A 127,970-nucleotide genomic window follows, 5' to 3' on the forward strand; every position below is an offset into this window, starting at 1 on the left:
TGTGGAGCTCTCCTGGGACGGGTTATTCCCTGCTGACCCAGGGCGAGCACAGAGGAAGGCCAGGCACGAACCCAGCACCCCCCCTCCCCCCGCCCCGCCCGGCCAGAAGCCTTCCTTCCTGCTCTGGTCTCTCTGGTCTCCCCTGTTGGCAGTTACCTGGTTGGGATCATATCGCTCTTCTCAAGCCCTGCTGCCTCTCACAGGCCCCGCGTGTGGAAAGGAGTGGGGAGAGGGAAGGAGGGGAGGGAGGACCCTGGGGATGACATGCCTTCTGAGGAGCAAGAGCAGTGGGAGTGGGGCTGCTGACCAGCCTGGCCCTGGGCTGGGGAGCCCTGTCTGGGTCTCTGTCGCAGGAGCAGGCAGGGGCTTCTTGCTTTTCTCTCCAGATTGCTGGGCTGCCGAGCAGGTGCAGCTCCATCTGTGCCCTTGGCCTCCTTGGAAGGAGGCCAAGCTACCTGGGGGAGGCGTTGGCAGTGACTGTGCCCCTGGCATTCACTGCTCCAAGGTGGGGAGCGGGGAGCCCCCTCCACCTCCAGGCTCTGAAGCCCTGGGCTGGGGAGCAAACCCTGGGGCCTCCACCCTGCCTCTGAGGTTAGGGCCCTCACAGAGGAGAAGCCCTCGTGCTTGGGGTTTCTGCCTCCTGGTGCGAGTGTAGGAGTGGGGGTGGGGGCGGGGGTGGGGAGTGAAGTGGCTGAACCACCCAGAAAGAGGCAGCCCTTGTTCCCCTGGGTAACGTCAAGCAGGAGACGGCCTTCTGATATCCCCCACCCCCACCCCACTGCTTTTCCGTCTTTCCTCTGCCTTGCTCTCGGCCATCTATCTTCCACCCAACAACCTCCCCCTTCCTCGCCGCCCCCCCCCCCCCAACCCCCGGTTGGAGGGGAAGCTGGGTTCCATCATGAGTGAGACCCAAGTGCAGGGGCCGCTGGGGAGGGGTGTGGTGCCCAGGCTGGGCAGGAGCTCCTGGTAAGGACCCCCCCCTGGGCCAGGGCAGTCTTTCTCTCCACCAGCCTCTTTCTTCCTTGTCCAAGGGCAGGGGTTGGGTTCCATGAGCCAGAAGTTCCTGTTGGGCGCTGGCCCACCCCAGGCCACAAAGGTTCGCTAGCCCTCTAAGCTCCCCTCCCCCGCCTCCCGTGCCCCAAGACTGCAGCCCTGACCCACACTCTGGGCCGCCCCCTCCTTTCTCAGCTCTGCAGCCGCCCTCAGACGTTCCAGGCCTCCAGGCTGTCATCCCCAGGGCTCAACCCTCCCTCCCTCGGCTGACCCTCCCTCCTCCTGCGGTAGGGACTCGCCTGGGAGGGAGGAACCTGCGGGCTGGGTGCCCGGAGGCGGGCCTGTGGGCGGGGCGCCTGCCTGGGCGGGCTGAAGGCTTCAGATCACCCTCCCGCCAGGTGGGGGAGTGGCAGCGATATTCCCTCCTCAGTTCACTACGTGATCCGGTGATGTGGAGCCTTGGAGTTTCAGGCGCTCGGCCAGGGCGGAGCTGGGGCTGTGAAGCCCCTGCATCCCCAGAGCCTGAGGAAGGTCAGGCCACTCCCATCCCCGCTCTGCTGGGTGACCCCTCCTGGGCAGTGCCTCTGAGGCAGGGCTGACCTCACCCGCCCACCAGGGCCCGAGTCTGCTCAGAGGGAGCCTGCCCACTCATCTGAGAGGTGCACTTGTGCCTGGCAGGAGGCAGGTCAGGGGGTGCAGAATCTGGAGAGGCCCAGAAGGCAGCCCGCTGTGCCCTGGTGGAAGGCAGGGGCCAGGGTGGCAGGGGCCAATCCTGGGGGCTCACCTCTCTGTTTTGGGATTTTCAACTTTTTATGATAAAGGGGTGTGTGTGGGGGGCCACTGACTGCCCACAGCTGCAGATGAAGCTATTGTAACTTTAGAATAATAATGTGATTATTTACTTTAGAATAAGAATTATTAGCATGTATACTAGTAGTATGCAGGTTTATATGAAATTAAACACAAACATAACACACACACACACACACACACACAGCCCTATGAAGCAGGGGCTGCTCAGTGCAGGTAAGGACACTGCAGCTTAGCAGGTGCTTGAGATGCCCAGAATGTGCATGTCCTGAAGACAGAACCTGTGAAAACGTCATCTTCCATGGCAGAGAGAGAGAGAGAGAGAGAGAGAGAGAAAGAAACACTGAATGAGGGAGACACATTACATATGCCCTGACCTGGGATCAAACCTGCAACCCAGAGGTGGGAGATGACCCTGGATTGTCTGGGCAGATCTAACACAATCACAGGAGCTTTTAAAAGCAGAGAGCGATTGGCCGGTGGCAGAGAAATTTGGCCAGAGGGTGACATCAGAGAGCTTCAAGGTGCGCCAGGGACCAACAGGTGGGTGTTGGTTTGGAGATGCAGGGGCCACGGGCAGGGCCTCTGGAAGCTAAGGAGGGCCCAGCCAACAGCCAGAGGAAACAGGACCTCGGTCCTACAACTGCAGGAACTGGATTCTGCCAAGGACCCGAAGGAGTTTGCAGCGGATCCCACCTCCACCCCTCCCAGCTCCGGGTAAGGGCCCGCCCAGCTGACACCGACTTCAGCCTCTGTGCCCAGGAACAGACGACTTGGTCCAGCCCACTTAGACGCCCACTCAGATCTAAAGAAACAGTGAGATGATGCCTCTATGGTGTTTCAGCCACTAAGTTTGCAGTAACTTGTTCTGGTGACCAGAGACTAAGAGCACTCAGGTTGAGTAACTTGGCAATACCAGCTGGTGTTAACCGAGCGTGGGCTTGGCTCCTGGCAGGGGGGTGACTGAGTGTCCACATGCCTCAGCCGCCAGGGCCTCCGGTGGTACACAGATCCACGTTGTGAGTGGGCGTCAGTTAGGGTTGCGTAGCAAGGAGAGAGCCAGGTGTGAACCAAGTTCCTTGGGCTGCAACAGGGGCACCTGCTCACCCAGAGTTCAGTTGCCATGGTGGTGGGGGTGGGGCAGAGAGGGGAGGGGGAAGAATGCCTGGGCATTCAGGAGATGCTGGGCAAGGAGGTGACCCTGACACCAGGCGTTGACCTGGGCAGAGGACAGGCTCCTTGTGGACATGAGCTGGGTGTCTGGTCATCAGGTGAAGGTGCCCGGGGGCAATTGCACATCAGCACCGTGAAGGCTAAAAGGTGCTTCTGAGGCCCAGGCACCTTTCTCACCCCACATGTGGCTGGACCCTCTGGGGCCCCGATTTTATAGGCAAGGACTGGAGGCTGGAGGAGGCAAATACATGTAGGACCAGACTGGGAACCAGGCCCACTGGCTGCAGGGCCCATGCCCTTCCACATTCAAACCTGGTCTGAGGTCTGGGAGAGAGGCTGAGTGGAGGCAGGTCCGTCCTCCCTCCCTCCTTTCCTCCCTCCTTCCCTCCCTCCCAGAGTCCTTCTGTGCTAGGCTCTGGGGATTCAGTGCTGAGGAAAGACCCTCCCAGAAGAGTCAAAGTACAAACAAACCCTAATGTGGTGAAGCAGGGTGTGTCCTAGTGGAGCCGGATAGAGGTGGGGGCAGATGGATGGGGAGTTGGAGGGATGAAGGGGTGGGACAGATCTGGAAGGGCCCTGAACCCTACCTGGGCCCCCCTGGCCTAGACAGGGCAGTGAGGTACCCCAGAGAGGATGGAGGGGTGGGTTGGAGTGTTGGGCATCGAGGAGACACGAGGGGCAGGTGAGGCCAGGCTGGCGGCTCTTGGACCCCGCTCCTGGCCTGGGGAGCTCAAGGGTGTCACTGCCCCCAGTCCTTGCACGCCCTCTGGTGGCCATAGGGCACAATACAGGCAGAGGCCTCCCTGGTCCAGGCGGCACCCGTCAGGTTTGGGGGGCTTTGTTTTTGTCAGAAGCCCAATGACACTCCCAAAAGTTCAGAACAGCCATTCTATGTTTTTACTCTTGATGCTCAAAAATACAGATGGACAGACAGCAGCTAGAAGCTGCAGGGCCTGTGGCCCCGAGGACTTGGAAGTGAGGAGCCAGCAGCTGTTGCTGCAGTGTGACCCTTGGTCCTGGTTCTGCAGGGAGCTGGGCCAGAGGGACCCTGGGCAGCAGGCTCTGTCTTAGACTCTGTCCAGGGCTCTCCTTGAGCTCCAAGCCCCCGTTTGCTGGCACTGAGGTCCTGTCTTGCTGAGCAGTCGCCTGCACAGCAACTGTGAGGCGGAGATGGAGAATCTGGTCAGCAGCCAGGTTTTCCTGTCTTTCAGCTGATAACCAGCCCCAGCCAGACCTGCCCGGACCCTGGGGAGGGGCTCAGCCAGGGTGGCAGGGCAGGGCAAGCGGAGGGCCTGGGTTCCAGTGGCTCCCGCCATGCTTGTTGGCACCAGCAGAGGGCAGTGTGGCTCCAGGGAAGCCAGGTGGAGCCGGCAGCCTGGTCCTCTTTTTTATTTTTATTTTTTATTTTTGTTAATCCTCACCCAAGAATATTTTTTTACATTGATTTTAGAAAAAAGGGGAGGGAAGGAGGGTGGTATGGAGGAGAGAGAGTGAGAGAGCAAGAGAGAGAGAGAGAGAGAGAGAGAGAGAGAGAGAAACATTAAGTGAGAGAGACACATCGCACACGCTCTGACCTGGGCCTGGTACCCAGGTACACACCTTTGACCGGGAACAGAACCTGCGACCCTTCGGTGTATGGGCTGAGCTCTAACCAGGGCTGGTCCTCCATCTTGCTGGCTCTTGGTTTAGGGGGCAGTGGGGAGGGGTAATGGGCCCTTCTCACCCCCACCCTGGACACATCTGTCCCCTACACACTCCTCCAGAAATGCAGCCTCCACGTGACCCTGCACCCCATGTCCCTCCCAGGGTGGAGGTCCCTCCTCCCCCTGCATGGACCCTTGTTTTCCCAAGTGGGATCAAAGGGCTGCTGGCCACGGGGCCACACAGACTCCTACTCCCATCCACCCAGAGGGGCCTTGGGCTGCCGGCTCCTCAAAGGCCCTGGCCCGGTGGGGGCAGCTCGCCTCAGGTCTCACCCTGGTGTTGGCCCTGCAGCCAGCCAGCCTGCCCCCCATGGCAGGTGCTCTGGGGGCATGACCTCTGCCAAGGGGCACTGCCTCGGCCAGGAGGGCTGGAGGACCAGTGAGGTTCGGGGAGCAGGCCTGGCCGCAGTGATGGGGGCGGTGCAGAGAGGACTAGGTGGAGGGCAGGCCAGAGAACAGGCTGGGCTCAGAGGGTTGAATTTTAAAGCAATTTGCAAGTCATAACAGCCGTCCCCCCCGCCTCCCCCCGCCCCACTCGGTTTTGTTGGAAAAACCCTCACCAAGACATGCCAGGCCAAGGCTGGGGCACCACGCATCCGAGACCCCAGGGCAGGGTGCAAGCCCCTGCCCAGCATATGCAGAGCCTCAGGGTGCGGAGGACCCAGGAGAGGGGCTGGAGTGGATGGCTGCCCTCTGAGCTGGGCAGGAGGGCATGGAGGGCAGGAAGGAGTGGCATAGGCCCCGGATGAGATGTTGGATGAAGCGGGTGAGGGTGGGACAAGGGCAGTGTGCGAGCCCTCTCAGCGCTGCACACCAGGCTGGGCCCCATCACCAGCGACACTCCCTGGCCGCCTGGCCTGGGCCCTGGCAGTAAACGCCCCAGCCTGGCCTCACACACAGCAGGCGTGGAGAGGATGCTCTTGAAAGACCAGGGGGGCTCTGCTTCCAAAGCCGCCTGGTCCCTGGCAGCTCTCGACTCCTTGGAGCAGCCTCAGTGAGTTTGTCTCCTACTTTGTCACAACGCGCCTTCTCAAAGGGCCCTTGGTGCACAGCCCGTGCTGGGGGACCCTGTAGGGAGGAAGCCGGTGGGATGGGCTCCAGGCAAGTGAGGACACTTGGTGGCTGGTCCTTCCGGGCGTGGGGGGAGGAGAGAGGAGGCCAGGGGCTGTCCCCTTGGCACTATGGGCTGCCTGGGGGTCTGCAAGGCATGGGCCCCTCGCCTGCCTCACTGTTCTTCCCACGCGGTCTGCAGAGGCCACTAGCACGGCACCTCCTCAATCAGAGCCCCCGCCCACCCCCAGCCTGCTCCACTGGGCACCAGCACCATTGTCTTTCAATCAATATCAAGTGGACTGGTGACAGATTTGGGAGCAAAGAATCCCAAACAGCCGTATAAATCACATTAATGACCATTCAGATGAAATCAATTGCTGTAATGGAATCAATTTAGTCTGACGACATCGTTGCTGCATTTAATCGCCCTCTATTCTGGGGCCACTGGTGGGAGGTGGGTTGCTCACCCAGGGGCAGGGTCTCGGGGGGCTGCTGTTTCCCTTCCCAGTGACAGGCCCAGGAGGAAGGTACAGGGCACACGGGTCTGGGCCCATGAGTGCTCCCTGCTGGCTTTTCTCCTCCAGACAGATGAACCCGGCAGAAAGGCCTGGGCGGCTATGCCCATGTTGGTGCAAGAGCTGGTGGGTGGCACAGAAGCCTCCCATGGCCAGGACTGCAGGCCGGGGGCAATGCCGGGCCAACTCAGCCGCCGGGCAAGGGCAGCCGAGGCCACAGTGAGCGCCTGGCTAGCAGCCTCCTCGCCTCTTTGGAGAGAATCAGCACGTGCCAGCCATTCTCCGAGTTCCTGAAGCTCCCTGCTCTCCTGAATGTTGGGAGCAGACACCCCTCTCCCAAGTCCTCTCCCTGGGAAGTGGTTGGTGGCCCTGCAGGCGGTGTCCAGCGCCCTCTGGAGTTCAAGCTCAGCCGTGCACGCTTAAGCCCCCACCATCCCTCCTCTGGGCCCTGCCACTCCTCCTCCTGTACCTCCCTCCAGGCTGCCGGGCTGGGAGCCTGGACCATCCCAGACTCCTCCTCCACCCTCTTCCCCTCAGAGCCAGCACTCACCTCCCGGCTCCTCCCTCCTGCCAGTCAGCGGCCCTCTGCGTCCTGCGACTTTTCCAGGGTGTGCTCTGTCCCACCCCTGTCCCAGGCTCTCTTGTTGACCCCCAGCGCCCTCCTCCATGCCAGAGGACCCAGGTTTCCTTTCAGGGCACCACTTCTCACCCCGCAGGCGTCTTGTTCTCCCCAGCCAAGTGGGAGTGCGGCCAGCTCGGGTCCAGCAGACGTGCCCACTGTGCCTTGTCCCCCAGGGGGCGCCCTGGGACAGGACTGTACTGTGTCTAGTTAATCCTGGGTTTAATGAGTTACTGTACCTGACAGATATGCCCGAACTCTGGGGGGGGAAGGGGGGAGGGGGGGAAGGGTGGGGGGGCCAGGGGGGAGGAGGGGGGCTTCTGAAGAAGTAGAACTTGGCGAAGCACCTCCGTGACGTGACGGTCCCACCTGCACAGTGATGGTGGGAACATGGGCGGAGTCCGGCCCACGGGCAGCCTCCACCGAGCAGTGCCTCCACCGAGCAGTGCCTCCACCGAGCAGTGCCTTCACCACCGAGCAGTGCCTTCACCACCGAGCAGTGCCTCCACCGAGCAGTGCCTCCACCGAGCAGTGCCTTCACCGAGCAGTGCCTCCACCGAGCAGTGCCTCCACCGAGCAGTGCCTCCACCACCGAGCAGTGCCTCCACCGAGCAGTGCCTCCACCACCGAGCAGTGCCTCCACCGAGCAGTGCCTTCACCGAGCAGTGCCTCCACCACCGAGCAGTGCCTCCACCGAGCAGTGCCTCCACCGAGCAGTGCCTCCACCGAGCAGTGCCTTCACCGAGCAGTGCCTTCACCGAGCAGTGTCTCCACCGAGCAGTGCCTCCACCACCGAGCAGTGCCTTCACCGAGCAGTGCCTCCACCGAGCAGTGCCTCCACCACCGAGCAGTGCCTTCACCGAGCAGTGCCTCCACCGAGCAGTGCCTTCACCGAGCAGTGCCTTCACCGGGAGGAAGGGTGCAGGTGGGCCCACCCCACCCTCCGCCTCGGCCTGGTCAGCAATTCCATCGGTGCCTGGAAAGAAGTTGCGGGAGGTGGCCTAGGCTCTGTGACTGCTGACAAAAGCCATAGTCAAATGCTTCAGAGAGCGCGTCACACTAGCCCATTCCAACAGGATGAAACGGCACTAACAGGGTTAAGCAGGCACTGGGGCTTCGTTGCGATGTGCATATTAGAGGGGGTGCCGACATCTGCACACCGTGAGGCTGGTTAGCGAGTCCAGTGCAGGGTGGACCCAGGGCGGCCTGGCTGCTGGTGGAGGAGTTTCTCCAGCTGCATTCACAGAAGGTGCGTTCCCCGCAGGGCCGAGGGCACCTCAGTTGTGGATTTCCGTCTAGAGAGGAACATCTCACCCCGAGGACGTTCAGGGAACAGGAGAGTCCAGGAACCGTGCCGTGGAGAACACGGGAACCCCGGCTGCTCATTTGAGCGACGCAGTTACCACCTGTGTAGACAACCTGTTGGGTCAAGGACAAGAAAACCTTAAGAGCATCAGAGGGAAAAGACCAATGAACTCGAAAGCCACGAAGGCCAAGGTGCCGAGAAGCAGAGGTGCAGAGGAAATGGCTTACATCTGGTACCCAATGCCTGTCACTCGGGAGTAGGGAAAAAGTAGACTCAGGTGTACAAAGGTTAAGCGAGTTCCCACTTGGATGCTTTTAAGAGAACGATTACAGAGCATCTTTATTAAAATGAAATCTGTTGAGCCAAGAAGTTGATAAGATGTCAGTAAACTTAACGATTGACTGTATAAAAACAGAACCTATTAGTTTTTGTGTCCAAAACAGAAACTCTGAAGAAATACCAAGATGATCGAGGGGCAGGTATTAGAGGAAGGTCCCAGCATGCGACAGCCTGGTCCTGGCCAGGGGTGGCCATGTGCTGCTTAACCATAAACTTGGTTGGAAGAAGGGCTTTCAAGGAACAGAAATATAATTTATAATTTCTTAATAATCAAAGAGAAAAAGTTGAGGTTATTCACACAACAAAAGAGAAGGCAAAAACAAAGCAAACATCCCTAAGATGGTAGGCAGGAAACACAGGATAAGATTGTAGAAATACGTCTCGATACATCAGCAACCACAGTAAATGGGCTGCATCAGATCTAGTGCTGCCGCTTAAGAGACAACACACACCACACAGAGTTGGTGATGAAAAACTCCAAAGATGGCCACTGAAACACCAGCCCCCGGAATAGCAACATTAACCTCAGACAAATATAATTTTTCTTTTTTAATCCTCACCTGAGGACATTTTTCATTGATTTTTAGAGAGGAGGAAAGGGAGAGAGAGAGAGAGAGAGAGACATCAATCGGCTGTCTCCCCCAGGTGCTCTGACCAGGCCGGGGATTGAACCCGTGACCTTTTGGTGCATAGCTGATGCTCCCACCACTGAGCAACATCAGCCAGGGCTCAGACAAGTATAATTTAAGGAAAAAACATAAATGGGGAAAGAGATGCTAAATGACATCCGCCAAAAAATATAATAATCAAATATAATATGGGCCAAAGAACATGAAGTTGAAATATATGCAGGGCAAGTTGACAGAGTGACAAGGAAAAACAAACAACTGTGCATGGTGGAGATTTGAACATGCCTTACACTGGGGGCCAGGCAGCCGGCACTGCGGCAGGGAGGCTCTGAAATAACCAAGTTAACAAATGCAATCTAACAGATTCTTTCCCATCTCTGGCTCTGAAACAAAACCCAGCTGCATAGGAGAACACAAAAGACGCCTCAGATTTCAAAGAACTGGAATCACATGGCCCATGTTCTTGCAGGATTACATGGAGAGCAGGAGAAAATGGTGGGTGGAAAATGAGATTAAATGAAAGTGGAAATGACAGAGTGTCTGGGACTGGTGGTGCCTAAGGACCTGGGATCTATTTATAAGAACTAGCCAGACAGAAGCCAACGGAAGCCACCAGGAAAGGAAGAGTGGTGACGGGAAGTTGATGAAATAAAAGAAACACAGTGAGTATTAGCAAAGGAAAGAGAAAGTTAAATGGACAAATGTAGCAAGATTGCTGAGGACAGGACAGAGGTTCTAGGTCATGAGAGAAGGCTGGGCACAACTTATGCCAATAAATCTGAAACCTAGATCAAGTGTATGGTTTTATAGAAGATACAGATAATCAAATGGACTCATGAAGAAGTGGCAATTTTGAACATCCTGCCCATGATAGCATGTCTGGATACTCTCGGGGGGCCATTTGATCCCCTTCAAAATCTTAAATAAAATGCAGGCCCAAGCCCTAGCCAGTTTGGCTGAGTGGATAGAGCGTCGGCCTGTGGACTGAAGGGTCCAGGGTTCCATTCTGGTCAAGGGCACATGTCCCTGTTGTGGGCTTGATCCCCAGTGGGGGGGGTGGGGGGGGGTGGGGGGCGCGGGGCATGTAGGAGGCAGCCACTCAATGATTTTCTCTCATCACTGATGTTTCTCTCTCTCTCTCTTCCTCTCTGAGATCAAAAAAAATATATTTTAAAAGAGTGCAAGCCCCAGTCCTGCACCCAAAGTGGCAAGAAGGGTGCTGGGATTCAGAATTTTTCACATGTTTGAAAGGAATAACCTGTGTTATTCCCCCAGGATCTGCAACCAACACACAAATACTGACACAGCCTCATGTCCCTTCTGCTCAGGTTTGTCTGCTGTCCCTTCAGGTTGCTATGACAAAGCGACTGGGTGGCTCACAAATAACAAACACTGATTTCTCACAGCTCTGGAGGCTGGAAGATGTGGACTCCAGCAAACCTGATGTCTGGTGAGGGCGTCCCGGTTCAGTGACAGTGCCTTCTCCCTGGTGCTCACATGGAGGGACGGGCGGGAGCAGGGAGCTCTCAGAGTCCCTTTATAAGGGCACTAATTCCATCATGGTGGCCCCACCCTCACGACCTAATTGTCTCCCAAAGTGCCTACCTCCTAACACCATCACATTGGGGGGCAGGTTCAACATATGAATTTTCAGGGGACACAAATACTTAGTCTGTAGTATCTGTCAAATGAGTTCACCACAAACATAAAGAACTTTGGTTTTCAGAGTTTTGATTTCGGAACTGTAGATAAGAAACCATGGAGCTAGTTCAAGGGTCACATTAAACAGAGTCTAATTCAGCTCCCTGCCCCCCACCTTGTGATCAAGTAGGGTTTATCCCAGGAGCAGAAGTGTAATGTGAGAAAGTCATCCACATTAACATATTAAAGACAGAAAGGATGGTCAGTTTCATAGATTAGAAAAAAACTCAACAAATTTCACACTCATTCACCAAACATCTTAGCAAGCAGGGGACGTGGCTCTGGAGGCATCTGCCCACCCCACTTCTTCTCGTGTTTATTTTACTGAAGATTCAAGCAATGCAGTCAGCAGAGAGAAGAGACGGGAAGGCTAGGAATTGTGAAGGAGGAGAGAGAACTGTGCTAATGGGCAGATGTTGACAACACAAGAAATTCACAAATTCTGCAAGGATGCAGGATGGAAATCAACACACACACCATTCCAATAACCAATTAAAGAATAAAATTTAAAAATCCCATTCAGGTTTCCAACAAAAAGAATAGAGCCCCGTGACTCGCCCTCTCAGAAGATGTGCACACTTATTACACAGGACGGGCCCAGCTCGTGGCTGGAGGACGCAGTAAAGACGTCAAGTCTCACCAGATCAAGCCACAAATTCAATCACCTCCAATGAAGTTTACAATGGGGCCTTTAAGAAAGGAACTTTAAGTTACTCTTAAAATTCAGATGGAAGAGCTAAGGGCCAAGAAGAGCCAAGACTGCTTTAAGAAAGGAGCTGGGAATGGGTAGTCTTGTCTTAACAAACATGGAGATCTAGGAAGTCAGCAGGGAGCTCACAGCCCAGAAAAGAGCAAGTGGGCAGAGCGCTCGGACACCTGATGCAAGCCGGGCCGCAGGCGGCTCAGTGGGGAGGGACGGAAGATTCCGTAACTGGAAACATGTTGGAAGAGCCATGTTGGAAAACTCGGGCTCTTCATACCACATATGTGCGAAAATAAATTTCCAGTGAATTAAGGCTTAAATGAGAAAAGCAAAGCTTTGTAACTTTTAGAACAACATATGGAAAAATATACTTAAGAGCTTGGAGTAGGAAAGGCTTTTATAGGCAAGAAAAACAAACCATAAAAAATATTAATGCATTTGAGTACATTAAAATTTTAAAATTTGCATATTTAGATATCATTAAACAAAGTACAAGACAAGCCACATAACCAATTCATAATAAAGAAAATTACCAACAACCAATAGGAAATGGGCAAAGAACACGAATAGGCAATTCACAGAATAAGAAACACAAATGGCCAATAAACATATTCAAATTATTCCTTTTAACTAGTAATTATGGAAATGCTAATTAAAACAAAAGAGATTCCATTCCACACCCAGCACACTGGCGGTAACTAAAAGTCTGTTCGTCGGCGTTGGCATGGAGGTGAGATTGGAGTCTCACGTGTGCTGGGGGTTCTGCAGAGGCACAGCCTCTTTAGAAAGAATGGGGTTTGGTGCAGCGGCTGCCAGCTCCCAGCATGCACCCAAGCTTTCCTCGATCCTGTTCTGGCTGTTACTGGCCACCAGGGGCCCGAAGGCAGCTGACACCTGGTGGGTGGCTTCAGAGCTCAGATCTATGCTGTCTACGGATATTTATGTGTCTGTGTAAGTGTGCATGCGTAGCATGTGCATACGTGGCATGTGGGCTTTATATACATCCATGCATGTGCACACATGTGTATATGGCTGCACACACACACCTGTGTGTATATGCATATAGAGTGCACACGTGTCCACACCTGCATGTATACATGTAACTCTGTGATTGCATGTGGGCACAGGTGAGCATGCATGTCGGTGTGCACGCACATACGTCCAATGCATGCACACATGTACACACATGTGCACAGCTGTGTGTCTATGTAGAGGCAGCCAATCCGGCCGGTGCAGTGTCCCACCTTCTTTCTAAGGAGTGGCTCTCCCCTGTCATGGCAGTGCTAACGGGAGTGTGGCTGATGCATTAAGGATGCGCCTGCTTGTTGCCGTTGTTGTTTTAATGGTTTTATTGCTCGATGGTGAGGAAAGGGCTGGCAGGCTGGAATGAAGTAGATTGTTGGCTTAATGGCCCATAGCCATTACAGAGTAATTGAATGGCTGTGTATATATGATCAGACTGTCAACGGCTACGTGCACCGCAAGCTGATGATGAGAGGGGCTGCTGGTGGGCACAGCTCGGCCTGGGGAGAGACCCTGGGGCGGGCAAGGGCCACCATGTGAAGGAACGGGCAGATGTGCCGGGTCAAGTGCTACACCCCACAGCTTATTTCCACATAGTTAGGTCATGCCTGCATGCAAACCCACAAACACGGTTACTCATACACAAGCCTGCAAGATGCACAGCCCCATGCATGTGCCCACTCCTCTTACAATTGCAGGTTGCAGTGCTCCCCACATCTGCACACTTTACACACCCACGTGAAGCCCCGTGCTCCAGCAGGTGCAGAGGGATGGCGCCTTTGGGGCCCGAGGGGGACACCTGGGTGTGCCTGGAGTCAGGTGTCAGAGGCCGGCAGATCCCCGGCTCCTGGAGGTCACAGCTCTGGCAAAGGCTGACTGGCCAGTCCCACGCTGAGGGGGCTGCATGGCCTCAGGGGAGAACAGGGAGGTCAGCCAGGTGGGAGCCGCTCCTGTCCCCGCTCTGCGCGCTGATGTGGCTGTGCTGCGGGAAGGGCCTCTGCCCGGTCCTGTGCTCCTGCTCCTACGTCCGGGTCTGGGAGGGCCCCTGCCAGCCTGGCACCCAGGCTCCCCTCTTCCCTTCTTGGGGAGGACCTTGAACTCCATCAGATTGTGGCTGCGGGCTGAGGAGCCCCGCCTTACCCGCTTTGTGCTGGGAGCTCGGAGGAGCCTTCTGGAACATGATTTCCACTGAGTTCCTCACCTGCCCTCGAGCACGGGCACCCTTGACCTGTCTTCACAGATGAGGGAACAGGCTCTGCGAGGCACATGGTTGGCCAGAGGGGCTGGGTGAGTCTAAGGCCCTGGCCACCCACCTTGGCGCTTGACTGAGGAACTGTCCCCGACTTGGGACCTGGAAGAGAAGGAAGGGGGCCTCCCACCACGGCCTCGGACGAGCTGGCCTCCCCTGCTGTGCCCTAGAGCCCCTGGTCCCAACCCCTCCACCTCTCCACGCAGATGCCCCTCTACAAGCCGTCTGGGCCTGCTTCCCGTTCTTCATACCCGTGAGCCTGCAGAGGATGCCTCAGTTTACCTCTTGGAGCAGAGGCCTCACGATCATGCTGGCCCGAGACCCCAGGACGCTGAAGCTGGTTGGAGAGACATGGGAGCCACCACTTGGACCAGGTTCCAAAAGAATTCGTCAACAGGCCCCCTTTTGTCCTCTTAAAATGCCACTAAAGGGCGATTGGTGCAGGACACAGGAGGATGCCTAGCCACCACCACGCATCTGGAGACTGAAGCACGCTGCTCCCTCACAGCCTGGAGGTCGGACGCCCAGCACCGTGTCTCCGGGGCTAAAATCAGGTGTCGCAGGCCGGGCTCCCTGGAGGCTCTGGGGGAGAACCCATTTCCTCATCTTTTCTGGCTTCTTGGCCCTTGGCCCCTCCCTCAACCATCCAGGCTGGCAATGGCTGTGTGTGTCACCCCATCGCCCTAACTCTGCCCCTCCTGCCCCTCTCCAAATGTTAGGACCCTGTGATGACACTGGGCCCACCCAGGGACCCAGGATCAGCCTGTGTTTTAAGACTCCTTTGCCTCATGAAGTAACATATTCACAGGCCCAGTCTCGGGACCAGGATGTGAACTTGGGGGCCCTCACTGGTGGTCCCAGCATCTGAGGGACCCACAGGGACTGGGCAGAGGTGAGCCATGCAGCTCCCACAGCTCCTGAGCAGTTCCAGAGGAGCTCCCTATCTGGGAGGACCGAACCAGGGACCCTGGGGACGGGCTGCCCCTGCCAGGCAGGCCAGGGGCCAACTCCCTTTTCTCTGCTGCACCTGTGCCAGGCTCCTCCCTGCGCCAAGCTGGTCTCCAGCACGCTGCTGCCGCATGCAGCCAGCCCCGCTCCCCATCTCCTGTCCAGCCTCTTTGGCTAGGTTCCAACATGTAGGTAACCCCAGGAGCCTGCCGACTTCACCCAGGCCTGTGCCCTGGGTTGTGCTGCGCCACCCTCCTTAAAGGGCTGCCCAAGCCCACCTGCCGAGACCAGCTCAAACACTGCTTCCTCTGGACACCCCTAGTGTTCTGGGACCCCTCCAGCGCCCATGCACTTTGATGTGGTCTGTCAGTGTCTTGGGTAGTTATTTGTGTGTGTGGCCTCACCCCTCAGACAGAGTTCCTGAAGGTAGAACTAGGGCTTTGAGCCCAAATAGCATGGGTGGCACCACAGCCTTTCTCTTCCCAGGACACTGGGACAGTTGCCCATCTCACTGGTCTTCAGTTTCCTCATCTGTAAAATGGGCTGAACACACTCTTCAAGGTGCTCCCTGCCTGGCCTCTGCGGCCAGGAGAGCAGCTGGTCCCATCAGGTATGTGAACACGTTGGGGTCTGGAGTGTACAGCCCCTTCCTCTCCCTTGTATTCAGGTGTGTGGGGGCCCCTCCCCACCTGGCGGTGGAGCTCAGATAGGCTCCCTGGGTGAGGCAGGTGGCCCGGGCCCTCCCTGCAGTCATCCGTCTCCCAGCTTTATTAATGGCCGTGTCAGTGCCGCGCAGGACGCCTGCAGCTGTCTGCAGTGATGGATGACGAAGCGCCTTTGCTGCTATTTATTCTCCAGTGACCCTGTCCCCCCATTGTTGCGTGCGTAAGAGTTATGAATGTGGGACATGATAATTTGATATTGATCTATTTGGTGAGCTAAGAATTTACCGCATCCTTGATGTTTTAACAAAGGATACACTTGAATCCTGCAAGCAGTTTAAAGGCTGCTTTGACTGCTGCTCCCAGCCCAGTGGGAAGGGGCAGCTGGCCCCACAGGGCCCGACATAGGGCGCAGGGGTCCTGGTGAAGCGTGGGCTGCTCTGGCTCAGGAAGATTCTAGGAGGGGCACCAAGAGGCCATAACAGTGCACATAGGACCACAATGCAAAGGTGACCTTGAGCAATTGACTTACCAGAGATGCAGAGTCCACACATGGAGACAGACCCCACCTCGACTGAGGACACAGGGACAGGGGGACATGGGCTGAATGCTGGGTGGGGCAGGGGGACTGTAGGAGTAGCAAGGGGATATGGGGAGGGGAGGGGACAGGGAAGGGACTGCTAGGGAAGAGGATCGAGGGGGGTGGGAGGTAATGAGGAAGGGGGTCCTATGGGGAACCCTGACACAGATTCATCCAGTGGCTGGAAGGTAAGGGGCCCAGAGAGTAAAGAGGAGGAGCAGGGAGAGGCGGGTATCGCAGGGGGATGCAGAGGCCCAGGGCTCCCCAGAGGGAGGCCACGGCACAGGACCATTAAAAACACACACATTATTGTTGAAAGTATTACATATGTCCCCCTTCCCCCGCATTGACCTCTTCTAGCCCCCCCCCCCCCTTCACCACCCTACAGTCTGTGTCCATGGGTTATGCATATATGCATACAAGTTCTCTGATCTCTTTCTTCCCACCTTCCCCTCCCCGCCTTCCCTCTGAGGTTCGACAGTCTGTTCCTTGCCTCCATGTCTCTGGATCCACTCCATTCATGTTTATTTTGTTAACTAGATTCCACATGTGAGTGAGATCATATGATACTTGTCTTTCTCTGACTTATTTCACTTAGCATGATACTCTCCAGGTCCATCCATGCCGTTACAGATGGTAAGAGTTCTTTTTTGTTTACAACTGCATAGTATTCCATGGTGTAGATGTACCACAGCTTTTTTATCCACTCATCTGCTGATGGGCACTTGGGCTGTTTCCAGATCTTAGCTATTGTAAATTGCACTGCTATGAACATAGGGGTGCATACATTCTTTCTGATTGGTGTTTCTCATTTCTTGGGATATATTCCTACAAGTGGGATCACTGGGTCAAATGGGAGTTCCATTTTTAACTTTTTGAGGAAACTCCATACTGTTTTGCACAGTGGCTGCACAGTCTGCATTCCCACCAGCAGTGCAGGAGGGTTCCCTTTTCTCTGCATCCTCGCCAACACCTACCGTTTGTTGATGACAGCACAGGACCATTTTAAGAACTGAGCTATAGTTTTCAAATTTACTGTTTAGCACTGGAATTTGTCTTCAATTTTTTTTTCATGTAAAAACTCAACATAAAACAGAAAAAGAGTTGGGACTTTGGAATTTAAGGTGATTCCCGGGACTCTTGGAAAACTGCTTTATATTCCTGGTCCCACTCAACCCCTAAACAGGGGTGTGTGTGTGTGTCACAGAGCATGTGTGTATGTGTGCATGGGTATACATGCAAGGATGTCTGTGGGTACACGTGTGTATGTAGCTGTGTGGGCATGCATATGAGCACATACGTATACAGGAATGTTGGTGAGCACACATGTATACAGATGTGTGAACACATGTATATGCAGGTGTGTCTGAGCACATGTCTAAGCAGGTGTGTGAGCACACACATATATGCAGGGATATGTGTGTCTAGTATGTACACCTGTAGGTAATACCTCTTATTCATTGTTGCTTAAAGTCAGCCCGGCACTGTACCTATTTTTATAGTTATCTCATCTAAAATGGGCAGTGAGCTGCCGTTTTCTGCATGATGGTCTCATTTTGCCTCCCAGTGGGCTGGAGCAGGGACTATCTCCAGATCCCCTTCACAGACAGGAACGCCAGGCTCTGCGCTACCTGGCCTGGTTCTCAGGGTGCTGGCGGGGCCCTCAGGCTCTGAGCAGGCAGACTTGGGATCTTGCTCCCGGGGTCTGGGCTGCCAGTGGGTCCCAGCCCCATGTGTGTTGGCTGGGGACCAGGGTGGTAGGCGGCTCTGCTTACAGACACACCTGGAGAGTCCGATCCCCTGGCCCTCGGGGGTCTGGACTCTCTCCAGGACACGAGGCACATCTTGTTGGTCCTGGGGCCCGGCACTGCGGAGTTCTGTTTGCGGCTGTGACATTTTTTGCTGTGGCCCCTGCTCTGGGGTGACTCGGGAGGAATGTTGCACGGGAAGCCTGGTCCAGGAGAACATTTTTAAGTCCCATGTGTGAGGGTGGCAGGGCGAGGCCCATGCCTCCCCAGAGGGAGACAGAGGGCCGGATGTGAACACAGGGGCTGTGGCACATTCCTCACCACTGGGAACCTCGTGCTGCAGGTGGGGCAGCAGGGCCAGCGTGGCGATTAGACAAAGACTTGAGCCGTGGCTGAGACTGGTGGACACGGAAGTGCCTGGTGCCTGGGCAGTGGGTGCTGGCGGCCTGGCCTGTGCGGCCCCCGGCTGTTAGAGCTCCATGCCCTGCCCCGACTTCCTGCTTGGCCTCCTCTGGGGAGCCAGGAGGGCTGGGGAGCTCCTAGGTGGAGCCGTGTGCCGTCGCCAGACCCCAGACTCAACTTCTGAGGAAGTGAAGCCCTCAGCCCTTGGTTAGAACCCGAGGAGCCCAGAGGAAGCACCAGCCTCAGATCACAGAACAGGGAAACGCAGGCAGAGGGCATGGGCCGGGGTGCTGGGAGGGGCTGTTTCAAGCCTGTCTCTCCTCAGGGGGCTCTTACCTTGGCTGGCCTGGTGCCTGCAAACACAGACGCTGGGTGGACATGGAGGCAGCTGGGCTTCCCTGTGGCCGCTAATGAGTCATGTCCAGGAGGGACATGGTAGGACTCGGGGACCCGCTGAGCCAGGTGTGCTCCCTCCCGAGCGATCCTGGAGGCACAGGCTGGCCTTCCCTCTGCTGAGGCGGGGGCCTGTCCGCGCAGCAGCCCCATCAGGAACCCTGGGCATCCGGGCCGCCTTTCAGTGAGTTCAGCCCCAGCTCAGCCCCGCCCAGTGAGGCCGAAGGCAGATGGGCTGTCAATTAGGCCGTCACAGCTCAGCTCCCAGGGTGCCTGCTGCTGGCTTCACTGGGGGAGCGAGTGTGGAGTGGGCGGGGCTGCCCCAGGTGTGTGTAGGGGGCATATTTAGCAAGGGGGACTTCCCGGAAGCCTCGTGACCCTCCATCATATTGACTTAACGAGTGGGGCCCAGCGTTCTGTGTCCTTAGAGGGACCTGTTCCAAGGACAAATCAACATCCTCTGTCCTCTTGCTGTTTGCCGAAGGTGACTGTCATTTTCAGAAAGTGTCTGACATAGATTACAGCATAAAGCAAGTAATTATGTAACCATTTTTAGGAATTAGCGTCAAATCACTGGGATTAGGGAAGACCCTGCAGTGTCGAGTCTAACTTCTCTCAGCAGCATGTGGTTATGTGATTCCCTAGTTACCACAGGGGCAGCCACAGGACAGGGGGAAGCCGGGTGTCCACCGAGGTGTGGAGGGCTCCCCTCTAGAGGAGCCAGCTGTGGGCACAGCGGCTGAGCCCCTCGAAGGGGCCTGCCTGGTAGGTGGGTCACTGGCGTTCATGTCCAGACCTCAGGAAGGAGGGAGCTTGGGGCTGGATGTTCCTCTGAGCAAATCCCACACCCAGGGTCAGGCCTTGGGGAGTCACAGGCCACAGGCGGGGCTGAGGGCGGGAGGTGGTCCCAGCTTCGCCTCTCACCAGCTACAGCCTCTCAATAAGGCACTGCGCCCCTGCACGGGCTGGGGTGGCTCCTCCAGTTCCCACGATTTGCTGCTCTTTCAGACACACAGTTTGGAGACAGGTTCTGGAAAAGTCAGGGCCAGACTCCTGCTGTGCTGTGAGGGCCACTTCCCACCAGCTGTGGGCAGAGGAGCTGCCCAGGTCTCTGGTAAACTGTCCAGAAGCCTCTGGATTCTCTGCTCAGAGTGCACAAAGGGCACCCGTGCATCGGAATCAACACGGCCAAGAGCGGGGAGTGGGAACGCTGAGGTCTGTGCAACTGTGGCCAGGAGTGTGGAGGACAGGGCCTGTCTGGGGGGAGGGTCTTGGAAGGAGAAGGTGGCATTTAGACAAAGACTGAAAGGAGGGGTTGTGGGAGTACAGGGGTATGTGGTGGGGACAGCATGGAGGGGGTGGGGGTTAAGGGTCAAGGTGGAGCAGCTGCAGGGCCACTGGTGGTCAGCCTCTGGCTACTGAGAGGATTTGGATGCCACAGAACAGCGGGATCTACACCACAACCATGGAGGTGAGCGGCTCCACAGGGACCATGTAGCCACAGAGACTGAAATAAGGCCACCTGGCCCAGCCCAGAAGTTTGTGGGCCCTTTGTGGGGGCTGAGGGATTGCACCCAGCTGCTCAGCAGGGGGTCCAGACACTCAGCTTCCCTGGCCCTCTGGTTGCCTGAGCTTTGTCCCTATGGTGGTCGGCTTGGCCTGAAGGCCTACATGAGCCTCTGCCACTCCCTGGGGCTCAGTGAGGCCACTCTTGTGACGTGGACTGTCCTAGAGCCACACTGGGAAACCCCAGGGAGGACAGAAGGGATGATGGCACGCCCAAACCCCCTCACCTGGATGCCTGGGGCTGTCCTCCAGGTGGGCTCCTCATGCAGGCAGGGTTCAACCAGGAGGCTCTGTAGGGGTCCAGGCCACCTGAGGCGGCGGCATGGGCATCCTGGACAATGGGGGGACACCCCGGGCTGCGTGGTGTGCACGTGTGTGCAGACAAGTACATTCTTTGTCCCTGCCGCACAGCCCCACGCAGCCCCGGGTAGACAGCACAGCACAGCACAGGCGTTTTCCTCTGAGAAGCTTTACTGAATTTCCTGTGGAGACTGCATCCCTGAGTGACACCTGGACCCTCCTGGGGCCTGACCAGGCGAAGGTGTGGATGTGGCCACACGGACGGACAGAGGAGGCCTCTGGCTGTGATCTACTCCATCAGGCCGAACTCTGCTCCACCCAATTGGGGGTTTGGGTGTAGAGCGGATGCTGGCTCACGGGTGCCTGGCCTCCGGCGCTCCCTGGCTGTGCGGGTAGAACTGCCTGACCAGGTCCCTCTTGTTGATCTTCCCCATCTGGTTCCTTGGGATCTCCTCCACCAGCAGGAGCTCCGAGGGCACAGCATACGGGGCCAGGACGCCTCTGCAGAGACAAGCGTGACCTGAGTGGCAGGAACTCCGGGCCCAGATGGCACCCACCTCCCGGCCTGGTCATATCTGCGCTTGTTCCAGGAGGGTGCCCTCCTGCAGGACACGCTAACAGAGATGCCCCTCTGCCCCCCGGGGTGGGGGTGAGGATAAGCCCACCTGCAGCCTGGTCACTGCAGCAGCCTTAGCCGGACGGGCGGAGAAGGCGGCCTCCCTGCACCAGAGCCAGCACTCAAGCAGCACCAGCGCTAGTCCAGGGGTGGCTCTAGCCTGTAGTCCCGACTCCCCTGAGGGGCTCCCCATTACATGGTGTGTCCTCCCGTGTGCGGCCACATGCTGGGTCCCACACCCATAGGCTCTGCTCGGGAACCCCTCCTTAGGCTGCAGGCCTACACTCTCCCTCCCGGGCCCTTTCTGGGCAGACAAGAGCTGCTGCTCCCTGCTCTCTGAAGCCACACCCGGGCCACATGCCCTTTTGCAAGGAAACTGCAGAAGCACTGGATGCTGCCTGGGGTGGCAGTTCCCAGCCTCCTGGGACACAGGGACTCCAATCTGCTGACAACAACCTTCAGGCCAGGCTGGAATGATGCAGACAGCAGGCTGCAGGACACATGGCCCCCAGTGTCTGCCCAGGGCCAACAGGTGGCTGTGGCCCTCCATTCTGTAGCTGTGGGGCCTTGGCCACTGAGGATTAGTAGCAAGGAGCTGGTGATGGGGGTGGACGAGAAACCCCAATTCTTGCCTAAACAGCCTAGTGCTTATGAATAAACATGAGCCCAATCACCCTTGCAGGCTGAGTCCACCTGCCCACAGGCAGAAAGCATCAGCAATACAGCCCTGAACACACTGCTATCTCGGGGCAGCTCCTTCCTTAAACAGACTGCTGCAGGCCAGGGCTATGGTGTGGCTCCCACTCCAGGGTACTTGAGTGCAGGCTGCTGCTGGCTCATGAGGAGAGACAGTGCCACCATCTGTGGTCCTGGCAGCTGCAGGAGATGGCCGGGGCTGCCCACTAGGGTTGGAGGACATGTGGGGCCAGCCTGGACTTGGCTGGAATAAGCCACCAGGACTGACAGTGCAGCAGGGGAACACTCCAACTTGCTCCTGAAACGTAGCTGCCCACTGCTCTGCAGTCTGGTTGCCAAAACTTGGTGTCTCCAGTGGTATTTGGGTGGCATGTCGTGCTTTGTGGCTCTCCCCCTGCCTCCATTTTCTTTACCATGCCAGCATTGAGCTGGGTGCCAGGGCCCAGAGAGAAGAGGGCCCAGGCGGGTCTGGGGGTGTGGCCTGAGATGATGGCAGATTCCCACAACGAACAGTGCAGGTGAGAAGGTAGTAGAGCACCATTTCCCAGGAACTAAAAGAAAAACCAGTCAATCTAGAACCCCATGTCCAGCAAAAGTATCTTTCAAGAATGAAGGTGAAATTAAAGACATTTTTAGACACACAGATGCTGACGAAGTTCCTTACCAGCAGACCAGCACCAGATGGGAGCGTGTCTGCAGGCAGGAGGAAATGCTGCCGACAGAACTGAGGGTGAGCCAAGGCAGGAAGAGCAGCGGAGCTGGGAAACAGACACCATGTCCTTACTACTGACTTCTCTTTAGGAGTAACCGCTTAACAAAAATAAAAGAAGGTAGTGTGGGTGTGTGACAAATATAAAAGTAGTGCATAGCAACAATAGCCACAGTCTGTCCATGCATGAAGAGGCCGATGTCACGGGAGAGAGCCCGGAAAGTTAAAGATGCCCAGTAAAACCCCACCTTAGCAACCACTAAAAAAGGGGAAAAAGTTTAAAAATTAAAATGACCTAAAAGTGTTGTGAAGAACACAGGCTTAAAATTCGCAGACCCTGCATTTCCAAGAACAGTGATCCCTTCATTGCAGGACAGTCTGTAAGCTGGGCCTGCTTTCCTCCAAGGGTCCCAGCTTAGGAAGTGGCCTAATACAAAGCTCTCAGAACTGCTTCAAGGCAAAGTGAGCTCTCGCACAGGAGTCCCGCAAAGCTGAGTTGTCTGTTAAGAGCAAGGTTCCCTGTGAAAAAATCCACATGGACAGTGGAGATACTGCCTAACGCCTCCCAAACACGTCTTCTTGGAGGAGGGAGGGAGGGGCACAGAGGGACAGGACTTCAGCCTCCATCCTGACTCATCATGGTCTGAGTGGATGCTGACACTGAGGATTCTTCCCGGGTGTGGAAGTCCCACCTGGCCCACTTCAGTTGGCAGTCTGGGGGAGGGAAGGGTGGCAGGTTGTCCGTGTCCTAGACCCTGCACACCTGGTAGTGTACCCAGCTCTGAGACCATGCCCCCACCGCCGCGGAGACGCGCTGCCTGAGCTGGGGCTGCCAGCTTCCCTGTGACTCCTGCTAAAAGCACAGCATGGAGAGACAGACAGCTCTTTACCTGGGGAGCAGAGAGATTGAGAGGATAGCAAGAATCTTCAGAAATAAAAAAAATAGCAAAAGAGAAAACGTTATTTAAAAAACATATTTTTAAAAGCCTCCAAATGATAGTGAACATAGAAAGAAACACAGCCTTACTAAAAAGTCAGTGTCCAAGAGTCGGAGGGAGGCTCCTCTCCCCATCCCTGCACCCACACGGGGGACGCAGAGGGTGGCTCCAAAAGGAAGACCCTCTTCTCCCGCCATGGGGTGGACAGCCTGGGACACACCCAGTGACTGCCAATCTGAGGACACAAAGGCCCAGACACCAGCCTCAGTCTGACCGTCCTCACAGAGACACACGGCAGGCTAGCCAACTGCTCCGCCCAGTCCTGTTCTCCTGGGAGCATCTCCCCAAAGCACCCCAGATCCTCTGCACAAAGCACCCGTTTTAGGGTCTTCGCACACCCACAGTCACAGCCATGACCATTAGGACAGGACCTGCTGGGGGCTGGGCCAGAAGCCTGAGCTGGATTTGAGAGACGCAGAGCCGAGCCGAGGGTGAAGGGGCATGCGGGCACCTGCCTGGGGGCAGCCCCAGGTTAATGTGCGACTGCAGACTTGGACCCGAAACTCTCGGCATAGGACACACATGTACACACACATCCACACAAGTGCACACACATACACATATGTACACACACATGCACACATATCCACCCTGTACTCACATACACACATGGAATTGTTAACAGAGTAATTGTTTAATCAAAGCTGCCTCTCCTCTTGTTAAACAGCAGTGCTCCGACTGTGCTTCTGCGAATCCCGGGGATCTAATTGCCCAGCTGTGCTGCCCCTGATGAAACCAGGATGCCTACTGTTTGTGAAATCATGTTGGACAAGCCAAAAATATCTTTAGCACCGAGGAGGAGGCAAGCTGGGGTGGAGGAGGGTGTGGGGAGAAGAGATAGATAGGAGGAAATTCTTGGATTTACATAAAGAACTCAGAGATTACTAACTGCCTCTCTGAGCTGCAGGGCCACTGCTCCATGGTTCCATTACACCCTCCCCCTGTCCTGTCCAGTTCTGCCTGGCTTTGACAAGGATGGGGCAGGGATTTGGGGCGGGCCCTGGGACTGACCACAGGGCCCAGGGAAGGGTTCTGTGAGCCTTGGGACCGAGAAACCACGGGACCAGGCAGATGGCAGAAAGGCTCCTGGGGGAGGGGCTAGGGTTAGGCGAAGGCAAACGGGCCAAGATGCAGGGTGAGGGACAGGGACTGCGCTGCTGGAGATGGGAGAGCTCTGGCCTTGGGTGGGCAGTGAGCACCCACTGGGCATGGGGAATGCCCAGGCTCAGTGCACGTGGCTTACAGCAGTGGTCGCCAACCTTTTGGACCTCACGGACCACCGGCTGGTGACCGCTGGTTTAGAGCATGGCCGAGGGGTGGGTGCTCTGGATCTGGCTCCAGGTTCACCGGATGTCCCTGACAAGACTCTTCCTAAACCCAGGAGAGAACCTGCTTGCTCACCACAGGGGACACTGTCCAGGAGCAAGTGTTTCTGCCACCTCAGAACCTTCCTCCAAACCTCATCTGAGTCGTATGGTGGGGAGTGGGAGCTCCCATCTCCCTGTGAGGGCTCCCGGCCCTTCGGTGATGGGCACGCACGGGTTCTACATCTGCTTCTGCCAGCATTACAGAGTGTCCCTGGAGCCCCCTATTGGGGCAGCCTCATGTAAGTACCACGTCACCTGACCTTCCAAGTCCTCCCCCAAGATGAACAACAGCAAGGCCCAAGCCCCCACCTGTCCCCTCCAGGTCATGGGACAGTCCAGCCCCTGCCCACCCATTCCTCTGTGGTGGGAAAGTTCCCTCCCCTGACCCCATGAGGGCCGCCGACCCTGCCTGCCCTTACCTGGCCCACTCTTTGAGCTCCCTGTGGGACAGTGAGTGTCCCTCTTCCAGTGTCACCACTGCAGTAACCCGCTGGCCCCACGTCATGTCCGGAACACCGATCACAGCCACATCTGTGCACAGAACAGGGTGGGCACCTTAAACACCAAGTGATCACTGCAGGCTACAGAGTAGCAAGAACGTGCAGGAAATGCCGGGGAGGTGGGGTCCCTGGAGCAAGTCCTGGGGAACAGTTGCTGACAGCACCACGGCCACTCACCCTTGATGCTGGGGTGCGCCAGCAGCAGCCGCTCCACCTCCAGGGCGCTGACCTTGTAGCCACCCGTCTTGATGATGTCCACTGATGTGCGCCCCCGGATCCAGTAGCTGCCGTCCTTGAACATGGCTGTGTCGCCTGAGGAAAGGGGTTCTGGTCACCAGGAGGCATGCTGGGGCAGGCACAGAGGACACATGGACATGGGTGGGTGCCTGCATCTGTGCCCATCAATACTATTGCTACGCTGGCTCTGTGGGGGGCAATTTTGGGACAAGGCAGCAAGCACAAAGTTTGACGGTTGTGCTCTCAATCTGTGGTGCTGACAGCGGAACACCCTCTGGCTGTGACCCTATGCAGGTGTAATGGAGAGGCCCGCACTGTACTGCCCAGGACACCTGTCTCTCAGGCCCCTGAAAACAGAGAGGAAAGAGGATCGCTGTCTGTCAATGTCCGCAGTCGGGTTGTAGCCTCGGCAGGGCCCTGGAAGAGCTGGGTATCACCGTGGCCTTTCCTGGTGGGGCGCTCCTGGTGCCATGTGGGTCTCTGACAGGAGAAAAGGGACTTCCGGCTCCGCTGGCTCACTGCCTGCTTCCCCATCTTGCTTCTCTTGGGCATCACCCTGGCAGGAACCCTCCCAGCTAAGGATCCAGAGTCCTTTCTCAGACATCACCGAGCATGAGAGGGGATGGGACGGAAGACAACCAGGAGCTGGAGGTCTGCACTCCAGCCTGGGGCATCGAGGGTGTGGTGAGGCGGGCTGTGTGAGTGCACACACGTGTGTCAGTGTGTATACATGTGTGAATGTGTGGCATGTGCACCTGGGGACACCCCCATCCCGCCCGCTGCAAGGAGTGCTGTTTCACCCGCCTGCTCTCACACCCTGCACTTCATGCCGGGTTATTAGCTGAAATAAATCATAAATATTTCATTATACATCATGCGTCCGACGCAGGAAGGAGCCATCCATCACTGCACCACTCCTTGAGACCTGCCGCGGTGCGGGGCGCTCTCCAGTCTATTAAACAAGACGGATGGGTGTGCTTGGACGGGCTGCTGGCTTATTTATAGTGCAGCGGGAAGGCCAGACTCCCAGAGCACAGGCGGTGGCGTGGTGGTTCTCACCCGCCCCGACAGGAAGCATAAGAAATGAGAGGCGTTAGAAAGCTGCATCTTGGGGCCGGGACAGTCTGAGGCGCGGGTGTGAAGTGACAGGAGTGGCTGCAGGGACAGCGGTGGACACCAGGCCTCTGAGACCTCCCTCCCATCCCTGCTCTGGTCCTGTCTTCTCTGCACTAAACATCTGCACGGTCTTCCATGTTCCCATGGCTGCCAGCTGCCTGCCACGTAAATGCAGAGTTCGGCCTCGGTCGAGGCCGTCATCCTGTTCCCCGTCCTGGCTGAGTCTTTCCAGGGGCTTCCTGACCTGACCCTGCTGGCCTCCACGAGCCCAGGGACAGAGTGGAGAGGTATTGCTGCCTGCCCCAGGCCCTGCCTGTCCCCACTGCCCAGAGCACGGCCATCATGGTTTCGGGGCCTCTGCCGATGTCACCTGCACCCTCTTTGAACTGCTCTCAGCCCTACTCTGTGCAAATGCAGCTTAAGCCAGGGTGAGAGCCCCCTATAGCTGCACCCCCATGGCCACTCCGCAGCCCCTGACCATATCCCCTTGCCCTGGAGCAGGAAGACGGCTCCGGCCTGCAATATTCTAGTCCTCCATCTGCTGCCTCTCCTCCCTTCAGCCTATTCAGACATTACTTCTCTGGCATCTCCAGGTGTCCCCTTCCCGCACGCCAGCTCGCGGTGGAAGGTGGCTTCCTCCAGCACCTGTCTCCTGTCACCAGCCTGATGCAGAGCAGTGAGAACTAGGGTCTCCTCCGAGAGAACCAGACACCGAAACGGAGGGGATGGTGCTGGAGACATATGGAAGTTGTATCATGGAGGGATTTGGGGATTTAGATGCCAAGGAAGGACAGGTGCACACGCGGGAGAGTCCCGGTCACTTATTTGGCTCACTGTCAGGCAAAACCAACACATGATGACAGGTAGTCCAGATCATGCTGGATTCCTCAGGGGGCTTCCCATGTGATCACACGTGTCCTTAAAAGAGGGAGGCAGAGGCAGATATGACACAGAAGGCCATGTAAGGACAGAGGCAGAGGTCGGGGTGACGTAGCCACAAGCCAGGAACACCTGGAGCCCCAGGAGCTGGAGAGGCAGGGGAGCCTCCCCTAGAGGCTCCGGAGGGAACATGGCCCTGTGACCTCTAGTTTCCAGATTGGGAGGGAATAGATTCCTGTTGGAGTTCTGGTTAGCGGTGAGTGGTTTCAGCAGCCCCAGGACACCCCCACCAGGTGAGGAGCTGTGCTCTGTCCTGGGGCAGTGAGCTCAGTAGCATTTGCTGGCCGGTTAGGCGCAGAGGCAGGGCAGCCTGGCTCCGTGGAGGCCGGCCGGAGGGGAAGCAGCATGTGAATGAGGCAAGAGTGGGCTGAGCTCAGGGTGTGAGGGGCATGTGGTGCAGTCCTGTGGGAGCAGGAGCAAGGCTGGAGGAGCCCCGAGGGTGGTGGGGTGGACAGTGCAGGACGTGTGGGACACTGTCTCTACCGAGCAAGCGCCCTGGAGGCTGTGGGAAGCCTGGCATGGGGTGAAGGGACATTTGCATCTGAAAGCTCCTTCCTGCCGCCCTGTGGAAACTGGAGGGCAGTGTGATGACTGCGCTTGCTTGTGCCTGCAGCCACGCCCAGGTGGGAGACAGGATGGGAGGGAGAGCAGGCAGAGCGAGGGCACCCGAGCACAGGAGGGCAGGCCTGGACTAGGACCAACAGGTGAAGGAGAAAGGAGTCCGAGCTCTTTGGCCCACCTCCTGGGTGGGGTGCACTGGGGGCCTGGGAAAGCTTGGCCAGTGGGGGCTTTGTAAGGATGGGCACGGAACCTGGAGGGGCAAAGGCGGTTGTCCTGGGAAACACTGAGCAAGGAGAACCGGAAACAGTTCTGAGAAAGTCTGTCTCATAAGGACCCTTCTAGCTGCTGGGAAAGCTGCAGAGACAGCCTCGGGCCTGTGGGAGTGGCTGTGGCCAACGAGTGACAGGCAGGGGTGAGGCCCACCAAGCCCAGCCCTCCCAGAGCTTCCTCAGAGCCATCTGCTCTGACCGCTCCAGCTCACCGTGGAGGAGCAGAGGCCAAAGGCAAGGGAGCCAACCAGAGGCCTGTGGGCAAAGGTTCACAGAGGGGAATGCTTGGGAGGGATCTGGAAGACAGCAGGAGACTAACACTGCTTTCAGAAATTCGAAAGGCCTGGGACCATCAGTGGAGGAGGTGCTACTGTGGCATGAAGGTCTGGGGCAGTGGAGGAAAGGACTCTTGAGGATTCTAGCTTTGAGGGGGCCCTGGAGAGAGGGAGAGGAGTCACCAGACTCTAGGAAGGTGGGAGGGGGCTGGGTTGGGGAACCCTCCTTCTCTGGGTCAAGGGCAATTGGAAAGAGTAGAGGGATAAGGGGTGAACATGGAGGGTCTGTGGAGGGCAGGGTCCACTGGATGCCAGTGTAGTACCACTCTGCTCTCAGGGTACCCCTGTGCTGCCTGGAGACCCGGAGGTCCTGGCTGCACTGGGGGCAGGATGATCAGGCAATGCACCCAAAAGGCATGCTCAGAATTGAGAGGCGAGGCCCGTGTGGCTCCTTGAGGCTCTAAACGGGGACCCTGAACATCCCTCTACAACTTCCTTGGATACTACCCGGGACAGTGCTGAGTCCCGGCAAGGGACATGTCCCCAGCAGGGCTCCAGGGGGCCTCTGACCACGGCGCTCTTCCTGAGCACGAGGCTTGCCTGCAGGCCGGTGACATGTGTACTCAGTGGTGCTGACGGAAGTGGTTTCAGAAAAAGGGGTCCTCGGCCTTCGAGGGAATGGGGAGATGACGCAGCACAGAAGCCTGCGAGGGTGGGAGCCATCTGTTTACAGGGCAGCCCCACAGTGCCATTGTTTACACAGGAAGACTGCCGAATGCCACCCCCAGTCATGCGCCCAGAGGAGCAGGACAAGGTGTGCCTGCCTTGGCTCCCACTCTGGGCATGAAAGCACCTGCATTGGGCGGTGTCCAGGAGGGAAAGAGTTAAGGAACAAAGCAAGTCTCCAAACCCCCAAAGAGCCGGGGGCAGACAGACTTAAGGAAAGAAGGAAGTGTGGTGGGGAATTTCTGCAGCTCGGAGCAGAGACTGTACTCCCAGAGCCTCTGTGCAGCCACACTGAGAAAGGGCAGACCCGCCCGGATGACAGGGCACGAGGCCAGACGGTGCCCTGGTGTTCATGCGGGAAGACGAGACGCACATGGAGCAATAACAGTGTCTGGAACTGGCTTTGGTGATGTGCTAGTTACGCTGGACAGTCACCTGGGAAAACTGGGCGCAGATGCAAGGACCTCTCTGCACATTACTTGTGACCGCCTGTGAATCTGTATTTCAAAATAAGAAGTTTTAAGAAATTGCTGCTTGGCTTATGGAGACATTCCCCTCCTCAAACCTCAGGGGAGCACCCCCACCCATGGGCTCCCCCACCCCACCTCGTGGGCTCACTCCTATGCAAGTCACTTGCAGCATCTGCAGCACATTATAATGAAGCAATAATTCCTTAAAGGAAGAATCTGTATTAACGAAGTTTATGACTGAGAACAAGTGTCACAAGTGTGGGAAATTGCCTATCAGGATGCTAATTAGATGCCCCTCATCAGGCTGGACCAGGGGTGGGCAAACTTTTTGACTCGAGGGCCACAATGGGTTCTTAAACTGGATCGGAGGGCCGGAACAAAAGCATGGATGGAGTGTTTGTGTGAACTGATATAAAATCAAAGTAAACATCATTACATAAAAGGGTACGGTCTTTTTTTTTTTTAGTTTTATTCATTTCAAACGGGCCGGATCCGGCCCACGGGCCGTAGTTTGCCCACGGCTGGGCTGGACTCTTCCTTCCTCAGGTGTGGCTCCACCTGTCTGGGAACACCTGCGGGAGAGCCCAGCTCTCCCCCAACCCCTCTGACCTGGCAGGCCCTGCATCACAGGAGCCAGGGCTCGCTCGACAGGGCTGTGCAGGCGACTCTTGAGTCAACTCTTCCCTCAGTGAAGGACTGATCATGGAGGCCCACACCGAGGGGGGTGGGGGGGGCGGAGAGGGGGGGCGGCGGGGCAGTGTGTGTGTGTGTGTGTGTGTGTGTGAAAGGAGACCAGGTAGGGTCACCACTTGACCCAGCAACTGCACTAGGATTGCACATTCTACTGAGTCACGCTGAGGGCAGAGCCGAGGGCCAGTGCAGCTCTGTGTCCTTGAGGCACCAGGCTTCTGAGTCAGAGGTCGTGGCAGCCACCTGTCAGTAAGAGGCTGTGCCCGAACTCCTACAGCAGCAGGGTCAGGAGACTTGTCTTTCCACAAAAGCCCAGCTGCACACCTGCCTCAGGAGGTTCTGGGCATGCCTGGAACGGGCCTGGCCTTGGGTGTGGCGGTTCTTCGCCTGGAGTGTGTGCACCCATGCCGGGGACCATGACAGTTAGGAAGCCACGTGCCGGCCCTCAAGGCAGCCACCGCCGCACAGCTACTGCTGCCCACATCGGAATCTTTGTCCCCTGACGGCTTCAGAATTCCTTTCTAGCCGTAGAGGAGAAGGCTTCCCAAGGCCCCCCAAGGCACATGGGCCCTGTGAGCTGCTGAGGGGAGACTCCAGGGTGGAACTCTCCAGCGCCCAGTCTTCCTTTAGCCCTGCACCGCCATGTCCCTTCTGCCTTGAGCTTGCGGTTCCCCTTGGAGACCTGTGCCCTGCCTCCCCTGGCTGGCGCCTTCTCAGAGAGGCTGCCAGACACCACGACCTGAAGGGCCTCCCTGCTTGTGTGCTCCCCACGTGGTGTGTGATTTGTGATTTCCGATTTCTCAGTGCAGAATCATTGGATGAGCACCAATGGGGGTGGAGCCCTCCCTATATCCTTCAGGGCTCTAGCCCCATCCTCAGGGCCTGGCACGTGGAAGCCAAACACAGACTCAACAGAGTGACAGACAGAGGCCAGCCCCATGGGGAGGGTCGTGCTGCTGAGGAGCTTCGGACACAAGACCCCAAACAAGTCAACAACTTTCACTTTTCTAACAACGTATTTATCGAAATGTACTGATTCTGGAGTCGGTCTCCTGCTGATGAGTGCCGACTCCTGGCCCTGCCACCAGCCGCAGCCAGGGAGCTGTGCTCTGACAGACACGGCCTGGTGATCAGTACAGTGAGCTGCACACAGCTCAGGCACAGGCGTTTGCAGCAGGACCTACACACTGCTCTCTGCCTGGCACTGTAATGGAAACAAATCTCCCCACACTCAGAGGCTAACTTTCTGGATGTGGGCGAACCATGGGCGGTGGGCCTGGCCTTACCCATGTGTGGTCCTGGGACGAAGTGCTCCTGGCTGGGCGAGAGTCCTGATTGGAGTGACATGGGAATAGCACCGTCCCTGTCCCGATAAGGATCCTGAGCTATTGATGGGGGAGAGGGTGTGTGTTGGGTACCCCACATGCGGCATCCTGGCTGTGCAGAAAGCTAGAGCAGGCGAGCGAGGAAACCAAGTGGAGGAGACCCAGACCCACTCTGACTGTGGCCACGGAGCATCCTGCATTTGGGCTCCTGGTCCTTGAAGAAACTGAGGGAGCCGGAGACCACTGCTGTAAGCTCTTCCCCAGCTGCTCTGCCCTGGAGCCCCTCGTGTTTCCACTCAGAGTCTCAACTCTGTCTGCAGGTCACCCACCAGGCTGGGGGCGGTGCAGCTATCCTGTGGGCTCCAGAGATGGGTGCCCGTGGTGTAAGAGAGGAGCCGCTGCCACGCAGAGACCTTGGCGGCTGCTGTGCTGACCCTCTCCTGGGGGATAGAGACCAAGGGAGACACCAGAAGGAAATGAAGGCACGACAACTTCCAGGAGCATAAACCTCACCTGAAAACCACCAGGGAGAGATGGCAGGGTGAACACAAGTTCTCTCTCCCTTGAAACAAAAGCAACAGTAACTTCTTAGAAGAACAAAGTTTTAAACAGGGAGAATAGGAAAGGAGAGTATGTTTTTAAAAAATGGGAAGCTGAAAAGCAGATGAATCAGTGATCAAGAACTACACAGACCCAAAGAAGTAGACCCTTGAGGGCGTGGAGAGAGGCAGCAGGGTGCTGACTCACCCCCCAGGCGTGGGCAGAGGCCCCTGGCGGGAGGTGGAGGCGAGGAGGAGGCAGGACTGACGGTGAGAAGCAGGTGGAGCCCCGCCTCGGAGCATGTTGTGTTCTCCGGGATAGAAGGTGCCTTCTGGCCAGGCATGAGGAGGTAGTGGGCCTGTGAGCACCCAGGGCTCCACCGCCCCACCACCCTTCTCACTGTCAGCCACCAGAGGTCGCTGGGCATCAGAGGGGAGAAAACCAGCCAAACAATTCCCAGAACTACAGGACATGGTTTCCGAGTGCTGGTGGACCAGGAAGGTCAGAGCACCCACAGTGCATGGCCAAACTGTGGGATCTGGGGACAAACAAGACCCTCTAGGACTCCACAGGGGAAGGTCACAAAGCACCAGAATAACGGCTGCAGCTGGCAGCAAACACGGAAGCTAGAAACCAATACAGGGCCGACTTCTAACCCACTATTCCGTACCCCGCCCAACCCAAATGAAGACACTGCCAGACATGTGTCCATTCTCAGGAGGCCTCTGGGGGATGTGGGCTGCAACCTGAGGAGTGAGAGGAAGAAGGAAGCCGTGGGTGCAGGAACAGGAGGGAGGAGGGGACCGCGGACAGTGGAGGCCCAGGTGGGAGCTGTGTGTGATGCAGAGGGGACAGCCCAGCTGGGGGCAGCAGGACACTGAAGAGGGGTTTTTTTCCAAGGAGAGAGGGTGGCCATCCATGCCTGGGGATGTGGACATAGATGAACACACGAGCCCTTCCCCAGCTGGGGAACAGCCACGGTTCCCACACTGCTCAGCTCTGAATGGAATGTGCAGGGCCTCACGTGCCGACACTGCACACCAACCGCTGATGAGAGTGCTGCGGCCATGGGGTGGGCGGTATTAGCAGTCAGTTAGGACATGGAGATCAATATCAAAGAAACAGCTAACACATCTTGGGGGCCACTGGTAATTGCCCCCAAACTGGTGAAACCAATGGCACCTTTGAGCCCTGATGTACAACTTCGATGAAAAACAAAAACTCAAAACATTCACCCTCTGCCCAGAGGTCTGGGACTGACCAGTGCAGACAAAAAAGGCCAAAGGGACAGCACTGAGGCCCAGGAGCAGCTGCGGGCAGCAGAGCCCAACACATGCCGTGACGTCCCTTCACTCAAAAGCCACTTCCAGGTGGATCGAAGACTCAACTTCGTGAAAGCAATGTCTGACAAGCTTCAGAAGAAAATAAAGGAGAGCATCTTTATGACCACTGGGAACAAAGGGTTTCTAAGTGACATAAAAATAAAGCACACACACAGGAGATGGCTGTAGGCCAGATAGGACTACAGCACAACAAAAGCTTCCGCACACAGGAGGTGCCACCAACAAAGGGGACCATGGGTGCCACAACCGGGCTCAGCATCGCACAGTCGGGGAACCCCCCGGACAGCTGCTGACTGAACAGCCGAGTCTTTGGAACAGGGACCTGTCTTCCAGGGAGAAGCGAGGCTCGGGTACGAGATGGTCATTCTTGGCCAGATGTGAAGGTGGTGACAGCCTGCAGTTACATGTGCCATCACACTCACTAGCATGAGACACGGGTCCCTGTGTTGCAACCCTTTACCTAATTCCTAACTATGGTTCACTGGTCAAAATAAAAGGACTCCTTGAGGAGAAACCTATCAGAGCTCAGAGCAGCTATGAGTGAGAGGCCTTGGCAAGGTGTGAGCGGCGCAAACGTCACTCCTGAGTGCTATTCTGAGGCCTTCTTAACATGAGAAGGCTTAAACTTCAGTGCAAAACTTAAAAACCATTTGTACTTATCTGTGCTTATAAGAGTAACAAGCTTACTGCAGAAGTACCAGAAGAGAGAAAACAGAAGAGGACATGAGATCATGTAGCGATAGCAAGAGTCAGAGTTCTGTACCAAACATGCCCACATGTGACATCCATGCACACATGTGTATATGACACACACCAGCAGAGTTCCCTCATGCCATTAGTCTTGAAAATAAGGTTTCTAAGGTCTCACACTATTCTGCTGTTTGGATGGATCACAATGTACATACCAGTCCCCATCACTGAGCAAGTGATTCCAATTCCTCACACTATAAATAATTCTGCAACAGCTATCTTTGGGCATCCACTTTTGACCGCCTCTAATTTTTTTCTTTAAATAGATTCATAGAAACACTGGCCATACAATTCCACCGGCCTTACTGCATTGAGCATCAGCTCTTGAAGAATTTGCCAGTTTAGTCAAAAGGATGCAATCTTTGTTTCCCTGTTTCTCTTTTATCACTAGGAAATGAAACGTCTTCTGTATTTTTTGGCCAGTTCTATTTCTTTTTTGTGACCTGCCCGTCATCTTAGCTCGAAGATGACTGGCTCTGTGAGCAATTGACTTCCTGGGCTGCATGGTCAGCCCTCATTCTCGATTAGAGCGACACCTCAGAGAATTTCCACGCTCCACTGAGGCTGCAAACCTTGGGCAGCCCAGCCAATCCACATCAGCTCTCCCTTCTGCTGTCCTACTGGAGATGTGTTTTCTTAAATAAACAGCTTTTAATGTTTGCCTCTGATAATAGTATCATGTGCTCATTGCAGAACAAAAAGGGAAGAGGCACTACCAGACACCCTGGCAATGTTCTGGTGATTTTCCCATGGCTCTTTCTCCCAGGTACCTAAGTACCTTCTACACATGTATTTATCTAAAACTAGGTAAATAGAGTTGACTATTTACTATGTCACTTTTCAACATTAACAGAGTATGATGCATATTCTTTGAAATAATCAGAGATGCCATTTTTGTTTCCTCATGTTTACTTATCAGTTTCTTTAAAATGACAAACCTGCTCAGGGAAAAGCACCGAGAAGGCAGTAGGAGCTACGTGTTTGCTCAGCTCTGTCCCCGTGCCCCAGCGCCATCCGTATCCCTATGTTGTCATCTCTGTCCTCACCTCCATCCCATGCCCTCGTTTCCCCACATCTGTGTCTCCATGTCCTCACCTGGGCCCTGTGTCCTCATCTGTTTTCTCAGGTGCAGCCTGTGCTCGCATCCCCACGTCCTCGTCTCTGCCCTGTCCTCACATCTGTGTCTTTACCCCCATGTCCTCAGCTCCGACAGCAGGGTCAATGTAAGGGCCTGAGGATGCCTGGGTCCTAGAATCGCCTGTGTGTGGGGACCAACTTCTCTGAGGGTGTGGCAGTGCTCGGTGGACTCAGGGAGTCCAAAGGCACTGTGGCTGTCAGGAAAGTGTCAGGGGCGGGGTCGGGGTCTGGCGCTTTGATTTCTTCCCTGAGAGGCAGCTGGGAGCCCTGGGGGCTGACAAGGAGCTCCCCACGTGTGCTCCCTGGCAGAACCGGGCTGCAGGGAAGGAGGCAGGCACACGCAGGGCAGGGAGGGCCACCGTGGCTGGAATGGAAGTGGCCAGCTTGTCTCCTGTCATCTAGACACGGAGGAGGCCACTGAGAGGAACTGGCCGGAGGAGGACCTGCCAGCTCCTGCCAGAATTCGAATTTGAATGGCAGGAGGGGCTGGCCAGGGAAAGGGTTAAGTTTAATTTATCCTGATTTCTATTTAATATCATGCTCTCCCCGTAGGAGCCGGCAGCTGTGAGCTGATTGCGCGCTCTCATTATGCAGTCTGTATCGCTAATGGCCTGTGACAAAGGCATGCGGCTTCCAGGCCTCACCCCCGAGAGCCAATTAAACACACATACTCCCTTCCTGTTTGCAGTGCATTACAATGAAATTAAACTGAATTTCAAAATCATTTTCTCCTAAAGACATCTCTTTACAATAATTAATGCATACTATTCCTTTTCAACTGAAATATTCATCAGGAGCAGTGACTAAAATGTTTGAACGCTGACTGCCCCACATTTTGCATGGCTGTCGCCCCAGTGCTCAGTCAGCCCTGCTATCGGCAAAATCCACAGGGTTTTGGTTCCTGTGCTTTTAAAGAAAAAAATATCTGCAGCTTTTTATCTGAATTTTAAAATAAAAGAAGATGGCTACAAAGTAAGTCAGGTTTCCAAATTGGGACCATTTAGATGGCTAAAGAAGGGACGCATAAAAGCACGATTAGTTCAAAAGTAGTATTTCCTAAATATCTGCATTTGAAGGACAATTATAGAGAGACAGACACGTATTAACGCAGATGTTTATAGGTAAACCAGATGGGCGTGTGTTAATATTCTGACTACATCCTGTCACAGGCAGAGATAGGAGGGCCCAAAACAGGTCACCTGGACTCCTGAGTCCCCAAAATGGGGCCCTCTGCTGACCAGCACCCCAGATTCTCCTGCCAGGGTTCCTGGGGCACTGGTCTCTGTTCTGAGGGCCAACACATACCCGATCTGCAAACCCTTCAGAACCCTCCACAAATCTGCTCTCTGCCCAGTGTGGAGGGACCAGGCGGACAGGACATGCCAACCAGAGCTACTAGGAAATACACTTCTGAGGGTACGTGAGAGAGAAAGCCATGATGGCTGTGGGACCGCAGGGTGGACATGGGACCGGCTGGGATCAGCAAGTCCAGCCCTAAGTGCCACCTGCACGGGGGCAGAAAGGGGGCCATTGATATCTCCCAGTAGGACTTTCTATCTGTCCCTTCACCCTCAAGCCCCCACTCGATGGGCACACACAGCTCCTTGCTCTGTCACTTGGTGACCTCAGGCCCATGACAGCAGCAGACTGAAGAGTGGACGTGGAATCCACCCCCTACAGATCCACGCTGACCTGAGCCTGTTGAGATGACATGTGTGCAAGTGTCAGCCCCAGGCAGCACATGGCACAGGGGTCACCAGGCTAAGGGCCATGGCCGTCTCTTACACACCCCCTCTCCCGTCCTATTTGCACAGACCCCCGCGGCATCCTATACCACCTGCAGCAGCTTCCTTTCTTCTGAGCCCTGCTCTCACAGAAGGATCAAGGCACGTTCCTGATCATGGGGCCACATCTGATGGCATGTGAAAACAGGCCTTGCTTTTAGAAAATACTTCCTTGAGGTTATTATGAACTAATGTGTGTCCAAGACATAAGTTTTAGAAATACAAACAGGCAAAAAGAAAAGGAGAAACCACCCAGAATCCCCCATCTAGGTGTCGGAACCGATGTTCTGGTGTGTGTTTACATGAGCACACACACTAGGGAACCATGCAGCTGCAAACCCAAACATCCCAGTGTCTGCCGGGCCCAAGGAGGTGGGATGGAGGGACAGAAGGGGACAGGGTGAGGGACAGAGGGTGGAGGGATGTGGGACGGGCGGGGGCAGGGGATGGAAGGTGCCTCAGATCAGGCTCTGGGTGTGTGTCCCAGGTGACAGGATGCCAGTATGGGCGGGGGGTGGGGTGGGGGGCACCAGAGCGTTCCATCAGTGCTGCCTTTTTCTGCCCAGCGCTGGGACCCCAGGTTATGGCAGGTTTATACTTGCTCGCTTGGGCAGCTGACACAGAGTGCAGACTTTAGTAGGGAAGAGGGAACGGAATGACCCACACCACAAATAAACCACATTCCATCACACAACTTGATCCTGAGTGGGGGAGGGTAAATTTTCAAAGCATGATGGGCTAAGAGGGAGGGTGGGTGGAAGAGGGTGAGGAGGAACTCCTCCTTAGAGTGCAGCGGTGACTGGGAAGGGGGTGTGCGTGTCCTGACCCAAGATGGGCAATGGGACCAGCAGGAGGGGGCTGCGGCCTCAGGAGCCTCCTTTCAGAGGCTGAAAGGGGTACAGCCACAAAGATGTGAGACACAAAGTGCACGCCCAGCCCTGTCTCTGCCCTTGACAGAGATTCTGAGGTGTCAGGTGTGGTGACAACCTGGGTGGCCACGTCACACTCCTCTATCCCCTCAGGCCCCTCCTCCGGTGGCTCTCCCTCTCTGCCCCAGCCCCTACCTGTTTTAAACCAGCCATCTGAGGTGAACGCTTTCTTTGTTTCTTCTGGTTTCCCCCAGTATTCACGGAACACAGTGGGTCCCCTGACCAAGAGCTCCCCTTCCTTCTCCTTGAATCCTGGGGTCATCTGCGGTGTGGGAGAGAAATGTGCACGTCAGAGCAACGCCTCCCAGGATGGGGTCTCCACCTGCCTTCCCTGTGCCCCTGCCCGACCTGAGGACCACCATGCTTTTCTGAAATTGAACATATTGTTGGGTGATTGAGAAACACAGCTTTCAACGCAGAAACTCAATCAGAGCTGCTCCCTGAGCTCACCCTGCCCTGGGTCGGGCTGTGGGTCATCTCTTCATCCTCAAACAGCTCCATCCTGTAGATTGTAGATGTGAGTCAGTGGCCAGGACTCAGAGCTAGGACCTGGCTGGATTAGCTGTCCGCTTCTAAAAGTCATGTTCTTGGCTTCCCATGAAATCCTGTGTCCAGGGCATTTCTCAGACAAACCACGGAACCCAGGAGAAGCAAGCAGCAGCCCGCACCCTGCCTGTGGCAACTGGAGCAGCTCCGAGTTGGTAGCACCCGCTGGAGAGTCTTTAGGAGGTGCTACTTTGCTTGGTGAAAAGGAAGCTGACAGAGCAGTCAACAGACAGGGCGGCTCCAGGAGGAAGACTTGGGAGCCAGGAGACACTGGCACTGGAATTCATGTGGTTGTGGAAGGCAGGGAAGCTCAGTGCTTCTCTAGTGTGACCACAGTGAAGGGTAGCAGGGAGATTGGGTTTTATAAGAAACTGAGCAGGGGCTTCCATGGTGCCAGGAAAAGCACCTGCAGAGGAGGCACCTGTGAGGTCACAGGTCCGTTCCTCTGGTAAGCCTCTGCTGGCCTATTGGAGAACTCAACACTCCTCACTTAGTAAGAGAACTAGTAGTCAGAACACCAGCAAGGCTGTGGAAGAACTTAACCATCTGCATCTAATTGACATTTACACTCCAGCCCAAACCAGCAGAACATTCAACAAGCAGGACCACATATTCTGGGCCATAAAACATACCTTAACAAATTAAAAAAACAACAACACTGAAATCATATCAAGCATGTTTTCTGACCAAAAGCTAGAAATCAATAATAGAAAAATCTCTAAACCCTTGGAAAATAAATATCACACTTATAAATAATCCATGAGTCAAAGGAGATGTCTTAAGGAAAATTATAAAATATTTTGAACTGAATGAAAATACAACCCACCAACAAGGGGGGAGTACAACTAAAGCAGTGCTTAGAGGGAAGTTTATATAATTAAATGCACATATTAGAAAAGAGAGAAGGTCTCAAATCAATAACCTCAAGTTTCAACTTAAGAAACCAGCAGTTCAATGGGTACTAGGAGCCGAGAGCGGACCCCAGAGAGCCCTGAGCAGCCCCAGCACCGTCGGCCTAGTTACCATACACCGGGAGGAGCTGCAGCTGCTGCAGCCTGCCACCACCACCTCAGGGCTGCCCACACCAAGCCTGGCACCATGAGCAGTGGTGCAGGGAATGGAGGTCCTGGCGGCCTCACATCAGCGGTGCCTGCTGGCAGGGACAAGAAGGTTTTGGGAAATGAAAAGGGAGCCCACTGTACGGGAGAACATATTTGGCAATGATACATCTTATAAAGGGTGAATATCCAAAATATATAAGGAACTCATACAACTTAACGAAAGGCAGATAAACAATCCAATTAAAAAATGGACAAAGGACCTAAATAGACATTTCTCCAAAGAGGACATACAGATGACCAAGAAAAAATGCTCAAAGTCACTGATCATTAGAGAGATGCAAATTAAAACGACAATGTGGTATCACCTCACACCTGTCAGAATGGCTACCATCAACAAATCACAAATGCTGGCGAGGGTATGGAGAAAAGGGAACCCTAGTACACTGCTGTTGGGAATGCAGACTGGTGCAGCCATTATGGAAAACAGTATGGCGTTTCCTCAAAAAAGTAAATATGGATCGGCCATTAGACCCAGTGATTCCACTTCCAGAAATATATCCTAAGAAACCTGAAACACCAATCAGAAAGAATGTATGCACTCCTATGTTTATAGCAGCACAAATTATAATAGTTAAGTTCTGGAAATAGCCCAAGTGCCCATCAGCAGATGAGTGGATAAAAAAGCTGTGGTACATTTACACCACGAATGCTATGCAGCAGTAAAAAAGAAGGATCTCTTACCCTTTGAGACAGCATGGAGGGACCTGGAGAGTATCATGCTAAGTGAAATAAGTCAGAGAAAGACAAGTATCACATGATCTCACTCATATGTGGAATCTAAATAACAAAATAAACTGATAAATGGAGTGGATCCAGAGACATGGAAGCATGGAACAGAGTGCGGAATCTCAGACAGAAGGTGAGGGAGGGTGAGTGGGTGGGAGGTAATCAACCAAAGACCTTGTATGCATATATACAGAACTCATGGACACAGACAGTGGGGTGGTGAGTGCCTGGGGCGGGCGTAGGCTGGAGGGGGTCAATGGGGAAAAAGGGGGACATATGTAATACTTTCAACAATAAAAATAAAAATAAAAGGTTTTGGGAACAGTAAAATGGTTCAATGTAAGAAACAGATATGGTTTCATCAACAGGAATGACACCAAGGAAGATGTATTTGTACACCAGACTGCCATAAAGAATAACCCTAGGAAGTACCTTCGCAGTGTAAGAGATGCAGAGATTGTGGAGTTTGATGTTGTTGAAGGAGAAAAGGGTGTGGAGGCAGCAAATGTTACAGGCCCTGGTGGAGTTCCAGTAAACATGCAAGGCAGTAAATATGCAGCAGACAGTAACCATTCCAGACACTATCCACCTTGCAGGGGTCCTCGGTGCAAATACCAGCAGAACTACCGGAATAGTGAGAGTGGGGGAAAGAATGAGAGATCCAAGAGTGCTCCCGAAGGCCAGGCCCAACAGCACCTGCCCTACTGCAGGCAACAGTTCCCACCTTATTGCATGCGGACACCCTATGGGCATCGACCAAGTATTCCAACCCTCAGATACAAGGAGAAATGATGGCGGGTGCTGACAACCAGAGTGCAGGAGAACAAGGTAGGCCAGTGAGACAGAATATGTATTAGAGCTACAGACCATGATTAACTGGGGTTCTCTTCACCAAAACAGCCTAGAGAGAACAACAATGAAGAAGATAAGAAAATGCTAAACCACAAGATGGCAAAGAGACAAAAGCAGCTGATCCACCGGCCCAGAATTCATCCGCTCCCAAGGCTGAGCAGAGTGGGGGTGAATAAATGCTAGCTTACCATCTCTACCATCTGGTTTAGTCATCCAACAAGAAGAAATGAATATGAAATTCAGCAATAAGAAATGAACAAAAGATTAGAACTGAAGACCTTAAGCTAGGGGTGGGGAAACTTTTTTCTGCCAATGGCCATTTGGATATTTATTAACATCATTTGCAGGCCATACAAAATTACCTACTTAAAAGTTCGCCTGCTACATTTGGTCAAACATTTAACTCACCCCTAATGCCTTGGCAGGGCCAGCCCAAATGATTTCGCAGGCCTTACACGACCTGCAGGCTGGATGTTCCCTACCTCTGCCTTTAGTGCTTGCTTTTTGCCCATTAACCAGACAACTAGAACTATCCACATTATCTATACAGCATGGGGCTTTTATTATTTTTACCTATAGAAATCTCATTTTGGTAATGACAAAGGAGGTTTTTATTTCTTAAAAGCCTGGTTTTTCTTAATATATCTTTAAAGGTTTTTAAAATTGATTCATATTTGGTCAAATTAAGATTTTTAAGGGCTTTATTTTTAATTTGTAATAAAAATTCAACAAACTGCAAGCACCTGTTAATAAAAGGCCTTAAATAATTGTTTGTGTAAAAACAAGAAAAAAAGAAACTAGAAAAAGAGAAAGCAATCACAAAAAAAAAAGAAACAATAAAGATAAGACAGAAACCAGGATTGAAAAGAGAAAAGCAATAGAGGAAATTCAATGAATCTAATAAAGCTAGTTCTCTGAAGAAAGATTAACAAAACAGTTAAACTTCTAGCAACAATAACAAAGAAAAAAGAAATGGAAGACACAAATGACTAGTATGAGCAATGGGAAGAGTATCACTTCAGACTCTACATATATTAAAATATTAATAATGAAAAACTCATAAAACACATAAATTTGGCAACTTAAATGAAATTGAATTCAGTTAAAATCTTCCAAAAAAGAAACCTCTAGACCCAGATGGTAAATTCTATCAAATATTATAAAAACACAAAACTCCAATTACACACAAACTCTTCTAGAAAATAGAAGAGGGAACATTTTCTGACTCATTTTATGACACCAGCATCATCGATGCCCCGTGATACACTGACCAGCCCTCAAGCACAGCAGCTGCTAGCACACAGGCTCTGTGGCCACAGACACGTAGAGTACAAAGTTGGGGTCTTCTGGAACCAAAACCAACTCTCTTTCAACTAGAGCCCCAGAGTCCCATTCAATCCTATCAATCCAGCTCAATCCCATTCAACACTTAATCTGAGCCCCTTCTTAGATTCACCTGACCACCACAGGGTAAATACCATAAAGACAGGCAGATTCACCAATTCTAACTTTTGCACAGATTTGCCAAGGGCGTCTCCGGTCTAAGGAAAGTACATGTCATCATTTTCTTCTGTTTTAAAAAAATATATTTCTATTCATTTCAGAGAGGAAAGAAGGAGACATTGATCTCAATGATGGAAGAGAGTGATTGATCCGCTGCCTCCTGCACGCCCACACTGGGGATCGAGCCTGCAACCTAGGCATGTGCCCTGACCGGGAATCCAATTGTGATCTCCTGGTTCATAGACGCTCAGCCACTGGGCCATGCCAGCCAGGCTGTCATGATTTTCTTTCTTTTTTTTTTTTTTAATCCTCACCTGAGGATATTTTTCCCATGGATATTTTTCCCATTGATTTTTAGAGAGAGTGGAAGAGAGAAGGAAAGACAGAAATATTGATGTCAGAGAAACACATCAATTAGATAGTTGTCTCCTGCACGCACCCCGACCAGGGCCTGGGGTGGGGAAGAGCCTGCAACCAAGGTACATGTCCTTGACTGGAATTGAACCTGGGACCCTTCGGTCCACAGGTTGACACTCTATCCACTGAGCCAAACTGGCTAGGGCTGTCATCATTTTCTTTTTTTTTTTTTTTAATGTATCTTTATTGATTTCAGAGAGGAAGGGAGAGGGAAAGAGAGATAGAAACATCAATGATGACAGAGGATCATTGATTGGCTGCCTCCTGCACGTCCCCTAATGGGGATCAAGCCCGCAACCCAGGCATGTGCCCTTGACCGGAATTGAACCTGGGACCCTTAAGTCCTCAGGCTGACGCTCTATCCACTGAGTCAAACCGGCTAGGGCTGTCATCATTTTCTTTATGCTAAAAAAGACAAGGCATTTTCATTTCTTGGGGGAGAGGGAAAAATGAATCACCAGATAGAGCTCTAAACACTCACACACCTATTACACATTTGCTTATGTCATACTAACTATTGGACAGACCTTGACAGTAAGGCCAAATTAATATTGGTGGTTGATGTAAATTTTAGAGACAAGGGTATGATGGGATATCAAGAGTGAAGATAAACCAGAAGGAGAATGACCTGAGAAAAATATCAGAGAGAAATAATAAACTAAAATCCTATCTAATAAAAGAGAAACATGGTAATTAGCCGTACCTCCGCTACCCTTCTCATTGGCTAATCAGGGAGATATGCAAATTAAATGCCAACCAAGATGGCGGCCGGCAGCCAGGCAGCTGACGTGAACAGGGAGGCTTGCGTGCTTCAGTGACGGAGGAAGCCAAGCTTCCCCGCCTGCCTTGCCGGCCTCTGAGCTGCAACTCTAAGAAACATTGTAACAAATATAGAAGCTAAACCAAACCCCAGAAACCTGCTTTAGTCAGCCAGGCTTCAGCCAGCAGGACCGCAACATTGTTTCAAATACAGAAGGTAAACAAAGGCCAGAAACCTGCTTTCAGCAGCCGAGGCCTCAGAGCTAAAGCTGGCCCAGAATAAAAAAGAAAAGAAAAAAAGGAGCGGTTGGGAGCTTCAGTCACCCGCCAGCCTGAAAACGGCCCTCAGCCCCTCACCCAGACTGGCCAGGCACCCCAGTGGGGACCCCCACCCTGACCCAGGACACCCTTTTTTTTTTTTAAAAAAGTTTTTATTTTTTGCTAAAAGTATTACAAAGGGTATTACATATGAGTCCTTTTTTTCCCCTGCCCTTGACAATCCCCTGCCCTCCTTTACCCCCCCAGTGTCTTATGTCCACTAGTTATGCTTATATGCATGCATACAAGTCCTTCGGTTGATCTCTTACCCCCCTCCCTCCTGCCCCCCAACCCTCCCTGGTCTTCCCACTGCAGTTTGACAATCAGTTTGAGGCAGCTCTGCCTCTGTATCTATTATTGTTCAAAAGTTTGTAATGGTCTTTATTATCCATGAATGAGTGAGATCATGTGGTATTTTTTCTTCATTAACTGGCTTGTTTCACTTAGCATAATGCTCTCCAGTTCCATCCATGCTGTTGCAAATGGTAAGAGTTCCTTCTTTTTTACAGCAGCATAATATTCCATCGTGTAGATGTACCACAGCTTTCTAATCCATTCATCTACTGATGGGCACTTAGGCTGTTTCCAGATCTTAGCTATGGTGAATTGTGCTGCTATGAACATATGGGTACACATATCCTTTCTGATTGGTGTTTCTGGTTTCTTGGGATATATTCCTAGAAGTGGGATCACAGGGTCAAATGGGAGCTCCATTTCCAGTTTTTTGAGGAAACTCCATACTGTCTTTCATAGTGGCTGCACCAGTCTGCATTCCCACCAGCAGTGAACAAGTGTTCCTTTTTCTCCACATCCTCTCCAGCACTTGTCGTTTGTTGATTTGTTGATGATAGCCATTCTGACAGGTGTGAGATGGTACCTCATTGTTGTTTTGATTTGCATCTCTCGGATGATTAGTGACTTTGAGCATGTTTTCATATATCTCTTGGCTTTCTGAATGTCCTCTTTTGAAAGGTGTCCATTTAGATCCTTTGCCCATTTTTTGATTGGATTGTTTATCTTCTTTTTGTTAAGTTGTATGAGTTCCCTATAAATTTTGGAGATTAGGCCCTTATCAGATATGACGTTGGCAAATATGTTTTCCCACGCAGTGGGTTTTCTTGTTGTTTTGTTGATGGTTTCTTTTGCTGTGCAGAAGCTTTTTATTTTGATGTAGTCCCATTTGTTCATTTTCTCTTTAGTTTCAACTGCCCTAGGAGCTGTATCAGTGAAGATATTGCTTTGGCATATGTCTGAGATTTTGTTGCCTTTGGATTCTTCTAGAATTTTTATGGTTTCCTGTCGTACATTTAAGCCCTTTATCCATTTTGAGTTTATTCTTGTGTATGGCGTAAGTTGGTGGTCTAGTTTCATTTTCTTGCATATATCTGTCCAATTTTCCCAACACCATTTATTGAAGAGACTATCTTGGCTCCATTGTATGTTCTTGCCTCCTTTGTCAAAAATTAATTGAGCATATTGGTTCGGGCTAATTTCTGGACTCTCTATTCTATTCCACTGATCTATATGTCTGTTCTTGTGCCAGTACCAGGCAGTTTTGAGAACAGTGGCTTTGTAATACTGCTTGATATCTGGCATTGAGATCCCACCTACTTTGTTCTTTCTCAGGATCGCTGCAGCTATTCGGGGTCATTTTTATTCCAGATGAATTTTTGGAGAGTTCATTCTAGATCTTTGAAGTAGGCCATTGGTATTTTAATGGGAAGTGCATTGAATTTATAGATTGCTTTGGGTAGTATGGACATTTTAATGATGTTGATTCTACCAATCCAAGAACATGGTATGTTCTTCCATCTCTTTATGTCTTCCTCTATCTCTTTTTTCAACGTTCCAGGACACCCTTCAGGGCAAACCAGCCGGCCCCCACCTGTGCACCAGGCCTCTATCCTATATAGTAAAAGGGTAATATGCCTCCCGGCACCGGGATCAGCGTGACAGGGGGCAGTGACCAAACCCCCTGATCGCCCTGTGGCTCTGTGTGTGACAGGTGGCGAGGCCACAACCTCCCTATCCACCCTGCTCTGTTCATGACAGGGTAAGGCGCCCCAACCCCCTGATCAGCCCTGCTCTGTGCCTGATAGGGGGGAGCTCCCCAACCCCCTGATCGCCCTGCGGCTCTGTGTGTGACAGGGTGCGGTGCCCCAACCCCCTGATCAGCCCTGCTCTGTGCTTGATAGGGGGGAGCTCCCCAACCCCCTGATCGCCCTGCGGCTCTGTGTGTGACAGGGTGCGGCGCCCCAACCTCCCCCCACGGGCCCTGCTCTGTGTGTGACGGGGTAGACCCATAACCTCCCCATCGGCCCTGCCCTGAGTGTGACAGTGGCGGCGCCCCAACCCCCTGACTGGCCCTGCTCTGTGGGTGATAGAGGGCGGCGCCCCAACCCCCGATCCGCCCTGCTCTGTGACAGGGGGCGGTGCCCCAACTCCCCTATCGGCCCTACTCTGTGAGTGACGGGGGGAGCTCCTCAACCCCCTGATGGGCCCTGCTCTGTGTGTGACAGGGTACGGAGCCCCAACCCCCCTGATGGGCCCTGCTCTGTGCATGACAGGGGGCAGCGCCCCAACCCCCTGATCCGCCCTGCTCTGTGTGTGACAGGGGGCGGTGCCCCAACTCCCCTATTGGCCCTGCTCTGTGCGTGACAGGGGGGAGCTCCTCAACCCCCTGATTGGCCCTGCTCTGTGCGTGACAGGGGGTGGTGCCGCAACTTCCCTATCGACCCTGCCTTGAGTGTGACAGGGGGCAGTGCCCCAACCCCCCAATCGGCCATACCCGGGAGCAGGCCTAAGCCAGCAGGTCATTATCTCCCGAGGGGTCCCAGACTGCGAGAGGGCACAGGCTGGGCTAAGGGACCCCCCTTTCCCCCCGAGTGCACAGATTTTTGTGCACCGGGCCTCTAGTCCGATATAATAAAAGCCTAATGTGCAAATTGTTCAACCAGGAGTTCAACTGCTTGCTATGACGTGTGCTGACCACCAGGGTGTGGCGCGGAACATGGTGGGTGTCGGCGATGCAGTGCTGGCAGCAGGCAGCAGTGGAGGTGCTGCCGGCCCAATGGGCCCCAATGAGAGCGGGACTGCAGCGGGACGGTGAAGCAGGTAAGTGGGCTACAGCAGGCCAAGGCAGGTGCAAGCAGGGGCCCGATTGCCCTGCCGATCGCCCCGCAGAGGGTGACCAGGGGCAGGCAGGCCCTGAAAGCCCAATCGGGGCTGGGCCCTGGGCTGGGATGGGGAAGTGGGGGTGGGTGGTGGCAACCAACCCCCTGCGGCACCCGGGTGGGGGGCTGCGACCTCTCACTGGCTACCTGGGGGCTGGGGTGGTGGGGACAGAGATGTGGTGAGAATGTGGGGTGTCCCTGAGCTTGCTCTCACTCCCCCTGCTTCCCTCCCCTGGGATGCCAGGGCTCCCATGCTGGGGAGCCCCTTCCGCCCCCCTACCCACCACCCCCCCTCCCCACACCCAGCCTGCCCTGCACCCTCTGGGTGAGCTGGGCCGCAGCCACCGGGACTGCAGGGGCGCCAGTTGGGCTCCCTGTGGGTTCACGCAGGAGCTGGTCTGTGAGGCCGGCCAGGAGAGAGCGTGCTGCCCGCCTGAATTCCGTGCGGCGCTGCTGGGCGGCCCAGAGGCCCACCCTGTGCCCCAGCCTGCGGTGTCTGGCAGCGCTCACTGCATCTCTGTATGGAAACTCAGGCGCCATGACTCAGGTGGAGGGGAGCACGCGGGGGCTGCCCAGGGCCCAGAGGTCAGCTGGGACCTGTCCTCCCACGCCAGACACTCACGCTTTGATCGCCAACCAGGCCTAGGGACCGCACCTGTGCATGAATTTCATGCACCGGACCTCTAGTAGTGTATAACAGCAAACACTGCCTTCAACTAAAATCTATCACTCATGTCACCAGGCCATGCACAGAGCCAGAGCCCTGAAGGGGTTTCTGCTGGGACTCCTCAGAACCACTTGGGTTTCACACCCTCGTGTGCTAGGACAAGAAGCAGGGCTGGGTGGGTGGTCAGTGGGGCCCACTCCCCAAGCTCTGGGGACCAGCTGTTCCTGAGGGTGTTTCGGGTGCAGGTTGGATGGACACGCAGCCAGACCCTGGGTGCCTGGCAGTCTCACATGACTTCATGCCACACCTGCTTTCCACACGGCAATAAAAATCTAGGCTGTGTTCACAAGGGACTCCCCATCTTTGTGCCTACAGGAACATCGATTGAGTGAGGGCCTCTCCACTTACTATGACCAGCGCCATGCCTGAGAGCTGCCAACACAAGAATGAACACTTCCTCATCTGAAGCAGCCTGAATCCCACTTTCACAGACTGTAGTGCCTGCCCCAACTCTGACCCATGTTCCACTGGCCTAGTGACCTGCTGGAAGCAGCACTGCACTCTCCTCTATCAGCGGCAGGTGTTGCTCGAAACAGGTGGAACCCCTGACACCTGCCCGATTCATGATGAGAAGACAGCTCTGCCCCTCTGTGGTGGAGGGCATACTAGAAGAAGGTGCCGGAATCCAGACTGGTGAGCAGGTGCAGTACACAAGGTACAGCACCTGTCCCTAATGGCCCCTCCTTGACTGTGGGCTCCCCTTGTATCCTGATGAGGGGCCACCCAGCCAAGCATTGCCCACTGCTTAGACCAGAAAGAACTGGCCACCCACAGAGGGATGAGCCAATGGGAGGAAGGTGGGACTTCTTGCCTTGTATTTCAGAGCAAAGGGTATTTGAGGGCAAGCTCTGGTTGACAGCTGGAAAGAGAGGCACAGGGCTGCTGAGTGCTCTCAGGAAGTCACCTGGAACATCAGGGTGACAAATGTGATTCTCTCTTTCGGGTCATGCTGCCTCCTACCTGGCCCTGATAGAGGTGATGGACTTCATCACAACTCAAGAGGGATGGAACTGTCAGCTGTTTGTCTGAAGTGAGTGCGTCTGTGGGGAAGGCACCATTACCATCGTGGGGCAGAGCGTTCCAGGCCCAACTATGGGTCACGTGCAGCAGTTGGCGGCACACGTAGCGACAGATGGCCATGACAGGGGAGGGGACTGGAGATGCTGGTGGCGTGGGGAGGAGAGGCAACAGAGCAGTCTGCTGTCCAGAGTGACAGCCTGCATATGGATAAGATACGAGATAATTAATTTTTAAGAAGAAATAAAAGGAAACAGAGCTCACAGCACCTGTCCTGCTCTAGCCAATGCACATCCACATGGGTCTCTGCATCATCAGCAAGAGGAGATGATTTTGTGTGGAGGACTGGCTATCCTCTGTGTTACATACAGCTGTGAAGCCCTTTATCTGCTGATGGACCCCATTGTTGGTAGCTGGTGCTTGGCTCTCATGTAAGCAAGCAATTTCAAAAAATAAAAAAAATAAAAAAATAGAGTGTGCGACGTGCAGAGTTTACAGGCAGGAGCCAGCTGGAGGCTGCAGCACATGAAAGATGCATGGCAGCAAACAAAGCCATGCGTTAACCCAGCCCAGCAGGGAGGGCGCAGCCAGAGGAAGCCTCGAAGGTGGAACTACTTCAAATGGTGCCAGAGAACCTCCCAGTGGGGGAGAGCGCCCGCTCTACTAGTGCCTGAAGTCCCACCAAAGTTGCAAGAATCAGGAAGTGCTGGCAGCAAAGCTACAGACAAAAGGGACAACTGAGCTGCTGGGGTGCTGGTCAGCCAGGGCAGCCACACACTCAGGGACATGGAGACACGAGGGTGTCACTGCATAACATCCCACAGTGAGCCCAGGCTGTATTCTGTGGGGCACCAGGACAACTTGCCCTCCTGACCCATATATACCTGGCCCTCAGGCAGCACAGCTATTGGGTGATGTGGGCTTGTGAGAACCCTTTGCTCTGGGCCTGTAGGAGTTAACAGGGGTCTCCTGTTGTCTGGGAAGTTCTGCATGGCCTGCGGGACACCTAACCCCACGCAGCGTTTGCCAGGATGGGTGCCATTACTGCTGAGACCTGTCTGCTGATCTTGGCAGCAACATGAGGGTTGGTGTCCAGCCCAGAGGGGTCTCCTCATGTGCTAGTTGGATGAAAGGAAGGAATGGATGGGAGAGGCTGAGGCCACAGTTCCCACAGCAGGCTGGCTGCAGGGAGTTCTCAGTGATGTCCTCCCTGAACCTCCACGTTCGCTGTACGCTCACCATCACCACGCGGCACACTTCCGCTCAGTAGGCACTTCTCTCTTTGGTAACTGCTACCTGCACGGACATCATGCCTATCATCCAGGTGCACGGGCCTGCTTCAAGACCTGTCCTCAGGACAAGCCAGGGAAACACCTGCCCCAGACTGAACCTGCAGTGGAGAAAGGCGCTACATGTGACATCATGAGGTCAGTACACAAGGGGAACACCACAGCGTGGGAGAGGTTGGATAAGATGCTGGTCCTGTGCCACGGTTGCTGCACTGTGGGTGTTTTGGGGGAAGGGCCATGGCGCACGGCGCAGAGGAATCCTGTGTGTGGAGAAAGAACAGTGGGTATTAACAGTAAGTGATCTGGGTGAGGGGTGTGTAGGTGTTCTTTGTACTATTATTTTTGTAACTTTCCTATAAATTTATTACCAATTAAAAGTAAAAAACAAACAAACCACTTGAAAAAAATCATCTCAGCCTTCCTAACTTATGAACATTAAAGAGTCAGTCCTTACCAGTTTGGGCTGCACTAACTGGGAACTTATAGTGTATCAGACAGGAACTGGAAGGGTTTTGCTTGGCAAATCTCTGTTTCAGAGACAGTATCAACAATTTGCAGCAGCAGGTTCACAATCCGTGTAGGAACTGAGCAGACTGCAGACTCCTGCAGCATGAGGCCACCCTACACCGACAGTTCACGGGTACCGTAGCTTCCTTCTATTCTTATTAGTAACCATGGTCCCCAACGAGGCCAGTGCTAGTTCCTGTTTCCGCTGCAACATGCCACTGAAATGGACTAAAATGAGTTTCTTCAGGATGGCCGGGGCCTCAGTTTGCATGCCTTCAGGCCTAACCCTGCCCGTGGCTCATCCTGCACGCTGCAGTGCTGATGGGCTGGTACAGACACAGAAGCGCAGCTGTGATCTGCTGGGAGCTGAGGCCACATCTCACAGAGCGGGAGGCCCAGATGGAAAGTTCCATGTAGGCAACTGCCTGAGCACTGCTTCATTCATACTCTACAAAGTCTTGGGGGGAGAGGACTTTGAGTCTCCACTTTTAAAGGCTAAAGATAGATTGGCAAATGCCATCAAACACAGGAGGGAGGTGTCACTCTACCCATTAGTGAGACCCCAAAGCCCGTTTCTGATCTGCGGCCCTTGAAGGTAACAACCTCGAGAGCAAGTGTCCTACTGCACTGAAGGTGGGGTCAAGCAAACAGTGCCATGGCGGGGCCACCTTCAAGAAAGGCATAGGGAGAAAGAGGCAGGGCCCTGCAGCCGGGACTTAACCAGGGGTCCCTCCTGTAACCCTGGTTACCCCAGAGGTGGCCTTTGCCGAGCACAGCCTCACTGGTCACAAGACTAAACACTAGGTCCAGGGCCAAACCCCTGTGTGGGACAACAGGCCCTCTGGTGTGTCTTCCCATGGAGGGGCCCTGAGACTCCATGTGGCCATCAGGGCAGCTACAGTCTGGACTGTCTGTCCTCCGATCCCTTCACTGAGTTGAAAATGTTCTAGAACACACCCTCATGAGTGCCAAATCCCCTTATGTTCACATTTAGACAGCTGGGGTGTATCTGTACGGAACTCATCATGCAGGGAGGACCAGACCCAGCTCCCTTATGCCCTCTCCTATCTCCATGGCCCCTCAGAGCCCTAGCCAGTGGCACCCATTCTCCTGGAGCCCCCAGCCTGTGGAATGTTTGCTTCCTTCTCCCTGGTTGTCAAGCGCTCTGGGCCAGGGCCACGGCTTTTTCTATTTTAAGCAAGTTTCTGTGCACAACTCTCTGTAGATGGAAACAATCAAAGATGGGAGAGGAGCTGTCAGATGGCCGGCTGCCTGCCACCACAGGTGCGAGTTACTTAAATTGTATCGTCATTTAGGAGGGAGATGCTCCCCCCTACCCTTTCTCTCTGGCAGCATCCCTGCGACTTTCAGTAGAACAGGTGCACATGGAGGCCGAGCCATCAGGCAATTGGCACCTGGCGGAGGCAGTAGTCATGGATCCTGCTGCTTGTGTCACTAGCATCTGATGGATCCACAAATCCACACTGTTCCTCTCTAATGGGGACCTTCTGATGAGCAGTGTCCCTGGAGCCCACAACCTGGCCTGAATTCTCCGCTGGCCATTCCTGACCTGGCACACAGGCTAAGCATCCATGGGGGAGGCAGTCATCAAATGCAGGGAGGGCTGGTGACCAGGGGATAAGCAGGAGTCCACGAGGAGGCGGCAGTGGTATTGGGAGGCAGTGCAGGGCACAGGCTGAGAGCCAGAAAAGGACTCCATGGTATGGGTGTGGCTGACGCCTTGGAGCAGCAGGGCAGAGGCAAGAGCCCTGGCAGAGGGTGGTCAGGGAGTGACAGCAATGGCTCGGACCCTCAGGGTGGTAGTGGAGGAGCAAGACTGTGTCTAGATGTTAGCACATCTGGGAACAGAGGCTGAGAGAGTGAGAACCTGGTGAGGGCCCAGGTAAGAGGTGTTCTTGGGTAAACAGAATGCCTACTTTTTGACATCATTCTAAGATTTCCATAAATTATACTTTAAAGCATCCAAATTCCACCTATTTGCATCCACAAAAACATTCAACAACAATCTCCTCAGTCCTCCCATTTCAGATGTGGAAACTGGGGCCCATAGAGCATGGCCTGCACCCAGCCCCTCCTGGCACATGAGGTGCAGAGGGGGACTGACCAGCCCAGCAGTGCTCACGAAGAAGGATAAGCTGCAATAAGGACTCACTACTGTCATCTTTTGAAACCTCTGAGAAACAGAAATCAATCAGGTGATGTCTAGTATGGATATCAGCTGTAGAGAAAATCATTTCCTTTCTTCTTTTTTGGGGGGGGAGGGGTTAATCCTCACCTGAGGATATTTTTCCATTGATTTTTTTAGAGAGAGTGGGAGGGAGGGGGAGAGACACACAGAGAGAAACAATGATGTGAGACACATCAATTGTGTGCCTCATGCACGTGCCCCAACTGGTGCTGGGGATCGAGCCTACAACCGAGGTAACGTGCCGTAACCAGAATCAAACCTGTGACCCTTCAGTCCGAGGGCCAAAGCTCTATCCACTGAGCCAGCCGTGGGCAAACTACGGCCCTCGGGCCGGATCCGGCCCGTTTGAAATGAATAAAACTAAAAAAAAATGTAATGATGTTTACTTTGAATTTATATTAATTCACACAAACACTCCATCCATGCTTTTGTTCCGACCCTCCGGTCCAGTTTAAGAACCCATTGTGGCCCTCGAGTCAAAAAGTTTGCCCACCCCTGCACTGAGCCAAACTAGCCAGGATGAACATCATTTCCCTTGAAATAAACATTCCACTTCCCACTAATCCTAAACTTTTCTGTGACTCCCCTTCACTTATGACCAGCACATCTGTAGCTATTAATATCTTCACTGAAATAAGACAATGGACAGTTTCTGCTTCACTCTTGTGAATTTTAGAATCACATAGAAACTAAGAGAGCACCACCAGTGATTTCAGTAGAAATGGGTAACCTTAGTTCAAAGGGTCCTGTGGACCTGCCCAAAGAGCCTTAACGAGGCTCCTGGCATGGCCACACCTGCCCCGGAAGTGTGTGTTGGCGTCACTCTGAGTAGGCACCAGGGTCCTGCCAGCACAGAATTTTTAACCAGATCCCACCTGCAGTGACTTCTGTTTTAACTTGAGTTGTCCTTAGCCAATGCGGTCATGACCCACCTCAAAGTAACACCAGTGCATGGAGCCCAGGGAGAAGCCAGGCAGAGCACTGGAGATTGGGGCACAGCTGGGCCTTGGATGCCCTCTCATACTGTTCACAGTGGCACCCTTGGTAAATACCAGCCAGCATCCCCACCATCCAGGAGGGCCAACCCCAAGTAGTGGGGATTCCACCTCCAGAGCACAGAGACCCAAACCTCTGTGACTGGCCTGCTGGGTGGTCATGACCGTGCAACGCTCATGTGCCACCATGGAAAACAGAGTGGCTCACCCTGGTGTCCTTCTCGTTTCCTTCCGCGTGGAGGATGTAGGGGCAGCCCTCCTTCTGTGGGTTTTCTGAGACAATTCGTACCTCAACGCCTGGCAGTGGGGTCCCCACAGAACCTGCAATGAGAGGAGAAATATGAGAGAAAGAAGATGGAGTCAGAGGGATTCCAAAGGAGAGGGCTATACACCTGTCGCTCTCGGATCCTGCCTGGACATCATTCACAGAGGAGAGAAGACCTGGGAGCATGCAGCGGGCGCCCACCCTGCCACAGCAGCAGCCAGTGCTCAGTGCTCACAGTTGCCAACAGTGTGCAAGGTGAGACTCTGAATGCTCCAGAGCAGCAGTCACCAACTGGTGGTCTGTGGACCACTGGTGGTATGTGAAGTCTGCAAGGTTGGTGACCGCTGCTCCAGAGCCTTCAGTTCATCCTAGGAAGGCCTCCTGCACCCCGGTGGGATGTAGGCACGGCTTCTACTTGTACCTGGCTGAGCAGTAAGGGCACTGAAGCGCACCTGTCCAGAAAAGATCCCAAGAGGCACTGATGCTGAAAGTTGGGCGGTGAGCAAGGATCCTCATGGCAGTGGGATAATATCGCTGGCATTCTGGTTTATTCTTAGGCACCCATGGTTTGATCAGTGTCTTCATCCCACTCAAAGGCCCCAGCATAGTGGGCCAGCTTACAATCAAACTTCAAACCTACAAAGGTAAGGCAGGTGGCTTGAATGTGTTCCACAGCTACTGTAATAAATGACTAAGGCATAACCGAGGTTCCAAGACCAAACTCCCAGCAGCTATGCAAATTCACTTCAAGGTTTTAAGGCCTTTATTATAACCGCTGAAATCAATGAGGATTTCTCAGGGGATAAATGTCCCCAGAAGTGAGGTCAGCAAACTCTGCAATTTGTTTCATGTCCCGGATCCAAACAGTGTGCAAGGCGAGACTCTGAATGCTCCAGAGCAGCAGTCACCAACTGGTGGTCTGTGGCCCACTGTGGTATGTGAGGTCAGATATGATTTCTACAAGGTTGGCTGTCAGTCTTCTGTAAAACAGCACCGTCCTATCCTCCTTGGCCTGTCTCCTGCACCTGAGGTTCAGGGGCGAGGCCTGGGCCCTAAGGCTATGGTGAGCTCTCCATGTTCCGGAGGATTTTTTCCTCAACTCTGGTCAGTACTCTGTATCAGGTCCCAGCTGGAAGCAGACAGACCAGCATCCTCCCACCGCCCCGCTTTTTTTTGGTTTCCAAAGATTTTTCAAATTAAAGTGAAATCCATATAAGATACAATTGATCATTATAGAGTGGCAATTCAGTGGCATTTAGCAATCATCATCATCTAGTTCCAGATATTGTCACCACCCCAGAAGAAGCCTGTGTCCATCAGCAATCACTTCCCACCTCTAGCCCCTTACCCCCAGTAACCACTAATCCACTTTCTGTCTCTATGAATTTGCCTGCTCTGGAAATCCTATATAATAAAGAGCTAATATGCTAATTAGACCAGACATCAGACCTTCTGGAACAACCAGTGGGTGAGGGGCAGGGCCACGGGGCCACGAAGGCCTCTAGTTTCACATGAAAGAAATCGTACGGCATGTGCCCTCCTCTCTTCTTAGTTGTACATATACTTGGAGTCTGGTTATACAGGCATTAAGGACATTCAGGACTCAAGAGAGCCTAGACGCATGGGCATTTCATCTCCAGTGTAGAGATAAGACATTGGGACCAGAGACAAGGACTAGCTTGTGAATGGGGAGGTGGGACCAAGCCCAGCCCGCTATGATGTCACAAGCTATGCTTCTCCTGCTGATGGCTCAGCCTGCCCCTGGGTGCAGTCAAGACCAGCTGCCATTCTGCACACTCTAAATTTGGTTTCCAGTTGGCTCCAAGGTCATTATCTTTTCTAGATTAAATAATGCCTTTCTTTGTCAATCTCTCGTTTCAGTGATAAGTTTAACTCCTGTCATCTACACTGCTCCTCCCTGGACCTCATGGTTTGAAGAGGACTGACAGACACACCGGCAGAGTGACCAGAGCTGCCAGCAAGGGCCACAGCTCAGACTGCTGGGACACTCACCCGGGCCGGGGGTCCAAGGTCTCCAGATGCTCCCAGTCACTCGTGTTTCATGGTCAAACTTCAGTAGGCTGACCTTGGTTTTAGCCCTTAGTGACTAAAGTGTTGGTCATAATTTACGATAAGTGTGTGTGTAAAAGCCATAGAACAAAGGGTTCAAGGGAGAAATTGGGCAGATAATATGCAGAAGACAAAGGCCGCATGTGTGAGAGGCAGGGCTGAGGCCACGCAGGAGGACACTCAGGCCACGCTGACCCTGTGCCCCCGGCACTGCCACAGGCCGTATGGAGCTGACAATGGTCTCGAATCTGTATCAGTAAGATCTTTCTTGCTGCTTGAGCAAGGGTGATACAGTGCTGGGCAGGGTGATTAGCCCGAATACGAAGAAAACATCAGATACTGGAAAATGATTGATTGCCCTCTGAGACTGGTCAGATATGATTTCTAGAAGTACCTGCCAGAGATAAAGAGTTCCATAAACACACCTTAAGGAGTCAGGCAGAATGTGGTTATTTCATCAGGAGGCATTTCGTCAACTTAAGTGCAGAATCTGAAGCAGGACCAACTGCCTCACTCAGAAATGAAAGCCTGCTTCTCACCCCCTTCCTTCCGAGCAGCCTGTCTGAGCAGCAGTGGACACTGGCTCAGCCCGAGTGCGCTCAGACGCCTCCTCAGTTGTGAGCTGGGAGCTCCTCTCCCCAGAAGGAAGGAAGCAGAGGCTCCATATAGGCCCTGAGACCAGAGAGAGGTGTGTGGCCGAGGGAGTCCTCCTGGGTCTGCCCAGGACAGGGGAGGTGTGTGCCACCTCAGCCATGCCCGACCATCTGCAGTAGCTGTTGGGGGCACATGTGGAGAAGGTTAAAAGCTCAGTCCCATAACTGTTAGTGGGTCACTTCAGTGACTGCTAGTCATAAGTGGTGTTACCCACAGCGTCTGTCCAACTTGGCTACAAATCAGAGGTTTCCACAACCTCCTCCTGGGTTCAATCATTTGCTAGAGCGGCTCAGAGAACTCTGGAAAACAGTTTACTTACTAAAAGATCAATTTGTTATAAAGCCTACAACCTCTGAATATCCAGATGGAAGAGATGCCTAGGGCAGGTATGGGGAAGGGGCGTGAGCTTCCCTGCTTTCCAGGTGCTTAGCATAATAATCCCCAGGTCTATCCATGCTGTCACAAAAGTTAAGAGATCTTCTTTCTGCCTCCGCAGCCGCCATGGCTCCGTGAAAAAGCTCCTGGCGAAGGGGAGAAAAAAAAAGAAGCAGGTTCTGAAGTTCACCCTTCACTGCACCCACCCCATAAAGGTGGAATCATGGACTCTGCCAACTTTGAGCAGTTTCTTCAGGAGAGAATCCAAGTGAATGGAAAAGCTGGGAATCTCGGCAGAGGGGTTGTAACCATTGAAAGAAGCAAGAGTAAGATCACTGTAATGTCTGAGGTGCCTTTTTCCAAAAGATATTTGAAATATTGCACTAAAAAATATTTGAAGAATAACCTATGTGACTGGTTGCGCGTAGTTGCTAACAGCAAAGAGAGTTACGAATTGTTTTACTTCCAGATAAACCAGGATGAAGAAGAGGAGGAAGATGAGGGTTAAAGCTCATTTATCTGACAAATTTTGTATGAGTTCTTGAATAGAACTTGGGAACCAAAAAAAAAAAGAGATCTTGCTTTTTCATAGCCACACTAGAGGCCTGGTGCACAAAATTTGTGCATGGATTGGGTCCCCAGGCCTGGCTGGCAATCAGGGTTGATTGGGGCCTTCTGGCTGCCGGCCAGGGCCTCCTTTCCCCGGCTGCAGGCCGGGGCCTTACTTCATTCTGCACTGCCCGCTGGTGGTTAGCACGTCATAGCGAGCAATCAGTCTCCTGGTTGAACTCCCACAGGGATAATTTGCATATTAGGCTTTTATATAGATAGTATTCCATTGTGTAAATGTACCACAGCTTTACTATCCCCTCTATTGATGGGTACTTGGGCTGTTTCCAGATCTTAGCGATTGTAAACAACACTGTTATGAACATAGGAGTGCATTTATTCTTTCTGATATGTCTGTTTCAGGATTCCTAGAAGTGAGATGGCTGGGTCAAATGGCAATTCCATTTTTAATTTTTTGAGAAAATAACCTACTGTTTTGCACAGTGGCTGCACCAGTCTGCATTCCCACCAGCAGTATACTAGGGTTCCCTTTTCTCTACATCCTCGCCAGCACTTGTTTGTTGATTTATTGATGGTAGCCATTCTGACCGGTGTGAGGTGATACCTCATTGTAGTTTTAATTTACATTTCTCTGATGATTAGTGATGCTGAGCATTTTAAAAAGATATATTTTTATTTATTTCAGAGAGGATGGGAGAGGGAGAGACATCAATGATAAGAGAGAATCATTGATCAGCTGCCTCCTTCATGCCCCACATTAGGGATCGAGCCTGCAACCTGGGCATAAGCTCTGACTGAGAATCGAACTGTGACCTCCTGGTTCATAAATCAATGCTCAACCACTGAGCCATGCTGGCTGGGCATTTTTTTCATGTCCATTGTCCAGTTTGGAGAAGTGTCTATTCAGGTCCTCCGCCCATTTTTAATTTGGTTGTTTGTTTTCCTGGTGTTGAGTTGTATGAGTTCCTTATATATTTTGGAAATTAATCTCTTATCAGAGATATCACTGGCAAATATGTTCCTCTCTACTATACATTGGGCTCCCTTTTCTTATTTATTTATTTATTTATTTTTGCTGTGCAGAAGCTTTTTAGTTTGAAATGTTTATTTTTCCCTTTGTTTCTCTTGCCCTAGGAGATAGATGTATTGATGAAAATACTACTACGTGAGATGTCTGAGATTTTACTGCCTATATTTTCTTTTAAGATTTTTATGGTTTTGCGACTTACATTTAATTAAGTCTTTTATCCTTTTTGAGTTTATTCTTGTGCATGGTGTAAGTTGATAGTGTAGTTTCATTTTTTTGCATGTACCTGTCCAATTTTCCCAACACCATTTATAGAACATACTGTCTTTACTCCATTGTATGCTCTTGCCTCCTTTGTTAAATATTTATTGACCATAATGGTGTGAGTTGATTTCTGGGGTCTCTGTTCTGTTCCATTGGTCTACATGACTATTCTTGGAAAATTCCAGGCTGTTTTGATTACAATGGCTTTGTAGTATAGGTTGATATCTGGTATTACGATTCTTCCAACTTTGTTCTTCATTCTCAAGATTGCTGAGGCTATTTGGGATCTTTTTTGGTTCCATATATATTTTTGCAATATTTGTTCTATATCTGTGAAATATGCTGTTGGTATTTTAATAGAAATTGAGTTGAAACTGTAGATTACTTTGGGTAGTATGGACATTTTAATATTATTTCTTCTAATCCATGAATACAGTATATGCTTCCACTTGTCTGTATTTTCCTCTATTTCTTTTTCCAAAGTCCTATAGTTCTCTGAGTACAGGTCTTTTACCTCCTTGGTTAAGTTTACTCTTAGGTATCTCATTTTTGTTGTTGTTGTAGCAATGATACATGGGATTGTTTTTTAGTTTCTCTTTATGAGAATTCATTATTGGTGTATAAAAATGCCATTGATTTGTGATGTTAATTTTGTATCCTGTTACTATGCCGAATTAATTTATTAAATCTAGCAGTTTTGTGGTGGAGTCTTTATGTTTTTCTATGTACTATATCATGCCACCTGCGAATAATGACAGTTTCACTTCCTCCTTTCCAATTTGGATGCCTTTTATTGTTTTTCTTCTTGTCTGATCGCTATGACTAGAACTTCCAGTACTATGTTGAATAAGAGTGGTGAAAGTAGACATCCCTGTCTTGCTCCTGATCTTAAGGGAAATGCTTTTAGTTTTTGCCCATTGAGTATGACGTTGGCTGTAGGCTTGTCATATATGGCCTTTATTATGTTGAGGTATGATCCTTCTATTCCCACTTTGCTGAGAGCCTTTATCATAAATGGGTGCTGGATTTTGTCAAATGCTTTTTCTGTTGATACGATGTGTTTTTTATCCTTCATTTTGTTTATGTGATGTATCACATTTATTGATTTGCGAATATCGTACTAGCCTTGCACCTCCGTAATAAATCCCACTTGGTCATAGTGTATGATCTTTTGAATGTATTGCTGTATATGATTTGCTAATATTTTGTTAAGAATTTTAGCATCTATGTTCATCAGGAATACTGGCCTGTAATTTTCTTTCTTGGTAGTGTTTTTATCTGATTTTGAAATTAGGATAGTGCTGGCCTTGGAAAAAGAGCTTGGAAGTCTTCCCTCCTCTTGAATAGTTTGAAGAGTAGGTGTTAGCTCTTTGAATTTGGTCCAGGACTTTTGTTTGCTAAGAGTGTTTTGAATACTGGTTCAATTTCATCAGTAATTATCGGCCTATTCAAGTTTTCTGATTCTTCCTGATGAATTTTGGAAGATTGTATGTTTCTAGGAATTTGTCCATTTCACTCAGGTTGTCCAATTTATTGGCATATAGCTGTTCATAGTATTTTCTTACAATTCTTTGCATTTCTGTGATGTCACTTTTTCCTCTTTCATTTCTGATTTTATTTGGGTCCTCTCTCTCTGTTTCTGATGAGTCTGACTAAAGGATCACCAATCTTGTTTATCTTTTTAAAGAACCAGATTTTGGTTTCATTGATCTTAGGTATTACTTTTTTAGTCTCTGTCATTTATTTCTGCTCTGATCTTTTTTATTTCCTTCCTTCTACTTTTTCTGGGCTTCTCTTGTTGTTCTCTTTGTAACTCTTCTTTTTTTTTTTTTTTAAATCCTCACCAAGGATATTTTTTCCATTGATTTTTAGAGAGAGTAAAAGGGTGGGAGAAGGAGCAGGGAGAGAGAGAGAAACATCGAAGTGAGACACATCGACTGGTTGACTCCCGCATGCCTCCTGACGGGGAGACAGGGAGCAAATCTGCAACTGAGGTATGTGCCCTTGACTGGGAATCAAACCTGCAACCCTTTGGTCCATGGGTTGACACTCTTACCACTGAGCAAAACCTGCCAGGGACTATGTGTAATTCTTTTAGTTATAGGGTTAGATTGTTTTTTTTTTTTGTTTTGTTTTTTTTTTGAGCCCTTTTCTTATTTCTTGAGGTAGGCCTGTACTGCTATGAATTTCCCTCTCAGGACTGCTTGAGTCCATAGATTTCGCTGTGTCCCATAGATTTTGAGTTGTTGTGTGTTCATTTTCATTTGTTTCCAAGAAGTTTTTGATTTCTTCCTTGATCTCATTGGTAACTCATTCATTGTTTAATAGCATGCTATTTAGCCTCCATGTGTTTGAATGTTTCTGTTTTTTTTTTTTATTGTAGTTGATTTCTAGTTTTATGGCATTGTGATCTGAGAAGATGCTTATTATTATTTCAGTCTTCTTGAAATTTTTAATACTTATTTTGTGTCCTAACATGTGGTTCTTTGAGAATGTTCCATGTGTGCTTGAGAAGAATGTATATTCTCAGCTTTATGATTAAATGTTCTGTAAAAATTAAGTCCATCACGCCGGAACCGGTTTGGCTCAGTGGATAGAGCGTCGGCCTTCAGACTGAAAGGTCCCAGGTTCGATTCCGGTCAAGGGCATGTACCTGGGTTGCGGGCACATCCCCAGTAGGAGATGTGCAGGAGGCAGCTGGTCGATGTTTCTCTCTCATCGATGTTTCTAACTCTCTATCTCTCTCCCTTCCTCTCTGTAAAAAATCAATAAAATATATTTAAAAAAAAAAAATTAAGTCCATCTGACCTAGTGTGTTATTTATGGCCTGTTTCCTTGTTGATTTCTTTGTCTGGAGGATCTATTCAATGATGTCAGTGGGCTCTTTAAGTCCCCTGCTACGTCTGCATTGCTGTCAATGTATCCCTTAAAGTCCACCAAGAGTTGTTTTTAAAAAAAATATACTTAGGTGCTCCTATACTGGGTGCATATATGTTTACCAGGGTTATATCCTCTTGTTGGATTAATCCCTTTAGTATTATGTAGTGACCTTAATTGCCTCTTGTTATGATCTTTGTTTTGAAGTCTATTTTGTCAGATATAAGTATTGCCTCCCCAGCTTTTTGTTTGTTTGTTACCATTTGCATGGAATATTTTTTCCATCCTTTCATTTTCTGTCTATGTGATCTTTGCTCTGAGGTGGATCTCTTGTAGACAGCATATATATGGATCATGTTTTCTTACCCATTAAAGTACCCTATGTCTTTTTTATTGGAGCACTTAATCCATTTACATTTAAGGTTACTATTAATATGTACTTATTTATTGCCATTTTTTTCTTTCTGCCTGTTTCTCTCTCTCTCTCTCTTGATTTCTTCTTTTTCTTAAAGCAGTCCCTTTAACATTTCCTGCAATGTTGGTTTGGCAGCAATGCACTTCTTTAGTCTTTTTAAAATTTTATTATTTTCATTGATTTCAGAGAGGAAGGGAGAGGGAGACAGAAACATTAATGATGACAGAGAATCATTGATCGGCTGCCTCCTGCACGCCCCCTACTGGGGATTGAGCCTGCAACCCGGGCATTTGCCCTTGACCAGAATCAAACCTGGGACCTTTCAGTCTGCAGGCTGACACTGGCTAGGGCTCCTTTAGCCTTAAAAAAAAAAAAAAAAAAAAAAAAAAAAAAAAAAAAAAAAATCTGGGAAGCTCTTTATTTTGCCTTCAGTTTTAAATGATAGCCTTGCTGGTTAAAGTAGTCTTGGATTCAGGTCCTTCTTTTCACTACTTTGAATACTTCATGCCAATCCCTTCTGGCATGAAGTGTTTCTGTTGACAACTTAATGATACTCCCTTATAGATAAACTTTCTGTCTCTCTCTTGCTGCCTTTAAGATTCTCTCTTTATCTTTAATGTTTATCATTTTAATTATGATATGTCCTGGTGTGGGTCTCTTTGTGTTCATTTTGATTGGGTCTCTGTGCTTCCTGAACTTGTGTAACTTTTTCCTTTACCACATTAGGGAAGTTTTCTGTCATTATTTCTTTAAACAGGTTCTCGATTCCTTTCTCATTTATTCTTCTTCTAGTACCCCTATGATACAGATGCTATTAGGTTTCATGTTATCCCAAAGTTCCCTTAAACTATGTTCCTGCTTTTAATTTTTTTTTCTTTGCTGATCTAATTGGGTGTTTTTTCTACCTTGTCCTCAAAGTCAGCTTCATTTAATATACTAGTACTTTTAATTCCTTCCAATGTATTCTTGATATCAGATATGGTATTCTTCATTTCTGAATGGTTATTGTTCATGGTTTCTATTTCTTTTTTCATGTCATTGTAGTTCCCATGAGGTTCCTTGTAATTCTCACTAAGTTCCTTGAGCATCCTTATAACCATTACTTTGAACTATCTATACTAATAAAAGCCTAAGTGGCCCTCGTGCGACACCCTCACGTCATCACAAGATGGCCGCCCCCACATCATCACAAGATGGTCACCACAAGATGGCCAGGAGTGGAGGGTAGTTGTGGGCGATCAGAGCGGCAGGGGATGACAGTTGGGGGCAACCAGACTGGCAGGAGAGGGCAGTTGGGGGCCATCAGGCCAGCAGGGGAGGGTAGTTGGGGGTGAAATCAGGCTGGCAGGGGAGGGCAGTTGGGGGCCATCAGGCCAGCAGGGGAGGGCAGTTGGGGGGGGGGACCAGGCCTGCAGGGGAGGGCAGTTGGGGTGAGATCAGGCTTGCAGGGGAGGGCAGTTGGGGGGGGGGGGGCAGGCCTGCAGGGGAGGGCAGTTGGGGGGGGCAGGCCTGCAGGGGAGGGCAGTTGGGGGCGACCGGGCCTGCAGGGGAGGGAAGGTGGGGGCGACTGGGCCTGCAGGGGAGGGAAGTTGGGGGTGACCAGGCTGGCAGAGGAGGGCAGTTGGGGGCGATCGGGCCAGCAGGGGAGAGCAGTTGAGGGTGATCGGGCCGGCAGGGAAGTGGTTAGGCGTCTATCAGGCCGGCAGGGGAGCAGTTAGGGGCAATCACGTTGGCAGGCAGAAGCAGTTAGGGGCAATCAGGCAGGCGAGCGGTTAGGAGCCAGCAGTCCTGGGTTGTGAGAGGGATGTCTGACTGCCAGTTTAGGCCCGATCCCACAGTCGGACATCCCCCAAGGGGTCCCAGGTTGGAGAGGGTGCAGGCCAGGCTGAGGGACATTATCCCCCCGCCATGCATGAATTTCATGCACCAGGCCTCTAGTATATCTGATAAATTGCTTGCCTCCACTTCATTTAGCTCTTTTTCTAGAGATTCCTCCTTTTCTTTCATTTGGAGGCTGTTTCTTGGTCTCCCCATTTTAGCTGTCTCTGTGTTTGTTTCCATGTATTAGGTAGAATTGCTATGCCTCCATATCTTCATATGGTGACCTTATGTAGTTAAGTGTCCTGTGGGACTCAGTGGCACAGTATCCTTTATCTTCTGAGCTGAATGCTCTAAGAATGTCCCTTGTGTGGATTGTAATTGGGTCTTGATTGCTGTTGGCCTGTTCATGTGTGTGGGATCAGCCCATGGGCTGGCTGACTGTGAGGCTCAACTCCAAGTACCAGTATGTCGTGCAAGTTATTGTACAGGTGCAATCTCAATGTGGCTTCTGCAGTCCTTGGTTAAGTTTCCTCTTCAGATAGTCTCCAGTTAGTATTTCAGGGTGACTGTTCCCCAATTTAGCTATAATTTCCAGTTTGGTTCTGGGAGGCATTGTGAGCAAGATCCACCTACTCTGCCACCATCCTGAACCAGCCCAAATATATATTTCTTTTTTTTTAAAAATATTTTATTGATTTTTTATAGAGAAGAAGGGAGAGGGATAGAGAGTTAGAAACATCGATGAGAGAGATCAATCAGCTGCCTCCTGCACGCCCCCTACTGGGGATGTGCCTGCAACCACGGTACATGCCCTCGACCGGAATCGAACCTGGGACCCTTCAGTCTGCAGGCCGACGCTCTATCCACTGAGCCAAACCGGTTCGGCAAAATATATATTTCTTATCTGAAGAGGGACCTACAGCTTTCCTCCTCAAATTCACAAAAGGTCAGCCTCCCCATCCACTACTCTCTGACTGCCACCTTTCAATCCACTCATTTCCCCTTTGAATATTTTTTAAAAGGAAGAAACTGCACCACCCACACACACACTCCTCTGGTTCCTCTCTGCTCTGTTCAGTAAGGCCTCATCTCCCCTCACAAAGTGAAAGTTGCAAACCATTAAGAAAATCTATAATGAAAGTGCTGACAGAATCTTAATTAACTATGGCATCACAAACACAACAATAGTGTTAAACTCTCAAGGCAGAGACACTGACTTGAGTTTCACAGTCATATTGATAAATAAAAGTAAGGTCCACAAAGAGAAGAGATTGAAAACAGGGGTGAGGCAGCCCTGGAGCCCCAGAAACATGCTACCCCACCTCTGAGCTGGCCCTGGCACAGCAGGATCAACTGGGCAGTGGCCACCCTCCTAGCATGTGGACAGTGCTGCCCTCCTAGCATCCATCTGGCAGCAGCACTGGCCTAGTCAGAAGTGGCATGTCATTTTTCTGTCTCTCTTTAAAACAGTTGCCTGTTCTTCCTAGATAACTTTAATTGGCCTGCAGCTTGGTCCAGCATCTGGGGAGCGAGGCTGCTCTGCAGCTAGTCCCGAGAGAATGGAAACAGGTCGATAAGGTCCTGGAGCTCCTGTCAACGCTCCACAGAGTCCCACTGCAGGAGCCATTAGCGCCTCTGATCTCAACCTCCAATTAGAGCGTCATTAGGCTCAGCAGCGCTTGGCCATGAATTATTCATCCTCCTTCAGATAACCGCATGGGACACAGGGAATGAATGATTAGATCCGACCCAGAGCTTAACACAGGGAAACATCCACTCCACGTGTGTCCCTCCTTTGAGGCTGACCATGCCCTTCCATGCCCCCAACAGGTTTTGAGAACCTTTAAATAAATCCTGGTGGTCATTCAAGCAACTGTAGGAGCACTATTAAGAGGCTGTGCAGGAGCAGAAAGAAAGGAACCTCCAGAAACAACCCCCCACTGGGAGGCATGGGAAAGCCAGGAGAAGTAGCATGGCTATGTCCCAAGTGTGAAAGGGACACTGGCTGGGGCTCCAACACAAGTTCATAGCCTCCAGCTGTAATGTGCCCCAGCCCAGGAGACACAGTGCACAGAAAAGACTGAAAAGGGCTTCAAAAAAACTTTTCAATCTGGTTTCTCCAGAAATGAGGCTCAGAGATGATATTTTAGGGAATTTCATAGAGCACTCTTGAATTTAAGGTTGAAGATTAATTTTTTTCCAAACTAAGGAACTGGCACTACACTTGACTGTTAGAGGTTTGCTTTACAGACGAGAAAACAATCACAGATATTTGATTCCAGTGTAGAGAAGAGAGACTACAGCCAGTCCACATTCTGATGTTCCACACACTGTCTTTGAGGCATGTAAGAGCTGTAGCCATAATTTAAGATTCAGAGATTTCTGGCTAATAAACCTTGGGTTTCAGAGTCTTTGGGTTCTATCTTCTCAGAGGGAACTGAAGGCCAAGTCAGTGGGGGACCCTCTTGGTCCAGGGGGTCCAGGGCAGCTGCTTTCCTGGTCCCTCTACTGTCCGAAGGTGAGCCCTGAGCTGGGCTCTGGGCCTCCGACCTGCACTTTAACACCAGATTGCAGACAGTGTCCACATCTCCTTCCTGCAGGTGGTCCCCACATTGCCATTTGCTCGCTCTCTCCTGTCCTGGTTCCCGGTCTTGGCTTCTCAGCCTTGTGTTTGCTCCTATAATTAAAGCCCAGAAAGTCTCCTGTCCATTTCTTTGCCCCATCTCTCTTTCTTTAAACTGGGCTGTCTGCTGTGCTGCTGTGCTCCAGGAAATGGTGTTCCTGTGTAATGGCGGGAATGTCTGTTTGGTCAGGTACCCACTCTGTGGCTTTGGGCAGATTACATGATTTCTTAAAGCCTCAGACTCCTCATCTGTCAGTGGGAAAGGTGGTCCCTATATCAGGGGCTATTCTGGGGAAAGTCTGGCAATTTCTTATAAGTGAGAGCACAGACCTACCTCCTGAGTCAACAATCCCACTCCAAGTTGAGAAATAAAGACATATGCTCACACAGAAACTTGCACACCCACATTTACAACAGCTTTGCTGGTAACTGTCCACAACTAGATATAACCCAATGTCCTTCAGCTGGTAAACAGGTTAATTAACAGTGACCTCTCCACACCAAATACCATGTGGCAATGGAAAGGGACATGTGATGACATGGACAAGTTACATATGCATCCTGCTAAGTGAGAAAAGCCAGACTCAAAAAGGCCATGTCCTGTAGGAATTCATTTATATGACATCCTAGAAAGAGTGCAATTACAGGTGGAGAAAGCAGGTAAGTGCCTACCTGGCCCTGGGGTGGAGGAGGTGCTGACCACACAAAGGGAAAGGTTTTGAGGTGATTAAACCCTTCTATATCTTGAGTGTGATAGCAGGTACATGGCTACTCACGTAACTGAACGTGAGGGGTGAATTTCACTGTATGTGCAAGCTAAATTGGTGTACTGATGTAGGATTATTTTACTTTTCCTGTGAATGAGATATTGCTGCGTTCTGGACACATTGGAAGTGACTTCTTATGAGTAATAGAAAAGGGCCAAGAGCAGAACAGAACATGTTCCCATCTTAGGCCTTGGGCTCTGTTTGAAGATTCCCTGTTAAGGACCCAGGATGGAAAGGTCTATTTAAATGAAAGTCAGAGTGGCCATGGCCAGGGTGGCTCAGTTGGCTGGAGCACTGTCCCATGCACCAAAAGGTCGCAGGTTCCATTTCCATTCAAGGCACATACCTAGGTTGCAGTTCGATCCTTGGTCAGGGTGCATTATGGGAGGCAACCAATCGATGTTTTTCTGTCACATAGATGTTTCTCCCTCTCTCTCTGTCTCTCTCTCTCTTTCTCTCAAAATCAATAGAAACATATCCTCAGGTGAGGATTAAAAAAATAAAATGAATATCTTAGAGAAGGCTGGGCAGGAGGACCAGAAGGCAACAATTCCTGTCTAGAGCAGCAGGCTATCCAGACGTGTGCAGGTCACCAAGAACAGGTGGTGGTTCTCTCACTCCTTCCCCCAACACCATGTCTCTTGCTGCCACTGGCCATGTGTGGCTCAGGGCACCTGGACAGGAGGCTCTCACCAGTGGCAAATTTGGTTTGGACATAAGCAGCACCCACTCTAAGAGGCACTCTGATGAGCACATGGGTTCTGGTGGTTCACATTCTTCCTACCTGTCCCCCCAGGTAACCTGGAAAGACTCTGGTATAAAGAACACCTTTCTGTCCTATCCTTAACTGGCCACTGGGGATAAAATGAGTGCCCAGAGGGAACAGGCCATGGCCACCCTGCCAGCACCCTAAGAAGGCACTTTGTGTACCTGGCAAGCGAGCTGCTACGGTCAGGGGGTTGGACAGGGCCATGCCGATCTCCGTCATCCCATACCTCTCCAGCAGAGTGTGGCCTGTGATGTTCTTCCACTTCTCTAGTACAGGCAGGGGCAGAGCAGCTGATCCCGAAACCATCAACCTACCCGGCAAACCAAAGGCAGCCTTAGCTTCTGATGACAACAATCTTCAGTACAATAAAAAAAGTCACTATTTTAAGATTCATGATAAAAACCATAGTTGGGGGCTAGAATTTAACTTTGTTCTTTGAAAAGAACTTGTTGGGTATATTTTAGAATGTAAATAGGTCTTCAAAAGGAATGAATAATCAAGGTAAAAGAAAAAAATAATTTTAGGGTCTTTGATGACACTCTGCAAATAATTAACATGCTGTTCACAAACAATCCAAAATAACAGTAATAATAAGATGATTATGACAGAATTTAGATTATGGGTAAACTGCTACCAAGTCTGAGGGGTAGATGAGAGGAGACAGTCCACCGCTAAGGGACGTACAGAGGTCCTACACACTGGATTGTGCTAAAGGGCTCACGATGGTGACAATGACATTTATTTAACATCTGAGAGCTCCTAACTACTCTGGTGTATAGCATGTCATGTAAGCATTATGTGTGGAAAGGAAGAAGTTTTTGGTTCTAGTTCAAGCTAGAGAAGAAACAACTGCTCTGTTTCCTCACAAAGGTGTACAACTCACAAGTACCTCCCCCGCCATGAGCCTAAATAGGGGAGGTCTCAGGGCCTCTGTTACCCGGAAATCACCCTGGTTTCCCCTCTCTGGTATCATTTCTGCCATGCGTTCTACAGGGTTGGGTGCTCCTAATCCTGCTTTTGTATTGGTGGCTGAGCAATGGACACCTCCATCAATAGCTGCCGAACCCCACAACGGCTTGTGAGAGGGTGGGCCATTAGGTGACGGGGAGCAGGCAACATCAGACAAGAGCTGTAGTTCCACAAAAACGTCTTTATAGAAGAGCAAAGGAACAGTGGGAGCAAAATCATAACATTATCAAATATTTGTCTTGGGTAATCCAGAATTCTCTTAGGGAAACAAAGCTGCCCTTCCTTTGTTCTTAAGGACTAGGAATCAGATGCATAGAGCGGCCCAGAGGCCACAGAAACACACACACAAATACATTGGAATTTAAAATTCACGTTTGCCTAGTAGCTCACTCACTGTGGTGTTGAGAGGTTGTGCACACCACAGACATAGCTTGTCGTGTCTGTCTGTAACATGTGTCTATTGGGTCTGTGAAAACCCACCAAGCTGCCCATTCAGGTGCGCACTCAGTGGGTCCCTTTTCAGTGCAACAGGGAGAAGAGCCTCCCATGTCCACCAGCTCCTAAGAGAGTGCAGAGCACAAATCTTGCCACTGAAGGACCCAAAAGTGTTGGTGTACCTCTGTCAGGAGGGGTGTGATGGGGCCCCAGCAGGGAGAGTTTCAAAGGGCCACAGACTGTTGGAGGGAAATAATACAGCAGGAGCTGGGGGGCATGCAAATGTGTGTCAGAAAGGATGAGAGCAAGATGATCAGTTCACTGTCCTAATCCTCGTCCTTCAAACTCTGCCACAAGACAGACAGACAGACAGACAGACAAAGATGGATAGAATACAGATAGAGATAGACATGTAGATAGACCTACAGAAGGATAGGATAGACATAGATATAGAATACACACAGATATATAGAGAATGTAGATTTAAATATGTAGATGTGTATTTTAAACAAAGAGGAAAACACTGCTTCCTAAAACTCAGCAGAACTGATTTGTTAGAAATAAGTTTTATTTGCTGATATATAATACTTTCTGGATGGGAAGATGAACCGTTTTCATTTACCTGATCTTTTCTTCACAAACGGCACGCACGAAATCCTGGACATGCGGTTGGGTAAAATGCTTGTCATAATAATCCATCAATTTGGTGTATATTGTAGGAACTGCCATAAACACATTAATCCGTGGAGTTTCAGAACTTAAGAACTTTTCCCAAACCTAAAAAGAAAAAAGGAAACACATAGCAAAAAGATTAGAAAACATGCCAAATGTGTGAATGCCTGGAACAGTGTTCTTAATGGAGGGCTCTCCTTTTCTGAAGCGTTAAAGGATCTGTAAGTAGCTCCCACCTAAAAGGGCATTTCACTTTTATGGATGACAATGCCTCTGGCCATTCCCATAGAAATGGCCCGGTGCCAGGGACACTCGTATCTGGTCTTCAGAGTGACCTGTAAGGAGGGAGAGGGTTGAGAGAGAAGTGCAGAGAGAGATAAGGTTCCAGCCTTGATCTGCCATCAGGAGATTTGTGGCACCTGACACCTCAGACTCTTCCAAGTGGCCACCAGTGAGCCTGAGAGTCAGCACAGGACCTGGCACAGATGAGCATGTGACAGATGTTGAACGGATGACATCTTCTGTTTATTGGAAAAGTCAAGTGAATTTTGTAGTTTACTCTGTAATAAATGTTTCTTGTTTTAATATAAAGATGCTTCAAGTTTCTCACCAGATGAAGTGCTTGTGTGTTACCCCTACTCTCTAAGAAAAGCTGGCGGGCCCTGCCAGGTGGCTCAGTTGGTTGAAGTATTGTCCCATACAACAAAAGGTGGCAGGTTCAATTCCCAGTCAGGGCATATGTACCTAAATTGCAAGTTCAATCCTTAGTCGGGGCGTGCACAATAAAAACATATCCTCGGGTGAGGATAAAAAGAAGAAAAAAAGAAAAGACGGCATGTTACGCTCACTCTGTGGTTCTCTCACCGCAGCATCGCTGTGCAAGCCCATGGTCAGGATGGACAGCAGAGAGTTCCTGGTGCTGGGAGCCCAGCAGACTGACTGCAGACAGAGCTCTCCCCTAAGGCATTTGAAACCTGGGATAAATGGAAACTAATGCTGCAGTCCACCCCCAACCATCCCAATTCCTGACTGGATGACAGTATTAGCTCCTCAACTTAGCTGCAGACAGAGGAAAAGAACAGTCTGCTGGGGGAAAAATAAATTCTTTTAAAGACAATGACTGGCATCCCTCCAAATTATTAAAGCAGGCAAGGAAAGAGAAAAATGTGACCCATGATCAAGGGGAGGTGGCGGGGGGAGTCAAGAGAAGCAGACTCTCAGAAGATCTAAATGTTGGAATTATCTGACAAGAAAATTTTAAAATAATTACAATAAATAGGCTAATGAATTTAGAAGAAAAGATGAACAAAACGAGGAATAATCAAGGATTTCATCAGAGAAGTAGAACTGCAAAAAAGAACCATTATAATATTGGAAAATATATTATCTGAAATTAAGAATTCATCAGATAGACTTAACAGACTAGATTCAGCAGAAGATAAAAGAAGTGAAATATGAGTGAATGGAAATGATCTAAACTGAAATATAGACAACAAAGAAAATAAAAAAAAATAGAGTGTGAGCAATGTGTGGGACAACATGAAACAGTCTAACAGACTGTAACTATAGTCCTAGAAGAGGAAAAGGGAGAAGAACTAAATAAATGGAGAGATACTCCATGTCTATGGATCAGAAGACTCAATATTGCTAAGATGGCAATTCTCCCCAAATTGAGCTACAGCTTCAACACATTTCTCCCCCAAACCCTAGCAAGCCGTTTTGCAGAAACTGACAAGCTGACTCTACAATTTACATGGATATGCAAAGGTGCCAGAGGAGTTAAAACAAATGTGGAAAGGAAGAATAAAGGTGGAGGACTCCCACTTCCCACGCCAAAACTTACTTTAAAGCAACAGTGATCAACGCAGTGTGATGCTGGAATAAGGTTGGACACAAAGATCAATGGAACAGACAAGGGTTCAGAAATAAACCAATACATTGATGGCCAATTGATTTTTGACAAAGAAGCCAAGTCACTTCAATGAGAGAAAGAAAAATGATAAATAGATGTCATCAAATTAAAAAACATGTATGTTTAAAAAATATCATTAAAAAATAAAAAGACAAGCCATATTGGGAGAAAATATGTGCAAACCATACATTTGATAAAGGACTTGTGTCCAGAATCTGTAAAGAACACTTATGAATCAAAAGAAGTCAGAAAAAAAAAGTAAAATGGGCCAAATATTTGAATATACAGTTCACCAAAGACATATGGATGCAAATAAGACCATGAAAAATGCTCAACATCATTAGTCATTAGGGAAATACAAAATAAAACTACAATGAGATACTTTATATCCGCTATAATAATAATTAAAAACAAACAAACAAGTGTTGGTGAGGATGTGGAGAAAATGTGTCGCTCATACACTGCTGGCACAAATGTAAACAATACGGCACTTCTGTATTGTTTGGCAGTTTCTTAAAACATTAAACATAACTTTACCACACAACGCAGCAATTCTGTCCCTGAAACGAAAACATGTCCACACAAGAATTTGTATGCACGTGTTCACAGCAGCAATATATTCTAAATAAACAAAAACTGGAAGCAACCCAAATGGCCATCAAATGGTAAATGGGTGAACAAAATGCAGGACAGCCATACATGTGATGCTATTCAGGAACAAAAGGAACAAACTACTGACACACATGACAGCATTTCCCATTCAGTAAACACCAGTGAGTTAACAGCTCTAGGTAGTAAGCATCACAAAATGAGAGACAACCAGGCAAATCTGTCCCTGCTGGAGGGACACTAACACCACCTCTCAAGTCTTCTCACCAAAACAAAACCAAATAAACAAAACCAAACCCCCAAATCTTATCATGCCTCTAGATTAAATTACCAATTTTCAGAAAATACAGGGAATGGGGACACATATTAAATGACACCACAGGGATGCAATACACAAAACCAGACTGTGGGAAACTATAGGACACACAAGCCTGATTTCTTAAGCAAACAAAAACTGCAAGGAAAAGATGAGGGGAAACCTGCATGTGAAGCAACAGAAGAAGCTTATACCAACCAAGCTCAAGGCAGAAATTATTCAGATCTAATTCAAACAAACTTAAGAAATGAGGGGCCCTAGCCAGTTTGGCTCAGTGGACAGAGCGTTTGCCGGCAGACTGAAGGGTCCTGGGTTTAATTTCGGTCAAAGGCATGTACCTCGGTTGCAGGCTTCCGGCCCTAGTGGGGGCATGTGGGAGGCAACCAATTGATGTGTCTCTCTCACATTGGTGTTTCCCTCTGTCTCTCCCTCTCCATTCTACTCTCTCTAAAAATTAGTGGGAAAAAAAACATCCTTGGGTGAGGATTAAAAAGAAAAGAAAGAAATGAGGAAACATTGTTAGTGATAGTATTGATGGTAATATGTGATATTAAGGGATTCTTGCACATTACCTCATTGTGTCCTTAATGAGAAAAAATGCCCCTACCTTTTTTTTTTTCATTAAATAATTATTTTTATTTTTAAAATCTCTCCACAAAGAAGTTATGAAAATACCCGTCAATACATTGAAAAGACACTTTAAAATCCTGGGATGAAAAATTCTAAATATGTTACATCTTCTGTGATTTACAAATAATAAAATTCTATAAGATAGAATTTCTGAATGATTTTGATAGAAATTTACTAAGAAGAACTAGAACATTAAACTTTAAAAGATATTCAATTTCCACCCCAACTGAGTTTTTGAGAAGTTACATTTGTTGACAGTCACCACATACTGACTCTACAGCCCAATGGCCTGACATTGGTACATGGCTCAGTACCAATGTCAGGCTACTGGAATGCCCCTACCTTTTAGAGAGGCTAAAATGATCTGATATCTGGGATTCGTTTACAAACAATCCTAAGTTAGGAAAAGATGTTTCTAGATGAACCTAGAATGACTCTGAATTAATCACTGTTGAAGCTGGGCAATGGTATATGGGTATTCATTTCTCTTGTAGATGTCTGAAACATTATACAATATAACAAGTTTTAAGACTACAATGAAAGAGGGGTTAGATTTGGTTATCTCTCTAAGGGCCCCTAATACTCATCTTACCTAATAAAAGAGAAACATGCAAATTGACCGTACCTCAGCTACACCAAGTCATGCCCACAAGCCATAGCCACCAGCCAATCAGGAGTGAGTATGCAAATAAACCCAAACAAGATGGCGGTGGCCACGGAACTGGAGAGAACAGGAGACTTGGGTTGCCCCTGGCAATGGAGGAAGCCAAGATTCCCGCCTGCCCTGGTTGGCTGTGGCCTCCGCTCAAAGAGAGTCTGGGAGCCTGGGTTGCCTGGGGCTGTGGCCAGCCTGCAAACAGCCATCAGCCCCTCACCCAGGCTGGCCAGGTACCCCAGTGGAGACCCCCACCCCGAAGGAGGTGTGGCTAGCTTGAAAACAGCCCTCAGCCCTTCACCCAGGCTGGACCCTCACCCCATGGGGGTGTGGCTGGCCTGCAAACCACCAGAGGCCCCTCGCCCAGGTCGCCCCATGCCCCAAAGGAACCCCCACCCTGATTCGGGACACCCTTCAGGGCAAACCAGCCGGCCCCCTCCCGTGCACCAGGCCTCTATCTATACTAATAAAAGGGTAATATGCTAATTAGATTTGGAGACCTTCCGGACATTCTTCTGGACAAAGCCATGGTGGTGGGGCCGAGGTAGAGGCGGTTAGAGGCCAAGAGGGGAGGGCAGTTGTGAGTGATCAGGCTGGTGGGGGGCAGGGCTGTTGGGGGTAAGCAGACCAGCAGGGGGGCCAGTTGGGGGCAAGCAGGCCATCAGTGGGGGTCAGTTGGAGGTGATCAGGGCAGTGCAGGGGCAGTTTGGAGTGAGCAGGCCAGCAGGGGGGCAGGTGGGGGTGAGCAGGCCAGTGGGGAGGGAAGATGGGGGCGAGCAGGCCAGCAGGGGGGACAGTTGGGGGTGATCAGGCTGGCGGGGGGGCGGGGGCAAGCAGGCCGGCGGCAGGGGGCAGTTGGGGGCGAGCAGGCCGGCAGGCAGAGTGGTTAGGGGCAATCAGGCAGGCAGGCAAGCAGGTGAGCAGTTAGGAGCCAGCAGTCCTGGATTGCGAGAGGGATGTCCGACTGCCGGTTTAGGCCCGATCCCTGTAAACTGGCAGTAGGACATCCTTCGAGGGGTCCCAGGTTGGAGCGGGTGCAGGCAGGGCTGAGGAACATCCCCTCCCCCATGCATGAATTTTGTGCACTGGGCCACTAGTATTTTATAATTCTTTACAGGCAAAGAAGTGAGCTAATATTATCCACCTATATAATAAAAGCCTAATATGCAAATTGTCCCCTCGACTGGGAGTTCGACTGCTTGCTATGACATGTGCTGACCACCAGGGGGTGGCACGGAACATGGTGGGTGTCAGCGATGTGGCGCTGGCAGCGGGTGGCAGTGGAGGCACTGCTAGCCCTGAAGGGCCCCGACAAGAGAGGCACTGCGGCAGGATGGTGGAGCAGGTGAGCAGGTGGGGCCAGGCCAAGGTGGCTGTGAGTGGGGTTCTGATTGCCCTGCTGATCACCCCACAGACAGAGATCAGCAGCCGCGGTGGCAGGGCTGCCACCTGGCTCCCAGGCACTGAGGGAGCTGGGCAGGGGGCCTGGCCCCAACCAATCATCCCATAGACAGCGACCAGCGGCGGTGGCGGGGGCGGGGGGGCAGGGCCGCTGCCTGGCTCCCAGGTACTGAGGGAGCTGGGTGGGGGGCCCAATCCCGAATGATCACCCCTCAGACAGTGACCAGCGACCGGCAGGCCCTGATCGCCTGATCGGGGCCAAGCCCCAGGCTGGGACAGAGAACTGGGGTTGGTTGGTGGTGACCAACTTCCCTGCAGCGCCTGAGCAGGGGGGGAGGGGGACGGGACTGCGACCTCTCGCTGGATATCTGGGGGCGGGGGTGACGGGGACGAAGGTGCGGTGAGAATGTGGGGTGTCTGCTGAGCTAGCTCTCACTTCCCCTGCTACCCTCCCCCAGGACCCCAGGGCTCGTGCACCAGAGAAGCCCCCACGCTCAGGTGCCGGGCACCCGCAAGGAGCCCGCCCTGTATCCATGTGGCCTCTTCCAGGTGAGCCGGGCTGCAACTGCCAGGACCACAGGGGCCAGTTGGGCTCCTTGTGGGTTCACTCAGGAGCCTGTCTGTGAGGCTGGCCAGGAGAAAGTGCACTGCCTGCCTGGCTTCTGTGCGGTGCCACTGGGTGGCCCAGAGGCCCATGCTGCACCCCAGCCCGCGGCATCTGGCCATGCTCACTGCATCTCTGCGTGGGGACTCAGGCGCCGTGACTCAGGCAGGGGGTGGGTGTGGGGGTCAGGGGGCCCAGGTGCTTCCCAGGGCCCAGAGGTCAGCTGGGACCTGCCCTTCCACGCCAGACGCTCACACTTCGATCACTGGCCAGGCCTAGGACCACACCCGTGCATGAATTTCATGCACCGGGCCTCTTGTCTATCCTATATAATAAAAGGCCAATATGCAAATAGACCAAACGGCGGCACAACCTAACAACCGGTCACTATGACATGCGCTGACCACCAGGGGGCGCACGTGGAACATGGAGGACAGCAGCTGTGGCGGGATGGTGGAGCAGGTGAGTGGGGGCGCCAGACCAAGGCGGGGCGCCGGTTGCTGTCATTGGGGCGAGCCTCTGGTGGTTACTGAAAATTCTTTGCTCCTGCGCGCCGCAGTCCTACCTGGTGCCCATGCCTGCTGCCGGCGCTGGTTCTGCTCGCACTTGCTGCCAGTGCCAGAGCCGCTGCTCGTACCCACTGCCGGCGCCCGGTGCCAGCCCTGATCGCTTGGCCCTGTCAGCGGGTGAGAGCGGTGGCTGCCAGCCCCAATCGCCCCTCAGGGCTTCTCCACTTCTCCCTGCTCCTAAGGGGCGATCGGAACCAGCAGCAGGGGTGATCAGGGCCGGCAGCCACTGCTTGCACCCGCTGATGGCGCCGGCTCCACTCGCTCCCACTGCTGGTGCCAGCCCCAAACTCTCCGCACCGTCAGCGGGTGCGAGGGAGGCCGGAGCCAGCAGTGCGTGGGAACAGCAGCAGCGGGAGCAGGGCTGCTGGAAGATAGGGGACCAGGGGCCATGGCAGGAGTGCAAAGGATAGGCTGAGACCTGCCCCTGGGCCCACTGCAGCCTCGTGGCTCACAGTTCCTTTCAAGGTGCATGAATTCATGCAATGGGCCCCTAGTCTATAATAATAAAAGTGTAACATGCTAATTAGACCAGACAGCCAAACAACCTTCCAGACATCATTCCGGACATCCTTCTGGAAGAAGCCGTGGTGGCGGGGGCCAAGGCAGAGGTTAGGGGTGATCAGGCAGGTAGGCGAGCAGTTAGGGGCAATCAGACAGGCAGGCAGAGTGATTAGGGGTGATCAGGCAGGCAGGCAGAGTGGTTAGGGGTGATCAGGCAGGTAGGCGAGCAGTTAGAAGCGATCAGGCAGGCAGGCGAACAATTAGGGGCATCAGGCAGGCAGGCAGAGTGGTTAAGGGCAATCAGGCAGGCAGGCAGAGGGGTTAGGGGCGATGAGGCAGGCAGGCAGAGTGGTTAGGGGCGATGAGGCAAGCAGGCAGAGGGGTTAGGGGCAATGAGGCAGGTAGGCAGAGTGGTTAGGGGTGATGAGGCAGGTAGGCAGGAGAGTAGTTAGAAGCCAGCGGTCCCGGATTGTGAGAGGGATGTCCGACTGCCGGTCTAGGCCCATGGGATCGGGCCTAAACTGGCAGTTGGACATCCCCCAAGGTGTCCCGGATTGCGAGAGGGTGCAGGCTGGGCTGAGGGGCCCACCCCCCCTCAGCCTAATTTTGTGCACCGGGACTCTAGTGAGTGTATCTACACTAATAAAAGAGAAACATGGTAATTGGCGTACGACTGCTACCCTTCCCATTGGCTAATCTGCGTATCCTTATGCAAATTAACTGTCAGCCAAGATGGCGGCCAGCAGCCATGCACTGAAGCGAGCAGGGAGGCTTGCTTTCTTCAGGAACTGCAGACTCCAACGTTCCCCGCCTCACTTGCCGGCCTCTCAACTGCAACTCTAAGCAACTATTACTATGTTGCAAATAAGAAGCTAAACAAAACTGGCTTTCAGTCAGCCCCAGACCGCAACATTGTATCTATGTTTTCAGCAGCGAGGCCTCAGAGCTAAAGCTGGCCCAGAATAAAAAAAAAAAGAAAGAAAACAAGGAGCAGTTGGGAGCTTTTAGTCAACTGCCAGCAGGAAAACAGCCCTCAGCCCCTCAGCCTGCCTGGCCAGGCACCCCAGTGGGGACCCCCACCCTGATCCAGGACACCCTTCAGGGCAAACCAGCCGGCCCCTACCCATGCACCAGGCCTCTATCCTATATAGTAAAAGGGTAATATGCCTCCCGGCACCGGGATCAGCGGAGCCTCGAGGCTCTCAGCACTGGGATCAGCGGAGCAGCGAGGCTCCCAGCACTGGGATCAGCGTGACAGGGGGCAGCGCCCAAACCTCCTGATCAGCCCTGCTCTGTGCCTGATAGGGGGGAGCTCCCCAATCCCCCGATTGCCCTGCGGCTCTGTGTTTGACAGGGTGCAGCGCACCAACCCCCTGATCGGCCCTGCTCTGTGTGTGACAGGGTGAGGCGCCCCAACCCCCCGCCCCCACGGGCCCTGCTCTGTGTGTGACAGGGTAGAACCATAACCTCTCCATCGGCCCTGCCCTGAGTGTGACAGTGGTGGCGCCCCAACCCCCTGATCGGCCCTGTTCTGTGGGTAATAGAGGGTGGCGCCCCAACCCCCCTCCACGGGCCTTGCTCTGTGTGTGACAGGGTAGAGCCATAACCTCCCCATTGGCCCTGCCCTGAGTGTGACAGGGTGCAGCGCCCCAACCCCCTGATCCGCCCTGCTCTGTGTGTGACAGGGGGCGGTGTCCCAGCTCCCCTATCGGCCCTACTCTGTGAGTGACAGCGGGGAGCTCCTCAACCCCCTGATGGGCCCTGCTCTGTGAGTGACAGGGGGCAGCGCCCCAACCCCCTGATTGGCCCTGCTCTGTGAGTGACAGGGGGCAGCGCCCCAACCCCCTGATTGGCCCTGCTCTGTGTGTGACAGGGGGTGGCGCCGCAACCTCCCCATTGACCCTGCCTTGAGTGTAACAGGGGGCAGTGCCCCAACCCCCCAATCAGTCTATCCTGAGCGTGACTGAGGGTGGCATTGCAACCTCCTGATCCGCCCTGCTCTGTGCATGACGGGGCGGTGCCCCAACTCCCCAATCGGCCCTGCTCTGAGCCTGACCAGGGGCTGCACCTAGGGACTGGGCCTGCCCTCTGCCACCCGGGAGCAGGCCTAAGCCAGCAGGTCATTATCTCCCGAGGGGTCCCAGACTGTGAGAGGACACAGGCTGGGCTGGGCCCCCCCCCCCCCCCGCCCCCAGTGCACAAATTTTTGTGCACCGGGCCTCTAGTATATATATAAAAGCCTAAGCAACCATTACGACCTGTTGACCCAACGGCTGGTTGCTATGACATGCACTGACCACCAGGGGAAGACGCTCAACTGGTGGTCAGTGTGCCCCCATAGTCAACCTCCACGGTCCCTCTCCCCAGCCAGCCCGGATCGCCAGGCCAAGGGATCCCAACCGTGCACGAATTCCTGCACTGGGCCTCTAGTTTATAATAAAAATATTAACAACTTACGTTAAAGCAATTCACCTTTGGTATGATTGAGGGAGTTCATTTATGTTAAACCACTCCCATTTCTCTATTGTTGACTAGGTAGGAAATCAATGTGTATAGAAATGAGGAGTGGAGATTAAAAAAAAAAAAATGTGGTCATGAAGAGCCCTTTCCTATAATTGCACTTCTTCCTATGCTGAATAGAGAGCAAATAAAACCTAATGGCTCAGAATCACTGCATACTAAGCAGTGGTCCAGCAGTGAGAACAAAGCACTGAGAATCCAGATCTTAGCAAATCTACAAGGACAAAACCACGGACAGGCTACCCTCTCTGGCCCAGGAGCAGCTATGACCCTGACCAAGCCCTTCAGCTTCTGTCTTCTCACAACATGATATTAACTGGGACTAAATCCCTCAAGTCCCTTCCAAGCTCTGAAATGCAGAGTTGCTGGAAACTCTGTGTGGCATCCTACTTCCCACTGGCTTATAAAGAAATGCAGGTTGGCTGCCACCTGCCACCAGGGAAGGTGTGGGGCCTGGGAGGAGCGTGGCAAAGTGGACACACGAGACACCACTCAGGCTTCCAGAGAGTGTTGATATGCTGGGCTGGCTGAGGAGGAGCAGCTGCGGGGGCCCATTTCCTTCTCACACGTTGTGCGTTTAGAGGTGAACCGCTGGGTTGTGCTTAGTGTGGCTGACCTGTGCACAGACTCCACCACCACCAAGTCCTGACAACACCTTCACTTCAGCCTGGTTCTTACTCCACTTACCACGGGCTCACCTGGACAAGAGGGCACAAAACAGCAGATAATCAAACTGCACACATCCCAGGTGAGGCACATGCTCTGGCACGAAAGGAGAGAGGACAGGCCTTGTGAGCCATTATCCACTCTGGGGTCAGTGGTCTGGCCAGGCCTCCTCCACGGGCCATACACATGGTCCCACCCAGGCTTCCCACAGGAGACTAAAGGAAGGATGGAGCACAGTCGGCCAAATGAAGGATGTCAACTGGTCCCATGGTCTCAATGCAGACTTCTGACCCTGGCACAGAGACATCCACCTGAGAACTGCACCACTGGAAAGGCCTCGCCATTTTTAGATTTACTGAAATCAGTAAAGAGGGCAGCTGCTGTACTGACGCAATATTCCTTCTCCATGTTGTCTTGACACATTCATAACTTAAAAACCATAGCTCTGGGGGATCCCTCTCTAGACCCTGCATTTCACTCGTGAAAACAATTCTACCTGCTCAGATGCGAGCTGTCATAGCAAGACCAAAGAGCAGTTCCCAAATCAGGCTGCACGTAGTCCAGGTACTGCCAGGCATCAAATGTGAGGGCTCCAGGCCCCTCTTTTATTCACCATCTCCCCAAGGTAACCCTGCTATGCAGACAGGACTGGAAACCTGGGGTCAGATCCCAACCGGCAGTACTGCCATGCCGAGCAAAAGCAAGGACGGGATTGACTGCAGGTGAGAAACTGCAACATTTAACCAGCTTAAAGCAACGACCCCCACAGATGAAGCCATCACCCAATTTTTGGTAACTATACCACACACAGGAAGGGGTTCTTGTTCTGTTTTTAAGGTGCTCTGGCTAAAATCTGGCAACAAGGACACTCCATAATGAAAGACCGGAGATGGGAAAATAGCTGCCCGCCTGGCTCCTAAGACCTATGAGCACCCCCTGTCCTAGTGACCCGCACATTGTGGAGCATATCTGAGGTGTGAGCACCCCCTATCCTAGTGACCCCACACTGTGGAGCAGATCTGAGGTGTGAGCACCCCTGTCCAGTGACCCCACACTATGGAGCAGATTTGAGGTGTGAGCACCCCCTGTCCAGTGACCCCACACTGTGGGGTGTGAGCACCCCTGTCCTAGTGACCCCACACTGTGGAGCAGATCTGAGGTGTGAGCACCCCTGTCCAGTGACCCCACACTATGGAGCAGATTTGAGGTGTGAGCACCCCCTGTCCAGTGACCCCACACTGTGGAGCAGATTTGAGGTGTAAGCACCTCCTGCCCTAATGACTCCCACACTGTGTGCAGATCTGAGGTGTGAGCACCCCCTGTCCTAGTGACCCCACACTGTGGGGTATGAGCACCCTGTCCTAGTGACCCCACACTGTGGAGCAGATCTGAGGTGTGAGCATCTCCTGTCCCACTGACCCCACACTATGGAGCAGTTATGAGGTGTGAGCACCTCCTGCTGTAGTGACCCCACATTGTGGAGCAGATCTGAGTGTGAGCACTCCTGCCCAGTAGTACCCCCCACACTGTGACTGGGTCTATGGGGTCAGTGTAGCATAATGTTCTTTGATTCTCTACCCCAAACTCTCCCTGCACCTTTATATACACACTGCCTGACCCCCTTTCAACAAGATCCAGTTTCTCAGAGCCCAGGATGAACTTTGTCTGGGGCCACAGGTCAACATGTTTAACCAAAGGAAATGGTATCCTGGACAGGGGTGCTGGCCTCAACAGAAGGCACTGGTGGCTTCCACAGCTTCCAGCGCGGCAGAGCCCCTGCCCTTGAGCAGGTACCCAGCAGGTCAACAGAGGAGGGAGTGCCAGCCCCAAGGTCCCTGATTTAGTGCTCCTGCTGCTGGATCCTGAGGAAGTCGGCCAGAGCCAAGTCATCTGAGACAAGAAATCGATTGAGACTCTGGACAGCTCATCAACAGCCAGACTTTGTTCTTCAGGGGTGACATCAGGCAGTTCGCCCATCCATCTTTCCGCCTGTCCTCCGAGTCACTGTCACCTCATCAGTCAGGCTCGCAGGACGTGACAGCCTGTCACCCCACTGTTAGCAGGATGACCTGAGGATCCTGGGATCTATGACTTAAACACCACTATAGGTTTCTTTCTGATCACCCCACACCACTGCTTAAATACAAGCTTAAACAAAACCCCAATATTTAGTAAAAGGATTTTACTAACATAAATGTCTAAATTCACAAAATTCTGAAACTCAGGGTTGCAATCTTTTATCAAACTTGTTTCGATATTTAGCTCTGCTGCACAGTTTTGAGAAATTCCAAGTTAGGGCAAAGAACCACAAAGGTCTGAGATTTGACCCTTCTTGTGAGTTCCCCTGGTGGCCTCTCATCCCAGCACCTCAACAGGAGAAAGGAGCATCCTAATGACAGACAATGGCCCTCGCTGCTCGGTGGTTAAGGCACCCACTCGCTTCCAGGCCCCTAGTGGGGCCCCTGTGGAGAGATGGGAGAGTGCCCAAGAAGCCAAAGAATACACCAAACCTGGAGCTCTGGGAGCAGATATGAAAACCCTGTAGGTTTTTTCCCTGTTGAGTGCTTACTTGTCCAAAATGTATTCTCATTTTCACAACATCTAAGCTACACAGGTATGTATTCAACAAAATCAATTCCATCAAACTTTAAACTACAGACCTCTTCAGAGGGTGGAACACCAAGGATGGCCGGTGGGGCCTCCCGCACGCCCAGGATGAGGCTCTTTGCCATGTTTCCATGTGAAATCTCCCACAGCCAAGGACACTGATGAGCACATCCATGCATCACACTATCCATGGCCATAGGCCATGAGCACAAGAGGCCGAGTCCTACTGTCCTGACCTTTATGAACGTGCACAACCCAGAGCTTTGCAGAGAAGTTTCTTGCTTTAAGGGACTCTGGTAATGGATTTTAAGTAGACGATCGTGTTACATGGTATCTATTCATGCTCTAATTTCAGAGGAGTTGATACAGTAAAATTTCATCAAACAAATAACCTCTCCCCTAAGTGATTTAAGGGACTTTCTCCCCATACACCTGATGGACAAATCCAGCCAGTCATGATACTGAAATAAAGCAAGGCAGTTTGTAGAGGGGTATGAACCTGCCGCCCAGCAGCATGTCCTCATGGTCCACACAACCAGTGGGGAAGTGAGAAGCCCAGGAGTCCATGTATCATGTTTATAACCATCCATTCACCCATCTGTTCACTAACACTCTGACCCTCCGATGCTCTAGGGCCTAGAGTCTAGGCCCTGGGGACACACCGTGAACTGAAGGCAAACCTGTGCTCTTGGGGTGGACCTTCTAGGAGGAGAGAGATGATTCTATGGGCTTCAAGGCGGTAAGTGCTATGATAAATTGCAGAGGCAGGGCCAGGATGGGGCGGGGGCGCGGAGGATGGCTGCAGTGATGGTTAGAGTGGCCGGGGCCTTGCTGAATGATGCATGGGCAAAGACTTACAGAGAGGTGAGCAAACCGAGGGTAGGCAGAGTGCTGACTGAGGTGGGTGGGTGGAGTGTAAGGGCAGCAGGGCAGCCAGGGCAGCTGGAGCAAAATGATGGGGATGGGAGAGGAGAGAAGGGGACAAGGCCTGGCACAGCCAGGAGGAAGGCCAGCCATGCCTCCTTCTGCTTTTTTCCTTCTCATTCCTGGGTCTCTGTGTTTGGGGAAGAAACGGTCTCCTCGATTTTTGCTTTTTCCACTGCTGTGCCAGCCCAACACATCTTTGCCAGGCCTACTGGGCACTCATGTCGCTCCCGAAGCAGAACTAAGAAATGAGGACTCTGGCAATGCCCACTTGAGAAGTCCGTCAGTGACGGGCCGGGCTGCTAGGTTCCTGATCCGGGCTTTCTGGGGCTCCGAGTCAGGGTGGACCTGCTCTCCCTATGCTTCCAGGGATTCTGGAGACTCAGCGCTCCCTCCTTTGCCCCTATAATCAACCAGCACTGGAGTGTGGACAGACGGAACCCACAAGCACAGCTCTGGCTCCTGAGAAACCTCGGTGGAGCAGAGTGGGCTGTGCTGGGGGAGCAGCACACAGTAACTTACACAAAGAGGAGGCTTCCCCATCGCCCTTGGTCCGGGGGAGGTCCTCCAAGTGGATGGAGAATTAGGGGGTCTTGGAGAGCCCAAAGTACTGGCGCATTCTTATGCACAAGCCTCCCAGACAGTCAGGTGAAGCCTCCCCTGCCTGAGGTGAGCTTTTTCTCACATCGCCTGTTGCCATCCCCACCTGCCCTGATCAGTCAATCCTACTAAGCAGACAACAGCCTTGGGTGATGCCTGCTCCTCACCCCCATGCTTCCCTTCAGTGCAGCGATCCCTGGACTGGAGGGAGCAATGCTGAGAATCACAGACTTGGCAGGGCCCTCAGTCAGAGGCCCACAATGAAAGGGGGGTGGAGGAAGTGGCCTGACCCCTGGGCTAAGAGGCCCCAGGTAGGTCTTTATGCTTGAAGGCAAACAGCGCCTCAGCACAATGCCCTGAAGGGCATATTTAAGCTGCAGACTTTCTGTAAAACCATGTAAACCATTAAGAATCCTACAGCTGAAAAATAAAACACAAAAGGATGAAGGCAAGCTCAACGGTTGAAGGAGGGGAGGGAGGCCCAGAGCCCTGTCTGCCAGCCTCCACCCCAGAGCTGTGCCCAGGCTCTCAGGACAGGGTCCAAAAGGCTCCAGGGGAGCTGCCACAGGTCACAAGTGTCAAGCGGCAGGTCAGATCCCAGTCCTTTCCCCTTCAAAGCAGTGTCCTTCATGGCTATGCTCTGCTCAGTAGTGAGGGCTCCGCTCCCACTTCCTTCTCCACATGGCCACAACCACATGTCCCCTCCCCTGTGACCTCACAGCATGTTCGGAAGGAACAATGTGTGGAAAAGGGGACAATCGAGGAAACTAATAAAGAGCCCCAGCTGAACCATCTGCTGCAGAACTGCTGAAAGCCTATGAAATTGGCTCAAGAATGGCTCCAAATGTCCTCATCTCCAGGGATGTGGTACCTCATGTTGTAGAAGGGACTTTGCAGATGTGATTAAGCTAAGGATCTTGAGATGAGGAGGTGGCCCTGGTAGCTGGGTGGGCCCACTGTGATCAGAGGGTCCTTAAAAGAGAGGGAGAGGTGACCACAGAAGCAGAGACTGAAGTGACACACTCACAAGGCAAGGACTGTGGTGCCTCTAGAAACAGGAAGAGGCAAGAAGAGATTCTCCCCTGGAGCCTCCAGATGGAATCAATCCTGCTGGCCCCTTGATTTTAGCTCCGTCAGACTCATTTTGGACCACTGACTTCCAGACGGCAAGATGATAAACTTGGGCTGTTATAAACCCCCACATTGGGATCATTTGTTATGGGAGCAACAGAAAACTTGAACTGCTGGCAAAGTTTACACCAGAGGAAGGTGCCTGGTCCTCAGGTGCCCAATTTGGCCATGCTGAGAGCTTGTCCCCCACTTACCAGCTGGGCACTGAACTCCGGGAGCATCACACAGGTGGCTCCCACCCAGAGTGGACAGAGCAGCTTGTTGACCACGCCATGGACATGATGCAGGGGGAGGACATGAAGGATCACATCGTCTTTAGTCCACGCCCACTTGTGGACCAGCCCCGTCACCTGCAAGACAACAGCACAGCCTCAGACAGGAGGGAAGCCACTATGCAGGTGGAAGAACGCAGAGGGGGCTTCCCCAGCTGAGAGGAGAAGTGGGGAGAGAAAGCTCATTCTTTGTCACTGCATCCTTAATGGCATCTACCGGAGATGATAATGAAATGATGAGGGTCTGACTGAGGGTCTGTGGTTTACTTGGTTACCCGTGTTGAACAGTCACACAGTCAGGGGCTTTAGTCATTATGAAAGGGTCTCTGATTTGGTGCCCCAAGGCCTCTGCAAACATTTCTGGTGACTTTTTCCCAGGTGCTCAGAGTTGCACTCTTGGTGGCTCCCACCCGCCCCCACTCTGCGGCAGTCAGAGGTGCAATTTCAGCTCTGACAGGCCCTGGGACTTGGGGCCTCACCAGAGGCCAGTGTTGTATCCAGCTGCCCAACCTCTGATGGCTGTCTGAGCTCCCTGGCACTCCCAGCACCATCCTCAGCTCGGCCGTGAAGGAACCCAGAGCTGGGTGTTCCAGGCACATCCGCAGCTTTTACTGAGAAGCAGTGAGACTCGTCTATTTGAATCACCACTGAGCACACTGTCCTGCATACCTCATGACCTTTATGTGCAAACGCATGCGAGATCATCACTCCCCTTAGAAATACAAGTCAAGAGACGGCTCTGCAGGTGAGAAGGACACTCTTCTAGGAGGCATAGGTAACTTATCAATCGTGCTCCCTTGCAGCCAGCCTGGATCCAGCTTACCACTGACTTAGGGGACTGAGTTAGTCTAAACTCAATGGCACTGACCTCCTTCCTCCTGTGGTTTGAGCTTCTGTTTCATTTTATTTCTCCTACTGTATAATTGTCTTTATTGTGCATTGAAGAGTTTTTTGGAAGGAAGAAAGGTATAAATTACAGATAAGTAACATGGCTAGGGAGTTTTGCAAAGATGGTAACTAAGGCTACAGAACACAAAAATAACACATAAGAAATGGTGGTAGGATGGTGACAGCTATGAATGCCCTACAGAAAACTACAGGAACACCACACCATCCCCACCAGCCATGCCATAACTGTGTGTACAATTGCCTGACCCCTCCCAATAGTGGTGGCCCACACAAGCACTCACCACAGCTCTGATGTTGTGATGGGTGCTCAGGACACCCTTGGGCCTCCCCGTGGTCCCGCTGGTATAGATGATCATGGCACCCCGGTCTCTCCAGTCTCGTTCCGGCAACTCCCCCACCCCGTGCTCCTCAGCTGCCCCACTGTAGACTGCAGGTGGGAGAGGCAGGAGTGGGACCCCTAGCTTCCTGACCACTGGACTCAGGAGCTGCACGTACTCCTGGCCAGCCAGGACCACAGAGCTCCGGGAGTCGTGGATGAAGTACTCCAGGTCGGCCTGGGGGTGCTTCCTGAAGAGAGGGACGGCGATGCCGCCGCTCATCCATGAGGCCCATTGTGCAACCACGTAGGAGACGTCATTGGAGCACATGAAAGAGATCCTCTCCTCCTGCAGGTCCTGGCCGGCACACTCAAGGAGCCGGCAGATCTCCTGGGACAGGCGGAGGCTGCGACAGTAAAGGTCCTTGTACGTGTGAACGCCATGCTGGTCAATGAGGGCAACTCTGTCTCCAAAGGCCAGGGCACGGGTGAACACTGGGGCACTCTTGTCAGAGCGAGCTGCAAGGGCTACGTGCAGAGGGCGGCTTCCTCCATGTCTTATGGGAGCCAGCTGGCGGGAGGCCAGCGCACATACCAGGCGCTGGAAGGTCATCACCACGCGGGGTCGCACTGCTGCATCGACAAACATCAACTTGGCTTCCCTGGGGCAGGGCTGGAAGAGGAAGAGAGAGCACCACATGTTATTGTGCCTGACCCCGTCCTAACTCACCCAAAGAAGATTTAAAATGCCCAACCAGACCAAGTTGGCCTAACTTTCCATCAAAGGTGACATCCTAAGTAGGAAACACTGACTCTCACAATACACTACCTTTGGAATTTAAATAGCCAACATTTAATCTCATTAGTTTAAAGGTTTCAAAAATACACAAGATTTGAAAACAATGAGCTACACTAGGCAAAACTGAGGAGAAGCACATAGAATCCAATGCACTTGTGGGGAAGAGGAAAAATTCCCCTTTCCCTCCCCTGGCTCTTTTGCTAGACTGATAATTCAACCAACAAGAGATTGAAAAGGGAAAATCAAATTTAATTTCATGTGCATGGGAGCCCCACATGCATGAGAAAGTCAGAGACCCCACCTATAGAAGAGGTTCAAAGAGAGAAAGGGGAAATAGGTACAGAGGACAGTCTGAGCTAGGGATGAGGTAAGGCTGCTGGGGGCTTCAGAGGAGGGGAAGGTCACCGCAGGAGGATAGGAAGAGCAGAGGGTCAGTAATTAGAAGTCTGCCCTGTCATATAGGCAGGTCAAGAAACGCTATCTCTGAAAATCCCTTCTTATGGGCGATTAGGAAATTAAAGTCCTTTAGATAGTTAAGGGGGAGAGGGGCAGAAGTTTTTCTTGAGCCCACAGGGTCTGAGTTGCCTTTAGCTCAAAATAATCCATGTACCAATTGATGAGGCACATCTTGGGGTAGCTCATTCTGAACTCCCACATAGTTAAGGTAAATTCTGAATAATGGTTTTTAAAAATCTGAGCCTGGGAAAAAAGACTAGCTAAGAGGGATAAGTACCAAGGGCCACTAAGCAAATGTCCTCTCCATCAGCAGACGAGGTCAGAGGACTCCAAGCATCCCCACACAGACTCAGGGCTTGATTCTGCTCTCAAATGCTTCCTCAGCGGTGAACATTTAGGAACTTGGTGATGAGCAAGGTCTTAAATAAAGCTCACGTGTCTGAAGACTGTTTTTTTTTTTTTTTTAGCTGAAACGTAATTCTTCCCTCTCCCCCAAAACATAACTACTAAAAAATGACCAAAATGGTCAGCAAGAAGTGAGAACTCGATGGAAGGGGCTGTGATCAGCTGACTTACAACTAGAATTCTCTGGGGTCGGAGAGAAAAGAGACCTGGGAAGGGTCCTAGTCAGTCCAAAGCGCCTGCCTCCAAGAGCCTGTCTCACTCGGCTCGCCTTCTGACACTTCCCCGAAGCGGCAGTCCCGTGAGTGGGCTTTCCAATTGCTTCTGCATTGATGGCAGTTATAACCCAAGTTTAGCTCAGTTCAAGAGGTCAGGAGCCCACCCGCTGCCCTAGACGCCTTACTACCAGTGTAATTGAAAATGGGTCATTCCCAGTGCCAGTGCAGCCTATTAAGGTTAATAACCATTTGCCCTGGTTTGAAAGCCCCAATTTCACAGCTCCTTCAGGAGTCACTCCTCCCATTATAGCCTCTGGAGCTAAGAAGGGTCTCTGTTCCGCCCTTGCAAGCACCTTCTGGCCTCTGCTCCCCTCTCAGCTTTAACTGTGGCTCTGGGTCAGAGCAGCACCCGGGATAGGGAGCTGAGGCGTGGACTAGCTGAGTTTTTCCTGAAGGGTGGGGCAGGCACAGGAAACCCCGAGGGTGCTCTGAATGCCAGGGGCTGGCATGGTGCCTTCCAATGGCCATCCAGTAACACTGTAGAATAAAAGCTGTACATCTCACCCCCCCTTCCGACAGGCCCTGAAAATCTAGGAAGGTCAGGAATCACGCAGCAGGTGGCTCTGCCCAGCAGGAGGTGCCCAGGCTGTCCCAAGGCTGGCACAGCCTCCCTCAGAGTTCTCTCTGCGGTCCTCCACACCCTGCCCACACAGTGCTGCTTGGAGGGATCTGTTTCTTCTGTGCTCAGCACGTTCTTCCTGACAAAGCCACACTTTTCTCTCTCTGTCATTAACTTGCTACCCAGGGAAAAGGAATGTGCCATTGTTTGTTATATGTATGTACAAAACAGTTTTGTTCTCTGTTCTTAATTTAAAAAACAGATTCTACACAATCTATAATAATAAAAGGGTAATATGCTAATTAGATTGGACATCCTTCCGGACTTCAATCCAAACGAAGCCCGGGACAGAGGGAAGCTCGGGTTCCGGGTGCCAGAGGGAAGCTGGTGCCGGCAGCAGGGGGAAGGAAGGCCTACTCTTGCACAAATTTCATGCATCAGACCTCTAGTACTTTATAATTACCCAACAAAATAAACTCCACAACAATAAAAATGGCTGAGCCAAGTTATGCTTTGTACTGACACCCTCAGTATGTGAAATGGCCTGTGCCTATCAGCCTCCTTGGCTGGCTTCTCCAGCAGCCAGGGGCTCCTGGTAAGATAGTCTCCCAGCCTGAGCAGGTGGGAGGAACTCCACACCTCAGAGACACCCCTCACTGCCCAGAGGGACTTCATGCAGAGGCCTCTCAGCTCTGGCTGACTGCTCTCAGGTTCTGTGCAAATATTCCTTAAGGCTTCAGGACCTTTAACAAAGTTCAGTTCCAAATACACTTGCCCATACTGTTTCCAGATTAAAGAGGCCATTTATTAAAACCCAGAGAGTGGCCCGAGCCGGTTTGGTTCAGTGCTTAGACGTAGTGGTTCTCAACCTTCTGGCCCTTTAAATACAGTTCCTCATGTTGTGACCCAACCATAAAATTATTTTCGTTGCTACTTCATAACTGTAATGTTGCTACTGTTATGAATCATAATGTAAATATCTGATATGCAGGATGGTCTTAGGTAACCCCTGTGAAAGGGTCATTCGACCGCCAAAGGGGTCGCGAGCCACAGGTTGAGAACCGCTGGCTTAGAGCATCGGCTTGAGGAGTGAAGGGTCACAGGTTCAATTCTGGTCAAGGGCATGTACCTGAGTTGCAGGCTCCATCCTCAGCCCCAGTTAGGGCTCGTGCAACCAATTGATGCGTCTCATATCCATGTTTCTCTCTATCTCTCCCCCTCCCTTCCACTCTCTCTAAAAATCAACTGAAAGAATATCCTTGGGTGAGGATTAACAAACAAAAACAGAAAGGAAAAGCCAGAGAGTGCCCTAGGACTTCTCTGTACTCTGCCCTCCACACAAGGTTCAGAGGCGGGCTCACATCTAGTTTTATACCCTGGATTTCTGTTACTATAAAGAAACCTCACATATTTTCAGAAAACAGCTAGGCTTGACCAGAGACAACAAGAAGTGTGATAAACATGCGAGACATGCCAGTTTCAGAAAGAAAGCCAGCGAAAAGCAAATCAGGGCAGCTTTAACATGTTATCTTTTCTCACTTCTAGAAAACTCATCTCTATTTGCATGGGTAGAGGGGGACTAAAACCAAGAGAATCTACAAACCGAACAGACACCTCCCATCTCTGCCTCATTCCCCTGGGGCACTAGGAGCTTCCCTAGACTGGGGGAGGGGGAAGTCAGTTTGAGATGGAAAACAGGGCTGACCCCCCCCCCCCGCCCCTCCCCCCGGCCTGGGGCATAGGTTAAGGCTGTAAATGCGCTGTGGGCAGTCACAGCAACAACTCCAAGGGAAAATAATAGGCCTGAAGCAGTGATCCAAACCCAGACTTGGCTGATCCCACGTGTGTGTCATACCCTAAGTGGTGAGAAGCCTGTGATGGAGGAGTGTCCGTGATGGGGAGTGCACTGAAAGAGGACATCATGTATTAACTCAACAGTGTCTCACCTGCAGGGCTGTCCTAGTCTAGGTGACGCCCATGGCATAACTCATCCATCCCAAAGGGCACTTCCCAATCACTTAAAAATGAGACATGAAAATAGAAAATGTGGGTCCTGTATTCCGTGGTTGTACTTAAAAACGTATCCTAAGAAAATATTCAGAGATGAACATGAAGATGCACACATGGGATGTTCACGGCAGTGTTATGTATAATATTGAAAAACTGGAACTGAACCAAGTGGTCCAGAAGAGGGCTGAGGAAATCAGGGCATATGCACGTGGGGCGTTGGGGCCACAGCCCCACTGTGGGTGGGACAAGCTATCTGGGAGAGGCTCCCCCAATACTGCCAAGGGAAAAAGGATGGTCAGAGCTGAAAAGAAGATTCAAAGTAAACACCCAGATGGTCACAAGGTTACAGGGCTACAGGTGACTTTTGTTTTCTTCTTAGTGCTTCTCAATTTTCTCCAATTTTTCTATAATTAGCATGTATGACTTTTGTAATCAGACTTTAAAAGTCTACTAAATGTCATTGCTTCAACTTCAGCATTTTTTTTAATTTTATACAAAAAAGAAATAAAAAATGTGCTCTGGATGGTGGATCTACAGGGTGTTTGCAACTGTCTATATAGCTCTTTAATTTCTCAAAATAATAGAGGTAAATAAAACGAGATTAACAGCATTCTTCTTTTTTCTTTTTAATCCTCACCCAAGGATGTTTTTTATTGACTTTAGAGAAAGAGGAAAAGAAAGAGAAACATCGATCAGTTGCCTCCCAAACACACCCTAACCTGGATTGGAACCCACAACCTAGGTATGTGCCCTGACCAGGCATCAAACCTGCAACCTACGTGGTGTACGAAACGACACTAGAACCAACTGAGCCATCTGGCCTGGGCAACAGCATTCTTCTTTCAATTAAAGCTACTGGTTCATAAAAGGTCTATGCAGACAATTAAAAAGTTTTGACAAAAGCAGTTCAAATTCATGGTTTGCTAATGCTGAGCACTAATTAGGCCACACATCTGTGGCAGTAAGAGACCTGGATGCCCCCCACCCTGCATCACCTGCCTTCAAATCTCTTGAGTGTCTGGGAGGTGGCAATACCTAGTTGGGTTCTGCATGGGGACAGGCATGAGCCAGGCAGACACAGTCCTGGCCTCTAAGCAGAGTGCTCCTGCAGGCAGGCCCTCCTAGGAGGAGCAATATAGCTAAAGCTCAGGATGAGAAGGAGCCAGCAAGCAAACAGGCAGAGGAGACTTAGGTGGCCAATTGTACTTGTGGTCGGATCTGGGTGTTTGTGGAGCAGATGCTGACAAGTGACCCTGCCAGGTGCTCCCCATGAGCCTCACAACAAAAAGATTTAATTTTAATTTGGGTAAATATTGCCAGAGTAGCCTCCAGAGAGGTTGCACTAATTTATTCTGTCACCACCCTTTAAAAACAGCTTTTATGTCCCTCAGGTATGGGACCCTGAAACACTCCATCATAATTCTTTCAATACAGAGCTAAAATCTTCAAAGTCATGGGGGTCGGGGACTGCTCTGAACAAGCAAAAAAATACATCGGTTCAGGGAAGATGTCTGTGTCCTGAACACTCCAGGTCCAGACCTTTCTGGACCCTAGGAAGAGAGCCCCACCTTACAACCACAGGCCTCCTTTAGTCATGAGGCTCTCCACCCCTGGAGGCACAGCTACCCCCAAGTAAATGCAAGTTGGCCATGGGTTTTTTGTTTCAATGAACAAACTTCATAAAACTGCTCTTAGTACCCTAACCAACCTTAGACAGCCGTGCACGGATGTGAAAGAACAGAAACCTGCATTCTGGTGAGCCAGGACGGCCTTCTCCCAGAGGACTTGTTCTTAGGTTCCTCTGGGAGGCAGGAGCCCATCCAGAGACCCAGCAGAGACCACTGGGTGTTCTAACCATCCAGATTCTTAAGTCAGACCACTGGGGCACATGGACTTCTCAGAACCCTCCCTCAACACCAGGAAGTTCACATCTTCTGGTTAAGAGGTCAGATTTCAGAATCAACACAGACACAGACTGGAACATCCTCCTTTCTCCCTAGTTTTCTTTATCTGTCTAAGCCTTCAATGCCCCATCTATAGATAGACTAATAACAAGACCTGCACAGAGTTCTGTGAGAATGGCCTGGCACACACCAAGGGGTGAGCAAGTGGCTGCACCATCCTCACCATGGAGCTGCTTGAAAAGAATTACCTGATAAGAATGATACTTGCATTCAAATGAAGGTGGCTAGTTTCAAAATGAATGAAATGGCACCTGACTGATTAACACCACCCCAACCTCTCACCCCTCTGACCCTGAGTTTAAAGCAGAGCCCAGCACTTCCTGTTGTCTGCTGCCTGATGAAGGTGAACTTCACTCTCTCTGTGGTGGAGGACATTTGCTTCAACACAATGCCTGCGGTTTCGGGGAGGTTGTTTTCAATGTTGTTTTTAAGTCACAGACATTCACATTGCATTCATGAGTACTACATTCAAATACAAAAAACCAAAAGGGAAAAACACACTTAAACCACCATCCATATTAGCAAGTAAAAGTACTATTTTTAAAAGGCCACCTGGAGGCAGGAAGCCTGCTATCCCAGGCCCACAGTTCAATCCACCAATTCAGTCTGCCCTGAAGACGGGTTCTGGGATATGGGGTGAGAGCAACGAAGCCTCATTTTGCAACAATCACAGCAGAGACTATGGAAAGATCACTAGACGGGCATGTTTCGGCGCAGGAACCTCCTCGGGCCCCCTGAAACCCACGGGGAATGCCTGTGCTCCTCCGCCCAGCTTTGTCGCCCCTTGATCAGTCTATGCCTAACCCCAACCACAAACATCTGCCCTCCTGAGGGAATCAACCACTTCCCAAACAGGCGATTCCTGTTCCCACATCGTAAGTTCTCCCCACTCCCCTTTTGGGCAAACTCCTATTCATCCTTCAAAGCCCGGCTCAACATCACCTCCTTTTTAAGGTCTCCCCTCTCTCCGGAAAGCTGCCTGCTCACAAGGCCTTCAAAACACCTGGCACTTACATATTGCTATGTTTGTTCAGAGATACACCTGCTCGAGGCAGGCCCACTGAAAACAGAAGTGGATTTTAGATATAACATATCAAGCTTTCCTCTAACAATGGCTAAACGTGGACTCCACTAACTCCAACATCCTTCCGGGACCACTGCCTGGGAGGGACCCGGCCCGCGAGCACCCCGCGAAGGGCAGAGTCCCTCCACGTGACAGGCACCTGCGGTCAAGCAGAGGACAGTCTGCCGGGTCGCAGGAGGAAGGGGAGGGGCGGGAACGCGGAGCCAGTAGCCCGAGCGGCCGCGGGCCGGCGGATGTTCGTGGGTCTGGGGGGACAAGAGGACACGGCGCGGCGGGCGGCGGGGCAAGGGCGGCGGCGCAGCGGGCTCTACCTCTGCCAGCGCGGTTTCCCGCTCCTCCTCCTCCCGCCGGGTCGGAACCGGAACCGCAGCTGCTCGCGCACCCCACGTCCGGTGCCCAAGCGCATCCCTCCGGCGCGGCACGGCGCCGCGGCGGCGGGTTCCGGCTGCGAACGTTCCCCCCGGTCCCCTGTGCGCTCTGAGGGAGACCTGGGGAGCGGGAGGTATTTCCTTTGAAACTCACTTAATTTATTATCCCGACTGGATAGCACGGCTCTAGACCAAAGCGTCTCAAAATTAGAACTTACAGCGGGTCGATGAAGACGCATCTTGGCCCCCAGCCCTCCCTGTGATTGGAGAGCCTGCATGTCAGCTGGCCCCGTGGGTTTGAAAAGGACTTGGAACCTGGATCCTGATGTTTTAACTTCAGGTACAGCAAAAGAAAACGTTTACAGCCAGACACAAAAGTCCATTCAGTTTGCTGAACTGTGTGTGTTTTTTCTTCTCTAAAATAAAAATAACACTTTGACGGCTTTGTTGTAAAAACAATTAACACAAATTATCTGTAGAATCACGTACATACAGTTTGTAGCACGTATATTTTCTCTGTGTCCCTCTTCTTCCCTGGTGATTGTTGAAGAGGCAGCTGACCTGTCCTTGGCGAGCCCCCCGAGATTCGTCAGGAGCCTGAGGATGGTTTTGTTGGGAGAAAAAAAACAAACCTGGATCACAGGGAAGGTTGTGGCATTGAACATGGATCCAAACTTGAACTTGTGGGATCCTGGCTGCCACACCACTAGGTGTCTTGGAGAAGAAATGAGTGTGATTCTCTGTTATAAATCAGCAAGATGCTCTAAGAAAGAACATTCCAGCAACATAAAGAACCTCTTGTAGGTTAAGAATGCAATACCCCATGTAAAGAAGGGATGAAACATCTAGAAACAGAACAAAAGGACTAAGATGGGAAACAGGATAAGAAAGAAAAACAAATGGGTCTGTCCAGGTCTGTAGTTTTAGGAAGGAAAAGCAGAGAAGACAGAGGGGAGGAAATCATTAAACAAATTTAAGAAAATTAGCAGAACCAAGGGGCATGAGCTTTTGGGTTGAGGGCCGCAGAGTGCCTTGTGCAGTGAGGAAAAGTGGGCCCATAGCAACTGAGCAAATAGCACTGGGATATTTCAGAACACGGGGTTATTGAAGATCCTAAACCGTACACCCAACATCTCACTTGGACGTCCAAAAGAGTCCAACACCTGACGTGGCTCCACCTGAACTCAGGATCTTCCCTATTATGGTCTTACTAGAGGCCCAGTGCACAGATTCGTGCACTGGTGGTTCCTCAGCCTGGCCTGTGCCCTCTCACAATCTGGGACCCCTTGGTGGATGTAGTAGTGCGTGAAGCAGCAGGCAGCCAGGGAGGAGCCTGAGCCTGGTTTGGGTGCCTGCCGCCGCAGCAGCTTAGTAGCGCTGCCACAGCTGTGCTCGCCAGCCATGAGCCCCGTGTCTGGTGCCCATTGGTCAGCTGAGTGGCGCTCCCGCTGTGGGAGCACACCGACCACCAGGGGGAAGCTCCTGTGTTGAGCATCTTCCCCCTTGTGGTCAGTGCATGTCATAGCAACTGGTCTACCGCTCGTTCGGTCGTTCAGTCGTTCAGTCGCTTTGGCTTTTATATATATAGATGGTCTGAGTATTTGTGTCTCCTTAAATTCATATGTTGAAATCTACCCCCCAATGTGATGGTATTAGGAGGAGCTTAAGTCATGAGGGCACAGCTGCTATGAAGGGGATGAGTGCCCTTATAAAAGAGACCCCAGAGCTCCCTTGTTCCCTCTGCCATGTGAGGAGGACATGGAGAAAAGATGGCCATCTAGGAAGAAGGGGCTCTCACCAGACACTGAATCTGCTAGCGCCTGGATCTTGGACTTCCAGCCTCCAGAACTGTGGGGAAAAATGTCTGTTGTTTATGAGCCACCCTGTCTGTAGTGTCTGTTACAGCAGGCCGCATGGACTGAGACAGTTTCCTAAGCCTTCCCATCATCCTTCATTCCTGGTGCTCAGCATCATGCTTCCTCTCCTTCCTTTCCTCCTCACATCCAGTACTGTTGGCCTTTCCTTCAAAATCTTTCAGAATCAGTCACTTCCCACCATCTCCACTACAACCACCCCAGGGGACCCTAGGAAACCCTTGTTTCACACCCAGATTACTAAAATAGCCTCCTCCTGGTCTCCCTAATGCCACCCTCCTCAGTCTGTTCCTAGCATGGCAGCTGGAGAGGCCCAGTTAAAACCTGAGTCAAATTCTAGCTTCCTTACTGGCTCGGTGTGAGTGCTGCATCCATTTGCGGCTAGGGTTCAAGGTCTGGAGAAGGGGCTGACGCACAAATGAATACACTAGACAAGAAATATAAATTTAGAAGGCATGGGGAGCCAGGCGGAGACCTTTCTCTAGCAGAGAGGCTCTCTGAAACCTGAGACCCATTAGCTTTTATTTACTTGAATACACATTTGCCCTTCAGGAATGCAAACAGGCATATCAATGGTAAAGTTTGGTAAACAATAAAAGGATTATCAGGTTAGGGGATTGCCTTCAGCCATTTGGCCAATAGCAGGGCAATATTATGCTGATTTTCAGCCCTGCTGAAGATCAAAGTCCATTAGCCTTTCAGCGGACTTCTCGCATAATTATGCTAACTACTGTTGGTCTTAGCCTCCAGCAGCCTGGTCTCCTACAACTCCTGGTGGACCCTCACCTGACAGATGGGAACAGTCATCCTCAGGAAGGTAACATTAATGGGATATTTGGTTAATTTGCTCTATGGAGAGGAGATCTGAACAAGTAAGGGAGGGCTTGGGCATAGAAGAGAGAGAACTACATAGGAAACTGATCAAGAAAAAATGAGGTGCCGAAACCGGTTTGGCTCAGTGGATAGAGCGTTGACCTGCGGACTGAAAGGTCCCAGGTTCGATTCCGGTCAAGGGCATGTACCAGGGTTGCGGGCACATCCCCAGTGGGAGATGTGCAGGAGGCAGCTGGTCGATGGTTCTCTCTCATCGATGTTTCTAACTCTCTATCTCTCTCCCTTCCTTTCTGTAAAAAAATCAATAAAATATTAAAAAAAAAAAAAAGAAAAAATGAGGTGATGATGAACTACTGGGAAAACAGAAGATGTGCAACAAAGGCAAAGTTTTAGGAGACTCCATTCCCAATAACGTTTACAGAATGACAATAATGCAAACATTTATAATGTAAACATGAACATGCAAACATGGATGTTGATCTAACCGAGTTTATAGTGGACTCTGGGAGGGAGGGAAGGGGCACCGGAAGGGTATGGGGTGGAGGACAGGGTGTGGTGGGAGAGAGTGAACCCGGATTGTCCATCACAGGAGCAAACAGAAATCTAAAGGGAGACTGAGGGGGCTATTTAGGCACATGGTGATACATAGTAAGAGAATCCATTGAAAGTTGATGCCTCTGGTGATTCAGAAGGGTAGCATGGTTCCTTACACTGTGCAGATGGATGTATAGCTGTGTGTAAAAAAATAAAAGTTAAACTAGACCATGAAATACACTTTAAGGGGGAGGGCATGAGGAAGTGCTTCAGAGGTACCCATGTAAGTGTGGCTCCTCTCAGCTGTCAGGCAGCCGCTGCCCAGCACTGTCACCTTGGCTGCACTCTTGCCTCTGGTCCCCTAAACACTTTCAGAGAATTCCAAGGATTTGCTGTCCACCAGACGCACAATGGGAAGAGGAACCAGATTACCATCTACATGCAACCCTATCATCTTGCCTCCAACCTCCACAGAGTAACACAGGACTCCGGTGCTTCCACCGCCTCTCCTTGGCCTCCCAGAGACAGACAGGCGGCTGTATGTGCAGGTGCAATATGTCCCCAGGCCTGTGCCAGGCACAGGCATTTAGGCAGAGCCTTTGCCCTCCTGTAGCTCATGTGCTACTGGAGGGAAAAGAAAAGTGAATAAATAGACAAGTAAACAAGTAATATGCCATGTGATGAGGCCTTGGACTGAATGTTTCTGTCCCCCCAAAATCCACATGTTGAAACTCAACCCTTTAATGTGATGGGTTAGGTGAGTTCTTTGGGAGGCGATTAGGAATAGATGTGGTCATGAGGGTGGAGACCCCATGGTGGGATTAGTGGCTTTATAAGAGTCCCAAGAGCCCTAACCAGTTTGACTCAGTGGATAGAGCATCGGCCTGCGGACTGAGGGGTCCCAGGTTCCATTCCAGTCAAGGGCATGTACCTTGGTTGTGGGCCCATCCCCAGTAGGGGGTGTGCAGGAGGCAGCTGATCAATGTTTCTACCTCTCTATCCCTCTCCCTTCCTTTCTGTAAAATACAAAAAAAAAAAAAAAAAATGTTCCAAGAGCTGCTTCCTCTCCGCTCTCCAACGTGTGAGGACACACTTGGAGGGACATCTATAGGCCAGGAAGTGGACTCTCGTCAGACACCAGATCTACTGCCACCTCCACCCTAGACATCCAGCCTCCAGACTGTGAGAAATCAGTCTCTGCTGCTTAAGACCCCCCCCCACCCCCCCGGCCCCCTTCTGTGGCATTTTGTTTGGGCCACTTAGCTGACTAAGAGAGAGGGTAAGTGCTGTGAAGGAAAATCGAGCCAGGCAAAGTGATGGAGAAGGCTTTCAGGCACAGAGGTCTCAGGGCTCCTCTGAGGAGGGGCATCCATAGCAGCAGGGACCTGAGGGCAGTGAGGCCATGAGCCATGGCACTCTCTTGGAAAGGGCTGCATTGTGTTCTTTGCACAAATGAGGGAACTGAGGCTCAGATAAGTTATGTCATATGTCTATGCTCACATTCCTACAAAGTGACAGAACTGGGGTTGGAACCCAGAACTCCACGCCCTATCTCCCTGCTCTATGCCTCTCACCTTTCTATGGCTGTAAGATCAAACAAATAGACACGCGTGCCCCTGTGCCACCTAAGTGTCCTACTGCAGGCTTAGTAAATTAGGAGAAAGCAAAATAATGAAAGATAACGTAGTCATTAAAAGGATAATAGTGAAGCTATATAGAAACACTAGAATTGCTTATAGCCAGTTGTGGTTAATAAAAATAGCATAAAATAATTTCCTAAATTCTGCAATTTAAAAATTAGAATACAAAATTATGTGCACTAGGATTTCCCACTGTGTACTTGAACAGGTTCTAAAGGGAAATGTGAAAAATGGAAGCAGCTATCTTCCCAAGAGACAAACTCCGAGATTGCTGCTAGCTCTGCCTCTTGAATCTACGCATTCTCTCCACCAGCTTCATGTGTGGTTAGGGGCTGGCATGGCCTCAAGGGCCCTTCAGTTTGGTGGGGAGCTGGCCCTGCATGTAAAAGTGCTGAAAGCCATCTTGCACCTCCACAGCTTAGAGGAGAAGCCCTTGTCATCCACTGGGCTGAGCTCCTCACTGCCCCTCCACCCTCCCAGAGAGAGTCCCATCTGTTCAGGACCTGAGCTGCACTTGGAGGAGAGGTGCCCTTGGGAAGGAGTCTTGCATGGGTAGGACTTTTGCACTGCTGCATGGCGCTGGCCTCCCAGTCTGCGGATGCTTCCAGCTGGGAGCCCCCCACAAATGTAAGGGAGCCTTGTTGATGGCTGACTGCTCTCATCTACAAAAGGGGGCGATGACAGCACTCACCTCAGGTCCTAGCTTAATCCTGCTGTGAGGATGAAGGAGCCAGGACACTTAAAGCTGTTCATAAATATTAACTGCTGCTGGCATTATCAGCATCCTTACGGCCAGCCCCTCAAACAGAGAATTCAGAGCAGGCGTTGGTAAATGGATGCTGAGGATCGGGGATGGCTTCTCTGAGGGCAGACAAGAGCAGCTGTGGTCTTTGCCTCTGGGTGGGGTGGATGGCTCCCGCCTGCCCCACCAACTTGGGCAGAGCTCTGGTGCAGCTCAGCCTTGCCTCAAGGACCCCCATCCACTCCCAACCCCCAACCTTTTCCAGAGGGAAGCCTTGCACTTGAACATCCTGGGAACTGGCACAGAGGTGGGTAGGAATCATCCCCGCTTCCCTCAATTCCATTTACACCTCCAATTTAATGAGCCCAAACTGCTGGGGGCGTCTGGGTCACACCTTTTCACTCGATTAAAGCAAAACACAAATCTGGCTGGCAGCAATTTTCTCACAAAGAGAGCTTCTGCAAACTGTGAACACATTACCTTCCCGCTGCAGGCTCTCACACTGCTAACTGAGAAGGGGTTTGATGGCCCTGAGTCAGCTCAGGAAGCACTTAGACTTTTCTGTCAGCTGTAGCCTGGGGTAGGAGATACAGACCCCAGTGTTAGAGTCAGGCAACATCTGGGTTCTGACCCTGCCTGCAGCTGCCAGTCTCCAAGATGGCCACAGTGGACTCTGCCTCCTGGTAATCTGTGCCACGGTTTCATCGAAACTGAGTAAGACTGACTGTGTCAACAACAGGATTTTGAGAAATGGTGAATAGCTTCTGGGTGAAGTAATAAAAGGCATTAAGCTTCCTCCTGGCTCTCACTGGGACCACATGCTTTGGGGTACCAGCTGCCATGTTGTGAGGACACTCGAGTAACTCTGTGGAGAGCCCCCATTGGGAGGAACTGAGGCCTCCTGCCCACCTTGGAAGTGGCTCCTCCTGACCCAGCTGAGCCTTCAGATGAGACAGCAGCCCCTGCTGACATTCCAGCTGCAACCTCTCAAGAGGCCCTAAGCTAGAACCATCTAGTTGAAGTTGTGCCCAAATTCTCGACCCAAAGAAACTGTGAGATAATAAATATTTGTTATTTTAAACAACTAAGTTTTGGGGGTAATTGGAACATAGCAATAAAGACCTAATACACTACTTCTATAAGTTATAGTTGTATGATTTGGAGCAAATTAATCTCACTGAGTCTCATTTTTTCAACTAAAGAATGCCTACCTCTGATGGGTGTTATAAAAATTAAATAAGATATTTGATGTAAAGCTGTTAGCATAGTGTCTAGATAGAATCTAGCACAGTGGTTCTCAACCTTCCTAATGCCACGACCCTTTAATACAGTTCCTCATGTTGTGGTGACCCTCAATTTCATTGTTACAAATTGAACATAATTAAAGCATAGTGATTAATCACAAAAACAATATGTAATTATATATGTGTTTTCCGATGGTCTTAGGCGACCCCTGTGAAAGGGTCGTTCAACCCCCATTAGATTCTAGCAAATGGCTAAATAATCACTATTATTATAAACATCTATGTAAATATCTATATCATAAGATAGGAAAGGATCAGGAAAATCTGATCAGGTTCAGACAGGTGGGTTCAAGGAAGGCTTTGTGGACAAAGCAACATTTGAATTGGTCCTTGAAGGATAAGCAGGACTTGCACATGGGGAGAGGGGAGGAGAGTTCATGCTCAGTGGAAACTTGGGGCTTGAAGATGTGCAATGGGAGATAAGACTGTGAAGGCTGATTGAGGTCAGGTTGGAGTGCTGGAATTAAGGAGCCTAGAATTTGCTTTGTGAGAAGTGGGAAGCCATTGGAGGATTCTGAGTCAGCCATGGGAAGCTGGAAGGAACCCCACAGCATGGCACTTCCTGGCAAGGCCATGCCTGGTTCTCAAGATCTGTGCAGCATGTGGGAGGCACTCAGGGAGCTTGAACTTGGTCCTCTGCACCAGTGCTCCTCACAGTCTACCCGCCCGAGGACCCCAGGGCTCTCTCTGTGGGTCGGTGAGGTCAAAACCAGCTGCACAATATCACTAAGGCTTCACTGGCTTTTTTCACACGTTGGCCTTTGCACTAACGGTGCAGATGCAAAGTTGGCAAAACTGGCTGTCTGAGCTCAATCGACACTGCGCTCCTGGTCACTGCATCTTTCATGCTCACACATACAGAGAAATGCCACTTCCCCTGAGACTGTCCTTGATGAGGCAGCAAAATGACGGTTTACATTAAATCTTAACCCTTAGGAATCACCTTTTTAAATGTCTTTTGTGACAGAATGGGAAGTGCACACAAACGAGTTCTGCTCTGGAAGTTGATTGCATGTGTCTACCTGACTGGGCTCAGGGGTGCCCAACTGGCTGGTAAACTGGATTTCTGTGGTGTCCATGAGGCTGTTTCTAGAAGAGATTAGCATCTGAACCAGTAGATCCAGTACAGAAGATACGCTGCCTCGGGGAAGGCCCAGCGGGACAAAGCAGCCCCCAGTATGGTTGTGCCACAGCCCAGCTCCCTGCTGGCAGCGCCTCCCTCCACGGGGCCAGGAGAGGTGAAACCACCAGTGTCCGCAGGCCGCCCAGTGCTGGTTCCTTGCATATGGCACAGCAGCCGGCTTTGGAAGCGCTTTAAGAGTGTCCCTGACCCACGTCAGGGTGCTAGCTGGGATGTGGCCACTACTTCAGCAACTACCTGTGGCTTAGAGATGAGTTTTCTGGCAACTGGAAATTGAATCTGTTTCCAAACCCTCCTTCCTCCCACTGTGCTCCTCCCCCTCCTCAGATCCTCTCTCCTTCCTCTGCTGTCACCCCTGAGCCCCCCCATCCCCACCACATCCCACGTGCCTCTCACTGCACAGGACCAGGAGTACCCACCGAGGCAGACATGGTGTCTCCTGCAAGGGCTCCTGGCCAAGGCACTCTCTGCCTCTGGGTGCTGGGGTCCCTGAGCACGTTTTACCTCCCAGAGAGAGGACAGCGGGTGTTGCAAGGTTGAGGGAACCTGCGCTCCTGAGGATCCAGAAATGCTTACTGAGAAAGGAAAATTTGCAAAATCACAAGGCTCTTCCTGAGCCAAGGAAAATCTGGACTTGAATGGGAAAACCCGGAGCCAAGTGACAAGAGGGAAGTTCCTGGGAGTCTTGGGTGTGCAAACCAGATGGCCCCTTAGCCCCAGAGATGAGCAGAATGTGTCCTCACTTGGCACTTTCCAATTTACAGAGCTCTTTCCCAGATGCTGAGCCACTAGAATTGATCTTCGCAGCATTCAGAATTACTGCCATCTCCACAAAAGGCCTGAGAAGGGAGTGCCAGGAGAGGGTGTGGGACCTGTCTGGGCACAACGACAGATCCTATGAGCCACAGTCTGGCTGAGCTTAGCGTGTCTGAAAAGTCAGATGCTCATTCATTCATTCTTCCCTTCAACCAATATGTGGGGGTTGGGGGAGGGGAAGGATGTGTTGGCAGCTATGTGGGCTCTAAATTCTTGACTTTGTGCAGGAAAGATTTCACGAGTCCAGGTGATTTTGAGTGTATGTTATTAAAGCTGGGCAGTGAAAGGAAGGACTTAAGATAGAAGAAGCAAGATCATAGCAACAGGACTGAGCCTAGATGGAGCTGTCTTAGCCCTTTGGCAACATGAGGAGGAGTGAAACCTAGGTGTGGCTGCCTTGCTGCTTTAGAAAGTCACAGAGGCAGAAGAAGTGAGCCACTGGGCTGCGTGGACTCAGGAAACAAGTTACCAGGACAAAAGAAGGGCCCTTGGAGAAAGAAAGCAAAGACCGTGTGTCTTAGGAAAGAAGTGGGAGAAAGGCACAGGTGTGCTCTAGAGAGAGTGTGTGTACACTGGATCCTTTGCCTTAAGAGTTTTTTTTTTTTTTTAAATCTGTTTTCTAAAAGCAGGAATTTTAGAAGAGGTCTTAGGGGAGGATCCCAATCCAGGTGTGTCCTTTCGGGGTCGTGATCTCTAATGATTGGTTGGTATTAGGGTAGAGGGTCATTAGTCATGCATCTGGTCCTGATGTTGGGCCTGGAGCTAACACAACTGAGGCCTAGATGTTATCTCTAGTTTGACCAAAACTCTGTCTCTGTGGTCAACAGACCCAAGGTTTTGTTCCTAAAATTGTTTGATGTGGATCAGAACCTCATTGTCCTGAGGGCTTAATGCTTAAGGGAGTGGTCGAGTGAGGGAGAAGAAGGCAGGTGAGTCAGGGTGCTGGATGGGGTCAGTTTGAATCAGCCATCTGTCTCACTTTCCCCATTCCACTTGCAAAGGAATTTTCCTAGCTTCTTACTATTCTGCCTCAGACAGAAATGGGATAATCTGAGGGGTAGAATGAAGGATGGACCCACAGGTGGACCAGGCCCTGGGAAACCATCTCATCTGCAGAATGTTTTCAGGATGCCAGTGACCAAGGGCTGAGGGGTGCCAACCTGTCAGAGATGGGTCAGAACTACTGGGCCATAGGCTGTGACAAAGGGAATGAGCTACTGGAGGGTGGGGGAGAGGTGCATTAAATGCAGTGAGGTGAAACCTTGATCATAACCTGAAAATAAAATGGAAAAATTGTTTTTTTTTTTTAAATAAAAATGAGCCCTGACTTGTTTGGCTCAGTGGATAGAGCATTGGCCTACAGACTAAAGGGTCCCGGGTTTAATTCCGGTCAAGGGTACATGCCTCAGTTGTGGGCTCGATCCCCAGTGGGGGGAGAGCAGGAGTCAGCTGATAATGATTCTCTCTCATCATTGATGTTTCTATCTCTCTCTACCGTCCCTTCCTCTCTGAAATCAATTACACACACACACACACACACACACACACTATATATATATATATATATATATATATATATATATATATATCTCCTATATAATAAAGAGGTAATATGCAAATTGACCCTCATGCTGCAATGCCATCACAAGATGGCAGTGTGCACAGCGGGGGTGGGGCAGTGGGGGCGGGGCTGGTGGCTGCTCTGTGCAGCTCTGCCAGGGTTTTCATGGCCCCAAGTGCATGCCGCAGGGGCAGGGCTAGGCAGTCACTCCGTGCGGCCCGGAGGCGGGACATCGGGGTGGGACTCCAGGACTTGGGGCAGTCCCATGGCATGGGAGGGGGGAGGCCGGTTCACGTGATTTCGCGCCATGGGTCACTAGTATATATATATATTCCTAAGAAGAAGGAGTGGGGAGGCCTGGGGAGACTAGACACAGGGCTGCAGGAAGAGGCCAATGCGTACCCTGCCTCAGTATGGGGTGGGGAACAGGATGGGGGCGATGCTTCTCTTTTTGGCATGTTTCTTCCTTTCATCCAGGGCCCCCAGAGTCTCTGAAAATGAGGTTGTGTACAGAGCACGCTGCTAGCTGGATTCGAGCAGCTCAATGTGGGCTCCCACCCTGAGCCAAAGTCCAAGAGAGGTTGTGCAGAGCCTTCCATATCCCCTTCCCCTCTTCCTCCTCTCCCACCATGGTCACTCAGATGTCCCCCTGCAGGCCTCAGCACAGCAGAAGGAGGTGAGCCAGGAGTCCGGGGAAGCCAAGGGGGAGTGTGTGGGGCCTGTGTGCAGGCAAAGCTAGTCTACTTGATCCTTAGTTGTCCTGGCAGGTGAGCCAGACCATGCCACATTAACACTGGACACCTGAACAGCCCTTTCTCCTGCCATCAAACATGAGCCGAGAGGTCCAGGAGGAGGACAGCAGCTGAGGGCTCTGTCCATGAGGCCACACTGCTCCAGGGTCCAGGACTTTCTGAGGTTGCCCAGTGCAGAGCCATGGGGATGAGTGGCTGGAGAGGTTGCCTGGGTACCAGGTTAAATCCAGGGCCCAGCTCTGCCACAATCTGGACCCAGCAGGAGGGAGTCCTACCTAGCTTAGGTCCACATTCTGGGCTCAGCATGGGCCTGGGGCAGGAGGTGAGCAGGGCCCAGTCTTGGTCCACTGAGGCCTGCCTGGCCCCCTTAGCAAGTCCCGCTGCCCACTGCAAAGGCTCAGGCCCTGAGGAGTCATGTTGCAGAGCTCCTGGCCCATCCCCCATTCAGCACTCTTGCTGGGACCTGCCCTTACATTCCCACCCTGGGGCCTGGACTCAGCCTCCATTCCTGGCCTCCTCTGCTGTTCTACAGAATGATTTTTGAATGCAGGTCACTTTGGGCTCAATACCCCATTTCAGGCCCAGCATGGAATCCTTGGAAAAAGTTGGCCATGCTCCATCCAGGCTTCTCCCTGGGGAGCCTTGAGGGCTGAGGGGCAAGGTGGCTCTAGGCCCAGTCCCAGCACCTGCCTGCTCCTACCCCCCGCCCCAGCAGGTGTGAGCTGTTCTAGCAGCTGGCAGAGGCCAGGGGGTGGAGGGGCTGCTGGGCACTGGGCCCGGGACTTCCACAGCCAGTTTCTTGCGGCTCCCCCCCCCCGCCCCAGGCTCCCCACGAAGCTATTCCAGGAACAGTTCTCGATTCTTGTGCTTTTCATTTACACGCTCCCAGAGCACATTTGCATCCCTAGTAGGACATCTGGTTTTAATCAGAATGACAGCTGAGCAGTCTCAGCCCCTTACTCCGGGCCATCCAGGAGTGGGCTCCATGCCAGCCAGTCTGCGGCACAGCCGTCCTGACCTTGTACCCCTCCAACCACCTCTCTGGGCCCCTCCGAGCCCCAGTCTCTCTTCTTGGAGTGCAGGAGGTGGACCAGAAGGTCCCATGCCCACTCAGGGCCCTTTCTGTGCAGGACCCTGCCCTGCCCTGCCAGACAGAAGCTGCTTTCCTACGTTACCTGCACTCAGGGGGCAGCACAGGAGAAAGCCAGCCCCTGGGCACCCTTTATTGTCACAGATGCAGGGTCAAGCCGATTCTTGGCCCAGCAGAACAACATCCAGGGAGACAGGGTGGGGAAGTACTTGGAGGCTGTGTGCAGAGACTGCTGGGCCACTGATTGTCCAGAGCAGTATGGGAAGGGCCCTCGGGGAACTGGAGAAGACACAGGGAGGATAAGGTGACTATAATGACAAGAGAGTGACAATGATGACATGAGTGACAACTATGCTGGGTAGTTCACGGAGCTCTAATTCTAGGTCTGCCTGGGCCAAGTGATTCCACAACCCCCCCCCCCCCCCCCCGGGGGAACTTCCCAAGCCCACAGAAGGGGCTTCTACTGTTGAGGAAAGTGCAGCAGGGAGACCACGCGTAGTGAGCAGGACCCACTGCCTGGCAGACACTTCTCATAAAGGTACCACGCCAGTACCATTGCATTCAAGTTCAGTTCAGTCCCATGAGCAAAGGCCGGAGAACAGACACATCCTTGGTAAGGGGTAGGGGAGATGTGGAAAGGGAGGGAGCCTCCTTGGCTCCATCACTCACTCACTGCTCATACCTTACTGAGCCTCAGTCTGTTGGTCTGTAAAATGGGTCCAATGTAGCACCAATTGCCCAGTGGTGGGAAGACTGGATGAGAAGCTCTGAGGGAGGGAGCCTTGACAGACATTGTTTCTATCTTTCTTTTATCTCTCCATCAAGCGAAGGCCAACTGGAAAAGAGAAGCTTGGGAAGGAGCCAGTGGGACCACAGAGCCCACCTGATACCCAGCCTCCCAGAGCAGGTGACACAGGTGTCCCACTCCTGTCCCAGTTGATCCTCTGGATAAGAAAGCAACAGGTTGGGTGGTTTTGAGCCTCCCCAGAGGCTGTCCCTTCCCCACTTTAGTCACAAGGTTCATGGGAAGACCCTCCCCCCCAAAAAACTAGACAAAATTCCTGTTGAATGAGCCTCCCTCCCTTGGGCCAGCTCTTTACCCTCACTGAACATGCTGCCCCATTTTACAGATAGGGATACAGGCTCAGAGAGGTCTAGCAGTTTGCCTAGGACCACACAGCAAGCCCATAGCAGAGCAGGATCCAAGCTCAGACTCCCCAGGGAGGTCTGGCCTCTGCTCTTGGTGTGTCCAGAACATGGGGCAGGGGCCTAATATGCCCTACAAATATTTGCAGATGGCGGCGATGAGGCAGGAAGGTGTGCCCGTGTCCACGTGCAGAGGAAAGAGGACCTTCAAAGGCACTGGGTCGGGCCAGATGTGGAGGCAGTTTATTTGACCAACACAATGATTGCATTTTAAAAGTTTGATTTTCTTTGGGTATGGTGTGACTTCCTCTCCCCTCCCCTCCACTCACCTCCTGGTCTGCACCTGGCTGTGCCCCTCCTTGGCTGTCACTGCGCCTGGTTGGGGGCTGGTGTGTATGGGGACAGCAGCCAGGTGTCAGGGACAGATAGCCTCCTGTCACCTGCCCCTCCCTGACTCAGCCCATTCCACACATACGTCCTGCTCTCCTAAAGGTGACCAGCACCTTGAGACACAGCAACATGGTCTCTTCTACCCGACTCTTCTGTAGGAAGAGACCTTAACCAGCCTTCACATATGCAGATGTAAAGTGTCACAAGGGCGAGCAGTATGAGGGCTCCCCAAGTCCAGTTGGGAGATGCAGCTGTGAGCGGGAGGGAAATTCCAAAGAACTTCAGACTAGCAGGGGCCCCCCAAACCTCCACTCAGGGGACCAGCTTCGATCCTATCCAGCCAGGTTCCCAGAGACCAGGGCTGACCAGCTCCAACTGACCAGGTGGGGATCTGGCTTCTGGGTTGGCTCCATAGCTGCTCTTGGGCCTCAGTTTCCCTTCTGTTGAAATATGGGGTTGGATGAAATCCATGGCTTACATTTTTAACACATCTGTCTCTCTGAACCATCCTCCCTCCAACATTTTTTTTCCACATGGAAGCTCAATATCCACTTATTCCCAATAATATTGACCAAAAATATGTAAACTGGACAGTTGGAATTCCAAAGACCTGAGGGCGATGCTGGGGAGTTTGCTTGGCCACCCCCCAGGGCAGCCTATGAGGGGCCCACGGAACCCTATTCTCTAGGGAACCCAGTTTGAGAATGCTTGCACTGGGTCACCCATCAGACACTCCCAGCTTGGCCGGGGAGTGTGTGGTGGCCCAAGCTCTCCCTGGGGGCTGGGGGCTGATCAGGAGCAAGCCCTGAGTGCCTGGTAAAGCTCACGAGGTCCAAGCTTGGTCAATGTTCTGCTGTCAAAGCCTGGAAATGCTTCATACTTTTATTTATTTATTCATTTTTTATTTTATTTATTTTATTTTTTTATATATTTTTTATTGATTTTTTACAGAGAGGAAGGGAGAGAGATAGAGAGTCAGAAACATCGATGAGAGAGAAACATCAACCAGCTGCCTCCTGCACATTCCCCACTGGGGATGTGCCCTCAACCCAGGTACATGCCCTTGACCGGAATCAAACCCGGGACCTTTCAGTCCGCAGGCCGACGCTCTATCCACCGAGCCAAACCGGTTTTGGCTGTACTTTTAAAACAAGTGGCCCAAACTTTCGTTTTCAATGGGACCCGCAGTTTCCTCATCTGCAGAAGAGGGTAGAGTGGGTAACGGCGACAGCTGCTACGGGGCGGTGCTGAGAGACACATGCTGGCCCCTGAGAACAGGGCATGGTGCAGGAGTGTTGCCACCGAGACCCTCTCCAGCACACTGCCCACGGGGAACCCTGGGACAGCGCATGTAGACGAGTGCCCTGCTGACCCAGCAGCAGAATTGCCTCTTCCTCTGACAGCGGCGTCGGTTGTCGGCGACCTGTGAGCTGGCTGGGCAGGGCAAGGCCTCTTTCCCTTACTCCTGCAGTGCAGTCCTTTCAGCCCCTGTGCTGAGGATACCGAGTCCAACCAGGTGCCTGGACAGAAGACCAGCCCCCACACCTCCCTTGAAAACCTGCCTGGCGGACCCAACTGGCCCTCACCCAGACACCTAGCAACTTCACTTCTCAGTCCTGGGTGGGTGCGGGGGACATTGCAGGCAGAACACCCCCATGCCCATGCACTGTGCGCATCAGCTCAGGTGCAGCTGGGCTGGGCCTGCCTCCAGGAGCCTACCAACTAGATGGGGCTGGCTACCAGCACATGGGGTTGGCTGGGACGGCCTCTCCACTCTCATAGGCCTGGGCTGCAGCAGGAACAGATGGTCCTCCCCAGGGCTGACGGCAACAGGAGACACATGCTTGAGGAGGGCCAGTCAGGGGCTCCAAACCAGCTGGGTCTGGGACACCTTCCTTAGGCCACTAGACAGAGTGAGGATGTGATTAGCAAGCAAGTGGCTCACCTGCACATGCCTTCAAGCTTATGGAACCTTCTAGAAGCAATGACCTGGCCTGAGGCTGAGCCCTCTCACAGGCTGTCCTCAGTGCTCTTCAGGATAATTCATATAAATTCCCGCAGCCTCCCAGGCTCCCTGGGCACTGGAAGAAAGGCCCTGCGGGCCAGAGGGAAACTCTTCTCTGGGCGGTGAGGCCTGGTCCTCGTCAGGGGGACTGTGGGTCAGCACTCTTTCTCTCTGGCTCCCTAAGGGCCCTTCCGGCTCAGGGTGACCAAGGAGCAATGACAGGGGACTGGATCCCTGCAGGCTGGATGCCTATGGGACATTGGTGGGCCTCTGGGGTCCAGGCTATGCCTTTGATGTTCCCACAGCTAATCATCACCCAGAGGTCAACTCGCCCAGGCCCCGGGACCTCCACCCTGCTGAGGGGTGGGGCTGAGCCCTGGGCTCCAGAGGCCAGTGGGGGTCTTGGGTCTGGTCTGTAGGCAAAGAGAGCCACTAAAAGGGCTTTGAGTGGGTGTCTTAAGAAGAATGGTGGTGACAATGTATGGTGTCACACTTGAATGTTTGTAAAGCTTAGGGTCAGATGTAACAGACACAGAGAAGATACTTGCTTAATGAACGTTTTCTCCTTGAATCACCACATGGCCTCCGCAGAGGGAGTTCATTCACGGAGAAAAGGAAGGAGAGGATGCCCATATCCCTGAGCTGATGCCTGCATAGGACGGGGAGGAACAGGAGCTAGTACGAGGAGCATCTCAGATGGACCAGCTGTATCAGGGACCTCCATTCCCAGATAAACAGGCAGCCAGTGGATGGCAGCTCTTGGCCTCCAATTGTCACCTTCCCAGGGCCCAATTAGGGGCCTGGTGGGACCAGGTGGATTCCTTGCTGGCAAGAGGTCATGCTTTCCCGCAGAGCACCTGAGACCCTAATTGGCCATTCTCACGCCCACCCCTACAGGAAGCAGAAATGAGAGGGCCGAGCTGTGGTAGCTTATGGGGCTCTGGGCTGGGAGGCTGGGGTGGAGTCAGGGATGTGGCTTCTACAGTGAAACAGCAAGACTCAGAGCTGCTGGGCCTCAGAGGGAGCTGGGGGTCGGCAGAATGGCCCAAGTTCCCTTGGAGCCTCTGTGCTCCTCCTCTACCCCTAGGCTCCTCGCTGAGCTGAGCACCATGGCATCCCAGGTCAGAATTGGGGCGTTTGGGTGTCTTCCCTTCCCAGCAGGCCCAGGGTACCCCTGGGTGACACATGGCCCCAGCCTTCAGCCAGCTGTCCTGCTGTCCCATGATCTCGGGTGGGTAGGCTGGGGTGGGTCACGAGCTCGGCTTGACTGCAGGCCAGCCCACATTTCCGGGCCCCGGTGGGTATCTAATGGGGCTGGGAAACTCCCGTGAGCCGGGCCCGCCCCGTGCCCAGTCTCCCTTCCTCTTTCCTCCAGCCTGGCCTAGCCGGACCACACCTGGGGCCCATGGCCTGCTGCCTGCGCCTGCCATTTTCTTAGCCTCTACCCCCTCACTTCTCTTTCCGGGGGCTCTATGGACACCCCTGTACCCCAAGTGCTCAAGAGCCAGCAGCTTCTTCCCACAAGGAGGGGATGTAGGGTGAAGGCCTCTCAAGACCTCTGCACCCCTCCAGGTAGAGAAGGGAGACTGAGGCCCAGAGCATGGGCAACACCTGTCTCCAGCTCCGCAGCCCGCGAGCAGCCCCACAGTGACCCATCTTCAGGGTGTGGTTAGGCCTGCGGTGGCTGCAATGTTCATGGATAAGGCCACGTGCACCCGCTGCCCGGAGAGAACGACACCAGGTTCAGAGGTCAGAGCAGGGGCAGGGCCACCACATACCCACGAGCCTCTGGACCCTGTTTTCTGCCTTCCCTTACCGGGCTGGGCTTCCTTCCTGCAACCAGAGAGACACCATCATCTCCAGCCCAGTGGGGCTGGTCCAGAAGACCCAGACCCAGCTGGGGGCCCATCAGGCATGGGGAACTGACGCGTTAGGGCAGGGGTGGGGAACCCTTTTTCTGCCAAGGGCCATTTGGATATTTATAACATCATTCACGGGCCATACACAATCATCAACTTAAAAATTAGCCTGCTGTATCTGGCCAAACCCTTAATTAACTCACCCCTAATGCCTTGGCAGGGCCAGGACCAATGATTTCACAGGCCTTATAGGGCCCAAGGGCTGGGTGTTCCCCACCCCTGCTTTAGGGCCAGAGGTCCTGGCTCTGTCCTTGGGTCAATGCACAGCAGCCAGGGACACACTTACACTGAAGATGATGACAGGCTCAGAGTCCCCACATCCTCCAGGACCATCTGTGAGACCCAGCCACCACCCACAGCCCTCCCTGGACCACTCAGTGTCCAGTCCTTTGAAGCTAAAACTCAGAACTGACTGTGCGCTGCAGGTAGCTCCAGATGAGCTCAGAGTAGAGAGTGCCCCCTCCCTTCCTCTCAGGCCTCGTTTGGTGAGGAAGCTGCACCCAGCACTTTCAGCTTCTCTCCAGGACCTTGGTGCACCTCCCCAGAACATTCTCAAGGACCCTTCCTCTTTAGCTGCCTCAGCTCCCTACTTCTCTGGACTCTGCAGACCAGGTCTGGCTGAAACCCACCCAGGTTGTTCTGTCTCTGTGGCTCCAACACCACACGCAGGGGGCACTTTTGTCCTCGCCCCACCTGTCTGTGTCCACGGCACTCCCCACCTGCCCACCTCTGAGACTGTCCATGTGCTGGACTCCCGGAACCTCTTCCTCAGTCCCTTTCATGCCCCCTTCTCCCCACGCCCTGCCCCTCATTAATTAGTCACCGAGGTTCCATGCCTTGCACCTGGGGGACGGGGGAGGCGGAAGGGAGGGGTGCAAAGGGGCATGAAAGGAAACACGAAAATGAACCAGCATCTTGGTTGTGGTGATGGTTTTGTGACAGAACACATATGGGAAAACTTAAATCATATGTTTTAAATATATGCAGTTTATCATATGTCAATTCTGTCTCAATAACTCTGTTTAAAGAGTGGTGTTTGTGGCCTGGAGAGCAAACCTGAAGAACATGCTAGAATGCATGGGAACGTAAGGGAGAAGCTGGATACGCAGAGCAGCCGCAGGTCCTGCACGGGCGGCTGACCTGGCGTGAAGAGCCCAGAGGTGAGACAGAAGCAACAGGCTGTGTGTGGCAGGGGGACCTCCCCCATCTAAAGGGGGGTGTGTGTGTGTGGCTTAACTTGCATCTGGTGAAATTAATGAAAGAAAAGAAAACCTGAGATGATTCTCAGAGGGAAAAAGTATTTTAAATGTTGAGACTAAAGAAATAATTCTATTATCTTCCAGGCTGAAAACTTTTTAAATATTACATTAAATTCATCACTTCCTTAAGATAAATTCTGATCCTCACTCCCATTTTTTAAATTTTTTTTAGGGGAGGCAACCCAATTTTTGGTGGCCTTGTTTCGACAAGCCTAAAAAAAAAAAAAAAAAAAAATTCTGAAAACATCAGGCAACACTATCAGAGTTTTGGGAGAAAATGATTCTGGTTCAAGATCTTACACAAACCAAGATGTTATCCTATGTGGTGTTAGCACGAAGACATTCTCAGTTACGCTAAAACTCAGAAATTATGCCACAGGTGAACCACAATCTAACAATTAAATGAATTGGTGGCGAGGCGAACCTCATAAGAATAAGGAAGTGGTAGTATTAAAGACCATCTGAGGACAAAACAATTAAAAATAGAAGGAAATCCAAGTAATCATTTTAATGTGAATAAAAAATAGGATACAAGTGTCATAAATAACTTCAAAAGAAAATTGAATATATTAAAACAAATAACATCAACCAACTGAGTCTTCCTTTTCCTAATATGCCAATAAAAGGGTGGAATCGGGAGGGTGGAGTCAGGAGTCAATCTGGGCGAATTTCCTCAAACACAGCGAGAGGACTCATGACTGATGCAGCTACTTAGAACAGCAGGAGGTCAAATATGTTTTTAAAAATAAGGTAACTACAGGATAACTTAAAACAGAAAGAATACCTCACAAGCAACTAGTGAAGATAAATTAAGTATAGTCTATCTGCCAATATTTAGAAAATGAAGGAAATAGCAAGCATATGGGCATATGTATGTGTATGTACACACAGAGACACACACACACACACACACACACACCCCAAAACAAACACCACAGAACAAGGGTCCTAGATGACAGAAGTAATAAACATATCACTGGCTTGTGTGACAATAAATATAAATACATTTGATTCATTTTTTTTAAGACAAAGCCTCTCAGATGTGGCAAGAAAAAAATCTAATTGAAATCTATAAGAAAATATCTAAAAGAAGGTAAATCAGAACAATTAAATTCATAAGTTAGTTAAGGCAGGCCAGGAAATGCAAATCAAAAGAAATAAGTTTCAGTGTTAAAAGTGAAATTCCGCACACAAAGTTTAATATAAGAGAAAGGAGATAAAATCTTATTGATGAAGTGTATAAAATAAAGCAAAATCATAACCACTTAAAACCAATGCTCATTAATATTCAAAATGCTCATTAATATTTATTAATGGACGATGAGTTGCATAGACCACATATACAATGTTTGACAATCCTGAAGGCAGAGTCTCCAAACCATCACAAACAGACTGTTTTCAAGTTATTAAGGCAATTTTTAAAATAAAACTTTTTATTTTGAGATAATTATAGATTCACATGCAGCTGTAAGAAATAATACAGAGAGACTCCGTGTAGTCTTTATCCAGTTTTTCCCAATAGTACCATGTTGCAAAACTATAGTATAATGTCACAGCGGGATATTGACACCCCTGCAGTCAAGACAGAACACTCCCGCCCCCGAGGACTCCTCCTGCTGCCCTTTAGCCTCCCTCCCACTCCCACCTTCTCCTTAACCCCTGGCAACCACTTGGTCTGGTCTCCATTTCCATAATTTTGTCATTTCAAGAATGATGTACAAATGGAATCGTGCAGTATGTGATCTTGTGGGACGGGCTCCTCTTCACTCAGCCTAAATCTCTTGTGATCCATCCCACATTATACAACTACAGTTTGTTCCTTGTATTGCACTGGTACTGACAGAACACAGTGGTTTAACCTTTCACCTGTTAACGGACATATGGCTGTTCCCAGTTTTTACTATTACAGTAAAGCTACTGTGAAAGCTGCTGTGAATACAGGTTTTAGTGTGAACCTAAGTTTTAATTTCTCTGGGATAAATCCCCCGAGGCGCAATGCTGGGTCATGTGGAAGTTGCATGTTTTGTTTTATAAGAGGCTGCCAACCTGTTTTTCTGAGAGGCTGTGCCATTTGACACGCCCAGCGGCTTTGTCTAAGAGATCCAAGTTTTCCCCATTCTCACCAACATTCGGTGTGGTTGCTATTTTTGTTGTTGCTAATTCTCACCCAAGGATATTTTTTTCCACTGATTTTTTTTTTTAGAGAGAGTGGAAGGAAGGGAGGGAGGGAGAGTGAGAGAGAGTCCATGCGTGTGTGTGAGAGAGACATTGATGGGAGAGAAACATATCTAGCACAAGCCCCAACCAGGGCCAGGGATCGAATCTGAAACCCAGATATGTGCCCTTGACCTGGAATTGAACCAGAGACCCCTAGGTGGACGGCCGGCACTCTCGCCATTGAGTGACACCAGCCAGGGCAGACTGCTCTTTTTTATTTGAACCGTCCTGAGATATGTATAGTGAAATGTTGTTGTGGTTTTAATTTTCATTTCCCTAATACTAACGATGTTGAACACATTTTTATGTGCCAATTTGGGATGTCCTCTTTGTCTGTTTATGTCTTTTGCCCATTTCTAATTGGATTGTCTTCACAATGTTGAGTGTTGAGAGTTTTCTATATACTCTATATACTTGTCTTTTGTCAGATACATGGTTTGCAAATATTTCGTCCAGTGTATAACTTATCTTTTCATCCTCTTAAAAAGTTTTTAATTTTGATGAGGTTCAATTGATCAATTTTTCACATTTTAAAAAATTTAAAAATATATATATTTTATTGATTTTTTACAGAGAGGAAGGGAGAGGGATAGAGAGTTAGAAACATCGATCAGCTGCCTCCTGCACACCCCCTACTGGGGATGTGCCCACAACCAAGGTACATGCCCTTGATGGGAATCGAACCTGGGACCCTTCAGTTCACAGGCTAATGCTCTATTCACTGAGCCAAACCGGCTAGGGCCAATTTTTCACATTTACAGATCATATTTCTGGTGTCAGTTCTAAGAACAAAAACTCTCAGTTGGCCCTAAGATATTTTTTTCCTGTGTTTTTTTTTTTCTAAAACTTTTATAGTTTCCCATTTTAAGTCTGTGATCCGTTTTGAATTATTTTTTATTCTGGTAATATAAATTTATCATTTTAGAGTACACAATTCAGTGGCATTAAGTACATTGATGATGTTCTGCAGTCATCGCCACCAACTAGTTCTAGTAATTTTTCATCATTCCAAATGTAAACTCATACCCATTAAGCAGTCACTGCCCATTCTCTCCTACCCCAGCCCTGGCAGCCACAAATATGCTTTCTGTCTCTATGGATTTGTTTATTCTGGATATATTTTGAGTTAATTTTTGTGTAAAGTATGAGTGTTAGGTCAAGGTAGATAGATATAGATATAGATATAGATATAGATATAGATAGATATAGATATATAGACATAGATATGTAGATATAGATATATTTAAACTATGGATGTCTAATTGCTCCAGCACCATTGTTGAAAAGGCTATTCTTCCTTCATTGAATTGTTTGCTCTTATACCTTTGTCAAAAATTAGTTGGGGATATTTGTGTGGGTCTATTTCTAGGTTCTATATTCTGTTCCATTGATTGATGATCTATCCCTCCACCAAAATCATCTTGATGATATTAAGCTTTTATATCAGGTAGAATGATTCCTCTACTTTCTTTTTCTTTTCAGTATTGTTTTGAACTATTCTTGGTCCTTAGCCTTTCTGTATAAATTATAGAACAAGTTTGTCTATGTCTACAAAACACCTTTCTGGAGTTTTGATAGGAATTGTACTAAATGTGGGGAAAATGGACATCTTTACTATGTTAAATCTTCCAATCCATGAGCATGGTATATGTCTCCACTTACTTAAAACTTTGATTTTTTAAAAAAATGATGAGAGAGAGAGAGAGAGAGAGAGATGAGAGAGACCATCTATGGGTTGCCTCCCACGTGGGCCCTGGTCTGGGATCAAACCTACAACCTTGGTATGTGCGCTGACCAGGATTTGAACCTGCCCCGTTTTGGTGTATGGAACAATGACCCAACTGAGCCACACCAGTCAGGGCGATTTTTCTTTTTCTTGCCTTATTGCACTGGCTAGAATATTCAGTACTCTGTTGAATAAGATGGGTAAGAGTGGACATTTTGCCCTGTTCTTGATCTCAGAGAAAAGATTCAGTTTTCACAATTAGCTATGATGTTGGCTGTAGGTTTTGTAGATGCTCTTTGTCACCTGAGGTAGTTCCCTTTTATTTCTAATTTTCTAAGAGTTTTATCAAAATATTGTCAGATGCTTTTTCTGTACCTATTAATATAATCACATCATTTTTTCTTTAGTCTGTTTACTGATTTTTTAATGTTGAACCAGCCTTGCATAGGTGGAATAAACCTTACTTGGATATGATGCTTAATTATTTTTATGTATGTTACATTTGATTTGCTAATATTTTGTTGAGGATTTTTGCATCCAAGTTCATGAGAGATATTGGTCTATAGTTATCTCTATCTCTATCTCTATCTCTATCTCTATCTCTATCTCTCTATCTCCTGTCTTTGTATTTGGTAACCAAGTAATTATGGCCTCACAGAATATGTTGGAAAGTATTTCCTCTTTTTCTGTTTTCTGGAAGAGTTTGGGAAGAATTTAAATGCTTGATAGAATTTTCCAGTGAAGCATCTGGGACTTGGAAAATTATTTTTTGGGAACTTTTAGAGTATGAATTAGATTTTTTGAATGGTTGCAGGGCTATGCAGATTGTCTAATTCATCTTGGTTGAGTTTTGCTAGTGTGTGCTTTTCAAGGAATTGGTCCATTTATTCCAAGTTGTCAAATTTTTTAGTATAAAGTTTTTTTGTATTATTTCTTGATCTTTTTAATGGCTGCGGGGTCTGTGGTGGTATTCCCTGGTACATTGCTGATATTGGCCATTTCAGTCTTCTTTCATTTTCAGTTTTGTCAGTTTTGCTAGAGGTTTATCAATTTTACAATAATAAATTTTTTAGATATGAAAATTTAATATATGATACACAAATTATTTTATTTTATTATTGTTTAAAGTATTACATATGTCTCCTTCCCCCCCAATTGATCCCCCTCAGCCACTCCCACCCTCGAGGACAAGCTCCTACCATCCCAGTGTCTGTGTCCATTGGTTATGCTAATATGCATGCACATAAGTCCTTTGGTTGATCTCTACGCACGCTCCCCCGCCCCCGCACCTTTTCTCTGAAGTTGGACTGTCTGTTCAGTGTTACATTTTGCTAAGTGAAATAAGCCAGTCGGAGAAAGATAAATATCACATGATCTCGCTCATATGTGGGATATAATGATCAACGTAAACTGATGAACAAAAATAGATCCAGAGACAAAGTAATAAAAAAATAAATTTTCATGTGATGATAACAGTGCTAAACTATATAAGGCAAAATCTGTTTGAAAAAAAATGTGAAAAAAGGATGGATAGAATAGAGGTGGTAATATACACTTCTCTCAATTTTTGACTAATCAAATTAGCCAAAAAATAGATATAGAGGAACTGAGAAATATTATTAATTAAGTTAATTAAGTAGATCTAAATTTAAACTCTGCACCCTACAATCAGGAAACACATTCTTTTCAAGTTCCCCGTTGCAAGTAGTAAAACAAATCACATTTTAAGTGATAAAAAAAACCCCTCCATTATCAGGGTGACCAGCTCATTCCAGTTGCCTGGCACTAAAGGACTTGCGTCCTGGGGAACCAGGGTAGATGGACACCCCAGATGCTAGCCAGGCAGAATTCAGAGACTGCAATACATTAAAATCTTAAATTACTAATGAAAAGTTTGTTACAATTCCCAACTGCAATCTAAAACATAACCGATTTGACTATCTTAAACAGGCAACCAAAACAGTAACTACAAAATATCTAGAAAATAGTGAAAGTCTTAGATTTTTATACTTACAGGATATACTTCAAGTTAGACTGAAAGGCATAGTCATGGCTTGAGATATTTTCATTATTAAAATATGAGGTAAAAGGCATCCAAATTAAAAGTTAGAAAAAAAGAAAATAAACCCTAGCAAAATAGAAGAAATAAATAAAGCAAAATAAATAAATAAATGAATTAGGAGACAGAAAAATTCCTATTGATAGATGCAACTGTTTAATCAAGAAATTGACTAAACAAATAGACAATAAAATGGTTTAACTTGTACTTAATCTAATCCAGAGAATAAGAAACTGGGGCACAGATCAATGATTCTCTCTCATCATTGACATTTCTATCTCTCTCCCTTCCTCTTTGAATTCAATAAAAACATATTTTTTAAAAAAGAAACTGGGGCACAAAGTGCAGGATAAGAAAGGGGATATAACTACCAATTAAGAGGTGAAAAGTCATGAGAAAATATGCATAATTCTATTTGAATATATTCTAAAATCTTATTAAAATACATAATTTTGTAGAAATAGAAACTACCTAAAAAAAGTAGAAAGTCCAAACACACCATAATTAAAGAAGAAACTGAAAAAATAATTTAAAAATTACTCCAAGGAGGTCACTAGGTTCAGAAGGGTTTATAGGCAAGTTTTTCAAATGGTCAAGGAAAGTAAATTTCTGATTTATTTTACGAAGATAGCTGAATCCTGATATCAAAACCAAACAAACACAAAAAAGAGAAAACCAGACCACTCTTACTATGGATATAAACCTAACAAACTGGAAATAAATACTAGAAATTGAACCTACCGGTATATTATAGAGCACTGTGGTGTGACCAAATATGGTTCATTCAGAAATCCAAGGATAGTTCAATATTAGGAAATCTATTTAAATAATTCAAATAAATCATTATATCAACACACCAAAGAAGAAAATTCCATTAGATAACATCATCCATTACTTCTTTTGGGAGAGGATGTGTTTGTTTATTATTTTGTAACTTTTTATTTCAAAATCATTTCAAACTTACAGATGCTTTAGAGCAGCGGTTCTCAACCTTCCTAATGCCACGACCCTTTAATACAGTTCCTCATGTTGTGGTGACCCCCAACTATAAAATTATTTTCGTTGCTACTTCATAACTGTAATTTTGCTACTGTTATGAATCGTAATGTCAATATCTGATATGCAGGATGTATTTTCATTGTTACAAATTGAACATAATTAAAGCATAGTGATTAATCACAAAAACAATATGTAATTATATATGTGTTTTCCGATGGTCTTAGGTGACCCCTGTGAAAGGGTCGTTCGACCCCCAAAGGGGTCGCGACCCACAGGTTGAGAACCACTGCTGTAGAGGCATTGTATAAAGAACGTCTACGCACCGTTCACCCAGTTTTCCCGATTGTTAATATTTTACGGCATTTCTTTATCACTTTTCCCAACGTAAACATATTATTATATTTTTCTGAATATTGAGAGTAAGTCACAGACATGATGCTTCTTTGCCCCTAAACACCTTTTAAAAAATGCATGTTTTTATTGATTTTTAGAGAGAAAGGAAGGGAGAGGAAGAGATAGAAACATTGATCATCTGCCTTCTGCCGACCCCCTACTGAGGATCATGCCCGCAACCAGGGTATGTGCCCTGACTGGAAATTGAACTAGGGACCTCTGTTGGGTCGACGCTCAACTGAGCCACACTGGCCGGGTGCCCCTAAATATTTTTTAAATGAAAAGCAACAACCTTCATAGTAAACTTCCAGCATAGATGTGATTGCCGAGCCAATACTATACGACAGACAAGTAGAAAACTTGTGCTTCTTGAGGAGCATAAAATAAGGCTTGAATGAAGACTCACACCCAATTTGCAGAAGAGGTGACCACACTGCCATGTGCACTGTGAGGCACACTCTGAGGCACATGTAGATACGCCCGGTTCAGTGACATCATGTTGGGACTTGAAATTAGCTACAGTGGGAGGAGTCACACCAGGAAACTAGCAAATGCTGCTAAGCAGCATTTTGATGTCTTTTTTGGAGGGCTTGTTTACCAGCATGCTACCACAATCCAGTGCACACATATGCACATACAACCATAAAACCCAGCTGGGAGGGCACACACGGTCCTACTCATGGACGTGGGGGCTGGGGGCGGGGGGCTGGGATTGTGTCAAAAATCAGACTGCCTAGGCCAGGGGTGGGCAACCTTTTTGTGAGTGCGTGCCAAAACCAGCAAAATCTCTGTCTCAAAATTCTTCTGCGTGCCAACCCTAATTTTTTGAGAACATGTTACGCCTACTTGATATCTCTTAAGGTGTACGTATGTGAAGAACCTTGAAGAAATAATAAAATTAATTTGAGTGACAAAAACACAGTATATGATGATGAAAAATACATTTATTTTTTAATGTATACATGTACACTGATAGTCCGATAGAAAACTTTATGACTCCGTTTGATATTATCAGTGGGACTTCTGCTGCTGCATCACTGATGACAGAGATTTTATATCAGGTTTATATTTTGTGACCTTCAGAGATGTGCACGAGCTACGACTTTCATCTGTCAGGCTACTCCTATTACGAGACTTAACAAAATTCATCACTGAGAACAAAGATTCACAAGCGTATGTGGATGAAAACATGGAGAGTAATGCTTTTGCAAAGTTTTTTAAACAGAAAAAGTTTTCTGGAATGGCATTCCAAGTCTTCAATAGTTCGTTTTCGACACTTCTCTCTGGTACTCCTGTCTCTAATAGCTTTATTTCAACGTTTTCCGAGTCAACTCTAAGGTCAATAAATTTCTGCTTCCAAATAGAGCTACTCTGAAATTCAATCAACTGCATTTCCAAGTCAGCCATATCTATCCATGCAAACATTTGTAAGTTTAGTTCCTCCAGTTTCATGCTGTCTGGAAACCTCATGAATTTTGCTGTCTCTTCCAGTTCTCTGAATTTTGCAAATCTTGAGAAGAATTGCTCAATAGTTGACTTGATGATGTTTAAAAAGAGCTTTTGAAGGCTTTGACAGTCTGTTCTGTCATCTTCTGGGAGGTCTTTGATGTGCCTCTTGAGGTTTGGGAAATATCTAAATCTCTCACCATCCACATCCCTCTTAAAGACTTCCAGTTTCTTTTCAAAAGCCTTTATGTAACCAAACATAACATCAAGTGTCTTGCCAGTTCCTTGTAATTTAACATTTAAGTCATTCAAATGTTCACAAAAATTGTAAATGGAGAGGGTTTTGCGTGCCAGCAAAAGTTACTGGCGTGCCATGTTTGGCATGTGTGCCAGGGGTTGCCCACCCCTGGCCTAGGCTTAGAACTCATGTCTGCCACTCACTGAGTCTCAGCCTTAGTTTCCTCACCTGCAGATAGCAGTGCTGTCATTTCAGGGATGTTAGGAGAATTGACTGCAGGTAAAGCCCACCTGGGGTGGGGGGTGTGGCTGGCACATGGCCCATGTCCCACAGACTTTAACTGTCATCATTCCAGGAGCTGGTGCTGTAATGCCTGCCCTGTGCCTCTTGTCAGTCCTGTGTGTCACCAAGCAGGCCCCAGTGCAAGCCCCGAGGAGAACCTCACAGGCCTCGCCCAGGCCAGCCACATTCAGGCCCCCCGTAGCTACTTGATCAGGGTCTGTGAGGGGCCGGAGCTCCATGAATGGGCGCTGGCCATCCTGTTTGGGAGCTCTCATTCCTCTGACTCATCTGCGCTCCACCTGTCTGGAGACACAGCTAGAGCAGAGCAAAGGCCCTTGCACTTACATAGTTGCCATTCTAGTTGGGGACAATCAGCGAAGAAAATGGGTAAGTGAAAAAGAGCACGTTAGCCGCAGCACTACGGCAGACAATCAAGCGGGGTGGCGGTGTGGGGTTGAGCGTGTGTGAAGGACATAGAAGGCTCCTCCAGGAAGGTGCTGCTGCAAGGTGGGCATTTTAGCGGAGACCTGGAGGAAGTGAAGGGAGCCACGCAGACTTCTGGACGAGGCGTTTTCCAGGATGATGGAACGTGTGCCAAGGCCCTGGATGGGGCAAGAGCTGGGAGTGTGTGTTCCAGGAAGAGCAGGGAGGCCTGAGTGGCTGGAGGGGAGAGGGCAGGACAGGAGAGGGAATGCCTGAAATTAGTCTCCATCACCACTGCACTGACGCTTCCTCAAGCCCTTCAGGGTAAACCATGACAGCAATAAACACAAGATCGAGTAGCCAGAAAGGCTGACTTGGACTGGCCCAAGCCCTCCTGTCCTATTTGAGGTGGGAGAGTTGGGGACATGTGTCAAGACTCTGGGGAGCAGCATCTCACCCCGATGTGTCCCTCCTCACACCCAGCAGAGCTGGAAGGGCCCACAGCGGGGGTCTGGGGACCTCAGGACTCATGACTACCTATAGGGCTGGATGGGCCAACCCCCAAGATCTCTTCTAACGTCTGGGACTCCAACAGTGGAGAGGGGCAGAGGATGTGAAAGGAAGACACAGGCATACTGTTCACTCGCTCACCCTAAGATGCACACACCTCCAAGGCATGCGCACGCATGCTCATGCCAGCACATGTTTGCAAGCAAGGTAGGCGGGCAGGCACCCACCTCACAGCGCATCTCGTACTCAGATGTGAAAACAATGGTTTTCACCTGTATAGCACCTGCTCTCACCTTTATGTCTGGAGCTCCACTGAGGCCTCACCTAGTCTGTGAGAAGTGCTGTCATTTTACACTGGGGGAAACTTAGGCACAAAAGGTTACAGAAGGTGCAATGTAACAAGACGGCACGTCAGAGAAGCTGGATCTGGACCGAGGCTGTTGGTCAGCGTGTCCCTGCATGTGCAGTCACCAGACAGAGCTGCAGACGACCTCTTCCCCTCGACTCCCGGTTCTGTCCACTACACAGCCCCAGGGCCAAGGCGGCTGCAGACCTGTCAGCCCATGAGAGAGCAGTGGCCAACCCAGGGCACCCTGTGGAATGTCCCTGCTGCAGCCCGACCACTGGAAGAAGCCCCTCTGCCACACTGGCACCTGGCCAGGTTTCTAGGGGCTCAGGGAGGCAGGTGTGGCCTGGCCAACCACCCACCTACCATAGCTGGGGAGGGAATGAGGTGAGAGGCACTTAGTACCCACTTGGCAGCCTCTAAAGGTATGCATCTGGATGGCTCAGGCAGCTGCTGTGGCCGGCCTGCCAGCAGCCCCCAGTAATGGATGAGGTGTGAGTCCCATAGGCAGCAGGGCGCTGACCCCAGCTGGGGGTCCTCTGTCTCAGCCCATTCATCAAGGTGACAGGTGGAGCCCAGAGGGACTGGAGGGTGGGCAAGTGTGGAGGAGGCTGCGCCACCAGCAGGCTCACACACAGGTGTCGCGAGGGGGACAGGGCTTGGGGTCGTTCTGTACCTGGTTAGCTCTGTGGTCAGACCGTGGCTACCCTCCCCCAACCATGCCCTAAGCATGGCCATTCCTAACCCCACGCTGGATGCCTGGTCTTTTATCACCCTATGCCCATGTCGGCTCTCCACAGCCCAGTGGGCAGCGAGCACCTTTTATTCCATCTTAGCAGGATGTTCTGCTGCCGTCCATCCCGCTTCTACATGGACTGAGAGTGGGAAGGGGGGCAGGGAGATTGGAGACTTGCCCTAGTCCCGGCTCCCACAGCCACAGCCAGACAGCAGGTGTCCCCTCCCGGCAGAGTGGCAGCTACTACATTGGCCATAGACCTGGGTCCCACAGCCCCGGGAGTGCTTCCAGCCCAATCATGTGCCTGCAAAATGCAGGAAGCAGAGCTCAGTGAGCTATAGGGTGTGGGCTGGCATAGGATGACCATCCAACCCCAACTGAGACCAGGGCTTTGTGTTCACACATGGCGAATGTGAAGTCCTCCCTGTCTCTTAAGCCACACCCAGAGCCCTTCTGTCATGGGACTGAGCATCATCTGTTCCTAAAAGGGCTCTCTTCTCATTCATAGTGAGTCTGGCCCTGCCCCAGCCGAGTCCTGCTGTTGGTTAACCTGGACAGAGCATGGGCCAGGCCCAGCAGCCCTCCACCGGAGTGGAAGGAGAGTACATGACCCTACAAGGAGGGTAAGCATCCACGTATAAAGAACAAAAATCAGCGGCAAAAGAAGGAAGGAAGCTCTGACACCGTCCACAGCATGGACAAGCAATGAATATGCCAAACTGCCGGGAGGGGGGACTGCGGGTGGGGAAGCATCTCTTTTTGGGGTGATAGAAGCGCTCTGGAACTAGGAGGTATGGGTGCCCAACACTGAATATGCCAGATGCCACGGAATCATGCACTTTCTAATGGTGACAATGGTGACTTTTATTTGATGTGCATTTTATCATCATTTTATAAAAAAGGAATGGTCAGGGAAACCCCCTGAGAGGGGCATGTGAGAGAGTCATGAATAAAGAAGGGCATTGGGCCATGTGAAGGAGGAGCATCTGGAAATAGCTGGGACCTCAGCAGGAGCTGCCAGAATGTTCCAGAAGCAGCAAGGAGGCGGTGTGGAGGAAGGGGGCCCAGGGAGGCAGCAGGTGGAAGGAGCAATAGGAAGGCAAGGCTGAAAGGTTAGGAGGCCTCCAGGTGAGGCCATTCCTTCTAGAACCTCCTCCAGCTGGAGCCTGGGAAAACCCTACGGAGGAAGGCCAGTGGCCTAGAGGTCAGAGGTTGCCTCTAGGGGGCACCTCAGAGCCTAAGTGCCAACTGTGACCAGGAGCAGCTGGAGCTTGGGTGGGCATTGACGCTGCCAAAAATCAGCACTTCTTCAGTTCAGGACTCCCTGTGGTCACTGGGCCTCAGCTTCGTGGGAGCATGTGCACCCTGGGGCCTTTTCCTTCTTGTCCATTTGGGGCACTTC

The 127,970-nt window shown here is 50.8% G+C and overlaps 1 protein-coding gene and 2 pseudogenes across 2 annotated transcripts; 2 read left to right on the plus strand and 1 right to left on the minus strand.

Moving 5' to 3' along the window:
• Nucleotides 1-20,568: 20,568 nt before the first annotated feature.
• On the minus strand, nucleotides 20,569-96,174 carry ACSF3 (acyl-CoA synthetase family member 3). Of its 2 annotated transcripts, none has more exons than XM_070398330.1 (10): nucleotides 96,130-96,174; nucleotides 88,862-88,939; nucleotides 86,964-87,119; nucleotides 71,075-71,229; nucleotides 69,210-69,358; nucleotides 54,760-54,872; nucleotides 38,528-38,654; nucleotides 25,479-25,613; nucleotides 25,221-25,332; nucleotides 20,569-20,916 (listed from the first exon to the last, which is right to left on the minus strand). In XM_070398330.1, exons 2-10 carry the CDS (start codon nucleotides 88,913-88,915, stop codon nucleotides 20,769-20,771), a joined length of 1,149 nt encoding a protein of 382 aa, XP_070254431.1. In that variant the 5' UTR covers nucleotides 88,916-88,939; nucleotides 96,130-96,174; the 3' UTR covers nucleotides 20,569-20,768. The 2 variants fall into 2 exon arrangements, with proteins under 2 accessions (XP_070254431.1, XP_070254430.1); XM_070398329.1 differs by having other exon boundaries at nucleotides 88,232-88,939.
• Nucleotides 32,921-41,813, plus strand: LOC138996994 (Y-box-binding protein 1-like; annotated as a pseudogene).
• Nucleotides 55,001-58,431, plus strand: LOC138997273 (large ribosomal subunit protein eL22 pseudogene; annotated as a pseudogene).
• Nucleotides 96,175-127,970: the final 31,796 nt, after the last annotated feature.

The sequence above is a fragment of the Myotis yumanensis genome, unplaced genomic scaffold (assembly GCF_028538775.1).
Source record: "Myotis yumanensis isolate MYYU_CA2020_CCGP unplaced genomic scaffold, mMyoYum1.0.hap1 SCAF_18, whole genome shotgun sequence".
Classification (NCBI taxonomy): domain Eukaryota; kingdom Metazoa; phylum Chordata; class Mammalia; order Chiroptera; family Vespertilionidae; genus Myotis; species Myotis yumanensis.

Bases quoted from the DNA above. Each gene is read 5' to 3' on its own strand.
- ACSF3 (XM_070398329.1), bottom strand. From the start codon at position 88,915: ATGTTTGTCGATGCAGCAGTGCGACCCCGCGTGGTGATGACCTTCCAG. The intron at 54,873-69,209 runs GTACACAAAGTG...CTCTCATTGCAG, and splicing joins CGTAGCAGCTCGCTTGCCAG to GTTCTGTGGGGACCCCACTG. The intron at 20,917-25,220 runs GTAAGGGCAGGC...TTGTCTCTGCAG, and splicing joins GAGCTCAAAGAGTGGGCCAG to AGGCGTCCTGGCCCCGTATG.